This window comes from Equus asinus, chromosome 6, assembly GCF_041296235.1.
Source record: "Equus asinus isolate D_3611 breed Donkey chromosome 6, EquAss-T2T_v2, whole genome shotgun sequence".
Taxonomy (NCBI): Eukaryota; Metazoa; Chordata; class Mammalia; order Perissodactyla; family Equidae; genus Equus; species Equus asinus.
Window position 1 is genome coordinate 17,417,480 of NC_091795.1, and position 136,228 is coordinate 17,553,707.

General features: G+C 52.5%; 2 protein-coding genes across 8 annotated transcripts; both read right to left on the minus strand.

Moving 5' to 3' along the window:
* Window positions 1-291: 291 nt before the first annotated feature.
* On the minus strand, window positions 292-92,661 carry KCNIP3 (potassium voltage-gated channel interacting protein 3). 6 transcript variants are annotated; one of them, XM_070511723.1, is made up of 11 exons: window positions 92,201-92,346; window positions 78,052-78,217; window positions 10,229-10,353; window positions 9,681-9,750; window positions 9,295-9,365; window positions 8,125-8,245; window positions 7,162-7,289; window positions 4,669-4,776; window positions 3,886-3,990; window positions 3,104-3,166; window positions 292-2,463 (listed from the first exon to the last, which is right to left on the minus strand). In XM_070511723.1, the coding sequence occupies exons 1-11, from the start codon at window positions 92,213-92,215 to the stop codon at window positions 2,416-2,418; spliced, it is 1,020 nt and encodes a 339-aa protein (XP_070367824.1). In that variant the 5' UTR covers window positions 92,216-92,346; the 3' UTR covers window positions 292-2,415. The 6 variants fall into 6 exon arrangements, with proteins under 6 accessions (XP_070367824.1, XP_070367825.1, XP_070367826.1 ...); XM_070511724.1 differs by lacking the exons at window positions 78,052-78,217; window positions 92,201-92,346 and adding an exon at window positions 31,258-31,499; XM_070511725.1 differs by lacking the exons at window positions 78,052-78,217; window positions 92,201-92,346 and adding an exon at window positions 24,302-24,344.
* A 5,575-nt stretch (window positions 92,662-98,236) lies between these two features.
* PROM2 (prominin 2) lies at window positions 98,237-114,304 on the minus strand. Of its 2 annotated transcripts, none has more exons than XM_044772890.2 (24): window positions 113,897-114,304; window positions 113,178-113,227; window positions 112,540-112,742; window positions 112,326-112,446; window positions 111,973-112,036; window positions 111,596-111,685; window positions 111,077-111,276; window positions 110,617-110,691; window positions 109,761-109,824; window positions 109,349-109,508; window positions 108,852-109,004; window positions 107,746-107,869; window positions 107,148-107,239; window positions 106,936-107,020; window positions 104,636-104,782; window positions 104,058-104,129; window positions 103,164-103,256; window positions 102,970-103,023; window positions 102,561-102,641; window positions 102,277-102,345; window positions 101,382-101,471; window positions 101,066-101,172; window positions 100,653-100,727; window positions 98,237-100,438 (listed from the first exon to the last, which is right to left on the minus strand). In XM_044772890.2, exons 1-23 carry the CDS (start codon window positions 114,132-114,134, stop codon window positions 100,664-100,666), a joined length of 2,496 nt encoding a protein of 831 aa, XP_044628825.2. In that variant the 5' UTR covers window positions 114,135-114,304; the 3' UTR covers window positions 98,237-100,438; window positions 100,653-100,663. The 2 variants fall into 2 exon arrangements, with proteins under 2 accessions (XP_044628825.2, XP_070367828.1); XM_070511727.1 differs by having other exon boundaries at window positions 98,238-100,438; window positions 112,592-112,742; window positions 113,897-114,240.
* Window positions 114,305-136,228: the final 21,924 nt, after the last annotated feature.

Below are 136,228 nucleotides of genomic sequence, written 5' to 3' on the forward strand. Positions count from 1 at the left end.
ACAGATGGCGCCTCAAGAAGTCACCTTGCCCCCAGCTCTGTGTATAGGCTGCAGGACTGGAGCTTCTCGTAAAGACTCCGAGGATGACTATGGGCATCTCTTCCCTACTCCACCTTCTGTGACGTCACATTGGGAACTTGAAATCGAGCGTGAAAATTGCAAACGCTACGATTCGGGGAATGTTAAACATTTACCAGCACAGAACTGGGCAGGAGCCATGGCTAATAGCAGCAGGGATGGGAGGGGCCGGACTGAAATTCAGAGTCGGGATAAAGCCAGCAGGAGTCCCTCTCCTTTGTCAAGTTTATTTTATTAAAATATACAGACTGAATATTGGTGGGCACTGAGAACAGGAACCACCCTCCCAAGCCGCACAGAAGGAGATGCTTCTGCCATGCAGACATGCCGCCAGTCCCTGTCCCAGAACGGGAGACACACCGCTCCTGGTTGGACGTGTAGCCAGTCTGGCCCGAGGTCAAGGGGGGCAGGGGAATGGTGGTGACCCTCTTCCATGGCCTTGGGCCTTTAGAAGCAGAGCTACACCAGCTGGGAGGTTCGGGCTCGGGGTAGGGGAGGGGGAGAAGATCCCTGAGCCAGGGAAAGCTGATACCCTCCTGGAGGAGAGGAGAGCGACCCCCCAGTCAGACTGGAGATGGGGTGTCAGTGCGGCTCTGGGAGGGAGGATCACCTGTGTGTGGGTGTCAAGGGGTCCCCATGGCTGAGCCAGACCAGTCTTCACAGCCTCTGCCGCCCAGCCTTGCCTCCGAGGGCCCTGCTCCCCCTGGGGCCAGGCCTGAGCAGCGATAGGACGGCAGCCGATGGAATGTATCACGTGGGAATGTTCCTTGCAAGGGCCCCGTGCTGCCTGGGGCTGGGTTCCTTCTCTGGGAGGCCTGGGCAGGAAGGGGCAGCCTCTCTCTCTCTCTCTTTCCTGGCGACTTTTGTCATCCTGCCACCCGGCCTTAGGGCCCTCAGCCCTCACTATTGGCTCTGGCTTCAAGGTGACACCAGATTCCACTCCCAGAGCAGAACCCAGCCAAGCGGAGTCCCCAGGGTTTGTGCTTTTGAATGATGAGCTGGGCTGGGTTGGGCTAGGGATGGGCTTCGAGCCCCCGCTGCTCTGAGGCACAGAACTGACCCCCACACCTCTTCCCCAGGGCCACCTGTACTGGGGCTGCTGAGACCCAGGCCTCAGCCCACCAGGAGGGCCTTGTCTTGGAAAAGCAGTGTCCTTGGCTCTCCTCGTGGGCTGCGACCTGAGCTGCTGGGGGTGCTTGTGCTTTTTGTGGGGGGTTGGGGTGGAGGAGCAGCCACACTGCTCCAGGCCCCTACCCAGGAAGGGGGGCGGTGCTCAGCCAAACTCCTGGGCTAAAGAAGATGGGGCAGAGGGGTAAGGTGGGGAGAAGCCCCTTCCCAGGCCCGCTCCGCCTCCTGGGCTCCCCGGCTGCCAGCCCTGAGCCATAGGACCTCTTCTCAGGACCAACAACGACCTTGGAGGGAAACAGCCTAGAGGCTGAGGGTGTGGGCGGTCCCACCCACTGCATCCCCACTGAGCCAGGACTGGGGCAAGGGAAGGCTTCTCCCATCCAGTGGCGCTGGCAGACAATTCCCCTCAGATTCTCCACCAAGAAACCCAATCCCTGAACTTGAAAGGCCTCCCTTCCTGGGGTGGAGAGGGCACGGAGCCCAGTGGCCCCTCAGCACCCGAGCTTGTCCAGCTCAGTGGAGTGGCAGGCATCCTGGGACCCGGAGGAAGCATGTCCACAAAGCAGCAGGCTGTGTCTCCATCACCACCTCTCTCCTCATCAGAACTTCCTGGACCTTCAGCTGCTCTCCAGGGTCGTGTGGTGAGGGGCATTCTGGGAGTGTGGTTGGTGGGCAAGGAGTGGCTGGGGGGACAAGTAGGCCAGAGCAGCCCCCAGAACCTGGCCCGCGTGTGGTGGGCAGGAAGGGTGGCAGGAGGGCGGGGCGAGTGGGCACACACAGGAGGCGCCTTTGCTTTGGAGACTGGACCCTCCTCTGCAGGAAAGCTTGAGCACTCTCCTGCTAACACCCAGGGCCGGCCGCCTGCAGACGCTGTGCTTTGAGCTGCCCACCTGGAGGCGGCTTCGCCCCACTGGCCTGGGACAGGGCCTGGCGAGGGGTGTTCAGCTCTTGTCACCTTAATCCAGCTCCCAGCCAAACTCAGGCCTCCTTGACCCTGTCTCCCTCTGCCAGCCCAGAGGAATGGAGTCCGTGTGTGTGTGTGTGTGTGTGTGTGTGTGTGTGTGTGTGCATGTGTGTGTCTAGAGCAAACTGTTCACTTTTTGCCAAATATATTAGAAAAAAGTTTCTCATGGAGGCTGCTCCTGGCAGGACTGAGGCTTCTTCGGGGCCAGGGGTGGCAATGGCCACTCAGGGAACCCCCGACATGTCCTAGATGACATTCTCGAACAGCTGCATGGAGCTCATGATGTTTTCATCCTGCGTGGAGAGAAAGGACAGGAGGCCAGGTTAGACTCTGGGTGGGCAGGGCAGGGCAGTGCCCAAATCTGACCCCCGGGAACAGATTCTTGCCAGGGACTCGGAAGCCTACAGGGAATGCTCTGTCTGGCTCTCTGAGCGAGGGGGGAGCTGGTCCAGCACAGCCCGTCTTCAGCCCCACAGGCTGGCTGCAAGTCCGTCTGGGAGCTGCTAACTCGCTGATGGACAGACCTCCCTACTGTGCACAGCTGGGGGCAACTGGAGGCCGCCCTGGGAGTGAGGCAGGTGGCCAAGGCCAGTGGAGGCCCGGTGTCCTGCCCCATGGAGGGAGCTCTGCAGAGGAGGGTCAGCAGCAATGCTGGGGAGGCTCCAGGGGCCTTTTCCCAGCGTGACCCCATCCTGCAGGCCACAGGACCTAATCACCCTTCCTAATGACACCCACCATGCCTGCCCTCTGACATGAGGCACTACAGGGCAGGGCTGAGGGGTGGTGTGCCCACGTGGGTCGAGGGCTGGCAGGGGCGGGTAGGGAGGGGATGGGCTCAGAGGAAAGAGTCAATGTGGGGCTTGGAGGTGGGGAAGGGCCTGGGGACAGGCAGGGGCAGGATCCTGGGTGTCTTCGACTCCCCATGCCACCTACCTTCTGACAGGTCTCGAGGAACTCATCAATGGTCACCACCCCATCTTGATTGCGGTCCATTTTCTGCAACCCAAGCCATGCCCTCAGTGAGATTGTGTCCCACTAGGGACGGCCCCTGCCCAAGGCCTGAGGACACGGCAGTGGGTGGGCTCCCTCCACCCTAACCTGTTCCCTCTGTCCCCTCCCCCGGATCCAGGCCACCTCCCACCCACAGCTGACCTCTCTGGCATCTTCAAGTCTGCTCCCCACCTCCAGCACCTCCCTGACTTACACTTCCTCCTAGGCTCACGCTTCCCAGAATGCATCCCCCCGCTCATCTGATGCTCTCACCTCCCTGACAGGCAGCCAGAACAGATGGAGCAACCGAGGCACAGAATGGCCACGTGTCTAGAGGGCCCCCAGCAAGGGGGAGGCGGAGCCTTCAGCCCCTCTAGTTCCCACGGACACAGAGCAAAATCACCCAATCCCACTCCTCTCACAGAGAATTTCCCTGGAGGAGCTCTTGGAAGGCCCCAGAACACTGGCCCGGGGTGACAGCTATCTTGGAATCCACAAGCCCTGGCCTGCCCTGAGATGAGGTTCAGTGGTTCAGGAGTGGGGTTGGTGTTTTAATTCACTCCTCAGGATCCTGACAACCAGCCAGTGGGGGATGCAAGTGTAACCTCCTCATGGGAGGGAGAGGGGCTCAGAGAGGAAGCGGCTTGCCCAGGGTCACCCTAAGAGCAGGAGCCCCGTCCTCTTCTGGCTGCCCTTCCCTGCATGGCCCGGGCTGGAGCGCTTACCTGGAAGAACCTCTCCACGTGCTCCAGAGGCGCGTCCTCCCGCAGGATGGGGTAGGTGTGGCGGCCCATCATGTCATAGATGGACTTCATGATGGCCAGCATCTCCTGGAAGGGGGCCGGAGCGGGTGGCATGAGCCCGGCTGCAAGGATGTGGGGGCTGGGAAGGCTCGAGGAGAAGGGGCTGCATTACAGAGTGGGGGGCACCTCCAGGGCAGGGGTGAATGAGTGAGAGGGGCTGTGTGAGCTGGACAGAGACCAACTCCCCGCCATCCAGTCTGCCCAGCACGAGCTTCCGACTCCATGAGACATTGGAGATAGGTTTTTATGTGCAATCGCTCAAATTTGAAACTACTGCAACTATTTCATATACAAAAAAATTGTTTGGGGCAAAAAAGCCCCGACTGTGCGCCTGTGTGGTGAGGCCCCCGATTGCACCCTGCCTGAAGGGACCACACTGCCTACACGGATTGGTGGGAGCCAAGGCCAGTCCCCCACCCCAGCTTCTCCACTTGTGTCTCCCTCAGGCCCTCCCTGTAAGAAAGGATGATCTGAGAACACTTATTGAGCTGGATGTCCCGGGCGTCCAGGACCGAGAGCCCAGGAGAGGAGGAGAGTCTTTGGCTGCCTGTCCCTCCCAGGGCTAGGCTGAGAGCCACATCTCCGGACAGGGAGGTGGGACAGGACAGCTGGGGAGCAGACAAGAGGAGAGGAAGAGAGGATGGGGTGGGGAGCGGTGGGAGGGGAGGCGGGGCAGATGGGCCACCACCCCAGCCACCCCCGTACCTCTTTGGTGATGTAGCCATCTTTGTTAATGTCGTAGAGGTTAAAGGCCCACTTGAGCTTCTCGTGGACTGTTCCTCGCAGGAGGATGGAGAGGCCAACCACAAAGTCCTATGGAGGGAGGGGAGGCTGAGGAGTGACAATCCAATACCAGATTCTGTTTCCAGTGATCTGTGTGGCTTCCACTGGGATTCACATGTCTAGAGGTGAGGAGCCTCCGTGACAGAGTGGGCCAAGACAGTGTGAGTGTGTGAATGCGTGTGTGTGTGTGTGTGTGTGTGGCAGGGATGGAATGGATGGAATGGTGGCTGATGCTGATCTTCTCAAATAAGGAGACTCAAATACATGGTGTCTTAGACCATTTAATGCATCGCCACTGATAGGGAAGATCTGGGGGGCTTTTTAATAATGGGGAGTACTCCACTTGATCCCCACTCCAATTTTGGATCTTCTGGATCTCAGGAAACCTGTACCACAAGAGAGAGAGACTAAGGGAAACAGAGTAAAGCAATTTGGGAGAAACGAAAATTACTCCCGAAGAAAAAAACTTAACAGAAACTATCAGATTCAGAGATTAGAAATCTGGCACCCTAAATTAAGACTAGGATAAAAAAATTATCCTTTTATAAAAAAGGAAAATTGAGAACAAGAAAGAGCTGTTCAGAATTCAAAACAAGAAAGGGAAATGACAGATTCAGAAGAAGGGTTGGAAGAGCAAGTGGAATCTTCTATAGAGTAGCATGAAAAGGCGGAGCTGGAAAATGGGAGAGAAAAGAGAAAGATAAGAGGTGCCCTCCGGAGGGACCGACAGTCGGACAGCAGGAGGTGCAGGAAGAATCAGAGGGAAGCATGTCAGAAGCAGCAAAGGACTTCCCAGCACGGAAGGCTGTGCGTGTCCAGGCCCTGCCGAGGCCCAGCACGCACATGGAGGCAGCCCGAGGTGTCACCTGCTGGCATACAGCACAACACTTCAGGAAATGGGCAGCAAAGAGAGGATCCTATGAGCTTCCAGAGAGAAAAACCAAACCAAACAGAAAAAACAAAAGCAGATCCCGTACAAGGGGCAGGAATGGGCAGGCTCTGCCTCTGGACAGCAACACTGGAGGCGAGAAGCCAGTGGAGTGAGGCCACCACCGCAGGTAGCTCTGGTCCCACACAACACAGCAAGCAAGAATAAGAACAGGACAAAGATGCTTCCAGACATCCAAAGGCTCAAGTCACCTCCCACGTCCTCTTTCGTAGGAAGCTGCTGGGAGATGGGCCCCTGAAAACAGAGAGTAAAGCAAGAAAGACAAAGGTGACAGATTCAGGAACCTGGAGACCCAACCCAGGAGAGAGGGGAAGAGGTCCCCAGAGGGCACCCAGTCCCCATGGAGGCTGGGGAGGCGCTGCAGAGGGATGCCCATCAGACGACTGGAGAGGGCCTGGGGCTGCACTAATGATGAGGCCACAGAGAGCAGCAAGTGAAGAGTCAGGCCAACCTTTAACTGTGGGCAGAATAAGAACATGTGCCGGAGGGGAGCACCTCCTCACAGCTCCTGCAAGGCTCTGCATCCGAGGAAACCATGCGTCCTTGTCCAGTCCAGTCCCACGGTTCTGTTGGAAAGCTGAGGACGGGAAAGGCACGTGGCGCCTCGACTCCCCATCACCCAGGGTGGAGCGTCAACAGGCAGCGTCTCAAGCCGACAGTCAGGAAGGAGCGACAGAGCGGGCCGTCGGGAGCGGTGCAGACAGGGGAAGGTGGCTGCCTCCGTGGGTTGTGGGGGTGGCTAACTGCTTTTTTTCCAAAGCACACCCTGTAAATCTACTGGACTCAAGTCATGTGTGTGTGTGTGTAAGTGAAGAAAATGAAAATACATGGAAGGAGAAGCAATGCGAAGGCCCAGCACCTCGTCCTCCCATCCTGTCTTCACAGTCCCCGGCCTGCTGTGTAGAAGCCCTCATGGTCAGCCTCCACCCACGAATGTCCCCATTCAGTGTTCCTTAGCACGCGTGTGTGGTATAGTTGTGAGAGTACCAGGAGAGAGGTGGGTGGGACCATCCCCTGTGAGGCCACTGGCCCATTACACACAGATGACCCCAAGTCCAGGCAGCCACATCTGGGTGCTAGTTCTAACTTTCCAGCCTCACATAGCAGTTTCACGTGGGACCGTCACTAGTTGTAACTCCTTGCCCTTAACTCTGAGGTGGACAAAGCCCATCACACCCAGAGCCGCTGCTCTGCAGCTGTCCCTGAGGCAGGGCCCAGGGAGGGGGAGGGGCTCCTGCGGTGACACAGTGACTCCAGGCTAAGACACCCCTGAGGGCACACGAGGGGCACCTGGTGGAGCACAGAGCAGGAGCTCAGCCAGAGGGTGTGACAGAGTGTGTGACTACGGGGGTTGTGGGCATTCTCTCTGGTTACCGCAGTCACACCAGCTTGGCCAACGGCACAGGGAGCAGGTGACTGCAGGGGGAGGTAATGGAGAGGCAGCCGCCCCTCCTCCAGACACCCACCTGGCCATAACTCCAAACGAGCAGCTTGGCCAATATCACTTTCGACCTGGCTGGGCAGCCCGGCTTGATCCTGGGTGCTGAAAAGCCACCAGCAGTCTGAAGAATTGTTTTTAAAGCTGTGCATGTCACTGGCATGAGGAATGAGTTGAATCAGAGAGGCCCGGGATGGCACGAGGGTTTCGGCGCATCTGTGTGCGCACAGCCCATGCCTGGTGAAGGTGGGCCAACAGCATGCTCCCTCCTGTGGGCACATCCCGCAGGACCCAAGAGGACCAGAGCCGCTGCTAGACCCTGAGCAGGGATGTGGGACGACAGCTCCCGCTTGGCAATACTGAGCTTTGCTTGGTTTGCCGTTTTGCTTTCTGTCACTCTTTTTGGCGAGGGCAGGGAAGTTACAGTATTTTACCATATGGGTAACCTTTAATATGTGTCTTGTCTCTCAAGAATATACAAGAAGGATTGATCTTGTAAATACTGATGGGCCAATCTGACTTTCCATTTTAGGAGCATGTTGAAACGTTCAGTCTGAGTCAGTGAGGGGAGCCGAGTGTCACCCACACCCCTCAGGAGCCTTTCTGGCCACGGGGATCCCAACCCAGGGTGCGCCCAGCCTGGAGCTGTGCCATTTGGAGGGTCCCTGGGGAGACATGTGCCCTCCTCCCTTCCTGGAAAAGCCTTCCTAGAGCAGAACACTGAAATCAAGGTCTTCAAAGTAAATGAACATACCCGGATGAAACCAGAGGAATTAATTCCACATGCAGAGAAACCCTGGGAAGGCCTGGATGAGGCCACAGATGAGCGACCTTCTGAGAAGGTGCTTCAGCACCAGCACCCCCAACTCAGCCACTGACAGCACCCCCAACACAAAGACCCACCACCTGCCACCTTAAAGGGACTACAGACCCCTCCCTCAGAGGAGCGAGGGTGACGACCACAGTAGGGTGACGGAGGCCTTCCTGACACCTGCCACGCGCCGCTGATGTCTGAGTAATAACAGGCACCCAGCGAAGCCCTGGCTGGGTCCACATGGCTGGAACCCACTAGATTCCTTCTCACACTTTGCTCCCGGAAGTCTCAGGTGTCTCTTGAAGGAAACACAAGAAAACGGTCACAGGGAGGGGCGGGGGAGGACAATGATTCTCCCTGTTTACTTCTTCGTTCTGATTGGATTTTTTACGATGCGCAGGTATCAGTGAAAATTTTAAAGAAAGATGAAAACACTGCACGTTTACACACGCCCTGGCCCTAAGAGCGTGGCCCGGAGAGGGAGGGGTCCCCGTGGTCACCGTGTGAGCAGGGCAGTGGCCTCGGGGGGCCCCACCTGGCCTGGGTGTCGGTGGGCCGGGCTGGCGGCGGCGCAAGAACCCGGAGCGGCGCGTTATCGCCGAGCTATTATTACCCGGCGGCCGGGGCTTCCCGAGCCCGCCCTGCCGGCCGGCCGGCTGCTTTCCTGCCCGCCGCCCTTGGCCCTGGAGCCGAGCGGGCGGTATCGATCAGGCCGGCTCCCAGCGAGGTTTTCCTCCGAAAAGGTTTCAGCTTTTAGCCTGCAGCTATTTTTAGAGCGCGGGCTCCACCGCTGGGGCATCTCTCCAAGGATGCGGGCCGGCCGTGCGCCTGCGCAGAGCCCAGCGCGGCATCCCGGCAGGTGGCGGGCGGCGGGCGCTCCCGCCAGCGCCAGCGGGGCCCAGGCTCCCTCACCTCTCATCGGGCCGCTCAGGCTGCGGCGCGCTGCCTGCTTCCCGGCCAGGGGGGTAAACTCTGGGGCAGGGGGCCTGAAACGCCACCCTAGCGCAGACCTCTGAGCTAAACCTTGCCCCCTCTTCAAATGCAAATTCCCGTGGGTCACGACCACCTCCGTGCGCCTCAGGGGCTCCCTTGGCCTGGCGGCGCTGGAATGGAAGAAAAGGCTGCGAGGAGGGGGCCTGACAGCACAAGCAATTCCACGGACTTCAGTTGGGCCCATGGCTGGCCACGCATGGTCCTCTCGTTCCCTGGGCGACACACTGGACCAGTTACAGCCAGGACCATGTCTGAGCCTCTGGACAGCCTCGAGGGGGTGGCACCAGGGCAGGACGATTACCCCCGCAGAAGGCTGCAGGGACAGGGGGCGTGGAGGGGTCAGCAGGGACCTACCTCGAAGCGGATGGCCCCGTTCCCGTCGGCGTCGAAGGCATTGAACAGGAAGTGCGCGTAGGTGGTAGCATCTGGTAAGAGCGAGGACGAGGGCTGGGGTGTTTTGGGGCTCCCTGGCAGCTCGAGCCCCGATCCCATCCCAGAGAGACCTGCCGAGGGTTCCAGTTGTGTCCCGGGCTGAAGTCCCCCCTTCCAACAGGACAGAGGCAGCACCAGGCCTCGAAGGCAAGGGGTGGCAGGGAGGGTAGAGGTGGAGGTGAAGGTCGTCGTCGTCGTGGTGTGTCCCCCCTTCCCCTCCCCCAGTCCCGCCCCGTAAAAGGGATGCCCACCCTCTGCAGAGCTTGGGCTGGAGGGGGACGGGGGTGGACTCCTGGCCTCAGACTCACCTCCCTGAGGGAAGAACTGCGAGTAAATGAGTTTGAAGGTGTCTTCATCCACCAGGCCTGTGGGACACTCCTGCAGCAGGAAGTCACCCCCTCAGCAACCTCGGCCATCCCCTGCCCCACACTCTGACTCTGCAGCGCTGGCCTCTCTCTTGCCTCTGGGAGATGCCTGCTGCCCAAGCCACTGCTGGGCTCCACTGAGCCCTGGGCTGGAGCGAGCCTGGTCATGGGGCAGGGTGAGGCAGGAGGGGGTAGGTGGGAGGGGTGTCCCCTCATGCCAAGCTGGTATCTCTGTATGTTCCTCCCCTGTGCCAACATCGAGGCACACAGAAAGGAATGTGGTGCCATCTGCATACCGATTCTGGGTCTTGGCCCACCCCCTAGACAGCTATCCTACAAAACATGAGCCCTGTAAAGGCCCCTGGGATATTTACTGTGCCATGGAGAAGTTTCTAGAAGGTTCGCCTGGGCCAGAGTCCTTCCTGCCTGGATCCAGAGACAGGAGGGCTGGGTGGGTCAGAGCCGCTGCTGGGGGAATGGGGAGCACTCACGTTCTTGAAGCCCCTGTAGAGGGACTGCAGCTCCTTCTTGGTGAACTTGGTCTGTGCCTGCAGCTGGTCCAGCCCCTCTGGTTGGTGGCGCACTGTGGACAGCTCCAGCTCACTGTCGCTGCTGTCTGGAGGGGGACACAGACCCAGGAGGGTGGAACACGTGGCCCCGCTCCTCCATCTTGCTCCAGTGTGGGCACCAGGCCACAGGCTGAAGTAGGGATTGGAGGGAATCTCCTTGCATGACTGCCATGCACGGCCACACAGGCTGTGCACTGCACAAATGGAGGAGCTATAGCGGAACAGCACACTCAGGAGATGTGCCCCATGGCTGCTCTGCTGCCCTGCTCCTCACACAGAGTGGGCCCTCCCCACTTACCTCACCTGGGGCGTGCCCACCCTCTCAACCACATGCTGGGATGGGGGCTGGGAGCTGGTCTTGTACTGGAGAGACACTGAACAAGGGGAGGCTGGAGGGAAAAAGACAGCAGGACAGGCTCAAGGGACTCTTGACCTTCAATACCCAATTCTCCCACCTCATCCACTCCACCTCCTTGACTTCCCCCAGGAATGGGGAGGACACCAGTCTTGGCCCATCACAGCCTAACAGGCAGCTGCTCAGCTGCGTTTGCTGTGGGGTGTTGCTCACATTTAGGTGAGAAGTCAGACCTCAAGGGCCTGTAGGGCAGGGACCAGACCTTTTTTTTAGTAACAACACATCCAAATGTTAACTAACCATGGCTCCCTTTGGGGGACGTGGATTTCAGGTGAGCTTTACTTTTTTATTTATGATGTTTTTTACCTTTTCCTAATTTCGTTTGGTATGGCATGCATCACTTTCATAACACAAAATACAGCTATAGACAAAACAGCCCTGAGTTCCTGCACCTTGCTGAGCAGCATGCTCACGTATCACAGAACTTCCCACTGAATGGGAAGCAATCCCGATGCACTGTCACATCTCCGGCCTCCCCGTGCACCCCGTAGAAGCGTGTGGTCCTCCCTGACCATCGGCACGGCTGCTGGCTTTCTCCCTCTGCAGAGTGAGCTCTGCGAGGCAGCCTCTTTGCACTGTGTGCGTGGAGCCTCCCCCGAGCCTGCAGAGCCCTCTGCTGGGCCTGTGCCGTGCCCGCGCCTCTCCTGAGCACAGCCTGCTCACACTCACCTCGAGAGCACCCTGAAAACTGCCCAGCCATCGGGCTCTGATGCCTTGGTCCATGCACATGCCCAGTCTCCAAGACAGCGATTTCACACCTTCCTTCTCTTTAAATTTCCAGTACCTCCTCCTCCATCCTTACCCTCAGGTTGCTGCCAGCTTCACTGAGAAAATAAAAGCCACAGCAGAAAACTTCCCCAAGTTCCTACCACCACACCTACCCATCTCCCTGCATGTGGCCCAGACACTGCGTTGCCTCCTGCTCTAGGGATGAGCTGTCCTTGTTCCTGGCGAAGGCAAACTCCTCCGCTTGCGCAGTGGGTCCTGCCCCCTCTCACCTACTCAAGCCTGTGGTCCCAGTAATTCTTGCCACTCTTTCCTCCTTCCTTATCGTCTTTCTCCCCTCCCTTCTGGATCATTCCCATCACCATAAGGACATACTGTTAAATCTGGCAATCATTAGTCAAGTTAAGTATCACAAGCATTGCAAGCCAGCAAGCCCACTCTGGGTAAACATCCCAAAGAGAATCTTACCCAACTAAGGGGACCTGCACACGGATGCTCGTGGCACCAGTATTTTTGATGGGGGAGTTGGAGGCATCCCACGGGTCCACCAAAGGCAGGACAGGTGGGCACAAAATGGGGGATGCACGCCAGGGAGAACCGTGCTGTGGATTAGAGGTACACAAAGCAGCATGGAGGGATGTTAAAATAAGGTCTTACACCAATTAAGAGGCAGACATTTCAGACTGGATGAAAAGGTAAGATCCAACTCTATGCTAGTTACAAAAAGGATGCCCTTAGCGCAAAGATGCAGACAGATTTAGAAAAAGGATAAGAAACCTGGTGTGGCTATATTAATACAGAATAAAGTAGACTTTAAGACAAAGAACACTACTAGAGACAAACAGGAACACTTCAGATGATACAAGGATTAATTCATCAAGAAGACAGAACAACCTGAAATATATATACAGTCGTGCCCCCTTATCCGCGGGGCATATGTTCCAAGACCCCCAGAGGATGCCTGAAAGCACAGATAGTACCAAACCCTATATATACTATGTCTTTTCCTTACATACATATTTGAGGTGCAACAGCATAACCAGCACGAAGTTTTTCTTCTTCTTCACAATTTCACGGATAGAAGATTCACTCTCACCGTAGATCTTAGCAACCTCAGCATATGGCTTTTTTCTTTCCTTATTAAGCTGAGAACTTTCACCTTTTCACTTAAAGGAAGCACTTCACGGTTTCTCTTTGGCATATCCGAATTGCCAGCATCACTACTCTTGTATTTTGGGGCCATTATTAAGTAAAATAAGAGTTACTTGAACACAAGCAGTGTTCCTTGACAGCTACTAAGTGACTTACAGGTGGGTAGCATATACGGGGTGGATGCACTGGACAAAGGGGTGAGTCACGTGCCAGGTGGAATGGAGTGAGATCTCATCACACTACTCAGAACAGAGCACGATTTCAAACTTGTGAATTGTTTATTTCTGGAATTTACCTTTTAATGTTTACAGATCACAGTTGACTGTGGGTAACTAAAACTGCAGAAAGCAAAACCACAGATAATGGGGCTACTGTATATACCTGGTAACAGAGCTTTAAAATACCTGAAGCAAAAAATTCAGAACTAAAGGGAGAAGGAGATAAACCACAATCATAGCTGAAGATTTTAATATCCTTTTCCGGTAAATGGTAAAACAAGTAAAGACATAAAAAATTTGAAAAACACTCTCAACCAATTTGATCTAATTAATATTTATGGAACACTATGCCCAGCACCTGTAGAATACATGTTCTTTTCAAGAGCACATTCTCTAGTTACCAAGATACATCAGATGTTTGAAGATAAAACAAGACTGACCAAAATGGTATTAAATTAAAATCCAAAACAAGATATCTAAAAAATTCCTAGTACTTGGAAATTAAACAACACACTTCTAATTATCCCATAGGGCAGAGAAGATAAATCACAAGGAGAATTTTGAAATATTTTGAATTGAATGATAATGAAAACACAGAATATCAAAATTTTCTGGATGCAGGTAAAGCTGTGCCTACAGGGAAATTCTTAGTTTAAATTCCTTTATTAGAAAAGAATATAGGTGTAAAGCCAGTGATATAAGCTTCAGGATCCAAGCTTTTCAGAATCTCGAAAAAGAAGAGCAAATTTAACTCAAAAATTATTAAAATAAAGAACATAATAAAAATAAGAGTAGAAATCAAGGAAAAAGAAAACAGATAAACATACAGGAAAACCAATAAAGTCAATAAGAAACTCAGTAGGCAAGTCATAGACTGGAAAACATATCTGCGGTGCACATATCTGACACAGGACTCATTTCCAGGATATATAAAGAATTCCTACAAATCAACAAGAATACAACTACTAACTGAATTTTTAAAATAGGCAAAAGACTAGACCACTTCATAAAAGAAGATATACAAATGGTCAATAAGTACAGGAAGAGATGCTTGGCAGCATTAATCGTCAAAGAAATGCAAATGCTCCAATGCAAAGTGCAAAATACCCAATAATCTATCATTTCAAAAACACTGACACCACCAAATGCTGGCAAAGACATGGAGCAACTGAACTCTCCTATGTTGTTGGTGAAAGTGTAAAAGGGTATGACCACTTTGGAGAACTGCTTGGCAGTTTCTTATAAGCATACATCAACCTTATGACCCTATTTACCTAGGATAAATGAAGACATATGTCCATGAAAGACTTGCACAAGAAGATTCATAGTAGCTTTATTAATAACAGTCCCAAACTGAAAACTGCCCAAACAATCAACAGAAGAATGGATTTGTGGCATGTGCACATAACAGAACACTACACTCCATTAAAAAAAGAATGAACTATTGATACACGCAACAACATGGAAACATCTGAAAAACATTATGCTCAGCAAAAAAGCCAGACATGCGAGAGTTCATACTGTATGATTCCATTTATATGAAGTTCTAGAACAGGTAACACTAAGGCATGGTGATAGAAAGCTGTACAGCAGGTGGTTGCTGAAAGGGTGCATACGACTGTCAAAACTCACTGAACTGAACACTTAACACCAGTGCATTTTGTTGTATGTAAATTACACCTCAATTTTAAGAAAGAAAACATACTGCTTAGACTTCTGTCGGCTTAATGATGGAGTAGTGAGTGTCAGACTTACCTTCCCATCACAAACAACTAGAAAACTGGAAGAAATATATGAGGCAAGTGTTTAAAGGTCCTGGACAACAGCACAGATCTTTGAGAGAAAGGAAACAGATGAAGTGGGCTCCACATTCACCCTGGATCTTGGCTGGGGACACTTTCTGGTCCATGATGTAGGGAAGGAGAGCACAAGCCAGGGAGCAGCAGTGAGGCAGAGATGAGGCAGAGATCAGAGTTTGGAGCAGCTGAGGCAGATGGATTTGAAGAGTAGAGTCCTGGAGAGGAGGGAACCACACAGAGGAGTGGCCCCACAAGTCTGTGTGGAGGTTCCCCTTGGGGCCTTGGCCAAAGGCTGGGTTATACATGTTCAGAATGGGACTCTGTGAGGCTCAGGCCAGAGCAGCTGTTGGAGGGTAGGGGGACAGAGACCTGAAAAGACATCTCAGAGTTCATGCAATAATGGGAAAAGTTGGAGTTCTGGTTCAATTAGAATGGAGATATCTCACTAAGCAGCTCCAGCACTCAGTTGAAACCCCAGAAAGGCCATGCTTTTGGAGCAAGGCTCATGTCCAAGGGTAAGGGCTGTGCTCTAGAACTAAGGACAAAGTAAAAGTAAACCTATTCGAACAAAGTCTAAAATAAAGTCCTGTCAAGATCAATTTATTGCCCACCAATAATCTGGCAGTAATTTAACTGCCCACCAAACCAAAATTCAACAGCCTTTATATTAAGATAATATAATCCAGATTCCCTACAATATACCACCCACAATATCCAATAAAAAATTAAAAGACATGAGAAGTAGGAAAATGTGACCCATAATCAAGAGCTACAGGAGTCAGTAGAATTATTAGATTTTAAATTATTAGAATTATTATAAAAGAACTTTGAAACAACTATCATCAATATGTTGAAAGCTTTAAAGGAAGGAAAAGAGTGAACAGATGGGAATCTTAGGAGAGAACTAAAGACTACAAAAAAGAACCAAATAGAACTTCCAAACCTGAAAAAAAGGAATTCAATATCTAAAATAAAAATACACTTGATGAACTTAACAGAAATTTGAACCATGCAGAGGAGGTCAGTGATCCTAAAGACAGGTCAATAGAAATTATCCAAACTGCAAACAAAGAGAAAAAAATATAAATAAAACCATGCATAGGGTCTCAATGACAATATCAAGCAGCCTAATATGTATGTAATTAAAATACCAGAAACAGAAGAAAGAGAAACTGGGACGTAAAAAAATATTTGAAGAAATAATGGCTAAAATTTCCCCAAATTTGTTGAAAAATATCAATATACAGATCCAAGAAACACAGTGAACCCCAAGAAGAAGAAATAAAAAGAAAATCACACATAGAAATATCATGGTCAAAAGATGAGAACCAAAGATAAAGAGGCAATCTTAAATGTAGCCAGTGGAGAGGAGGAGCCCCACAGGAGAACAGCAATAAGAAAAACAATGGGCTTCCCGTGAGAAATGATGGAGACCAAAAGACAGTGGAATGACACTTTAAATATTTGAAAGAAAAAAACCTGTTAATGCAGAATTCTATATCCAGTGATAATATCTTTCCAAAAAGGAGGGTGAGATAAAGGCATTTTTCAGATAAATGAAGGATAGAGAATTTGTTGCCAGTAGATTTTCACTACAAGAAATGCTACAGGGAGTACTTCAGGATGAAGGGAAATGATATCAAATGGAAATCAAGATCTACAGGAAAATAACTGGAAGTGAATAGAAACATTTTGAATCAAATGCGTATGAAAAGATAACATATCAAAATTGGTGGGATGCAGCTAAATCAGCACTTAGAGAACGTTTAATGCATTAAATGCATATTTTAGAAAAGAGAAAAGGTTTTAAATGTTTCCACCTCAAGAAGCTAGAAATAGAAGAATAAACTAAACTCAAAGAAAGCAGAAGGAAACAGGAAAAGATAAGAGCAGAAATCAATGAAATTGAAAACAAAAAACCAACAGAGAACATCAGTGAAACCAAAAGATGGTTCTTGGAAATATCAATAGGGTATCAATAAAACTGATAAAACTCTAGCAAGAATGAAAAGAAAAAAGAGAGAGAAGACACAAATTATCAGTATTAGGAATGAAACAGGGGAAATAAGTACAGATTCTACAGATATCAAAAGGATAAAAATGAAATAGCCTGAACAAGTCTCTGCACACAAATTCAATAACTTTGATAAAATGGACCAGTTCCTCAAAAATCACCAACTACCCAAATGAAAAACATCATTTGACCAATATTCCTCATAAACATAAATGCAAAAATTCTCAACAAACGATTGGTGAACTGAATCCATCAATGTGTAAAAAGAATAATACACCACACCAAATGGGGTTTTCCAGGAATGCAAGACTGATTCAATATTTGAAAATAAATCAACATAATCTACCATGTTAATAATCCAAAGAAGAAAAAACACATGATCATATCAATTGATGTAGAAAAAGCATTTGACAAAATTCGATGTCCATTCACAATAAAAACCCTTCAGGAAATCGGAATCCAAAGGAACTTTCTCATCTCGATAAAAGGGATCCACAAAAAGCCTACAGTTAACATCATGCATGATGGTAAAAGATTGAATGTCTTCCCTCTAAGATTGAGAACCAGGCAAGAATATCTGTTTTCTTCTCTCCTCTCCTATTCAACATCATACTGAAAGTCCTAGCCAGTGCAATAAGGAAAGAAAGAAAAAGAAAGGAAGAATAAGCATACTGATTAGATTAGAAAGGAAAAAAACCAAACTATCCCTATTTAAAGATGACACGATTATCTATGTAGATAATCCCAAAGAATATACCAAAAAATCCTCTAATAAATGAGCTTAGTAACGTCACAGGATACAAACTCAACACACAAAGACCAATCACACTTCTATAGACCAGCAATATACAATTGGAAATCAAAATTTAAAAAACAATACCGTTTACAGTCACTCACTGCACAAATGAAATACTTAGGTATAAATCTAACAAAACATGCACATAATCTGTATGCTGAAAACTACAAAATGCTGATGAAAGAAATCACAGCAGATTTAAATAAGTGAAGAGACATACCATGTTCATAGATTGGAAGAGTCAACATCCTAAAGATGTTTTCCCAAATGATCTACAGATTTAACACAATTCCATAAAAATTCCAGGAAGATTCTTTTGTAGATACAGACCCACTGATTCTAAAACTTATATTGAAAGGCAAAGGAAATAAAATAGCTAAAAGAATAACGTGGGAGAAATCAGTATATCTGATTTCAGGACTTATTTACTTATAATCATCAAGACTGTTTGGTGTTGGAGGAGAGATAAACATACAGATCAGTGGAACAAAACAAAGAACCCGAAAATAGATCTACACAAATAGGACTGGTTGATTTTTGACAAATGTGCAAAAGCAATTCAATGGAGAAAGTATAGGTTTTTTTTCAACACATGGTGCTGGAAAAATGTGGCATTCATCTACAAAAAAATGAAAAACCTTATATACCATACAAAAATTAACTCAAAATGGAGCATAGATTTAAATGTAAGACATAAAACCGTAAAACTTCTAGGAAAGCAACATAGGAGAAAATCTTGATAGCCTAGTTTTAGACAAAGAGTTCTCAGACATGACACCAACAGTGTGATCCATAAAAGAAAGAGTTGATAAATTGTACTGTTTAATAAAAAATTAAACTTTTCCTCTGCATAGGTACTGTTAAATGAGGCAAACTATGGACTGGGAGAAAATATTTACAAAGCACGTATCTGACAAAGGATATCCAGAATATATAAAGAACTCTCAAAACCCAGCAGGAAGAAAACAACCCAAATTAATACATGGGCAAGAGACTTGATCGAACACTTCACCATGGAGGATATACAGATGGCAAATAAGCACACAGAAAGATGTGTAACACCATTTGCAATTAGGGAAATACAAACGAAAACCACAATGAAATACTATTACACGCCTCCTAGAAGCGCCTAACAAATACTGACAATATCAAGCGCTGGTGAGGATGTGGAGTAATGGGAACTGTTACACTTCGCTGGCAGGAGTGAAATCGAGACTGTCACTCTGGAAATCAGCCGGGCACTTTCTTAGAAACATACACACGACCCAGAAGTCCCACTCCTGTTTATTTTACCCAAATGAAATGAAACCTATTATATTCACACTTTTATGCAAATGTTTAGAGCAACTTCATTCACAACTGCCAAAGCTGGAAATACCCTAAATGTCCTCTAACTGGTGAGTGGATAAACACTGTGGTACATCCACACGGAGGAATACTACTCAGCAATGACAGGGAACAAACGTTCATAGACATAGCAACGTGAATGACCCAAGTGCATCAGCTAAGTGAAAGAATCGAGACTCGAGAGGCCACGTCATGTATGACCCCAATTATACGACGTTCTGGAAAAGATAAAATTCGAGAAAGCACAGGGAAGGAGAATATATCAGTGGCTGCCAGGGGCTGGGGGGCAAGGGAGGGACTGACTACAAAAGGGGTCGGAGGAGGGAGTTCTTTGTGCTGATGGAATCGTTCTGTATTTTGACTGCAGGAGCGGTGACGCGACTCGGCATTTGTCAAAATTCAGAGAACTGGAGACCAAAAAAGGTGAATTTTACTGTATGTAAATTAGAAACAATAAAAATTAAATAAAAATTAGAATAATTGCTAGACAGGAGGAAGGAAATGGGGGGATAAAATGGAAAAAATAAACAAAATAAGAGAGGGGTTTTAAATGAGTCAAGACTGACACTGTCCCACGAAACCAAGAATATGATAAACTTAATCTTCTGCCCCAGAGGGCCAAAACATAAAATAAACAAAACTGCCAAACTTGCTGCTATTTCTTCCAGTGAAAAAAACAAGGAAAGCAAACTCCCTTGACCGTCCCCTCCCCTCTAGCTATTGCCTTTCTCTCTCCCCCTTTAACTCTTGTTCTAACTGCCCCTCCTCCTCTTCTCTCCTGAACTTACTCCTGTGGGGCAATTGCCCCACCACTCCATGCAAACTGCTTTTAAAAGGATCACCAGTGATCTCCATATTGCTAATCCAGTGCCCAGCACAGCAATCTTGATTCCTAAATCATATAACGGCGATACAAGAATGAAAATTATAGTGACAACACGGATGGCCCTTGAGGGCATTATGCTAAGTGGAATCAGTCAGAGAAAGACAAACACTGTATGATTTCATTATATGTGGAACCTAGAAAAAGCCAAACTCATTGAACAGAAAGTAGATTGTGGGTGCCAAGGCCTGGGGGATGGGGGAAATGAGATCTTGGTCAAAGGGTATCAACTTCCAGTTATAAGAGGAGTAAGTTCTGGGGATCTGACAGACAGCATGGTGACTGTGGTTGACAGTACTGTATTGTATACTTGAAAATTGCTAAGAGAGTAGATCTTAAATGTTTTCAGCACCACCACAAAAAAAAAAAGGTAATTATATGAGGTGATGGATGTGTTAAGTAACTTTATTGTGGTAATCACAATAAATTTATAAATTTACACAATGTTATATGTCAATTATATCTCAATAAACCTGGAAAAACAAACAAAAAGAAAATTAGATGCCCATTTCACTTTTGAACATAGATGCAAACCTTAAACGAATGTTAGCTAGCTGAATCCAACTGAATTAAAAAAAAATACACCATGATCAAGAAGGTTTTATCTGTAAGAGTATAAGAAGGGAAAATCATGCAAAAATCTTAACACAGAAAAGGCATTTGATAAAGTCCACATCTATTGATAATTAAAATAAACAAACGAAAACTTTTAGAAAACTAGGATCAAAGGGAACTCAACCTAATGCAGCTTATATTTGCAAATCACATATTTATTTACAGAAAATACTGGATTTAATGGGAAAGGCTCAGCCACATTCCCTTTAAGATTTGGGACGAGCCAAGGTTGGCCACAGTCACCGCTAATTGATGTCCTGCCAATGCTCTAAGGAAATTTCAAAAAAGAAACAAGCGGGGTAAGAATTGGGAAGTAAAAGATAAAACTAACATTAATTGTAGATGCTGTGGTCCCTAGAGAGACCAAAAGAATCAATACACATGAGAGTTCAATAAGGTTGCCAGATACAAGATTAATTTACGAAAATCAATAGCAATTTTCTACAGCCGTAATCACCACCTAGAAAATATAATTAAAAAGATAACAATCAAAACTAAAAAGTATCTAAGTATTAACCAAAACTCAAAGGAGTTCTATAGAGAAAGATAATCTGAATAAATGAGACTTTCCATCTTAGATAGGACTACGTAATATTATAAAGATGTCATTTCTCTCAAAGTAATCTGTAAGTTGAACATAATACCAACTAAGAATTCAGTTGGACTTTTTAAGGACCTCAATAAACTTACTCTGCAATGCATATGGAGGAATAAAAAAATCCAGAATGGAAGAGTACTACTCTTCCCCGTAAGAGACTAACACATATTGCACAGTCACTGTGATAAAAATTGTGTGATTGGTACAAGAACAAACAAACAGGGGCTGGCCCGGTGGCGCAGCGGTTAAGTTCGCACATTCCACTTCTCAGGGGCCTGGGGTTCACTGATTCGGATCCTGGGTGCAGACATGGCTCCGCTTTGGCAAAAGCCATGCTGTGGTAGGCATCCCGTGTATAAAGTAGAGGAAGATGGGCATGGATGTTAGCTCAGGGCCAGTCTTCCTCAGCAAAGAGAGGAGGATTGGCAGTGGTTAGCTCAGGGCTAATCTTCCTCAAAAAAAAAAAAAAAAAAAGAACAAACAAACACACCAACAAACCGAGCAGAGAGCTCAAAAAGACACCGAGGTAGAGAGAAAACTTCACAGAAGATTTGGGAAAGGTCAGATTGTTTAGTAGGTGGTGTTAGGAAAACTGGCTCAGCACATGTTCCTTCCTTACACCACATGCAAAAGTGGGCTCCAGATGAACTAAAGACCCAAATATGAAAGGTAAGCTGTAGAGCTAAAATAAGATGCGAAAGAATCTCTTGCTAGCCCAAGGGTGGGGAAAGATTTCTTAAAGCTTCAAAAGTTCGAACCATAAAAGAAAAAAATTGATGAATTTGATTACATCAAAACTAAGGATTTCTGTTCAACAAAGGGCACTGCAGCCAGTTAGACACCCAACAAAATGGGAGAAGACAATGTGCAGTGGTTACAACTGATAGAGGAGAACGTCCAGAACAGAGAAGCATCAGAAAAGAGAACCAGAAAGATGAACAAACACATGAAAGATGGCTCAACCTCCTCAATAAACTCAATAAAGGAAAATGCAAATTACGATGAGAATGCAACCCCTCCTAGACTGGCAGGAAATAATAACAATGAAATAAGGAGGCTGACAATGCCAAGCGCTGGAGAGGATGCAGATCAATGGCAATTTTTAAACATGCTAGTGAGAGTGCAAACTGGCACAAACGACTGTGGAAAACTACTTGCCGGAATCCTCCCCCAGGTATCATGCTAGAGAAACTCAATGCCCAGGAGACACGCACAGCAGTATTCACTGGAGCTCTCTACAGTAACAATAGCTTCAATCAGCCAAATGTCCGCTGATGACAGAGCAGATAAACAGATGAAATATTATACAGCAGTGAAAAATGAATGAATTACTGTAACACACAGAAATACGGATGAGTCTTAGAAACATTCTTGGATGAAAAACCAGTAGGAGATCAGTATGATTCCATTTTTTATAAAACTCAAAACCAAGAATAACCAAACAATACGTTTGTAGGGATACATAAGAGGTAAAATTATAAATAAGAACAAAAATCCAGGAATGATGAGTGCAAATCTGGCAGGTAGTAACCTCGAGGGGTGGGAGAGGAGAGGAACTCATGGAAAGAGGCAGGCCGGCGGTGCTCCAGTGTTTGGGGGTAGGATGGACTCGCTGGAGTTCATTATATTATTCTTTGTAACTCACATATCAAATATATACATATTTGCATTTATTAGAGTTTGATTGAGGTGTTTAAAAGTAATTAGAGTCCTAGAGCAAGAGAAAATGAGAGAGAGAGAGAGAGAGAGAGAGAGAGAACATACCTCTGGTCTGGATTAAACATCAGACACTTGGAAAATAAGAAAAGAACAGCAATTTTAAGAGAAATGGTCAAAGGATATACATAGGCAATTTATAGGTAAGAAAACAAAAAGCTAATAAGCACACACAGAGGTGTTCAAAATCATTAGTATGAAAAATGCATATGAGAACAATGAAGAAAAAATGTTACAGGTGTTAAACCTGCGAAGTCTGAAAGCTCCTTATACAGTCAAGCCTCAGTTAGGGGATGGGGGCTAGCTTCTCCCCGAGCTCCAGACTCACCTGCCTGCTTTCCACCTGCACTTGGATGTCTAGGAGGTTCTCTAATGGAACATTTCCTAATGGAGCTTCCCCCTAAACCTGCTCCACCCACAGCCTTCCCCAGCTCAGCTGACAGCAACTCCATCCTGTTGCACATTTAGGCCAAAACCCTGGGCATCGACCTTCCTCCCAACCCTCAACCCACATGCAAATCCTGCCAGCTCTGCTTTCAACACCGATCCCGCCTCTGACCCTTCTCCCACCTCCACAGCCCCCACACAGGTCCACGGCTCCAGCATCTCTCCTGGCTCGTCTCCCTGCCTCTGTGCTGGATCCCGCTGGTCTTTTTTTCAAGCAGTGCTGGAGGAAGCTGCTGAAAACATATCCTCCTCATGCACTCCTCTGTTCAATAACCTCTCCCAAGTATAAAAATCAAAATCCTTAAATAGCCGATAAGTGTGCCCCTCTACCCTGCCCCCCCGCCTCCCGTCCGTGTCCTCAAGTCCCACGTCTCTCCCTTCACTCTCTCTACTTCAGCCATCCTGGCCTCTTGTGCCCCTCAAACCCATCAGGCACACTCCCTCCACAGGCCCCCCACTTGCTGTTCTCTCTGGCTCAAATGCTCTTCCCTCCGAATCCATACTCCCTTCAGGCCTCTGCTCAAATGGTCCCTCCCCAGAGGTGCCAGCCCCTGCCATTACTATCTCTCCCTCATCTCTGTTTCACTTTTCTTCACTTGGCTATGACTCCCTGCCATATGCATGCTTCTCTGTTATCTGGTGCTATGGACTGAATTGTGTCTCCCCAAATTTATACGTTTAAGCCCTAACCCCCAGTGTGACGGTATTCGGAGATAGAGTCTTCAGGAGGTAATTAAGGTTAAATGAGGTCATGAGGGTGGAATCCTAATCCAATAGGACTGGGGGCCTTATAAGAAGAGGAGGAGAGATCACTGTCTTACTCTCTCTCTCCCCTCCCCCCTCTCTCCCCCCTCCCACCCCCTCTCCACACACAGGCACCAAGGAAAGGCTGTGTGAGGACGCAGCAAGACAACGGCCACCTACAAGCCAGGAAGAGAGGCCTCACCAGAAACCTGCTGGCACCTTGACCTTCGGCCTCCAGAACTGTGGGGAAATCGACTCTGTTGTTTAAGAAGCCCAGTCTACGGTGTTTTGTTATGGCAGCTCAAGCAGAACAATACAACTGGTTTATGGTCAGTCTCTCTACCACGGGGACCTCGGCAGGGATGGTGGTCTGCTCATGGCTGCACCCACTCTGAACAGTGCCGGCACGTGGGGGTGCGCCATAACACACGCTGGCGGGATGGAGCTCCACATAGCTGTTTCCTTGGGTGGGTATGTGGATTATTGCCTTAGGTTTTCATTTTAGTGTCTCTAGGCAGGGCCTACCTGAGCAGATTGTCCCAGGCCCCAACATCTCCTGTTGCTCACACCTGTTGGGTAAGGAGGGGATGGCGGAATCAGAGAGAGGTGATATTTCATGACGCAGGGGCAAGGACTACAAATAGAAGGGGGTCAAAGTGCCCCCTGGGCAGAGGGTCCAAGGTGAGCCATGGAAGGGCCCACAGCAGGGGAAGGCCTTGTCTGATCTCCACTCCAGAATGGCCACTCTGGCTGGGGCAGTCAAATGAAGCGATGAAGAGAGCAGACAGGGGGCTGGCAGGAGACGCCAGGAAGGAAGAAGCCATTGTCCTTAGCCACTGAGTGGACCAGGGCGGGATGGGCAGAGTCCAGGATGACCCCATCTTTCTGACCTGGGAAACCGGGTGCCTGCTGGTGCCATCCACCAAGACATGGGCGTTAACACTTCCCAGAACTGGGAGATACAGCAGGAGGATTGCTGTGTGGCCTTTCAGTGTCATGCTGGAGCGCCGTCTACAGCAAACTTTGCTCGACTTACTATTTCCTCTCCATCAAGGCCCAGGCACTGTGCATTAGATGGCAACTTGTAGAAAACTGATAAGTTGCAAATCACTTGTATCCAGTAGGAATGCAAATGATTTCTGTCCATGGAAAATATAACCCTTAAAGTGACTGGCCATTATCGCCCTTTGAGACATTAGCCAGTTTTGATTCTAACGTAGTAATCTTAGTCAGGTTCTGAAACAGCTTGCGGGCCTGCCTGTTTCCTTCCTGAGCTAAACAAATGAGAGTCGAGTGTTAACTCTGACAATTATGCCTTGACAGGCAGAAGACAACAGGCAGAGGAAATCTCTCCTGTTTCTTGGCTTGGGAAGTATGTCCCACTTCTCTGTGCCCACCCGATTCCTGGGCTCTGAGGACCCTTTCCTGCTCTCCTTTCAGAGGAGCTGGCTGTCCCTTCCCTAAGGAGCCTGATTCCAGGATACCTTGCGCAGTCCTCTGGCCTAACCCTGGAACTGTCTGGAACTGTCTCAGGAGCGGGGAACCTGGCTCCTTCATCTTGACTTCCATCACATCCAGCCCACTGCTGGGGACCCTGCATGCTCCCAAGGGATGCCGGGGGCCTCTCCTGGCTCTTCCACAGGAGAAATCCAAGAGTTCGTCCCTCTGTGGTTTGTCTCAGTGGAAACACAGCCGGATCTCTTAGGAGCTGCCACAGGCCTCACACCCACTTTCTGCAATTACAGGCTATATTGGCAATTAGTGGACCTAAACAGCTCTTTGCACAGCTTTCCTCAACACTCTGAGGAGCCTTGTTCACCAAACTGCAGAGTCAACCTGGTTCTACTGTCTCTTTTCCTTCTACCTCTCCCTGGGCTCTGCCCTCCTCTCCCCTCTCCAGGGGCTAGTCCTGGACACCCCATCAAGTAGGTATTGACAACCAAGAGGTCAGCAGTAAAGATTGAACCTCTCTATCAAATAAGCACCTTGTCAAAGGAGTGAAAGCATGACGCTTTTCAAAAGTTGTTTTAAAGTTGAATGTCCCCAAATCATACCACAGCGTGATGGATTGTGAACTGGGCTTCTGGCCAGCAAGGAAATTCCCAGGCCAGGTTGTTGTCCTGTACTCCACGCAGCCCACTCTGTGCAGGACCCATCTGCGGGGACTTGGCAAAGGTGGCTGCACCTCTTTCCCTCACTGAGATAAGAGGCACTGGGTACCGGGTGAGGGGTGCTTTGTGGTCTCCCCCAGAGCACGAGCTGGTGACGCCTCCCTGGGCCGCCCGTGATGCCTTCTCGAGGCTCCCCTGTAGGCCGTGCAATCTTCTCTTGAGCCTCCTTTGCCTCCAGCCATTACCCCTCTTTGCTGCCCTTTGCAGCAGAACTCCCAGTGCTGTGCACGCTCGCTGGCTCCCATCCCTCTAAACCCAGCTGGGGGATCCCAGCCCTCACTTAGTCCCTGCTGTTCAGGTGACTCCTAGATCTTGGAGTCCCACAGAGGAGCCCCAGGGACCGCTGCGGGGTCAGGGGAGGCCTGTTGGGCAAGACTCCCTTTTCAACTCGAGCAGTCTCCCTTCTATCTCCTGGACCTCTAAGTAAGACTTCATTTGAATTCCATGGTTAAGCCACTTTGAAACCACCAACTGTGTCTAAATATGCAACAGTCAAGGCACTGACTTGGGGAAGGAGGGGGCCTTGTCCAAGTCCCCCAGCCTACAGCAACATCGTGCTTCGGGCTCCAGCCCCCCTCCCCATCTGCAGAAGTCACCCACACGGAGCCTGCCTCTCTCCTTCCCTTCCCCAGAGTCTGGTCCAGCGGGCCTGCGGGCAGCGCCTTCCGGCCAGGCGGGACCCAGGTGTCCTGACCTTACAGAGCACATGAAGAAGGATCTCCGTCACAGCAAGGGCCTGTCAAATGCATCCTCCTCTCCCATTAACTTCTAGTACACAGTTAGTCCATGTGACCCTGGGGGGAATTTGGGCTAGGACATCTTTGGCCAGAAATGACGACGGCCAACACATAAAAGCGCTTACTCTGTGCTGGCACTGCTCTCTGAGCTTTGTACACATTCACAGATTTAGTCTCCACACGGCTCCCCGAGAGAGACCTTTCCCACCACCCCAATCCAAAGTGGACGGCTGCCTCCACTTTGGGCTCCTGACACTGGCTCTGTAAGAGGCTGGGATGCACTGCTGTGTCAACGGCCCCCTTGGCCCTGCGGAGTTAGAGACTCATCCAGGACGGGTGTGCCCGGGTTCGGAAGGGTCCTGGCTCCGCCACTCGCTGGCTGAGTAATCTCAGGTATGCCTCTTATCCTCCCTGCACCTCAGTTTCCTCGTATGCAAAATGGGACAAAATTATGATATGCACAAAGTGTGTAGTGCAGAGAAAGCGCTCACTAGATGCTGGCTACTGTCATTGTCATCGGCATCCCAGATCTGCAAACACTGCCCAGGGGCTGCAGGAATTCTGAGGGACTTGCAGTTTACAAAGAGTGGTGGACCCTGCCAGGCGGAAGGGCATCCAGGATGCACAGAGTATCACTGGGCCCCCAGCGAAGGTAGCAGAGGGTGCTGGGGGGAAGGAGAGCAAGAGAAGCAGGAATAATGGTGGCCCCTTGGCCTGTTGCAAGCCAAGAGTCGGCTGTGGACCCACCAGGCTCCCAGGTCGCCTTTGCAAGGCCAGGCCCCCGTGGGTGGTTCTGCACAGAGGGAGAGGGTAGCTGCAGAGGACTGGGGCCACTTCTGTGGGGGAGGACCAGGGATGGTGGGCCAGGCTGTGCATATCTCCATTCTGGGCACCCTCCTTCTCCCCCTCACACCTTTGTTCTCTTTATCCACCTCCACTCCGGCCCAGCCTGGCTGCCCCAACCCAAGCCAGAGGGACCCTCCCCTCAGATGGCATCTACCCAGGGCTACCCTAAAGGCAGGGCCAAGACCTCGAATTACTTGTGCTCCTGGGGGCCTCACACTGCCTGGCATACAAGGGGTGCCCAATAAGTGTGTGCTGACCATGGCATACAATTTATACTTATTCGACACTTGCTGTTTGCCAGGCAGTGCTGGGCACGCTCTGGGGCCATAACCCCTGCTGCCCTCAGAGAACCCACATTGGGTGGGGATGGGGACATAGAGAATTTCAGGACAGCATTACCTAACACAACCCGAGGGGGCAGGGAGCCAGGGAAAGTTCCCAGGGGAGATGGTGCCTCTAATCCAACCCCCAACTTACAGATGAGGATACAGCTCAGATGGGACAAGTGACTTTCCCAAGTTAATGACAGCATGTCAGTGACTAAGTCAGGGCTGAAAAGCAGTTGTCCTAGCCCCTGGCCAGGGCTCCCTCCAGAACGCGGTTTCTCAACCTCACTACTGCTATTCCAGCCTGATCATTCTTTGTCGGGGTGCTGTCCTGTGCACTGCATGATGCTGAGCAGCATCCCTGGTCTCTACCCACGAGATGCTAGCAGTGCCCTCTCCCCAACTGTGACAGTCAAAAATGTCTCCAGACGTTGACAGATGTCCACTGAGGAGCAAAACTGCCCTCAGCTGAGAGCTACCACTCCAGAACTTAGGAAATCGGAACTGGGATAGGCAGCAGCAGGCAAGGTCAAGCAAACGTGGACAAAAAAGCCTGGTGTGGGCCTGTACCAGCCTTGCAAGCCCGCCCCAGGGCTCACCGGCCCAGGCTCGCCTTTCACTGTGTGCCCCACTCAATGAGTCCCTGAGATCTGAGCTCCACTTTTAACTTTTTCAAAGTGCTTTCGTTCACCACACCCCCGTGACGTGGAGAGGGGAAAACACTCTGTGATTATCCTCATTCTACAGATGAGGAAATTGAGGGTCGAGGAAGTGAGCAAAGTCACCCTGGAAGCGTGGGGCCAAAACAGGCTGGAATTCCCTCCATGGAGTCACCCAGAGACAGAGACTGCCAGGGGACCCAGGGCAGACAGAGGAAGCCTGTTGATTTCTGCGTCTACTTCTAGAAGGCTGCATCCCTACAACCCGGATCCATTAGTTCCTAACCATCCCCAGGGGCATGGTAATCCTGGTCTCTTAGAGAGAACTACAGAGGCTCAGAGAGGACAAGAGATACGCCATGGCCTGCGCGTATGCCTGGAGGGGAGCCGGGCACCAGCTCAGTCCCTCAGTGCCAGCTCACATTCAGGCTGGGACCAAAGGGCCTGGCTCCTCACAGCCTATGTCACAGTCCCTTAGACACTGCGTGCCAATGGGCCCTTCAGGCACCCACCGGGCACCACTCCCCATCAACACAGAACATCTGCAACTTATAACTCCCTCTGACGCAGGCAGGGGAGGCCTGTATGAGTGACAGAATGTTTCCAAGCATGAAGTCAGTTCTGTTATTACGAGTAATCACTCTATTGCTAATCATTGGTGATACCAGTGGTTCACGAAGTTTGTGCATTTAGTATACACCAAGAACGGTGCTGGGGGCTGTTAAAGCCCAGCTGACTAGTTATGAGTCTGCCACAGCCCTATGGGGCAGGAATTATTATTGGCCCCACTTTACAGATAGTCCAACTGAGGCTCTGAAAGCTTAAAGGAGTTTTACAGCTAGTATGTGTGGGTGACGGGATCCCAGCTCAGACCTGGCTGACTCTGAGGCTCTGTGCTCCTGCCACTGTGTCAAGACCCCAGAACCGCCAGGGGGCCAGTATACTAGGAAAGCAAAACTCACTAGAGCCTGAAGTGGGTTTTTCAACAGGCTGAATAAAGCATTGGTAGTCTTGTGCATACTGTCTGCCCTGTAAAGAAAGCCCTTCTTAGAAATCACAAAGGCAAACTCCACACCGGCACAGCCCTGTGAGCGGCTCCGACTCAGTTAGGAGGGTTTTGAAGTACTAACTAGAGTGAGGCTGGCTGGGGCTCCTGGCCCCTGGGGGTCCCCGGAGGGCCCTGGAAACAAGGAAGAGCAATGGAGGGGCCACGGCTTCCCCGAGCACCAACAGCCCCCCACACCCTCCGCAGACTCCAGGTGGGGAAAGGACAGAGTAGAGGGGGTGTGCTAGTGCCCTGCAGGAGGAAGGGGGCCTCGGGGGCACGCAGTGCAGGATGCTCATCTCCCCACCTCATGCCAACCACCTGCATTTCCCACTAAGTCTCTGTCATAGATTCCCCAGCCAGAGTCAGCACGCAGCCAAGTGCAGGCCCAGCTTGGGCAACTTTCTCCTCCAAGTAAAATCTACAGCTCAGAGTGGCATCTCTCAGAATGGCCTTAAGCAAGTCCCTTCTCTCTGGGGCTCATGAACTCACCTAGAAAAGGTGTCATGGAGCCCAATTGCTTCTGAGGGGCACGTGGCCATGGACTTCAGGTGAGGAACCAGCCCTGGACTCTGAGGGCAGAATGGAGGGAGGGCCTTGCCTCTGGGCCCTGTGCCCCTTCCTCCCCCAGCGGCGCTTGGCGGGGGTTTGGGGTGCATCCCCAGGCTGCAGGGGCTGCCGGGCAGTTCAGAGGCAAGGGCAGCTTCTTCCTCCCCCCTGTCCTGGGCATCTGGGTTTCAGTCCCAGGAGCTGGAGCCTGGCAAGGTCAGCAGAGTGCTGAGGCAAGCAGGATGCCCATCCTCCTCTGAGAGGACAGCAGGGGGGTAGAGATGACACGAACAGGACAGGCTGGCCCCTTCCCCACAGTTCAGAGGTACAGGGCTGCAATTGCTTCTTTGGAACTGAGGGGAAGGGAAGTCACAGCCCTGGTGGGTCAAGGTCCCCTTCAGAATGGGTGTGCCCTGGAGGGACTGCCCCTGCTAACCTGCCCAGCAGTCTCAGGGAGGTAGCAAGGATTGGGAAGCAGCTCCAAGGGCACCTGTCCGGGGTCCCAGAGAAGTTGTCAGTGTCGGATTAAAGAGTAGGTCTGTCTCCTTAGTTAATATTTTATTGGGACAGAAATGCGGCGCCTGAGGATTTGGTTGCTGATCCCGTGGGCCTGAGCCCTGCCTGGGGAGGGGGAATTGGATGTGGGATAGGGGGCAAAAGGGACAGCCCCATCGCGCAGCAGAGGCCTTATATTGCTCCCCGCCGCCGCCACCAGGCACCCTAGGCTGAGGGTCCTTCCTGTCATCTTCACCCTGAGCCACCTTCCGCCACCGGGCAGCCCAAGCCGGCTGTGCTCATCCGAGGCGGCTGGGACGGGCGGGCCTGGGAAGGGCGGGCCTGGGACGGGCGGGCCTAGGACGGCCAAGGATGCCCGCTCAAGGTGTCAGCGACATCTCACTCACACCCACCCCAAGCGCCGCGGCTCCGTCCCCTCTGGGGCTCCTCGGAGCCCGAGCCCTCTCGGCCCCCTCCGTCCCAGGCTCAGTGCTCCGGAGTCGCGAGGGGGCGGCGGCTGAGGCGGCCCGGGCGGCGGAGCGCAGGTGCCCGAGGGCCGCGGACCCGCGCCCCGGAGCGCGAGTGCTGCTCCCTCCCCGCAGCCCGCTGGCCCCCGGCGAAGGGCAGCGGAGGGCCGGGTGGCCACGCGTTACCTTCCATGGACATGGGCTCCAGGATGCCGAACTGCTTGAGGACGGCGATGAACAGCAGCACCACCACGGCCATGGCGCACAGCTCCATGCCCTGGAGGCCCATGGCGGCCCGGGCTGCCTGGGGCCGGGGCGTGCCCCTCGCCCGCGCGCTGCCTCGGGAGGCACCGGGGCCGGTGCAGCCCGCCCGGCCTCTTGGGCAGGCCGCGGCTCACATGCCCCCGGCAGGCGGGGCTGCGGGTGTCGGCGGGGCCGGGGCCCGCCCGGAGGTTGGACGCGGCGCGGCGGCGGAGCCCGAGCGTAACTTTCCGAGTCAGCCGGCAAACTTCGAGGCGCGGCGGGGGCGCGGAGCGCAGCGCGGGCGGCCGGCGCGAGCCAGAGGCGCCTCCATGCCCGGCGCGGGTGCCGCGCCTCTTTCGGCCCCTCTCCAGCCCTGCGGGGTCGGGGGCGCGGGGGCGCGGCGGCGGCGGCGGCGGGGGTCCCCGGCACTCCGGGCCGCCCCAGCCTCCATCGCGGCTCCCCGCGCGCTCATTGGCCTAGGCGCGCCGACCACCCGGGGAGGAGTCCCCTGCGGCGCCCCCCCGCGCGAGCCCGGGGAAGGGGCGGAGGGAGGCGGCCCCGCCCCGCACGGTCCAGTCCCTGGACCGAGCCTGGCGCGCAGCCACCGCTACCCGGCCAGCCCCCGGGAGGCCGCGCGGTCGGCGGTTTCCCCCAGCCGCCTGTGCAGGGTTGGGGCCCGGGGCCGGCGAGGAAGGGAGCCGGGCATCGCTCTCTGAGCGGAGTCGGGGCTCCACTCTCTTGGCTTAGGGGTGCTGAGCCTGGCCACCGTCGCTCTCCGTCTGGCCCGCCAGCGCAGAAGTGGCCTTCGGAGGATCTGGGAAGCCCTCTCGCCCCGGGGTATTTCCCACAACTATCAGCCCTCGGCCGGAGATTGAATTTGGCCCTGGTCTGGCCCCCGCTGAAAATGGAAAAGTTGGTGTCCAAACTTCTCCGGTTCTGGAAAGCGGCGTGCACTCGAGGCTTGAGGAGGGAGCGTGGGCTTTGGCATTAGAGTGAATGGAGCCGAGTGCAAGTCCTGACTTTGCTGCGTGACCTTGGTCGGACTCGCAGCCTCTTGCATACAGAGGGGCTGGTGCCTGCCTTCCGGCTGTGGGAAAGAGCTGAGCGGATGCCAAGTGCTACGAGCAGGCCTTGCAAAGGAGTGTAATTAGTTGGTGGATCGCTTTCTTCCTGCCAGGGGCACTGGGTAGGAAAGCAAAGCCGCCGAGAAAGGAGAAAGGAAGGGGAGAGGAGGGGGCGCGGCAGGGCGGAGCCGGGGATCCTCTGAGCCCCTAAACTCTGGGACTCGAGGGCCAGAGCCGTGACTCTCTGCTGCCCTCCAGCGGGCACTGCACCGCGAGGGTGTCCTCCCCAGCCCCGCACTTCAGAGGGCGGGAAGCGCGGGCTGCCGCGAACACCGAGTTCTTCAGTCCTCCCGGTGTCTTAGGGGAGGGGGAAATCCAGTTCGACTCCAGGCCGGTGAGCGTGAGCCCTGTTTGGACCTAGGGCCAAACAATAGCAGCTTCCATTTGTGGAGCCTCTATGACCCACTCGGTCATTCGCTCAACAAACACTGAGCGTGTTCTGTGCCCCAAGCACAGAGCTCAGTGCCCGGGTCGGGTTAGAAACCGCAGCGTGCGTGGCTGAGGGCCCTTCCGGAGCCGGCGTACATGAGCCAAGCCTTTAGGTTTCCTAGTCATCCTCAAGGGCTCCCCCAGTGGGCATTCCTCTGTCCCCGTTTTACAGGTGAGAAAATCGAGACCTAGAGGGTGGATTGTGGAAGGCGGCACAGGTATGGCCCAGGCCTGCCAGATTCCGGAGCAGACGCTGTCCCAGGACAGCTGTTTCCGGTGGAAACTGAAGGGGAGAGAGGCTGCGGTTTCTTTCGGCATGCGTAGTCAACCTCAACCTCTCTATTTAACACACCTGGCTAAAGGTCTGAGTTATTGGAGATATTTTTAAAGAACTGTAAATGCACAGCTTTCAATTCCATTTACGTGGGCATGCGGTGAGCCTCCACTGACCAAAGGAAAGAGTCCTGAGCAGAGATGCTAACGATCGCCGGAGAAGACAGCTCTGCGGGAGCACAGGAGCTGCTAAAGTGTGTAAAAGTCCAGAAAGGTTAACGAGCCTCCTGCAATCTAATTTACACACTTACGTGCTGAGCACAATCTAGCCTGCGTCCCAGCTAGTTACCGCCAATCCTCGGTCAGTGGTCTGGTCAGGAGCCCAGTAATCCCTCCCCTCTCTAAGCCTGTGTCCTCATCCATGAAGTGGGGAGATAATCCAGCCTCTGCAGGGCTTGTAAAACACTGAATGAGATAAGGCTGGCACGTGTCGTGGGCTCTGGTGGCCCCTTATGATGTGTTTTCAGAGCTGAGGGTGTACAGGGTGCCAAATGCGAGATAAGGGAACAGAGAACCCAGCAAGCAAAGGAAGCCATCTTGGGGGTCCTCCTGAGACTGCCCCAACCCTGCTCCCCTGCCTCAGTTTCCCCTGGTGCTCTGAGCATCTTCCCCATGAAAGCTTCAATGACTGCCCATAAACACTGAGCTATAAACAAGACATTGATTCCCCTGGCTGTGCAGCGTAAAATATTAACGATGCCTAAGTGGATACCAGGGCTGAGAGCAGAATGTCCGCTCGACATTAGCTGCCTGGGCCATGGGCCTAATGGATGGGAAGCTGACTCCCCCGCTCGCTCACTAGCTTGGGGCCTGCCAGCTCTGGGGCTAATCCAGATCCACTGAGGCTGGGCTGATGGCCCCATCACACCCCCGGCTTCCCCAGGACCTGGAGAGGGAAGCTGGCAGACAAGCCCCCAAGACTATACGTCCTCCCCACACCCATGAAGTGCCAGGCCAGGCCTTCCCCAGCTGCCTCTAGCGCCCCTCCCAGGGGTCATTTGCTCTGGCATGCATTCACCCCTCCCCACCATCCCCCAGTGCCGCGTGTGGCAGGGAGCATGCTGGGTGTTGACGTGCTACTTGCCAGCTCCCTGCCATGGGGGAGAAGGAAGGCTGAGGGGAGGGGCGCACTCAGAGCAATCACTCCAGGGCAGGTTGCTGAGGGCTGCCCCGGAGAAGGAAAGAGCAGCTCACTCTTCCTCAGACGACAGGGGAAGGCTGAGGGCCCTGAGCCTGCACTTGAAGACCTCAGGATGTGTGGGAGGCCCTGGTGTCCTGGTCTAATTTAGTAAGTTTTCAGAGACCAGCTGCTTTAGGGCCAACCCTGGGCTTGCGCTCCACACCTGAGGTCATGATCTTTCTTTTGCCTGGAATATTGATGCTGCCACTCTAGCTCTGCCTCCATGAAGCCACCCCAAATTACGCCAGTCCTGCATTAACCCCCTCCTCCTCTGAATCCCCACAGCTGCTGCTGCCTGGGCCACACCATTCTGGGTTGTGTTTCGGCTGTCTGCCCAGACATCTTCCATGTCATCCCGTACTGCTCATTTCTCACCACGGTGACACTGCTAGCTCCTGTGGGCTGGGACCCCTTCAGTGTGACTGACATTCATTGGATGCCCCAGCCTACTCTAGCTGCCCAAGAGGTCTGTTGACTCTTAAGGGAGACATTGGGCTGGGCACATGCTGCTCCAGGGACCTGTTCCCTGCAAACAGCTCAGCAAGTTGTTCCTAACCCGACTCTGCTGGAGGGCAGCCCTCTCTTGTTTCTAGTGCATTCCAATGGGCAGAGCAGGCATTATTCAATTTATTTATCCTTCTCGTATTTCATACGAATCAGACAAGAATGCCCAAGAGCGGAATTCCACACCCCAAAGAAATGCCTCCAGGGCTCCTCCCCATGGATGTCCTAAGGCTCCTCAAAGCAGAACATCCAAAGCCAAATTCTCAATCTTCCCCCAAACCTGCCCCCCTTCAAGCTCCCCGTCTCAGCTGCTCAGGCCAAAACCTTGGCTCTTAGCCTGGCATCCGCCTGTCCCCACCCCTGCCCAGTCTATCACCAAGACCCAGCACTGTGCCTCTTTCTCATCCTCTGCTTCACTGCCACCAGCCCAGCCGTGTCATCGTCCTTCGCTGCTGGACTCCTGACTTCCATCCCCAATGCCTCTTCCCACCTCCACTCTGTGCTCCTCCTATCTCTTCTCCATTCAGCAACCAGAGTGGTCATCTCAAGATGAACGTCATATCCTGTCCTTCCCCTGCTTAAAACACCCAGGGGCTCTCTGACTCAACACTGGTTGTGTTTGCCTGCTTGGCGTTCCCCTCCCTGATTTGTAACAGCACCCCAATTCCCTTTGTAGAACCCTGGCCCCTGCCAGCTTCAGGCCAGTGGTTTCAGAGGTTTGGGGATATAACTGGTGGGTCAGCATCAATTCCTCTCTTTCCACCCCACACCACTCCTCCATTGCCAGAGTGATTGGCTCAGGGATGAGCCCCAGATGGGAGCCAGGACAACGAGAGACCTCCGTGAGGTTGGCCCTGGGACAAGCAGGAGGGAGGCACTCTCTTTTACTATGGTAGCTATGTGGCTACCCTGCTACCATATGAGGACAGCAAGCCTGAGAACATAGTCACCTCACGAAAAAGTAGAGCAGAAGGTAGAGAGAAGGAGACTAGTCCAGTTGACAGTGCTCTGTGCCTGGATCCAGCTCTGCCTGATGACACATCTAAACCTCTATCTTTCAGTTACATGAGCCAACAAATCCCTTATTGTTGCTTAAGCCCATGTGAGTTGTGTTGCTGTCCCTTGAAACCGAGAGGGTCCTGATTAACGCATTCTCCATTACTCATTGAACAAAACCCAAAATCCTTAACAAGCCCCGTGAGAGCAGCTGACATCTCCTGAGCACTCGCTATGTACCAGGCACTTCAACACATCTCCTTCATTCCTCACAGCTCCCGATAAGGCAGGGACGTGATAAGAGGAAGAAATTGAAGCACAGAGTGGTTAACTCTTTGCTTAAGAGCACACAGCTGATAAACCACAGCATCAGGATTTGAACCCAAGCAGTCCAGATGCAGACCTGTGATTTTATTTCAACACCACCCTGCCCCTCTAGACCTGAGTGGTTGGGCCCTCCTCCTCTCTTTAGCTCACGTGACCCCAGCCACACTTGCAGCTCCCTGAGTGAGCGCAGGACTCTCCTTCCTCCAGATCTCTGTGCATGCTCTTCCCTGAGCCAGGCAGGCCCTTCCTCCTCCTCTTCACCCAGCTAATGCCTACTTGTCCTTTGGATCTCCGCTTAAACGTCACTTCTGCAGAGGTGTCTTTCCTGACTTCCTCCCCTTTGTTAGTCTCTACCTTGGCCCCCATCCCTTTCCCTCTTCGCAGTCATCACAATGTGAACCTAGATGCTTACTTGTGTGTTTATTTATTTGTTTCTGCTCTCCCGCTAGACTGTAAGCTTCCTGAAGATACAGGGCTACCTGACTCATAGGAGTATTTATGAAATAATTAATGGGACGCCAGATAATGCCTTTTCCCCAGTCATTTCAGCAGAGGCTGTCCCGGTGTCGTTAGCAAGAGCACTGAACTGGGAGTCCAGAGGAACCAGGGCCGAGTCTCTAGTTCCAACTTTAACCTGTTGGCAGGCTTGTTCCAGGCACACCATCTTTCTGAGCCTTCCTTTCCTTCTTGCAAAATGGAGTCACTTGGTGATATTTACCTGCCTGTCACGCTGTAAAGGATGAGAATTTGACAAGCTGATGGATGTGAAAGTACCCCAACACACACACGAGCGACCTTGTTCCTGGAGGAGCCTGCTTCCTAGGAGCCAAGATAGCCTAGAAAGTGACACCAAGGGAGTCCAGTTCTGTTTATCTTATGGTACTGTCCAAGCCCTCCAATCAGGCAGACCCCTGAACCCATCCACGCAGTCTCCGTTCTGGCCCAGCTTCAGATGAAATGCCAGAGGTCTATGGCAACAGGTAACAGAAAACCTCCCATTCACTTAGCTTAAACCATAAGGAAATGTACCATGTCACACAAGGGAAATCCAGCACAAGGATGGCTCCAGGGGCAGTCAGCTCAGACACAGCGGTATCATTAAGGACCTGGGTTCTTGCACCTACTTACATGGCCATCTACCTTATCCACAGTCTGCTCCCCCCATGATTACAAGATGGATGCCTAGTTCCAGACATCACAGCCTGACATGACAACGTCCTGGGAAAAAAGAAGGGACCATCTCTTTCATGGGGCCATGTCTTTCTCTTATAGTGAGGAAGACTTTCCTGTGAAGCTTCTCATGAACGATCCCTCGTGTTTCATTGGCTGGAATTGTTCCACTTGCCATTCCTAAATGAGTTGCTGGCAAGAGGATGAGACCACCACTGTAGCAGAGACTGCTAGCTCTCCCCCAAGACTCGTTCTCTTCTCTTCTACAGTGAAAAAGTCTTAACGAGGCACGTTGCTGCCTGGTGATGACAGCATTTCTCAGACCCCCTTGCAATTAGGCATGGCCATGTGACTACATTCTTGCCTGTGGAAGCGGTGAGTGCTGCTTTGGGGTCGGAGGCCCTAAGACAGCGAGAATCTCCTCCTCATTCTCTCTTCTCTTTTGCCACTGGTTGGAATCCAGACATGCTGATGACCAACCTCAGCCATGCAGATCATGACAAGCCCGGGAGGGGCGGGGTGGGGTGGAGCCACAAGGTGGAAGGGACCTGGGTGCCTGAATGACCACTCGGAACAGAGCCTCCCACCAATCTGGAACACTCGCCTTGAGGTGCTAATGGAGAAAGAAATAAGTTTTAAAAGAAATTCCTTAAGGAAAGAGAAGAGAACAGATGAGAGCTGGCTATTTTGAAAATGGAGGTGGAAGGGAAGAGGGAGATAACAGATACTGAAGGCTCCCCAATGTTGGAAAAGCAAACTGCTTATGACCAAACAATAGAGACAAGACTACTGCAAAAGACATTTTTCTAAGGTCCTTTAAGATTTGTCAGTCAAACATCAAGCCAGACAAAGGCGGCCCCGCTCAAGTGAGAGAGAACATAGAACAAGGAAGAACAAGGAAGCCAGAAACTAAAGCAGCTATAAGAGCTATATTCAGAAAAGAACTTTGGTAGCAGTTACTGAACACAGAACTGACTGGAAGCAAATGGACCAGAAACCAGCAAGTCTTTGAGGGACTGATATTGTGGTAGAGACCAGAAGGCTGGCCCAAAGGAGCCTGTGACTAATCAAGACCTACAATAACTCTTGGCCCTCCCAACTCGACCAGCAGAAAACTGGGACAGCTTTACGCTCCCAAGGGAGGGCACGCTTCCCAACACTGCTGCAAAGGTGGCCAAGAGGGAAATGGACAGGGAAGTCCCTCCTGGACGGCTAGGCTGGGACCGTGGAGCACAGTGGACAAGGGGGGAGTCCCCGAGAGCAGGACTGAGGTGGCCGACTGAGCTTTCTCATTCTGCTGCCAGGGTAGGTGGCCCAAGAGTCCTCGCTCTCCGAAGCCATGCATGTCCTCATTTCGGAGAGTGAGAATGACTGGAGTGCGTTCAGATTGTGAGTAGTGTGATGCATCATCCAAATCTATTAGATTCCTGAGTTTTGGGTAACAAGCATGAGAGTTCCTGCAGGAAACGTATCTCAAAAAATGATCGGCATTTGTTCAGTCCCTGAGTGTGGACAGGGAGCGCTCTGGCAGCAATGATACTTGGACTTGCGATTTCTGTCTAGCAGGATTTAACAATTGCTGTGGACCACTGCCTACTGTATCACTCCCATTCTTACCTTGTCTCCCTTAGGGAAGGAGGAAGGTGTTCTGTGCATGGAAGAAGGACGTACACAGACATTTGCTGGTGGACAGTAACAGAGACCACCAGTCATCCCTCCAAATCCATTCTACCCCCACCCCCGTGGTGACAGATGGAGCTGTTCCTGAACGCAGGTAGCTCGGGACTACATTTCCAAAACCCCCGTGGCCTGGGAACGTGACTATGTTCCCTCCAGAAGAATGTGAGCAGAAGCAGAGTGTGCTACCTCTGGGCGGGGTCCTCACTGCATTGGGCGTGGCTTCTCCTCCCCATCCCCACAGCTGGAGACCAGACAGAGCAGTGCCCAGCCCTAACTGTGCAAGAGTGAGAGCTCTAGGTGTTGGCAGAGCCACCAGGTGGAAGGCCTCTGGGCCCTGAATGTCTGCGTGGAGTGGAGCTGGCCATCAACCTGAACACTCACCTTGAGATCATCAGAGGAGAGAGAAATAAGCTTCTTTGTCCTTAAGCCACTGGGTTTTTGGGGTCTCAGTGTTACAGCACCTGATCTACCCTAATTAATGCAAACATGATGGCTCTGATTAACCGGAACTACCCCCTGCCTTGGGGGCAAGGGAGAAGGCCCAGCTCTACTTGTGGTGAAGGAGGAAGGGAGACACCTGAACCAGGGGCTAAAACCAGAGCTCTCTAAAGAGGGACAAGGTATTGGGTAGGTTGGGGGAGATGAGCAACGATGTCTGTGCTGATACCCCCCTCATTATAGTACCTAGGCCCAGGGCCCAAACTCTCATCTCCCACCCACTGGGTAGAGAGATATCAAGTAAAAAGGGTCAATTTCCTCCAACTCAGGGCTTCAAAAAGGCTTCAGAATGTGTCTTACCAGCTTCTGCTGACAGGTGTCTCCTTACCTGGGGCTTAGACAAGTCAGTGCTGCAAGTATTTATTGAGCCCTTACTCTGTGGGTGGTCCTGGTGAGCGTTCCACAGAGGAGTCAGCCTCTTGTGAAGACATTTCTTAGACGGGCCATTAAAGAAGTTCCTCAAATTTGAGAATACTCACTGCCGTTTACTGACCCAGGTATCTATTAGGTGCTTTGCAAGAATGACCTGGTTTCATCCTCATGCCAACCCTGACGATAGAGGAAATAACACCGTTTACCCCTGTGGCAGAGATTTCTGGCTGCATAGACTTAGTGTCTGTACTTCCGTTCTTTCTCTCCAGCAGAATCGTAATTTCCATGGGGGCAACAAGTGCTCTGCTAAAAAACTCCATTTCCCAGCTTCCTTTGTGGCTGGAGAGCCACGTGACACAGTTTGGGTCAATGGGATGTAAACAGAAGTCATTGGGTGGGGCTCCTAGGAAACCATCTTAAAGGCAGTAGGGCAGACTCAGTTGGCATACACCTTTTTGCCATTTCTCCCCACTCCTTTCTGGAATGGAGTTATGATGGCTCTACCTAAGGCCATGAGAGAAGGACATAGTTTCCTGGATTCTGATGACTCGAGCTGCCAAGCTAAACCTAACAACTACCTACCCCAGATTTCCCATTGCTTGAGAAGACAACCCCTGTCTCATATAAGTCACCATTACTTAGGTTTTCTGTTCCATAAAGTCAAAATCAATGGAAATGGATCTGAAGGTAGAGAAACTGAAGCTTAAGAGATGTGTCCAAGTCTTCACAGCTGGTAAGAGGCAGAGCTGGGTTTGAATTCACTCTGAAGGCAGTGCCACAGACAGGTGGCAGGTGCGCCCCACACTGCCTGCCTCCCCGTCCACCTCCTGCCCTGGCCACATTGGCTCCTGGGGGCCTCTGCCTTGCCTGAGATCTGCCTGTTCCTTGCCAGTCACTAGTCTGGTGCTGAGAGCTTCCTTCTAAAGTTTCAGTCCCCAACTGAGGGTCCCGGCTGTTTATTCTGCTGCTCTCCTCAGGTTGCCCACACTCTAACCCAATGGTTGGGCTGGTTTCCTTGGCCCCAGTCGGCACCAGTACTCATTAGCCTAGCTGCTTGGCTTTTCTCTCTGCTCCTGCTGCTCAGACAACAAGCCTGGAGGCAGAGAATCCCACGATAAGGACAGAGAAGAGCTCGGGTGAGAGATGAGTGTGGGCTGGACTGAGGCAGAGACAGGAGGACTGCAAAGGAGGGAACCTCATCCAGAGAAATGAATGAAGCTGACAGAGTCTGCACATCCAAATGCAGCCTGGGGGGAAAAGCTGTAGCTTTTAAGGCTCTGCTGATGTGATTTTCTTGTAACTTACATTTATAACAAAATTGTAAACATATTGGGATCATTTTTACATGGCAGCGTAACGTAGTGCCCTATTAAATGCACTGTTAAATGCAGGCTTTGCAGTCAGACGCCTGAATTCAAATCCTGGCTTTTCCCCTTATTAGCCATGTGACGTTTGGCAAGTAACTTAGCCTCAACAGGACTCAGTTTCTGCAACTATGAAATGGAAATGATAATAGTGTCTGCATCACAGAGTGAGTGTGAGGGTAAAATAAATTAGTACACGTAAAACACTTAGAACAGCATTATTTGCTGTTTAAGGTACTCAGTAAGGTCTGTGTTTTCTATTATTTTTACAGAGAAAGGATCCATTGCGTATCCCAATGACACACTCAGAGACCAAGCAGGAACCTGGATGAGTTTGAACACATCTGTATTTTTAACCATACAAGCGCCATTACCTCTTTCAGCCCCTCTGAGTGCAGAAAAGGAAGGTTCCAATCGTGATGGAATAGCTGGCATCAGACTTACCACTAAAAACAACTATAAGAGCTGGACAAAATATTTATAGTAACTATATGCAGGCATCAGACAGCAACCAACATAGGATAATGATTCTTGAGAGAAGGGAATCATACTAAATGATCCCCACATTCATTTCATCTTTATCCTTGAGCTTATTTCCCAAAATGCTGGGCAGCAAAATGTCCTAGCACTTGTGGTCACAGTGGATGGTGGAAACAGAGATCAAAGTCCAAGACTGCCAAGGTGACTATGATTTGAGGGGGCAGGGGTCTGGAAAGGAGGGAGCCAGAGAAGGATCAGCCTCAGAAATCTACATGAAAATATCCCGTGGGTCCTTGGTCAATTCTTAGGCTGTGCATGAGTAGGAAGAAACTCCAGGGGGTTCTCAGAGAATAGCTGCAGGGGAGCTAAGAGCTGAACAGAGATTTCAGAGGCTGGATAGCTCTGAGGAAATATTGAGATTCAGGCCCAGCCAAAATGGAGAACACTTGTGAACACCTTTGGCTTTCTGTTGAGATCCCAGAACGGCCACACTTTAGGATTAAGACCATGCCTTAAGAGAAGGGATACATGCTATGAATAAGGGAAAAAACTGAAATAGACCTGCCTCAACAAAATCTAAAAGCAAGCTTTAATGGGATTTGTGTGATTTGCCAGGAATGTATCTGCCTGCGAGAACAAAACTCCACACTCTTTGCACAGAGAGAAACTAATCCAGAGCCTCTGCAACATGCCACTCACAATTTCAGCATGCAGTGAAAAATGACCAGACATGAGAAGAAGGAGGAAAAAGTGACTGGTCATGAAGTTAACAGAAACGGAACCCAGAGATGACCCAGATGTTGGAGTTAGCAGATAAGGACTTCAAAGTAACTATAATTAATATGTTTTTAAGGATAGTAAAAGAAATGGACAGAATGAATGAAAAGATGAAGTTTAAATTTTAACAGAGAATTGGGATCTTGTTCCAGTCAGGGTTTCATCAGGGAGGCAGAACCACTATGAGTGGTTTGGAACAAGGGCTTTATTGCGAGAGGGAGACCCTACACAACTGTGCGAGCTGGGCGAGAAGTCTAGGGAGGGCTGTTGTCTCTATACATCCCTGAAGTGGCTTCAGGTCAGCAGGACCAGAAGATATGAAGAAAGGCTGAGAATGAAGTGAGAACAAACACACCCACGTCTGTTTCTCACTGCCTCCAACCCTGAGGGCAGGGGTGACCTGCAGAAGAAGCTGACACCGTCTGCCACACACAGCTGCACGTGTGCCTGACTCAGTATTCAGCAAAAAATTACAAGGCATGCCAAGAAACCAGAAAATGCAACTCACATTCAGGAAAAAAAGCAGTCAATGGAAACTGTCTCTGAGTATCGATAGATACTATACTTAGCAGACAAAGACTTCAAAGTAGCTATTATAAATATATTTAAATAACTAAAGGAAAGCAAATTTAAAGAATTAAAGAAAGTATTACCAAAGACTTAATGGATGGAGAATCTCAATAAAGTGATAGAAATCCTAAAACAACCAAATAGAAATTCTGGAGAGGAAAATGAAATAAGAGAAATTTAAAAATTCATTAGAGGGTCTCAACAACAGGTTTCAGCTGGCAGAAGAAAGAATCAGTGAACCTGAAGATAAATCAATGGCAATTATGCAATCTGCGGAACAGAGAGAAAAAATATTGAAGAAAGATGAAAGGAGCCTCAGATGCCTCTGGGCCAATATTAAACATAGCAAGATCTATGTGATGGAGAGTTCCAGAAGAACAGGAGAGAGAGAGAAATGAGCAGAGAAAATATTTGCAGAAATAATGGCCAAAATGCCAAAATTTAATGAAAAACACAAATCTACAGATCCAAGAAGCTCGAAGAACCCCAAGTAAATGATAATAACCACAAAGATATCCACACCTATACACATCACAGTCAAACAGTTGAAATACAAGGATAAAAAGAAAATCTTGAAAACAGCCAAAATGACACATCACGTACAAGGAACAATATAATTAATAGCTGACTTATCAGAAATAATGGAGGCCAGGAAGCAGTGGAATGACATACTCAAGGTGCTACAAAAAAAAAAAAAAAACCCCTATAAACCAAGAATTGTTTATCTAGCAAAAATTATCATTCAAAAATGAAGACAAGATAAAAGCCATTCCCAGATAAATAAAGACTGGGAGAATTCATTGCTAGCAGACCTGCTTTACAAGAAATACTTAGAGGAATCTTTCAGGCTGAAAAACAGTAAATCAAATCTATAAGAAAAAAATGAAGAGCACCAGAAATTGTAATTATTTGGACAAATTTAAAAGACTATCTTCTAATTTCTACTCTTAACTTCTTTAAAAATCATGTTTTCATAAACCAATAATTATAACACTGTATTCTTTGACTTGTAACATTTATAGGTGTAGTTTATGTGACAATATAGCGCACAGCAGGAGAGAGAAAAAGCAAATATCTTGCAGGAAAATTTTTATGTTTTACTGGAATTAAGTTAGTATTCTGACGTAAACTGTGTAAAATTAAAAGGTATATTGTAATCCGTAAAAGATCCACTAAGCAAGAAACTCAAAATAATGCAGCTTTCAAAATCAGCAGCGGAATTGAAATGGTACACTAAAAGATACCTGTTTAGCACAAGAGATGGCAGTAAAGGAGGTGCAGAGAACAGAAGGAGACAAATAGAAAACAAGTCGGGAAATGGCAGACACAAATCCAACCATACCAATAATTACAGTAAATGTGAATGGTGTAAAACTCAACGGAAGGAAGAAACCAGAAAAGAACATAAGGAAGATGTGGGACAAAGTAAAAAAAGTCTAACAAATGTGAAATTGGAGTCCCAGGAGAAGGAGAGAGAGAGAAAGGGACAGAAGTAGAATCTGAAGAAATAATGGCAGAAAAATTTTCAAAACTGATGAAAAATATCAAACCACAGTTTCAATAGCTCAACAAAACCCAAGCAGAATAAATACAAGAAAACCACAGCTAGGCACGTCATGGTCAAACTGCTGAAAACTAAAGGTAAAGAGAAAACCGTGAGGGCATCCAGAGGAAAAAAGATGTTCAGGGGAGTAATACACATGATGGCAGGCTTTGCAACAAAAATCACAGAAGCCGGAATACAGTGGAAAAACATTTTTCCAAAGTGCTCAAAGGGAAGTAACTGCCAACTTATAATTCCATACCCAGACAAAAATGTCTTTAAAAAATGATTGGTAAATTAAGACGTTCTGAGTTAAAAACTGAGAGAATTTGTCACGAGTAGACACGTTCCACAAGAAGTACTAAAGAAATGAAGTTTCCTGTGTCGGAATCAGCTTCTGGGAATAAGTCTTTGCCCATCACAGGACCTGTGGGATCGCTCAGAATCTTGGGCCAGAATCAGGGCCAGTGGTTTCTGGAAGGAAAGGAGCTTCATGCTCCATACTTAGGCAGTTCTGGTTTCCATGGTTCTCGTGATCTGGAAAGACTTGGAAGGCATGAGAAGCCTGCGCACCTTGGCCACGTGGACATGTCTCCAAGTGTCACTGTGGTGGTGGACCGTCACTGCCTACTTATGGGAAAACTCTCTTTCGATTGTCCCATGACCTGTCTGATTCTCCCTTGGTCAGGAGGAGAGGCTCTCTCTTTAAGCCTCCATCCCCATTCAAGGCATATCCAAGTTCCCATCTGCTGTCCCAGGGGTTTACAAGGGTCTAGTATTACTGGACAGGTGATGGAAGGAGGGACGCTTGAGGGCACCTTGTCCTCGGATCCCCTCATCCTGCTCCTTGGTTCCCTGTGGTGGAAGATTCCCATTTCCTCTCTCACTTAGAAGCCTTCTCGTCTCTCCTTGTCTCTTTTCTTATCCTTACCCAGCCCTAGTCCAGGAGAACCAAGCAGCCCCGAATGACAGGAACCAATCAGGCCAGCTGTGGCTCTGCTCAGCAACTTCCTTCAGATCCTTGGAGTTTGTACAATGCCCACCATGTTGACTTGTGAGTATCTTTGGGTAAATTTATGTTTCTTGTCTTTCCCACTTCTCTGTGTTGGCAAGAGGACTGGGTAGTGATGAGTCAGGAGATCCAGAGCTGTGTAATCTAAGCTACATTGCTTCTACCTCCTTGGGCCTCAGTTTCTTCATCTCTTAACCCCTAGCTTGCCCCCTCATATTGTTATTGTGAAAATCAGGTACACTCATGCGTACGAATGCTCTGATCACTGAGGGGCTCCACGCACATGTTAACTAGTATCATGTGATGTGAGCCTCCGCTGAATCTAGGCTGGGGCCCTGCACTCAAAGGGATTTGGGAAGCATTGTTGGCCAACTCAGAGTCTGCTTGTTTCCCCTGGCATTCACCCCAGTCACACAGGGTCATCAATCCTCATGTTTTATGACACTGATGCTAAGTGCTCTCCAGTCGCATCTTTGCTGCTGATCTGTGAAGATGTCTGGACATAAGCATTTTTTGTTTGAACTCGAGCCAAGGGCCCAAGGGTGTCTTGGGGAATTTCCACCGGGGACACTTGGAGTGGGTGTCTCAGCTTCTGCAGTGGCCTCTGGCAGCTCAGGGAGGTATGTTTAGTACAGACGCCCTGCGTCAGCTTGATGCTGATGAAGGACTCGGGAATCGACACCTTGGTCTGAGATGGAAAACAGCAGGGGAGACACTGCAGCCCTGGGCTGGGAGTTGGAAGTCTTGGAGCTGAGTCCTGCGTTTGTCTCCCAGGAGCTGCAAGGCCTCAGCCAGCCCATCCTTCTCTGAGCTCAGTAAGGTGAGGGAGTTGGGTAATAATCATCTCAACAGCTTCGTCTACTGAGTGCTTCCTATGTGCCAAGCACTCTCCTAGAGACGCACACACATAATATCACTTAATCCTCACCACGCCCCTGTTGATATCTCCAGTCACAACTTCAGTTAATAGAGGGTAAGACTCGCCCACGGCCTGCACTCCAGGAGCATCAGGGTTCTGACATGCGCACATGCTCCGGAAGGTCCTGGGAAACACACAAGCATTCCCCCTTCTCTGAGGGGAGGGGTGAGCTTGGCCTGGGGTGGGTCCCTGTGAGGCCATCCCAGAGGAGGGTCAGGGCCCAGACGTGTCTGTTGGCTAGACCCAGAGGAGGAAAATGGTTTTGATTCTTCCTTCAGTCCAGAGAGATGTAAGATTCCAGAGTGGAAAGAGGCCTAAGCTCACTCATGCATGGACTCATTCAACACGTATTTTACTGTGTGTCTGCTCTGTGCCTGGCGGATACGGGATTAAACATGGCCGACATGGCCACTGGCCTCAAGGAGCTTACGTTCCGGAGGGGGAGACAGACAATGAACTGTTACTATAGCAACTGGCAAAGACCGTGATGAGAGAAATACGTCAGAGGAGCTCTCATCCCAAGCTTGAGGCCCAGAGCAGGTTTCCCAGAGGGAGCTTGGACATTTGCAAGTACAGTTCTGAAGGCAAAGAAGGGGGTGAGGACTTTGGGGGGTGGATGGGCCAGGCTGTGAGCTGCAGGGCAGGAGAATGTGACATGGCGTGAGCAGGGGTGGGGTGGGCGGGAGACTGAAGGTAAGCCAGTGCAGCGGGCCACAGAGAGCAGACCGGGAGGCAGGGCCAAGCAGGGCCAGGAGATGAGGCGAAGAGGTCGGTCAGGGCTTCATTCTGAGAGCAATGGAGGGTTTGTCTTGTTTTTTCTGTTATGACCACTGTAGCCGCAGCATGACCAGATTTGGGGTGGGAGAGGCTGCAGTGATTTCCTCCCAACTCCCATTCACAGATGAGACAAGTGAGGCCCAGCCAGGGGCTGTGAAGTCACACAGTGGCCTGGGGGGACAAGAGTCCAGGCCTCTCAACTCTTTGGCCAAAGCTCCTTCCTCAGCCCTCACCTCACCTGGACTTGAACATCTGAAAGACACCTGGCAGCAGCTTGAGGGGGTGGGAGGGGCATGCGCAGCGCATCCCCACCCCAGCAGCAGGAGGGAGTGGGCCTCTGGCTGCCCCGCGCTGTCCCCAAGGGTCCGGGGCATGAGGACAGGCAACGGTGCTGCCCAGGGGTTCCCTGAAGTCAGCAACCTGGCCTCTTCTCCTCGCTCACATATTTACCGAAAGAACAGACTCTGGAGTCCAACTTTCTAAATGGTGTATGAAAAGTTGAGTCTGTACAGCTGCCCATCACAGCCTGAAGCAGCAAGAAGACAGAGGACTTAGTGTCAGAAGTCACATGAGACAGGCGGGTGCAGAGTAGTACACTCTCCAGGTCATAAAGCGGTTTCACGCCTATCATTTCCTCCAGTCCTTAAAACCTGGGAGACGGCCAGAGGTGTAATTATGATTCCCATTTAACAGATGAGAAAATCGAGGCCCAGAAGGGCAAAAAGTCTTCCCAAACATCACAAAAACAAAAAGAGGCAGAGAAGGGCTGAAAACCCAGGTCCAACTGGTTCCACAGGCAGCCAGGGCTCTTAAACCCCACACTGCCTTCAAAACAGAGTGCCTGAGTTTGTTTAACGTCCTCTGACGAGCACTTCTCAAATGCATCTGACCTCAGAATCCCTCTGCACGTGATGCGTATTAATATCCCACAGCCCACACTTGGAGAAACACTCTTCCACCATGTAAGCTTCCAGAGAACATCCAGCATGTCTTCGTTAGCACGACCCCAGCTCTGGAGTCCAGGCCTACCTGGGAGCAGGACTTCCTCCTTGCTGAGGGGCCCCCTTCCCTTCTCCCTGGGTTCTCCCGTATAGAGTGTGTCTTCCTCGCTGCGCTGCTGGGAAGCCTAAATGAAATGACACTCAGGATTTTTCTGTTAATGACTATTTCCTCCTCTCTGTTCTCTCAATCACTGCTTTCAGGAACTCCTTTTAGATGAAAGTTGAAACTCTCCTCTGTGATTCTTAATTCTTTTTCATATTTTCATCTCTTTACCTTTTAGTATATATAATTCGATAAAAGCTCTGGGCTAGAGAGTCAAGCTCATTAGTTTGCCTTTTAGGGCAATCATTCTGCTATTCAACCCGTCTATGAAATTTTCTACATTTCAGCAATTATGGTTTCACTTCCAAGATGGTTGATTCTTCTGGATGCACATAATGTCTTCTTAGATCTCTGAGCATATTAACTATACATATTCTTTTCTATACCTAGGATCTCTGACAATATTAATTGTACTTATTCTATACTTTTTTCTTTTGTTTTTCTTAGTAATTCTACTGATTTGTGTGTTACTTCTCCATTTCATTGAGCTTGATGCCTCTCTTTGATGTTGTTGGTTTCCCTCCGATGTTGGGTAGCTCTCGGGCACGGGTCCACGTCTGCACGCATGTGGATCTGCCCCTGCAGGGAGGGTGAGGTGGGGGGGGATGGACGACGTGACGGGTGTGCCCACGGTTCGCCGTCTGGGACTAGGTTCCTCCCTGTGTTTCTTGGCATTGTCGGTCACCCAGGACACTCCTGCCTCTCAGGTCCACGTGCCCCTGCTTAGCTCTGCTCTGGCGTGGGCACCGTTGTGCAAAGACGGGTGGTGGGGGCAGCCCTCACCCAGATGCTCTGACTTCCAGGCCTCTCCTGCTCTCTGTTGCCACCCACCGAGTCCGAAGGCTGCACTCTCTCTAAGCACCTTTGCACCGCATTTCCCTCCCTCAGTGTGATCCCACCTGTCTGGTGCCTTTTGGGGATTCCTCATAATTTCTGGCCCACTGAGGTACCCCTTCTTCATTCTTTTCTGGTTGTCTTTCCTAGGAGAGCTGGAAGCAGAGATGCGCCTCACTGTCTTGGCCCAGTCTCCTTCACTAACTCATGTAAAATGCCAGCAGGACTCGGTCCCTCTCAGGAGGAGTGTGATAAGGCTCTTGAGGCTGGCACTTGCCGAGCCCGGTGTGTGCTGGCCCTGAGCAGAGGTGCCCCCCTGGATCCTGCTCCACGGTTGTGTGCAGACAGGTTTGTCCATTGGTAGGGATGCCATCAGGTCCCCCAAACAAGGGGCCTTGCAGAGGCCTGCATTCAGAATACAATGGGAAGGAAGAGCCCTGAGCCGTGAACCCAAACCACCCCCTGGCTGCTGCGTGAACTTAACCCATACGTTCATTGTTTCCCTGAGGTTCCTAGTGGATGAAATCAACAAACAAGGAACCAGTCAAACCTCCATCAGGAGCCCAAAAGAATGAACATAGGCCTTATATGTATTTTAAAATAGGGGACTCAGAGTAGAATCAGGTCACTAACATGTTCTCGCAATCAGTATTGCATCTGGTCCCGGCCTCAGCGAGCACTGTGTGTCACACGCCCATCATGGGCCTGGCTCTGGGGCATCCGTCCAGGGCTTAGAAGAACCAGTCTTTCCCTCATGTCTGGGCCTCCCGGTTCCCCTGTCCATGCCTCCCCGCTCCACCTGGCTGCCAAGATGCTGTATTAGAGCTCCCTTGATTGAACCTGCTCAGGCAAAGGGATTTATCGGCCCTTAAACAAAACCACAGGACGAGAAGGGGGCAGGGATGACCAGAAGCAAGGGCTCAAACTGTTCTCCACTTCTCACATTCTGACTCTGGGTGTCAGCCTCAGTCTCCCCACATGGCTTCTTCCACATGGCTTGATTCTTGGCTACTACAAGCCACCACATGTGTCACAGCCTCTCTGTTCCAGACGCTGTCCAAAGATCTGGGAACTGTCTCATTGGCCCAGCCAGGGCCAAGTGCCTGCCCTGGCCAGTGGCTACTCCTGCTACGACCGGCCTGGCAGTGCCAGGTGCCCACCTCTAGACGAATAAACATGTGAAACACTGGAAGCCCTCATCGCAACCAATGGTTAGAGCAGGATGAAGGTCAATTTCTGGAATATGGATAAGTGCTTTTCTGGACAGAATAAAGAATAAAAACTTTCTGTAGATGTCATGGGCCAAGCTCTGGGGGTGTGCACAGGAGCCTTTAAACATTGGTGTGAGTGCCTGGCTCGGCTCTAGACCACTTCTGTCGAGTCTTTTCACATTAAATCCCATCTATGTGCTAATGACTCTCCATTTTCTCTCTCCAGTCTCAACCTCTTTCCTCTCCCAACTGTCAGCTGTCTTCTCAATACCTCCACTAGGACGTCTTTAGATGTTTCAAACTTAACATCCGACAGCTGAGCTCCCATCACCTCCCACACCAGGTCTGCTCCTCCATTTTTCCCAGGAGCAAAACCACTCAGATCTTCAGAAGCTCAGGGCAAAAACCTTCACCTATCCCTTATCCTCAACTCCTCTCTTTCTCTTATACCCTTCCTTCCACCCAGCAGCAAATCCTTTCAGCTCCACCTTCAAAATGCCTCCAGGACCCGCCTGCTACTCACGGCCTCGTGGCTGGCACCCTGCCCCAGCCCGTGGTGCCTGGTGACCACAAGAGCCCCGCACCCTCCTGGCCCCTGCGGTTTCTCCACCCAGGAGCAGCAGGAGGGTCAGCTCGGAGTAGAAGGTGGCTCCCGGCACCGTTCGGCTCAAACCCCTGGGTTCCGCCTCATTCCCACGAAGAACTGAAGCCCCACAGTGGCCCATAGACCCTTCTTGATCTGCCCCCATGCTGTGCCCTCTCTGAGCACCTGCACACTGGCCACCTCCCTGTTCCCTAGACGTGCCGGCTTACCCCACCTCTGGGCCCTGGCTGTGCTTCAGCCTGGAGAGGTTTCCCTTTGGCTCTTCTCTCACCGCCTCGGGTCTTTACTCAAATGTCACAGTCCTGCCAAGCCCTGCCCTGGACGCCCCCAGCCCTCTTCCCTGTCTGTGTAATTTCTGTAGCCCTACCCCTTTCTACTGTGTAATTTGCTTATCAGTCTCATTTTACAGCCTGTGAACTCTAGAGGGAGTTTGATCTGTCCGGTTCCCTGCTGCGTCCCCAGGGCCCAAGACAGCCTCTGGCAGACAAGCTCCAGGACTTGTTTAGTGAAAGTACAGCTGGATGCTATTGGCCTGACCTGGGGTTGGAGGGCAGAGGAGTCTCAGAAGTTTCGCCGGACCAGCGCCAGCCTGGCGACCTCACAGGGACTGGGAACCACAGCTCTGGTGCCCTGGCCCAGAGGTCCCTCTGCAGTGGGGGCTGCTGGCCCAACATGGGCCACCACTCATTAGCTGCATGGTGTCAGCCTCAGCCAGGCCCGTCCCCAGTGGCCATAAGGATTTCACTGGGCAGATACTGCCTGGCACCCCTGTGTCCCCCTGCCTGGGCCTTGGGAAGAATGGAAGTGGAGCTCAGAGAGATGCTATTAGTAACCCCTGGTCACCCTGCCAGGCTGGCAGGGCTGAGACATGACGCAGTCCCCCAGATGCACCCCTCCCATATAGAGATGGCCCCCAGAGGGCACCAGGGAGCACCGCCAGCCAGGAAGCCCTGTTCAGGAGCCCTCTCACCCGGGAGACACTGTAAATATCGATTTGTCTCCATCTCTACCCCAGCCCACGCAGGAGCAGTTTCTGGCCTGAGGCCTGTCCAGGGACCCATTCAGGATGGGCATCCCCTGTCACTTCAAGATGCCCCCGTGTCCTCAGCCTTCCCCTCCTCATTCTTCAGCACCGCGGGGTTCCCTGGGAGCGGTGGCCGCACCCTCCTGCTCCTGCCTACCCCCTCCTCCAGCCCTGCGACTCAGTGACTCCCGGCTCTCCTCTCCTCTGCTGTTGCTGCTACCGCAGCATCCAAAGCGGGGGACACCGGAACCCATCAGGCCCGAGTCCCTCCCGGAAGTGGTCACAGGCGGGCAGGGAGGCCAGGGTCTGCAGCAGGAAAGGGGGGATGGGAGCAGCACCAGGGTGGGGGTGAAGGCCCTGAGTTGGCGTTTTCAGGTTTGTTTGGAGACAATTAGGAGCTGAATTATTAAAGACGTGCTAGAGAAGAGGCTGTTTTTAAGAAAGCATGAGTAAGCAGGGCGCTCTCGCAGCAGCTCACAGGATCGAAGGCGATCAATTGTCGTAATGGCTGTAAATATTTACTCGGCTTAATTGTGACTGTGTGCGCCAGCTACGTACTTGCCACAGGAGGCCATGCCCAACAGACTCCCACCAGGCCAGCCAGAGGGGTGCAGCCTCTGCCCCTCCCACTCCCTCGTCCAGTCCTGTCTTCCCGAACTGCTCCCTGTATGAGGCCAACCATGGGGGGCCCTGTGGCCTAGGATTCCCGAGGGCACGGGCTCTGGAGTCTAATATAGCTGGGTCCTCCTAGCTGGGTCACCCTGGGCAGGCTGCTCAACCTTCCTGGACCTCAGGACTCATCCGTGAAATGGGCTGGTGATACACACCTCAGTGCATGTGGGCACTCCTGGCCATGCCCAGGGCGGCCAGCACTCAGCAAATGCAGGTTCTGTTGTTCTGGGAGCAGTGGGTCAGGTGGGGAGGCCCACCTGGGAGGAGACGCTGAGCCTCTGGTCTTAACCTGGACCCTTGCTTAGTTAACATACAGGGTCAGCTTAAGTCTCAGAAGTGGGGTGCTCTCAATAGAAGCCCCATAAGCATGAGGTAGCTGGTGTGGGGACACTCTGAGGCTCAGCTGGGAGGGGGAGCTGGAGCATTTACTATGTACTTACTGTGTGCCAGGCACTCCTGGCCTAAGTGCTGTGTCTTATTTAATCCCCACAGCAGCCAAGAGAGGAGAGTTCTTCTATTGTCACTCTCCATTTTACAGACGAGGAAACTGAGGCTCAGAGAGGTGGAGTGGCTTGCCCAAGGTCAAACAGCTGCTAAGTGACAGTCCAGGCCCCTCCTACCCTTTCTAGGAACCCCTGGGCTACACTGAGACTCACCTACTGTCTGCCCTCTCCTCTTCCATGGCATCCCCTCTCCCTCCATAGGCCACTAAGAGGTGCCCCGGCCCCCAGTCAGCAGCCCAGTTACCTGAGGGCACGTCTAAGGGCTGGTAAAGGCCACAGCTGAAAGGGCACCCGGCCTCTGTTTACTCCTCTGCCAGGGTGAGTCCGTCTCTGCAGCCCCTCCACCCTGTGATCCGGCTCTGAGGGGGCCTGCACTGGCCAGGCTGTCCCAGCGGTCAGTGGGCCCGTCTCTACGGACCGTCTGGTCGTGGACTGAGGATGTTGCTTTAAGAACAGCGCTGGTCTCTGCCCCAGTGCACAGGAAGTCTCGAAGCCCGCATCGATCACACACACACGCACATGTGCACACGCTCATACAGCTGAGCCAGCAGATGGTGGCTTCCAGCCTCACCTCAGAGTCACCTGGTGAGTTCAGTGCTTGAAAACAGCTCAGCGCCCCCGGCACACGCATCGCCCTTCTTGGAGCCCTGAGACAGAGCCCTTAGCCTCCCTGTCTGGGTCCCTCGTGTTCCCAGACTGGGACACTGAAGCTAAGACAGCTGTGTGGAGGAGAGAAAAGAGCACTGTCTTGGGAGTTCCCAGACCTATACCTTGGACAGCTCACACTCTCTTTCCAGGCCTCAGTTTCCCCATTTGTGCCATAAGAACTCAGCAGGTTCAAGAGGAAGGCCACAGGGGTTGGCGGGGGGTGGAGTCTGCCATGTGTTTGATTCATTTTCCCAGGCCCAGGGAAGATGGGGGGGGGCGTGATTTTGAGATCCCCATGGGGAGAGGGCAAGGATAAACTGCACCCAGACCCTTGCCTCTGCTCCCAGCCCCCCGGGGGTACAGGGCACATGGAGTCCCAGGTTTGTCCAGCACAGGCTGGCAGCAGGTCCCCAAATATCCCCGGCTCAGGCCTGGCTGCGACACCCAACCACAGCAGGTTCCCAGGTATATTTGGTGTAAGGTCAGGTAGGGCCCTGCAAGGTGGAGGAAGGCAGAGGGCAAGGCCTCCTCAGTTCCCCTCCCTCCCAGCTGGCCTCAAGCCCTGTCCTATGCCAGGCTCAGTCGGTGCTTCATAGATGTGCATTGGATAGATGGACAGACACATGGATGGATGGATGGATGGACAAATCTCTCCTTCTCTAAACCTCAGGGACTCCTGGAGGATGGGGATCATGGTGACGCCTGCCTTGCAGGGTCAGAGTGAGGATAGCTGAGGGCATAGGGTGGACACCAGCACCTGCCCAACACAGAGAACACACTCCGCCCACTCCAGTCCCCTCTTCACCTCAGACGGCCCCTTGCTCTGGCAACAGCAGGTGCTCAGAAGCCTCACAAATTGTGGCTGTAAATGTAACAGTGTCCCCTGCTGCCAGGCATACTTGGGTATGTGTGTGTGTCTGTGTGAAGGGTGGTGGCACCTACTGGCCAATGGCCAAATGTGGCGAAAGGCAAGACAGGTGTAGATAGCATAATGCACAGGCAGCCCAGTAGTCTGACTTGCAGGAGCTCTGGCCTTGGCTTGCTGACCCGGGGTCCCTAGGACTGAACTGGGTGGGCAGCGTCCTGAAGTCTTACTTGCTGTCTACAAGCTCTATACGAGCTCTGGTCTAGTGAACAGAGTCTGGTTTGAATCCCCAAAAGAGAGACTAGTCTGAAATGCCATTTGACCAGGCACCTGGTATGTGCCGGACTTTGTGGTGGATGATAGGACAAGTCTTCCAAGGAGATGACATTTGAAGGAGGGGAAAGGCCAGCCGTGCAGATGCTCTAGGCAGAGAGGACCACGTGCGCTAACATCCTGCCAAAGCAGAGCAGGGCCGCGGGACCAGATCCCACAGGGCCCTGAATCACCGAGGGGTTTTTGGCAGGAGAGAGACTTACGTATGTTTGCAAAGCTGCCTCTGGCTGCTCGCTGGGTGGAACATGCGTGGTAGGGGCCCCCTCCAGGGAGAGACCTCTGGTAGGAGAGTCACGGATGAGAAAAGGAAGCCAGGAATGAGCGACAAAGAGCAGCAGCCCTCTGTGCTTCCCACCACCTGTACAAGTGGGGTCAGGGGCTCACAGAGGTGAAGGGACCTGCCACAGCCACTGGCTGACGGGACAGAGCTGGCGGGGGAGTCAGCCCTCCCGAAGCTGGGTGCCTGTACACCACTCTGAGGCTCCTGGCTCTCTCCATCGGCCCCTGACCTGCCCCCACCCAGGATCCCTGCTCCCCTCATGGGGCAGCCCCTCTGTTCTGGAGATAGGGGAAGATGGCGGCTTTGGCCCTGTGAGCCTCTGGCCTGGCTGAAGGACCCTCCACATGCAATCACCCCGCTCTCAGCCAGACCCCTGGCTGCCACAGCTTACAGGTTTCCGTGAACCCTTCCTCTCACTGCTCTTTCTGTTTTCTTTTTGAAAACTTAGAAGTGGTTCAGGCTTTCACTGGCTTTTCCCCTGCTGCTGGGCTGTGCTGGGTCGATACTCTGGACAGTTGCTTCCTTGGTTGCTCCTTTCTTCCTTTAGCTCACTCCCTCGGTCTCTCACTCACATTGGTTCATTCATTCATTATTCGTCTACTTTTGGTTGCGCTCCATTCCGAGGCCTGTGCGGTCTCTGCCACTCCCCACTCCAGTTCCAAGATCTGGTCACTGCTCAGGCCCAATCCTCAGCTTGTCATTTCTGAGAGGGACAGTTCTCGGCCACCAGAGGGGGGGCCCCAGCCTGTGGACCCCACCAGCAGTGCTTCACCCTGCTGTGAAGGGAGGTGGGGGAGAATGTCCCACCAGCCCCTCCCACCCCCCTCCTCCGGGGCCCAGCCAGGACACCTGCTCTCCCCATCCTGTCCCTGGCCTCTGCCTGTCACTCCTGTCACTAGGGCCCCCTTTTCACCTTCCAGCCCAGACTCAGGCAGGCAGGGGCCTACAACTGTGGTCCTGAGGCTTCTATAGACCCCTTATGTTTCCCCCCAAATTTGGAAGAGGCCATACAAGTGTCATCTTTATTTTGCAATGCAAGGGCATTTAAAAAAAATTTTAAAACCCTAACTACTCTCTATCTTCAGCACTATTTCAAACGAGAATGAAGACGTGAACCATTGAAAGGGAGTACAGATGGTTTACTGACTGTCAGTTCATTGCTCATCTTTCTTCATTTCATCTTGGAGACATGTACCAGCCTGTGGACTGGCGGCCAGGAGCCTGGTCTGTCCACTTGGGGAAGCACTGGTGTTAGATCATTATAGTCCCCCTGCCCCCCGTCAGGTGCAAGCCCAGGGTGTGGACCTGGTCCCTTCTGAGCCTGTTCCCTCATCCACGCTCGAGGAGGGTGGCTAGAGAAGGCCTCCTATGAACACCCTAAGATTCACCCCACCCTCCTGAGGCCTCTGGGAGTGACCTGAGAAGGAACCACTGCCACCCTAAAGCACTAGAGTCCTAGTGAGTGGGGCACACACTTCATGGGCAGCAGGGGACGCCTGCTGGAGACAAGGTCCCAGCCTGTCCAGGGCTTAGCTCAGGGCATCAGGAGCCGGGGTGCAAGGATGTGTCATGGAAGAGAGGTGGCAGCCTGGGAACACCAGGTCCCTGTATCCCTAGGCCCCAAAGATGTGAAGGTGTGGGAGTAGCAGGGTAAGGAGGAGAGTTAGAAAATGCAGAGCTGGTGGTTTAAGATTAAAATGGTCCAGCGTGGCAGACGTGTTGGTCCCTGCTGCCTCCTGGTGGTCAGATGGGGGAATGCATCTAAAGAGAGCCGCTTTGGCAGGCAGGCAAGGAAACAGGGAGGCCCGCTGGAAACTGGGTGGGAGGAGGGGGCGGACAGGCCCATGGGCACCAGACTCTCCAGCCTGTGAAGGTCAGCCTGGGGGCCCCAGTCGTTCGGTCACCAAGGTTCTGCCATTTCCCTGAGCAGCCCCAATCATGACGCTAAGACATTTCCTCCCGTCCTGGAGCGTCTGGAAGCTATTCCTGTTTTCCCTCCCTTCCACCAAAGGGCAGAGACTTGGGTCTCACAGCAGCAGGGACACCCCTCCACACACACACACACACACACACACACACTCACACTACGATGGAGGAAGAGTCTGGCATAGAAAGGTGACAATGGGGCCCAAAGGACTCCTGTGTCTGGGCACGTGGCTCTCAAACACCTTTCTGGGGGCTCCCCTTGCCTGCCTTGCCAGTCAGTGCCCGCCAAGCTCTTCCCACTGAGCTCCCTCAATGTCCCCATCCACCCATCTCCTGCCCATTCTGATCTGGCGCCCCCTGCCGGCAATGGGGGAGGTTGGAGCAGGGGCGGGGACCACAGCAGCCTATTACATCTGTCTGGAGAGCCCCAACCTCCCTCTAAAGCTAAAGAGCATCAAGCTGCTCAGGGTTGGCTTTTAATGAACTTGCCTCCTTAGCAAGGCCCTGGGGAGAGGTTTGGGAGGCACTCTGAGGGGTCGAAGGGCAGAGAGTCTCTCAGGACCCAGAAAGAGCATCTAGGGAGAAGCCAGGGAGAGAGGCAGTGGGCAGTGGCTCTGAAGGCAGGCCCCGTCCCAGGGTGCAGGAGCCACAAATGCATCCCAGTTCCCGGGCCCCTGTGCCTGGGTAAAGGGGATGGGGAGAAACCACAGGATTTAGAGCTGCTCCTTGACCTTGAAAATTGCCCTCTCCAGCTCTAACATCACAGATAAGGAAACGGAAGCCCAGGAAGAGGGAAGCCTCGGCTCAGAGTCACGCAGCAAGTCCCTGTTATCACCAGCCCTGCCCCTGAAGCCGTGAGTGGTAGCACTGCCCTAGGCCCTGACAGAGTTTGGTAGAATCCTCAAAAACACCGTCTATTATACTCGTTCAATGGATGAGTAAACAGGCTCAGAGAGCCAAGTAACTCGTCCAACATCACCCATCAATGTAAAGCAAGCCAGTACAGGAGCCCATGGGGTAGCAAGAGGGAGAAGGTAAAAGGCCACCCCCCAGTGCAGAAATTTTCATATGCATCTGACAACAGCCTTCTTAATGGCTTCATTATTCTTGTGACCATTTTACAGATGAGGAAACTGAGGCTCAGAGAGGTTAGAAGCAATCTGCTTCATGCAGAGCTATGTTAAAAGTACCTTTTTTTTTTTTTTTTTGAGGAAGATTAGCCCTGGCTAACTGCTGCCAATCCTCCTCTTTTGGCTGAGGAAGACTAGCCCTGAGCTAACATCCATGTTCATCTTCCTCCACTTTATACGTGGGATGCCTGCCACAGCATGGCATGCCAAATGGTGCCGTGTCTGCAGCCGGGATCCGACCGGCGAACCTTGGGCTGCTGAAGTGGAATGTGCACATTTAACCGCTGCGCCACCAGGCCAGCCCCTATGTTAAAGTATTTAAACAAGGAGGCCATTGGGCTGAGGTGGCTCTGATGCCTTGGTAGCCCACGTAAGCAAACCAAAACCTAACCCAGAATCAATGTGCTCAAATCTGAGAAAACAAAACTTAAGAAAAGGCGACACAAATAGCCAACTAGGCTTTCCTAAATAAGGCAACTGCTTAAGCTGTGGCCAATCGAATCATTTCATTGCCTTGTTTCTGCATCTTCTCTACAAACCCCTCCCTTAGCTCCTGTCAGTGGAGCTCCCGTCTTTGGTTTGGCGCTGCCCCATTCGAATCAATGGATGCTCAAATAAACTCTTGAAAATTTTAGTGCGTCTCAGTCTATCTTTTAACAGCTCTGGTGTCACAAGTGGGATCTGAAGGAGACCCCTGATGGCCCACCGGAGCAACCAGTAACCAGGTGTAGGCACCCACTGAGCCCTTTGTGCTCACTGCTTTCTCACCACACCTGAAGGTCATGGGTAAGTCCTTCTTGGATAACTGAGCTCTCCAGCTTTATTTGAACATTTCTTTTACTGAACTGGGTCCAGGGTTGGCCTGGGTCCAACTCAAACACGGTGAACTCTCTGGCTTAAACTGAACCGAGTCCAACTTAAACTGGACTGAGTCCATGGTGAGGCCTCAGGCAAGAAAAATTTTTTAAAAAACAGTGTCTTTATTTATTTACTTATTTATTGGTGAGGAAGATTGGCCCTGAGCTAAGACCTGTGCCAGTCTTCCTCTATTTTGTATGTGGGATGCTGCCACAGCATGGCTTAATGAGCAGTGTGGGAAACTTATAACCTAGATAAGCTTATCCATTTATGAGATGCCTTAGAGAAAAAAAGGTCTCAAACTTTCCAAAAACAACGGGATACATTTTTGATTGGTGTGCTGAAGCTTCTAAGACTAAGGAATCAAAACTGTCTCTTTCAAAGAGTTCAGTGCTGCCAGGAATATTTATTGTTCGTCCCAGCTAAAACCTAATGGTAAGATATTTGGAAGGATTTTTTCTTTAAGAGGAGCTCCAGGGTCAGAAGTGGTCTGAATTGGAGACTGATATTCAGAGCCTGTTAGGAACTTTTTTAAGGCCGTCTTTCCTAAGCTAAAATGGAACTATGTATCCAGAGGGAAAGACAACATTCTGAAGCCTTTGTGGAACAATTTATTAAAACATTCCAAAGATACACAGCTCTAAATCCAGAACAAAGGAGTCTTTTGATTTCTACCTTAGTTGAAATCTTCCCTCCGATATAAAGAAGCAAATTGAACATAATGTAGTTGGATGCGTGGGTCCAGCCCCTTCATATCATTCAGGCTGCAACCCAGTTCTTTGAGGAATTGAAAATAGTTGCTCTTGTCTTACAAATTGAGTCTTTACAAGAACAGAAATGCAGCTCTAGAAGCAGTTCAAAGCCCACCTATTCTTTTCAGAAATCCCAAGGGAGTAGGGCCCGGAGCATAGGTTACCAATCCCAGTGAAGCACCCTAAACACTTCTGCCCTCTGCACCCTGGTATTGAATTTGCCAAGAGAAACACAACAGTCAAGCATTGGATGGATCGATGCTTTACGTCCATAGAGAAGAGACAGAGCAAGATCAATTTCCATAGTGGACATTGGTCCCCCGTGGCCAGCAGGTCTCCCCCCATGGCGGATTCAGGGCAATTGACTTATGAGCACCCCTCTCAAGTCACAATGGAAGAACCCTGCCCCCTCCCCACAGAGGACAGATATAACAGTGCCCTGGCTAGGTACCGTGTGATGCACACACTTTAAACAGAGACAAAGGAATACTCAGAAAATTAAACAAGGAGGGTGACAAGAGACTTTCACATATTGAGGTATATGGGGTGGCTATTCTGGTTCAAAACTGACTCAACTTGAACTGAAGAAGCCTCACTTATGGCCTATAAAACAGACATTTACATCTGCTTTAACCATCAAAGCAAAGAACGGATTAAACATTATGTCTAAGTAAAAGGATGCACTCTTTTAAGGTAACAATGCATCCCTCCCCTCCTACGTCCACTGGTATTGGTAAGGCCCTTGTTAGTCCCTTTCCCCACATCAGGGTCATGTTGACCTGCTAATCTGCAACTGAATGCCTCTTTGAAACTTTGATGGATGTGTATCCTGGGCGTGTTTAATGTATGTTCCTTGTTCTAAAAAGGAATAAAACATATTGAAAACGATGCTCCTCCAGAACACTTTCTTCCTTTGTGGAGACTGCCTTCCTGGCTTGTAATCCTCAACTTGACTCGAGCAAAGGTCATCTTCTTTCTCTCATCTATAGAATGATTATTGGTTATTTTGCATTGATAAGGGATATTCCCACATGGTGTGATAAGCCCAGGACAGGCTATGTGGGCTCTTCATTTCTTGGTAAGGAAGCGTTACAGGCCCAAGGCCCATTCTGACGCAGCTGAGTGGGGGGGTTGAAAGACTGTAGGCGTGAGACTGCTTTTCCCAACAATTTGCAAATAAGATAAAATATTGAAACTAATTACTGAACATAAGTTTATCTATCTTGGATTTCTTATTACAGAGAGACTAAAGATATTTGGGTCTGATAAGAGATTTTCACCTTTTGAGGTATATGGGGTAACTTCTGGTTCAAGACTGATTCTGGGGGCCGACCCCATGGCTGAGTGGGTAAATTTGTGTGCTCCACTTCAGCAGCGTGGAGTTCATCGGTTTCGATCGTGGGCGTGGACCTATACACTACTCATCAGGCTATGCTGTGGTGGCATCCACATAGAGGAACTAGAATGACCTACAACTAGGATATACAACTATGTACTGGGGCTTTGGAGAGGAAAAAAAGAGGAAAATTGGCAACAGATGTCAGCTTAGGGCCAATCTTCCTCTCCAAGGAAAAAAAAGCACACCTTTAAAAAGAAAAAAACGGATTCATCTTGAACTAAAGAAGCCTGACTCACGGCCTATCAAACATACACTGTACTTCTGCTTTAACCATTAAAGAATGCTCTCTCTTAAGATAACAATACATACTTCCCCTCCTGCACCTCTGACCTTAACCAGTGTCAGTAACGCCCTATCGGTAATGCCTGTATTTGTCCTTTTCCTGACATCAGGGTCATGTTGACCTGCTAATTTGCAACTGAATACCTCTTTGAAACTTTGATGGATATGTAACCTGGGTGTGTTTAATGTATGTTCTTTGTTCCAAAAAGGCATAAAACTGTACTGAAAACCATGCTTCTCCAGAACGCTTTCTTCCTTTGTGGAAACTGCCTTCCCAGGTTATAACCTTAATTTGGCTCAAGCAAAATGAACCTTATCTCTCTTATCTGTAGAATGGTTATTGGTTATTTTGCATCAACAGGTCCGTTAACAAACATGTTTTGAGCCGCATTGAAAAGTTTACTATGAAGAAGTATATGATTCTAGAAATTATGGAATGTATTAATGTTTGCCAATCTATAGAATGCTGGTGTAACGGATAGTCCACAATTGCTCATTCTTAGCTCACTAGAAATTAAGGTTTCCAAGAGTTAAGAATACTAATCAATATATGTAATTAAAATTTCTAGAAATAATAAGAGAAACAACTCTGTGTGCAAGGAAGTAGGATGTGTTTTTGGTAAGAAAAGGTATGAAATATGCAAATGAATTTTTGTTAAGAGGAAAGAGAGTTATTTTGTCCTAAAGTAGAATAAACTGTTTGTTTCAAAATGAGAAAGAGGAGAATAAAGGACACAAAAACTAAATGGATCTAGAAAGTAGGAAGAGAGAGAGAAAAAAATCTTATGTGGTCAAGCTGGCTGAAACTTAATGGATTTATTATAAGAGTTTTAAAGATAAGCTTTAATATCAATAGTATGCCTATGCAAAATTAAAATGTAATTCTCATTCACTTGTTAAATTATAAACTTTTCTTGAACTATTGGTCTGTTCCTGATAAGAGATTATGAAAGGTTTTTCCTTACTTTTGGGTAATCAACCTGGAAAGCAAAGATTTTGTGTCTTCCCAAAGTAATTTCCTGTTCTTCATGTTGTCTTTATCAGGTCTTTGATTAATTAGGAGAATTGAGTCTTCTCTATTGAAAGAGCTAAGGTTTTTACAAGAGCTAAACTTTTTTTTTTTTTTTTTTTTTACAAAATCTCAAAGGTTTTTTTGTTTGTTTGGTTTTACAAACCTTTGTTTGCCTTATAAGTCTTTATCACTTTGGTTGAATAGATTGCCAAGATCATATTTAATCAAGTGTTCAAACCTTTTGATATTTTTTATAAACTTCCCATAATCAAATTCTACATGAAGTCTTTTTGACCTCGAACTAACTTTGGAATTTTCCAGAGGGCTCCAGAACATCCCAAAACATTGTTCTCTCTCCTTACAAAAGAGAGATGTTAAATGAATTAGGCTTATTTGATATGTTAAATTACATGGGAAGAATTGTCAAAGAAGTGATGCTAAACCTTCTTTAGGTTCTATTCCTATGGATAGATGTTATTTATGTAAGAGTTCCGGAAATTGTATGAAATTCCTAGAGATCTGATATGTCCTGGTATTATGTTATTAATCATAATTCTAGTAATTATCTTAAAATGTTGTATGTCACGCACATAACAAAAATTCCTTGTTAAATGCATTAAAAGGAACTCTCATCAGGTCCTTAACCATGGCCACTTTTAAGTTTTTTGACATTTACAGACAGTCATTGCTTCCCTCTGATGCTTTGGCAGAAGTGCTTCTTTTTCAAAGAGATTCATGGAAAGAATTCTGAGAAGTGCAGATTTCTGACAACTTTAAGATTATACCTCTGAACTGGGTAATAATTTTCAGAATTCTAATGGAGAAACTGATGGATTCATAAAGCTGCTAACCCCAGATCAAGCATTCATCAAGAATTAATTACGCAGGGCTGAATGAGATGATAAGGATAACTATGTTTTATGACTTTGAGACATTGCTGGTTCTTCAATGTTTTGTTTTCCAAATCTGAAGAACTCCTTTTCTCCTTTCTTTTAAGTTATGTATAACACAGCAATTTAGGTAAAGTATACTTTTGTAAACAAAAATAGAATATTTATCTTTTTCTCTCTGCCTGATCCCTCCAGAATCCAGAACCTCTTATGGGATATTCTTATTTTTCACTACAATATAGGTATCTGCATTGCTTCAGTAAGAATCTGCTCTCCGGGGCCCGCCCGGTGGCGCAGTGGTTAAGTGCGCACATTCTGCTTCAGCGGCCCTGGGTTCACTGGTTCGGATCCTGGATGCGGACATGGCACCGCTTGGTAAGCCATGCTGTGGCAGGCATCCCACATATAAAGTAGAGGAAGATGGGCAAGGTTGTAAGCTCAGGGCCAATCTTCCTCAGCAAAAAGTGGAGGATTGGCAGCAGATGTTAGCTCAGGGTTAATCTTCCTTAAAAAAAAAAAAGAGAATCTGCTCTCCTTATAAGAAGACACAACTGGACAAGTCCTTGGCTTGGCTTCTTATCCTAAAGAGGCTTTTAAGAAATCTAATAAACTAGAGTTGACTTTATGCAGCCAACAAAGCCCCTTAGCTATCACCAAGCTTTAACTGGAATATCATATTTAAGAATATACATAAAACCACCACTCTTGTTACTCTTATATAGATAATCAGGGCAAGTTTAATGCGACTAGAATTATGCAAACAAATTTGTCTTAACTATGATTATCTTTACTGGAAATTGGGGTAATTGTAGGGAGAAAAATTATGTTTTTGTAGAAAACTATAATACTTCCTTGTGGATGTCAAATTCTAGACCTGTTCACTGTCTTTGAGGTTTTGTTATGTACCTGTAAATGGGACTGGATCCTAAATTCTTCTAGTTTCCTCCAATATCTGGCTAAAACTTCCCAAATGAATGTTTCCAATTTTCTTCCACACGTCTGACGTGGACTCACTGAGAGCAGAAACCACCCTCTTCCTGAAGCCCTGCAAACTGAAGCTGGACAACTTGATATAAACCTCAGAGAAATCACACAACAGCTCGTCATGGGTAAGCTGTGTGCCTGTTGCTGAGTAGGCCACTCAGAAAGTACTAGAACACCTGATGACATCACCAGAGATGTTCAAACTACAAACTACAAAAGATGCTTTGAGCCCAACGTCTACGAGTCCAACATCTAGACTTCTTCTCAACTGGCTGCCCTCTGGACTCAGAACTGATTTATAGGGGCCGGTCCCGTGGCTGAGTGGTTAAGTTCGTGCGTTCCACTGCGTTAGCCAAGGGTTTCGCTGGTTCGAATCCTGGGCGTGGACATGGCACCGCTCATCAGGCCATGCTGAGGTGGCGTCCCACATGCCACAACTAGAAGGACCCACAACTAAGAATATACAACTAGGTGCCAGGGGGCCTTTGGGGAGAAAAAGGGAAAAAAAATAAAATCATAAAAAAAAAGAACTGATTTATAGTCTGCTCCAACCATTGCCCTTTGTTTTTCTTTTGTTCCATAAAAACGCCTCTTATTAAATACCTGATTTTTTGCCCCACGTAGGCCTGGCTTTGGGGAGCCACTCGCAACACCTCCTCCTGAAATGAGACATGACTGCTTAACTGAACCGGGCTGTTCTCAGGACTGAGAGTGGAGCACCGAGATGGAGCCATCTGCCAGCTCAAATGCTAGACTGGAAACTTCTTGGAGAAATTTCAAAGGCAAGGAACAAAGGGTAGCAAAATATGCCTTTTTGGCATAGGGATTATTTTGAGCTGATAAAGTGGTTTTAGATAATAGAGTTGCTTTAGATTACTTGTTGGCTGGATAAGGAGGAGTCTGGGCCATAGCAGTTACCTCCAGCTGTACCTGAATCAACGCCTCTTGTGTAGTAGAGACTCAAACACAAGAAATTAACAAACAGGCCATTTGGCTAAAACGGGTTGATGGCTCTTCAGGTACATTCTTTATTTTACTTGATAGCACTGGTTTGGTTCATGGGGGCCCTGGCCAAGGAGCACACTTCGGTCTCCCATTTTATCCTCCTGACAGTTGTCACTGTGCCCTCCCTGGTGTGCTGTGTTCTCTCAAGGGTCTTATACACACGTTCGAGGCCATCAGCTGGACATCAGATGGTCTCACTGTCTTTGGAGAAGCAGAAACAGGATGAAGAGCAAAATCATTTCTTCCACAGCCTGACGTAGTACCCTATGAGTTTCATGACAAGACAAGAACAGTTTAACCCTGCGGGTGACAGAGTGGCAGTAATACCCAACTGTTGGTCAATCTCCCATGTATGAGAGGCAGGGAATTGTTAAAGTAATTAACAAGGAGGCCGTTAGACTGGAGTGGCCCCGAAGCCTTGGTGGCCTCTGCAATCAACTGAAAACTGAGCTGGAGTCAACGTACTTAAATCTGAGAAAATGAAACTTACGAACAAAGAATCACAAACAGCCAACGAGCCTTTCCCAATAGCACAACCACTTAGGCTGTGGGCAATCAATTCATTTCCTCGCTTTGCTTTAGCATCTTCTCTTCCCTAGCTGCGGTCAATGGAGCACTCCTAACCACCTTCGGCTTGGCGCCGAATCCAAATTGAAATATGCTCAAATAAACTCATGAAATTCTTCTTCTTCTTCTTCTTCTTCTTCTTCTTCTTCTTTTGCTTGAGGAAGATTCGCCCTGAGCTAACATCTGTGCCAGACTTCCTCTATTTTTTATATGTGAGTCACCTCCATAGGGTGACTGATGAGTGGTGTAGGTCCATGCCTGGGATCTGAACCTGTGAACCCGGCCTACAGAAGAAGAATGTGCCTAACTTAACCACTATGCCAGGGGGCTGGCCCCAAGCTCTTGAAATTTTTAATGTGCCTCAGTTTACCTTTTAACAGCCATGAGTGGCAAGGATAAGATTCTTTGTTGTTTAAAATTGTTTTTAAATTGTGGAAATAAAGCCCAAAGAGCATTGCGTGACCTTTTGGGTCCTGCTGGAGCATGTCTAATCCTGCCCGGGGCATCTGACTCTCCAAGGGAGCGGAACTGAGCAGAGCAACTGATCAGGGCCCAGACGTTTTACAGGCCTGTAAACCTGATAAGATGCAATGATTTCCTCCTCTCTGTGGCAGAGAAGATAACCCCACATGGTGGTTTTACTGCACTGGATCTTTCTCAGTTTCATATCTAACCGAGCAGTCATATCTCGGTGTTCCTTCTCTTTCCACCTTCTCTAAAAACCCCTGTGTTTCTTTCTCTTTTGAATCAGCTTTGTCAGTCTGCTGGTTCCCACATTAAGGACTTCAACAGAACCTTGACACACACTCTGTCTATTCGTAGAAGAAGGATATTTTTAACACATGGAGAATGATGCTTTGTCAATTCAAGCCAGCTGTGCCCAAGTTTGTCTGTAATCTTGGGTCTCTGCTGCCTCAATCTGAAGCCTGAGCCCTCTTTCCTGGCTCCTGGCCCCTCCCTGTCTCTGCCCCATGCCTGCCTTTTCCCTGGGAACCTGGGGTCTGGGCACTTGCTAGAGGGTGGGGTGAGTGGCCCAGAAGATGGCTCTCCTCTGTCTTGATGTGGTCTCCATGTCTCATATCCAGGTGTTAAAATGACTTTTCCTATAAAGTTTAGGCAGACCAAGACCACCTATGCAGGTCACACTAAGGGGCTGGGAACCTGGCTCCAAGACTCACCCCACCAGAGGGCAGAGAAGAGAAAGGTTGGTGAGGCAGAGGAAAGGAATGTCTTTGGCAAGGCTGCTTGGTGTACTGGGGTGTTTTCCCTCCTCCCCACACCCGGAAGACTTCAGTCCTCTGTCTAATTGAGGGCGTCTGGGAAGCCTGTGGGGATCTGGGCGTGTGTCCCTGGAGTATGGGGGATGCGGGGCCAGGTGGGTCTGACCCACACCTGGAGGAGGTCAGGGTGATGGCTGCAGCTGCACTGGCCGGAGGCAGCCAGGGTGAGGGGAGGGAACTGGACACGTGCCCAGCGATGGTCATGGAGGCAGAAGGTCCTTTCTGCAGAGCTCCCTCACACCCTGTGAAGAGGGCTGGGGGAATCCGTCTTCAAAGTTCCATCCCCCTCCCAAAAGACTGCCTGCGGAGGGGCAGTCTCAATAGTTAGGAGATGAGGCTAATGGGCATCGTGAGCAGCTGACAGGAGGTGGCATTGGCCTGGCCCCGGAACCATGTGGGGCACAAAGTGAAAAAGGAATGGACTCACCAGGACCCTGCCCACACTCTGCCTTCCTTCTCCACCCTTAGGCCTGAGACAAGTCGAGGGAGGGGGATCCCCAAGTGAATGAGGGTCTGCAGTAGTGATATTGGGCTGAAAAGGATACCCGAGTATTTGCTAACACCTGAAAGATGACCACAGGATCTGCAGAGAATTTCATCCAAAGGGCAGGGAAGAGCACTTCCACAGAGCGTCCTAGAAGGGTCAGAGGCGATGAGGAAGCGTGTGTCCCCTGGCTTGTTCCATACATTGATGTCAAGTATTTGTGTTTTTAGCAGCCACCCACGTTGTTCCCAGCTGCATCTCGGGGTTCACACCCAGCCTGCTCTTGGCCTCGTTGCTCCCTGCACCCAGGCAGCTCCTCAAACCCCCCACCCCATTCTGAGGACCCCAGAACCAGCATCCACCAGAGCTGGACGGAGCTCAGAGGGAGCCCAGCAAGGCCTTCGTCGGATGAAGGACCTGAGGCACAACAGGCAGATCACACCCTTAGGTGACGCAGACCTGCCGTATCCTCCCTCCCTTTTGAGACAGACAGGGAGACATGCAGAGGGAGCGAGAGAAAGCGCCCATCAGCCTGCAAGTGTACCAGGCAGGTAAAAAGTTTTGAAAAAGGTGCATGAAGCTACCAGACAATAGAGATGCCAGTTTATTGAAACTCCAATGAGCAAGGGCTCCCCTTGACCCTCCCAGCCGCCCTGTGGAGCCGGTGCTATGTCATATGTCCCCACGGGACAGATGAGGGGCCCAGGCTGAGTGTGGTCAGGAGAGATGCTCAAGGTCACCAGCTGGTAGGGTCACGGTCAGCACCCTGGTGACTCCAGACACATCCCTCTGCCACTGGCCCGGCCTGCAGATGTCTCTCTTCAAAGAGAAGCAGCCCAGGGCCTGCCATCTTCAAAGTTCTGTCCTCCCCCAACATGACCGCCTGGAGAGGGACACCTCAGCAGCAGTAGGCAGCGCTAATGGCATCATGGGCAGAGCCAGACCTCCCTTTCTTCAGAGAAGCTGCCGGTGACCCGGGGCTCCCAGGCCCTGTGGCAGCATCGGCCTGAGTCCCACAGAGGCGCCTGAGTTTGCGTCCCCGCTCTAGACTCCCACCTCCACCTGCTCTCCCTCTGCAAAGCTCATCACGTCAGAATCCTGTCTTCATCCCTAGAGATTCGTTGCTGCTTTTAAGCGTTTTAACCGTTATTAGTTGGCCAGTTTGAGATGATTGATTATATGCTCAATTTTATGTTTTATTCTTCTTAAAACGTTACTCATTATTTTGACAAGTAGTTATCACCAGGCTCTGTGCCAGGCACTCAGGACAGGGCAGGGAACAAGATGGGGGACAAGGCCCCCACCCCGGAGAGCGGACAAAGGTCAGGCTTTTCCAGCCCAGCCCCACTCAGCGTTGGCACATTGTCCCTCAGTGTCTATGAGCACCTTTGGGCAGCACAAGAGGCTTTTAGCTTTGGCTAAAAGGCCAACATGTCACATATCTACACTGGCTCATCTTGATGTGTTAGGGGTTAATTTGATATCTCTTTAGGGAGTCATGTGATTTCTTTGGCCTACTTCCCTTCACATCCCTGTAATAACAGGATAGAACAAGATGGCCCGGAGGCCCCAAGTGCTGAGGGTCTCTCCTGTCAGGGTCTGAAGCTTCTAACACCTCTTCCCAGGGCATCCTGCCAAGGAAACACCAAGTCTCCACATGCAGGAGCCCCTCTCCCTGCGCCTGCCTCCTGGTCCCCGAGGCCAAGCCTCCATCTCCCTCCCTCTCAGCCCTTGAGCACCTGCCTTAGGGGGCCGGAGGCTGAGGAGGCAGAGCAGCAGTGGGCCCTGACCTGCTGTGGAGTCACTTCCACACGGGGACCCTCCCCAGGCCTAAGCTTGAGAGCACAGGCTCCAGCGGAGCCCTGTGTCTCTGCCGGGAATTCCAGGTTGGTTGGTTTTTACAGATTTTGAAGGATGGCGATCACTGATTGGGCACTTTATACACATGGGTCTTTCTAGACACTTGCTCCTTTCCTTTAACCCTCTCTGCAGATATCGTATCTGTCTCTGATGGAGGAGAGTGGTCCCCAGCGAGGGAGGGAGGAGGGGAGAGGGCCAAGGCAGTGGGGTCAAGAGTGCACAAAGCCGGTGGGTTGGCCCGAGAGCCTCCGGCTGCTTTTCAGCCTGGCTGTGCCTGAGTCCATGCACCCTGGAGAAGGGACCCTCCTCCCCACCTTCTTTCTCTCCCCAGGCCCATGAGACTGGCAGCCCTGGCTTGGCACTCCCCGCCCGCAGGTCACAGGGCAGGGCTCCAAGCCTGGAGGGGGGGGGGTCCCTTCCAGTCCTGCTCTCAGGGCCACTGGTCATCCCTGCCCCATTCAAGGTGGGTACAGTTCTGAGCCCCAAACCTTCCCCTTCCTGCACCCTTGTCCCTGGTCCTGCTAAAGCAGTCCTCACCTCGAGCCAGGTTTCCAGAGATGAAACGGAAGAAGAAGCTGATGATGTCGCCCAGATGTTTCTTGCAGCTGTGCTGGCACTCCTGCAGTCTCAGCACAGGTCCCCGGGCCGGGTGAGGGGCCTTGCTGCGCCCTGCCATCTCTGGGCCTGGCTTGATCCAAGGGGTCCTGGTTCCTGCCCTCGGTTCTGCCCTACCAGCTGCAGTGCAAGCCTGACACTCAGAGCCTTTCTACAAGGACTTTCCCTCTCTCCCCGTTCTGGTCTGTCTCTCTGTCTCTCAATCTCAGCGCCTCTCCTATCACTTGGTGTTTCAGTCCTTCCCCTCTCTGTTCTCTGTCCCTGCCTCCTGTTCTCTTGGCCTTTCCCAGGACTGCTTGCCCCTCAGCCCTCAGCCCAGAGCCTCCAGGGGCCGGCCAGCGGCCTGCCAGCCCCCCCTGCCAGAGCTGGGCCTCCTGAAGCAGCCCCTACTCCTGTCCCAGGGCCGGCCCCTTCCCCTTGCATCTGGATCTGGCTCCTCAGGACACTGGAGCTCACTCTTCCTGGAGGCAGAAGGCTTCCTGCAGCTTCCTGGGCTGGGGGGGGGGGGTGGGGGGGTGGGTGAGGGTGGGGGTGGGCATTGCTCCTGAGCTCCCAGCACCAAGCAGGGAGGTGCCACTGGTGTGATTTTCGGCTGAGGGTGTGATCTCACTGCAAAGGGGCATCCTCCAGGTCCCAGGGCTTCTCTGCGGCCAGAAAAGGAGCAGCCTGGCTCCCACCCAGCCCCCTGCCTAGGAGGCTCTGGGGCCAGGTGCCCTGGGCAAAGCTGGAGTGGGGGAGGGGGTTCTGACCTTTGTCTATCTCTTGACCTTTAGCCTCTGCTCACTGACCATGTCCCCGAGCCCTGTTGTGCCTCTGTAGAGTAGAGAACAGGGAGTTGGGAAGGGGTCCCTCTGATGAGGAGGGTAAGGGAAAGCCAAGTGTACGATGGAGAAGGGACTGCTGGCCGCTCCCCTGCCCCTGCGTTTGCACTGTGCACACTCCAGTGCGCGCTGGGCAGCTCACCGAGCTCCTTCTGGGCACCAGTGCGTTCAGTCGCTCAGTCATCAAAACAGCCTACGGGGCACGTGAGGCAGAGAACGCCACTTGAGTATTCATTCTCCTGTTTTTTCACCTACAGAATTCAGATTTTGTTGGAGGTGGAAATGGGGCCAGCTTAAAAATCTGCCATTCCCTCACCTTCCTTGCAGTCAGGGTGGCTCAGTGCTGGACAATGAAATGTAGGCATAAATCTTGCAGAGGTTTCTGTAACAGATGTAGTCACTACCGCTTCCTCTTTTTGCCCAATTTCTCTTTCCTCTTGCCTGGAACAAAACCGTGATGGCTGCAGTCAGAGCAACCACCTTGCAACTGTGAGGGAAAGGGTAAAAAACCCAGAGACCCTGACTCTGACATCCCCGAGTTGCTAAACTGGTGGCAGTCACCACCCAGCCCAGATTTCTCACAGAGGAGACACATACTTGTGTCTAAATTAAGCCACTGTCATTTGCAGTTTCTGTTATATGCAAGTGCAGCCAAATCAAAATACTCTCCTCAAGGTGAGAGAAGAGCTGTTGCGCCTTGCGACCCTGACCAGTGAAAGAAGGTGCAGTGTTTGGTGGGCTGTCTCGTGTGCCACAGTTGAGTGCGCTGCTCCAGGCTGCTTCCTGAGCAAAGGCTGTGCAGCAGGTCCAGGCTGCGTGCAAGCAGCTCTGCCTGCTGACCCAGCACATGCAGTGGCACACAGTGTGTCTAAGGCACATTCGGATGCTCTGCAGGGCCTATGGCAGGCCCAACAGGAGCATTCTGTGGTCTCCTCGGGCTTTGAGCAAAGCCACGCTTCTTTTGCAAGGATCACTTCCTCTTTTGAGCTACTGGGCTCTCATGGAGTTGGAATGCCTGGCTGTGGGACACCAGGAGGCCCTAGACCCAAGCTGCTCATCGGGAACTGAGTATCCACCTCTCCCTGGCTGTAAAGGCGCGTGTGTGCAGCACTCCATCACCACATACAGCTGCTGTGCATGAGGGTCGGGGGCTCTAGAAGGCTCAGGTAGGTATAGAAGCTGGTGGCTCCGAGCCCCACGGTAACAGCTACATTGCCACCTTCCCCTCAGCCCACACCTGTGGCCCCGTGGGGAGTCCCTAAGACCTCCTTCTTGAGGAGGACAAGCGTTCAAACACAATTTATAGACAGAGCTGCAAGAAATCTTGGCACCGACTCTGAGCTGACATGGCAGCCCACCTGGGGGAAGGATGGTGGGGAAGGGAAGCCTTCCTGGTGGGCAGCACATTGAGAAGATCTTGCCCACGTTGCCTGGAAGGAGAGACAGCCTGAGGCACAAGTTTACATGGACTCTCGGGTGGTTGCTACCATTTGTTCAGGGATCAGGGAGGTGGAGGGAACAAACCTGGAGGAGAGGAGACTAGGAGGTGTGAGAATGTCACTGTCCTTTGTGGATGCTCCCCAAAGGGCACCCAGGCCTGGGGAGGTGCTCAGAAGTCAGGTGGACAAGAAGGCCTGTCTGTGTACGTCAGTCAGCTGGTACTCCTGGCTGCTCGGCACTGTCCAGGAACAAAGTGCCGTGTGGACTGAGATTATTAATGGGTTCAATAAAAGAACTTCCCCTGACTGGGCTGATCTGGCTACAGCTGCTGTTGAGCGCCCAGTTTGCCAGCAGGGTGACCAGCCAGCCACCAGGTGGCAGGTCTGCTACATTGTATTTCTTCCATCTCTCTGGAATTGACACTCATTCTGGATATGGACCTTCCTTCCTGATTGCCCTGCTTCTGCCAACACCACCACCCATTACGCTGTCCCACACAGCTGCTGCTGACCAAGGGACTCATTCGACAACAAAGAAGTGTGCCCAAAGGCCGATGCCTACAAGACCCTCTGGCCTCACCCTGTTCCCCATGCCCAGAAGCAGCTGGCCTTACAGAACAGTGGAAGAGCCTACGGCAGAGTGATTCCAGCACCAGCTGTGAGATTCAGGCACTGTCCTGCCGGATGCTGGACGTACCACTGAATATGCTGCTCCCCGTCCAGCCAGATTAATGGCTCCAGGAACCAAGGGAAGTGGTGGCAGTGGACCCTCACACCACCCCACAGCCAGCCCCTCACAGCATTTTTGCTGCTCATCTCCAATACTTTGGGCTCAAGATTAGAGGTTTTAGATCCCACAAGAAGAATGCTTCCCCAAGGGGGAGACACCAGTGGGTCTGCTGAACTGGAAGCTGACTGTGCCTAGACGTGTTGGGCTCCTCATACCACGCAGACCAGCTGACATAAAATGGGGTTGGCTGCGGTGAATGATTCTGATGATCCAGGAGAGAAGGTGTTACAGCTACACAGGGCTGGGGATGGGTACTACATCTCAAATCAGTCAGTTCTCCAGGGAATCTATTAATATTGCCAAATACAGTGACAAAAGTTAGTGAAGGATTATAGGCAGGACGACTGAGGACTCAGATCCCTCAGAATTGACAGTTTGGATCCCTCCACCATGGACTGTTAGTTGAGGCTCCTGCAGAAGATTAAAGACGGCCACAAATTTCACACCACAGCTCCACAGAAGGTAGAGTCTATGCCCCCTCCCCTCGAATCTGGGCTGAGCCACCGACTTTTTTTGACCGACAGTGTGCAGTGCAAGTGATGCTGTGTAGGCTCTGGAGTCCAGGCCTCAAGAACTGCCTGGAACCATGCCCCCTCCACTGGCAGTCAGCCATCTTGGACACTGAGACCCTCATGTCGTGAGGAAACCCAAGCAGCCCTGTGGAGCGAGACAGGCCCTGAGGCACCAGATCTGTGAGTGGAATCTTCTTGGACCGTCCTGCCCAGCCACCAGCTAAACAAAGGGACGTGAATAATCACAACTGGTGCCACGTGAAATAGAAGGACCGTCCAGGGGAGGCCTGCCCAAATGCCTGACACAGAGAATTGCAAGAAGACAAAATGGTGGTTATCTGAAGCCACTTCATTTGGGGGTATTTTGTTAGGTAACAAAAGGTGACCGAAGCATCCCCCTCTCAACTTGGGGGGTTGGACTCAGCACACTCTCTCCAGAGAAATCCTCTTCACATATCATCACCCCCCAGACTCCAACCATTCAGTTTTTTAGATTTCTGATGAGGGCAGAAGCTTCAGGAGCCACGGGACCAGTGTTCAGATAAACCCCAGAAAACTGGAATCTGATCTGGCATCTCACTTTAAAACAAGATGTCGAGGGCATCTTGGTGCTTCAAACACATTAAAATTCTGGTAGCATGCATTTATATATCCTTATATATTACAGACAAATTAATTTACCTTTTTGTCCTCAGCCCTCTCTGCTATCACTTTTATCAGGGCTGCTGGTGACATTGTGGTTTTATGTGGGATTGACAGAACCCCAGGAGAAGTGAGTACGCAGAGATGGATGCAGTGGCTGATAAGAATTTGGGGGAGGGGGTGGGCTGTGTCTGTTCCTTGGGGAATGGTTGCCTTGTGTCACATGGGGGCGTGTGGCTGCTGCTCCAGTGTTCCTAATGGAACAGCCTGGGATGGGGGGGTGTTTCCCATAGTGACAGGCAGGGCCCTGGTTTGTCACCACCTGGCCCCCTTCTCGGGTCTTCCAGAGTTTCTACGAACTTCCTAACATCATGGAGTAAATGCCTCTGCTTGAACCAGCCAGCCTGGAAGCAGTTGTCCGCTGCCAGGTCCCCAGGTTATTTGGTGGCTGGTATTATTATTCTGGTTTTGCAGTTGAAGAAGCTGAGTCTCACAGCCCTGGTGGGGAGCCAGACTTGAGAAGCAGGTCTGTCCAGTCGGTGGCTCAGCCATGCCCCCGGAGAGGCATCCTGGCCTCCTGACAGGAAGGACTTTCAGATGCCGGGGAGACGCACAGAGCAGGTCAGACTCCAGCCTCTGGGTCACTGAGGACAGACCCCTGACTGTCGAAGGGGGATGCATTTATCAGCCAAGGATGGGCACTCCTCCTGGGTGGGGTGGGGCCGCACCGGCAGCCCTGTGCTCCCCACTCCTGGGCATGTCTATCTTAGAGGCCACTGCTGCTGACCAGCTCCCGACTCCAAACTGGAGCCTTCACAGCCCAGGAGTGATGGCCAGGGCACAGCGGCATCTGGTCCAGCCCTTGCCATCGTGACTCCCGGCCCCTGAGTTCCAGCCACCCCCTGATGAGGTTGCCTGAGCCTCGGGGGCACCTGTGCCCTTTACTGGGCCTGGGCCTTGGCTTCTGCTCCCAGCTGTCCCAGAAATCTGTCTGTCTCTCTGTCCTGATTCTGCTGAATGCAAAAACCCCAACAACAAGGGTGCAGTGACTTGGCGTCCCGCCCGCCTTCCGCAGGCGCCCGCTGCTGGGGACACGCACTGGGCCTCGCTGAGCACGGCGACAGAGCTGCGCTCCATGGCACCGATTGTCCTCTGCATCCAGAGCCCATGGAGGCTCCTGAAGGAGCAGAGGCGCCTCATCTGCCCGGTTTAGCATTTCACGTGTGCACAAAGCCCTCAGTGTGACCGTGCTGACAGTGTCATCCTGGAGGGACTGACGCCTGGGAGCTGTGCCCGTGGAGACAAGTGGTACACTGGGGTCCCGGCTCCTCAGTCTGTGAGGGTGGCTGCTGTCTCCTCAGAGGCCAGGTCCCTGGGCTCCGTCTTCCCTCAGCTCTCCGAGAGAAGAGACAAGGAAGACACACATCAGGGTGGGTGCCCTGCCCAGAGCACGTGGAGGAAGCTCCAGGTCAGAGTGGTGGCTCGGCCCCTAACACCCGTGTGACCTGCTGAGTCAAGTGACCTCCCTGAGCTTCAGTCAACTCTTCAGTGGTCTGCTCTGCCTTCCTCACCCGACTAGACAGGACCTCACTTTCCTGTGCTTCACGGATCCCCCTGGGGCCTGGCATGGTGTCTGGGAAACACGTGCACCCAGGGGAATGCACCAGGCTGGGCGGGGTGGTTGAGGATGTCCTGGGCCCCACTCCCTGCTTCTCCCACCCCCACAACTGCATGGCTGTGACAAGTCTTCAGCAAATGCGTCCCGACAGCTTGGTTGGGAGGAGCTGAGTGTGAAGAGCCCTGCCCATGTCCCTGAAGGTGGGACATCATGGGCTGCTGCCAAGAAAGCCCTGTGGCATAGCCCCGTAGGGCCTTTGAGCCTAGAGTGTGGAGAAGCTGTCAGTCAGAGCAGACCAGAGCCCGTCAGGCACACGCGCCTGGCCACACCAGAGCGCCACGGCTCACGTCTGCTCTCAGTTTCTACCCTGATGGAAGATTGATCGTTTTTACCTTGCGGCAGAACAAACAGCACAGTGAAGATGCGTCTTTCCTGGTTAAGCTGTTTGCATGCACTGTAGTGACTTTTTAATGCTGCTGCCACCTGCAGTACCTGTCCCCTCCTCCCGCTGCCCTGCCAAGTTGGGGAGTGACCCACATATGTATTCACGTGCACTAGCTCCTCTGTGGGAGGCGCTGTGGGAAAGGGAAGGGTGGGAACCAATGTCAGCCAGGGTGACTAAGCAGCCCAGATGGGCAGGGGCTCTGGGGGAAACACAAGGGAGGGGCTGGAATGTGTTGGGAGCCCCCTGGAGTGTGGTTGTGGGTAAAAGACAGGGACCTGGCATGCGGCCACCACTGTCCCTTGTTCACACAGGCATGACCCCCTGGGGATGGCTGCTAAAGCCCTGGTCCCTCAGGCCGTCCCCTCCACACCCCACCCCCATCGAGCCTGGGAGGCTGGGCCCTGACTGTGCTCATCCTCCAGTAAGGGGCCCCAGGCTCCCTGGCACTCACACAGGGAGTGTCTGAGACAACAAACAAGACACGGCTGTCAGGGCCCAAGTCTGCTCCTTTTCCTTAAAGTCACAGAGGCAGACTCTGGCGCACACCTTGCGTGTGTGATCACACGGGTATGAGTATGTGAGCACGTGCAGTGTGCGTGCCTGCATGTGGCATATACACCTGTGTGTGATGTGTGTGTGTGCACTCACGTGTGCATGGTGGCTAGATGTGCACACGTGTGAGTATGTGGTGTGTGTGAGAATATGGGGGCTGCACGAGGTCGCCTCTGCATCTCCTGCTGTGTCACACTCAGCAAACACCAAAAACGTCAACAGCAAGTGCAGGGCAGCCATTTCCCTCAGTTCCTCATGGACACCCAGAATGCCACCAAGGTCAAGAGTCAGCACCAGCTCCTGGGGTGCACTGGGCAGGACTGAGGAGGGGTCTGGGCCCCCCTCACCAGGCCCCTGCACATGTTTTCCCCATCTTCAAATGTGCCAGCTGCTCTTCGTACAGAGGACTTAGAAAGGATGAGTGAGCTGCCCGAGGTCACCCAGCCGGTGAGGTGATGGAGCGAGCCTGGCCTGTCAGGCTCTAGCCTCCCAGCTGGGAAAACCCTAGCATGATCCCAATCCTCTGTTCCCCCCACCATGGGTCCTGTCTTGAGCTGAATGCCCTGCGTGGAGCAGGCGCTCAGTGAATGGGGAAGGGTGTGAATGAATGGAGGTACATGTCCCAACAGAGGCAGCGGTGATGTGGTCCAGGCTGGGTTCCCAGAGTGGTGCCTGAGCCATCAGATAGGACAGAGCTCAGAACAGGTCCCCGCCCTCATCCCAGCCGGCCGCATCGCCTACCTGAGCCCTGTGGGGCTGCGCTGGACAGGATCCACTTGACCAGGCAGCACCGCATCAGGGCCTGGCGGGTGAGCCGTGGCCTCTGCCACTTGACGCCCTCCTTCTTGCTTAGCGGCGTGCGCCCGGGGTCCCCCAGGAGACTGCCATCCGACACCTTCATCACCTCCTGCAGCAGGAACAGGCAGAGCAGCCCTGAGCCTTTGCTCACAGTGAGGTCCTCCAGGTTGTCCCCAGACCAGCCCCGACCACCTGGGCAGGACCATCCTTAATCCATCCGAGGTCTTGTCTTCCAGGGGTGCATGCTAGGAGCCCCCAGTCCTGGCTGGACAATTCCCAGGGCTCTGTTGTCCTTTGTACAGGTGATCTCCCGCCCAATCTCTCACCAGCCCCACTTTCTCTCCAAGAGCCCCTGGTCACTGCATGGCAAGGGCCACATTGCAGGCACAGACACTGTCCACTAGAAAAGCAGCCCCAGTGCCCCAAGGTGGAGGGATGGGTTGACAAGGATGTTCAAGGCTACTCTGAGGCTCCATGTACACTGGGCCCCCCTACCCCAACCACCACATGCTCTCCTCCAACCAAACTCTGTGAACACGCCTCTCTCCCCACGTCTCTGCTCTTCCCCAGGCTGTGCAGGGGCCCCTGTGTAGCCCAGTGAGCACTGCTTATGCTTTTGGATCCAGCCAGCAAGTCACCTCTCCCGTGAAGCCTTCCTGGCTTCCATGGCTGAGGGAGTTGGGTCTATCCTTGTGTCCATAGTTCTGCAACAGCACGGATTGCACAGGGGTTACTCGCTGAAGGAGCTCCTGACTGAGACCGGGCCTATGGGTTCCCCGACTCTGCACCCAGGTCTAGTACCCAATGGGGCCCTGGAAGGAGGGAGCTGAAGGTCCAGGCTTGCTCATCAAACCCCCGACCCTGGCATGGGCCTGGTTGTCAGAGCTGGACGGTCCCTTAGAGATCACCATCCAAACGCCTCACTTGACTGAAGCCCAGAGAGGGGAGCCAGTCCGCACAGGATCACACAGCAATGTTGGGCTTCCTCACTTCACTCCAGTGCCCTCAATCTCTTTTCACCGGAGGCAAGCCGAGGCTGCATGAAAGGCTGAGTGACCTCCTCCGGAAGGGGACACACTGATGGAACCCACTACTCTAAACTGGGCGATGATGGAAAGAAACAGCACGAACTACTGACTGGAGGAACCTTGGAGGAGGGAGCCCTGGTGGGTTATTAAGAGATGCTGGGACGTGAGCTCCCGTCAGTGTGGATCGCAAAGGACAGCCGGGGTCACAGCGGAGGCCCCAGAGCAGTGAGCTTTGTTTTCCTACAGCAAAATTTCGAGCACCCCTCATCCTGGCTCCCAATCTGTCCCCTGTCCTCAGTGTCCACGCTGGCGGCAGGGCGGCCCCTCACGGGCGAGGTCTCGGGGAGGATCACAGGCAGCAGACTGCAGTGGCCACAGTGGCCCCTCTGGGCATCTGCGGAGTCTAGTTTTCTGCCCTTGTGCCATCAGCACGGCTGTGCCATAGTATGGCCAGGCCCACTGGGTCACCGCCACGGGCAGCCCCCAGCTTCGCTCTATCCCAGACGCACTGCCTGAGTTCCAGCTGTGGGAGGAAGCAGCACCCCCGTGTGGGTGCTGGTTCTGACTGGTTGGGTTGGTTGGCCAGGATGATGGCCACCGGGGTGGCAGGTTGGAGATGTCTTTCCAAGGTTGTGGGGTTTCATGTGTGCGACATTTGTGCGGTCCTGAAAAGTATATGGTTGTCGGAAGTAAACAACAAACAGATGTGCAATCGGGCGAGTTCTGCAGATTCAGAGCCCCAAACGCAGCCCCTGCATAGGTCAGGTTCTCAGGTGCAAGGGGTGGAGACTGACCCCGGCTGATGCCAACCGAACTGACGAGGACTCAGCAATGGGGAGCCCAGGCCGGTCACAGCCTCTCCTCCGGGAAGGACAGAGGGCCAGGCTAGGAAGACAGACCAGGGCAAAGGGCAGGGGGCTGGACAGCCAGACCTCAGCCACGGTCACCCCACAGAAGAGGCTGACGAGAGCACCTCTGCTGCTGAATATCACCCGCCCTGCTACCGGCCCTGCCATTCCCGGGGCACTGGGCCTGGGACCCCCAGAGGCCTCACAGCCATGCTGCCCCTTGAACCTGGAGACTGCTGCTGGGGCTGTCTCAGTTGAGTCACTAGCTCCAGCCTCAAGGTCAAGAGTGGAGGAGTCAGATTGTCCCACCCAGGTCGTCTGCCTAATCCCCAGCTGCAAGGGGCGCCGGGAGAGCAAGTGTTTGGCCTTTTAGGCTCTTTCACGCCCTTGGTAGGGGCTTTCCTGAACACATGGAGTCAGAAAAGCCCTACAAATGTCCCCTAAACTGTGGAGTTTGCACAAATGCCCGGGTGGGACAAGCTGTCTGGGGCATCCTGCAGGCTCCAGGTAGGCAGGAGGAGCTTCCAGGTACTGAGGTGGCTCACGGCCCCATGAGGCCTGTCTGCGTTTGGGGCAAGGCAGTTGGCCTGTTGGTCAGCTTTTGGTGAAGTGGCTGCCTAGACAGGGCGATGTCCAAGCCCCTTATCCTGATTTTTGGGGCCTTCCCCCGCCAGGTCCCGCTGCTGGTACCCCCTTTCATAGTCATCACCCCTGAGCCACCTCCCAAACACACACCCTCAGCAACACCCCCACGTTCCTCCCCTTCTCCAAGGGTCACCCTGGCAATGAGGGATGTCGGCGATGCCCAGAGCTGCAGTAAGGGTGGGCGCTCACCATCCCTATGGGGCAGAAAGGGGGCGAGTAGGGGTGGGAAGTGGTCCCAGGGTGCCAGGGATGCTGAGGGAGGACCCCTAGACATACATGCTCACACACACGCATACACACATGCACACACACAGACACATGCACATGTGCACACAGGTCCCGCCCAGGCCATCAGAGAGGCACTGTCTCCATTATTAATGATCTTGTTCAGGAGAGAATTGGCCTCAATGAATAACGTCTTTATTTTGGTCCAGGAGGGGCTTAGGGGGTTGACAGGCAGCTGGTGCTCCATTATTTCATGAGTTCTTTGCTGTAGGCTCTGCATTTGGGCTTAGTGGAGAGGTCAGAAGGAGAAACTGAGGCCAGCCTCAGAGCCTCTGGCAGGAGCCATGTGATGGGACTTCTCCATCTCGGAACAGTGCTGGTGCTGGCTGACAGGGGCTGCCCTTGCAGAGCCCATGGCTAGTCGGGGGCATTCTGTCTTGCAGCCTGGGCCTGGGCTGATGTGGGAGACACCCAGCTGGTGAGCCTGGGTTCTATTCTCCTGGGAAGGCAGGGCTGAGAGCTCCCTTCGTGCATTCTATTCTGGGCTTTAATGTCATCTCATCATCAAGATGACCCCACAAAGTCGGCAACACTGCCCCCATTTTAAAGATGAAGAAACTAAGTCCTAGAGAAGTTTGGGGGCATGCCAGGGCCACACTGTACTGTGGTCTTCTAGCCACGGGCTGTGCTGCTTGGCCCCTGGAGAGCCTGGGAAGTTGGGAAGGGGTTGCCAAGGCCCCTAACCATGTCAGAGTAACAGTTTACAAATGTCCTGAGCCCTCCTGGGCCAAGGAGCCCCAGCAAGTGTGTTCTCCCTGGGAGAGAGAATCGGCCAGGAGGGGGGTCTTCCACCTGGCTGAGGGCCAGGACCCCACCTGTGAGCCCCAGAGGCAGGGTCTGTAATGGCCTCCCCCTGTGAAGTGGGTTGGGGGGTCCTTACAGTGGGGAGAGGAGGGGCCCACAGTGGCCCAGACTGGGCAGGGCCACATCACCACCAGGCAGGTGAGGCCTATAGGCTGGGCCCATCAGACCGTGGTGTATGGCGGGAGGAGAGAGGAGTGACTGCTGGGTCATCTCATGAATATTTGACACTTGTCTGTCTGGGAGAGGGTCTGACTGGGCTGTCAGGGAGTGTTAGTAACGACTCCAGGCTCCCTCCTCCTGACTTGGGAGGATCTTGGTTGCTGAAGGGTGGGAGCCCTGAGATGTGACACACCAACCCCTCACCCCACAGCGCCTCTGCACTAGGAGGTGACGGAGTCGAGGGGAGCCGGGTCAGTGAGGAGGCGCCAGCATAAATTAAATCCCCTCTCTCCCCTGCTTGGAACTGCTGGTGGCTTCCGCTGCATTTCCAATAAAACCCCAGGGCCTTGACGGGCCTGCAAAGCCCCACTGGGGCAAGCCCTGTCTGACCCTGGCCGGCCTGTGTCATCCGTCCACTGCCCCTCACTGGGTTCTGCACACACCACATGCCCTCCTGGCTTTTTCCCCGCAGCACCATCTTCGCAACTATGGCTCCCTACTCCTGCACACTCCCCCCTCCCACCTCCTGCACACTCCCCCCTCCCCTCTCCTGCACACTTCCCCCTCCCCCCTCCTGCACACTTCCCCCTCCCTCCACATGCACACTTCCCCCTCCCCCCTCCTGCATACTTCTCCCCCTGGATGTTCAAGGCTGACTCCTCCCTCCCAGGCCTCCTCCAGGTCAGGTGCTGGGAGGCCCCCTGCCCTGAGGCTCTATCAGGTTGCCCTCCTTCACCCGTGTCAGCACCTGCTGTGCTTCAGAGCACGTATGGCTTCTGAGCCTGTTTATTTGTTTCCTGCTCCATTTCTGTCTCTTGCCCCCAGAGCGTCAGCTCTGAGAGCTGGCCCTGGCCAGTTGTGTGAACTCCTCTTCCCCATCACAGGGCCCGACACTGGAGAGGCCTTCGCTTCCAAAACTTAGCAGTAAGAGAACAAACTATCCAGTTAGAAAATGGGCAAAAGGCACGCACTGACGTTCCACCCAAGAGGATCTACAGTTGGCAAATAGGTACGTGAAAAGATCTTCAGCGTCGTTAGCCATCAGCAAAACACCAATTCAAACCATAATGAGATATCACTATCTGCCTATCTGAAGAGCTGAAATCGAAACCAGTGACAGCATCAGATGCTGGCAATGATGCAGAGAAGCCATTCCGCTTATCCACTGCTGGTGGGAACACAAAAGGCTTTGGCCACTCTGGAGAATGGTTTGGCAGCTTCTTAAAAAACTAAAAAAGCAGCCACCACCCCATCTGGCGATTGCACTCTTGAGCATTTATCCCAACAAACCAACATCTGCGCACAGCTGTTCACAGCAGCTTTATTTGTGATAGCCCTAAGCTGCAGGCATCCCAGACGTCCATCCGTGGATGACTGGTTAAACAAACCGATACATCCACACAATGGAATACTACACAGCAGTCAAAAGGAGCGATTGGTGCACACAGCAGACTGGATGACTCTCCAGAGAATTACGTCAACCTCAAAAAGGCACATACACTATGATTCTATTTATGTAACGTTTCAAAACCACACAATTTTAGAAATGGAACAGATTAGTGGGCCAGGGCTTAAGGATGGGAGGAGAGACAGGAGGGGGGAATGGAAGTGTGGCAATAAAAGGGCAACCAGAGGGGTCCTTGTGGGGATAGAAGTGTTCTGTACCCACACAGACCCACACGTGTGATAAAATTATACAGTACTAAACACACACACACCACACACACAGACAAGTGCATGTAACACTGGAGAAATCTGAATAAGATCATGGACTGTAACACTCTCAACACCCTAGGTGTGATCTTGTACAATAGTTTTATTTTTTCTGCCTTTTCTCCCCAAATCCCCCCAGTACATAGTTGCATATAGTGGGTCCTTCTAGTTGTGGTATGTGGGACTCTGCCTCAGCATGGCCTGATGAGCGGTGCCATGTCTGCGCCTAGGATTGAACCGGTGAAACCCTGGGCCACCGAAGCAGTGTGCGAGAACTTAACCACTCAGCCACTGGGCCGGTCCCTTTTATATGATAATTTTGCAAGATGCTACCAATAGGGAAACTGGGTAAAGTGTACACAGGATCTCTCTGTGTTATTTCTTACAAGTCCGTGAGAATCTACAATGATCTCAATAAAGTTTTAATGAAAAAATACCATCATGGGGCCGGCCCCGTGGCTGAGTGGTTAAGTTCACATCCTCCGCTTCGGTGGCCCAGGGCTTTGCTGGTTTGGATCCTGGGCGCGCTCACGGCACTGCTCATCAAGCCATGCTGAGGCGGCATCCCACATGCCACAACTAGAAGGACCCACAACTAAAACATGCAACTATGTACTAGGAGGATTTGGGGAGAAAAAGCAGAAAAAGAAAAAGAACAGTGGCAACAATTGTTAGCTCAGGTGCCAATCTTTAAACAGAAAAAAAAAACCCCATCATACGCACAAAAAAGAGTATTAAAAAATACACAGACGCACACAAAGCCCCCAGTAAATATTCACAAATGACTGGGTGAAAGACCCCTGATGCTCTTCCTAATTCAACTGAGAATTTCTCTCCTCCTGCTCCTGCTTGCTGCTGGCACCATTTTAGCACGGAAAGTTAAAGTTGGATGGAGTGGTCCCTCTGTCCTCCATGGGCCTCAGGTGATGGTCAGGGTTGGGTGGCAGAGACTAATGAAGCCAGGAGATCTGGGCCCTGAGGTTACAGAGTCCCCAGTGGCACATCTGGCAGTGTGATGGTTCCGGGACAGGTCCCAGAAACAGCCCTAGGCTGACCCCGGGCACCTGCAGCCTCCTCTGAGGTTCACCAAGTTCTGCAGAACCGTTTCCTGACACTCACCCCGGAGCAGAGACTTTTGACTTTAGCCCAGCCAGGTGGGCTAGGGGCAGGTCTCAGCTCCCTTCCAAGTCCCCGGGCCTGTGGGGAGTGGGGGAGAGGCAGAAAGGGCGCCACGCTGGCGATGCCCCTACTGTGTGCCAGGTGCCGGGTTAGCTGTTTGCAGAGGTTGTCTTCTGTAATGCTCACACCAACCTTTCGAGGTTCCTTAGACCTACCCTGTAATAGGTTCCTTCTCTCGCCCTCTCACCAAGCTCCCCGGGCCCTGTGCTGTGTGTTCTCACTCGCTCAAGGTCAACGAGGAGTCAACCCAACTGGCTCCACTTCAGGTGTGTCCTGGGGTCTTTGGCTGGAGGTCAGTGGCTCCAGGGAGCGCGGCTGTGCCACTGGGCTCCTGGGAGATGCTCCTCCCTGTCCAGGAGAGGACTTAGACTGGGTGCCCAGAGCGCCCCTCTAACTCCAGAACTGTCCTCTCTTACAAAGATGGAGCGTGGCCTCAGCAGGCAGCCTGGGGCGGGGAGTGTGGGGAGGGGACTCCACGCTGCTGTTTCTCTCTCCTGGCATATTATGGTGACCTTCTGCCTCAGTGACTGTCCCCTGGCTTTCCATTTACAGTAATGATTTAAAGACTCTCCTTTAAATGAATTTATTAAAATTTTAAAACAGGAGTTAATTTAAAGAAAAAATAAAACACAATAGCACAGTTTGCAACAGATAAGGCAAAATCAAGGAAGGCAGAGTACAAACCCCTGGAAAACTCGAAAGCCAAGGGGCCCACTCAACACCGCGGGGCTGACCCCCCAGGTCCGAGCTGTCCCAGGCAGCAGCCGCTTGCTGTGCGTGACTCTGGACCATGAAATGTGGCTGTCCAAATGGACATGAGACGTCAGTGCAAGCACACGCTGGATTTCAAATCCTTACTTACTAGAACGTGAAATAACTCATGAGTTTTTTTGATAATACTGATTATACATTGAAACAATAATATTTACATTGGGTTAAATAAAATGTATTACTAAATAAAATGTATTATTATCATTTTTATTACTTTTTTTTAATGTGCCTACCTGAACATTTAAAATGACACCTATGGCACACATTACATTTCTGTTGGCTAGCATTGTTCTAGATGGTTCTGGGACCTGCCAATCACATGGTTTGGGGCAGCTTCTTCCTGCCAGGGCACACCCTGACCCCAGCTCCTCTCCCCACCCAAGTCCCAGCTGGGTGTGGTCAGAGTTGTTTCAGAAAGGTGGCCCGATGCGGTGTTGGGGAGAATTCGGCGTCAATGGGGCAGGAGGCCAATTTGGGGTGCTGCTCAAGTCCAGGGGACGAAGGGGAGGTTGAGTCAGGTCCAGGCAGTGGGATGGATGGTGGAGACAATAGTGTGACGGGTGTTTAGGATCTGCTGTGGATGTGGATAGTGATGGAGGGGTCGAGGGGACTCCTCAGAAACTGTGACACCAGTCACCATGAATATGTAGGAAGCAGAAAGCCCCTGTGCCTCTACCTCCCTTGGAACATGGTCCAGACTCTCCACTAGGGGCACCATCATTTGGGAGTTTTCACACCTTAGAGAGAGGCCAGATCCTTTTAGACAAACCACAGGACCTGAACTGGAACATCCCACCTCATGGCTCTGCACCCCCCACAGGCCTCCTGAAAGGCCACTCGCTCACAGGGCAGCTGTCCCTGCTGACTGCCACATGCCCAGTGGGCAGAGCTTTGTCCTTCAGGGGCCCATCTGCTCAGGCTGTTGGGGCCGCACCGAGACAAGACCTTTGAGCAGCTAGTGCAGTCTCTGTGGTTCTCGTCAGCGGGACTCCAGAGAACCTGAAAGAGCAGCCCAGAGAAGGCTGGCGGAGGTCACCTGCAGGCACAGCAGCCTGTCGAGGGTGGAGGTATGTGGCTGAAGGCCATGGAGGGTCTGGGCAAACCAGAGGTAAAACACCCAAACTCCCTTCCCCAGAGGTAATGTCATGTGAGTCAATGCATATGCAAAAGGCACAGTTAACTTTCCCCTAATGTTTACAGACATTTATGGATAAAAAACAGCATGAGTAGCTTTGTGAGGGCCACCAGGACCCCTCAGATATTGGTTCAGAAGGCGCATTTAACTGGGGTGGGGGGATTTCAGGCAGGGTAATGTTATTTCGGGCAGCTGAGTACAGTGGGAAGAGGTCTGAGGTCAGCCAGATGGGGACTTGAATCCCGGGCCCTCACCTCCTGGCTGGGCATCCCTTGGTGAAGTACTTGACCACTCTGAACCTCAGTTTCCTCATCTGTAAAATGGGGGTAATGGTATGTCTTCACAGGCCTATGGGGAAGGTGATGTATACAAAGCCCCCAGCAGGAGTGATTTTCACTGTTCTCCACCCTTCTGCTGTGGAGGGAGGGTCTGGCTGTCTATGCAAAGGGCAAGGCCCAGCCCATGGCCCAGTGGCATCTGGTAGGGAGGTCCAACTCACTCTGCTGAGCTGGCTGCACACCAGCATCCCCTGGGAGATTTCCCCACATCTGCCTGCCCAGGGGCTGTGTATCTGATTCAGTGGGGCCTGCGCTGCTCTATTTTTAAGGAGCCCCTCAGTGGATCCAAAAGTGCAGCTGAGGTTTAGAGTGCTTATCCCACCAGATAGGAGATTCTGGGTCTCGTCTGTGGGAGGAAGGGGTCTCTGGGTTTTCAACCTCCCTCCCTCCCAGGAGGGTTGCTTGGAGGCCAGAACCTGGGCCAGCCAGAGACAGCAGGCCTGCTCAGATGTGGGGCTACCTGTCTCACCCCCTAATCCATGGGCACTGCTGCAGTGCAGGCTGGCTCACTGAGCACCCACTCTTTATCACTTGCTCTATTTCCATCACTGAGGACAGATGGCAGGAAGTGGCGGTGGGCGTCACGTCGTGCAGGCCCCGAGGATTTGGAACGGGGAGGCTCTTGGGAGCCTCGATTCTCCAACCACCCCTGGATACCCACCGATGAGGGCCAGGCAGCTCGCCTTGTGAGGGGGGAGCTGAGACTGTCATGGGCCCCTGTAGACACTTGCATGCACGCGTGCGCACACACACACACACACACACACACACACACACACACGGCGTGGACGAGTCCCTCTCAGAGCCCTGGAGCAGGAGAGGGGAGAGCAGGTTGTTCCTGCCCTGCCTCTGATGGCTGCTACCTCGGCCAGGACAAAAGCTCCCTGACTGCTCCTTGCTGCCCAGGCAATGAGGGCATCTCATCATCCAGGGGTCGACCCGAGCTGCTCATTGACAACATTCTCCTGTCAGGATGCCCTTCCCAGGCTCTCAGTAATCAGAAAATGACAACATTGACATCTTGTCATTTATGGAGCTCTCGCTCTGTGCCAAGGGCTGTGCTAAGTGGGTTGTTGGAGGATCTCATTTGTCTAGGAGGTCCATGATATTTCCCTAGGAAAATGAGGAGACCACTGCACAGAGGAGCTAAATAACTTATCTGAGGACACACAGCTAACGCGTGAAGGGGCTGGGACTGAGCCCAGATCCGCCTGAGGCAGAGCCAGGTTAACAGCTGACGAGGTACAGCCACGTTCCCTCCCCAGGCCACCTTCCTCTCCAGGCCTCTCCCTGCTGAAGGCCCCCAGTGGCAGGGATGGGCGCTGTGATAGGCCACGGGCATGTCTGTGCCTGTGGGGCAGGGTAGGGAATCTGCATCATGGCACTTTCGGTGGTGGCCCCAACCCCCACTGATCGGCACAGGGCCCCCACCTCAGCTAGAACTCGGCTCTGGGGTCACCGCCCAGAGTGCCCATCATGAGAGAGGATCTTAAAACAGGGCCAGGCCAGGCTGGGCACAGGGGCACGGCACTCACAACAGGAGGACTCTGATGCGCCTCTTGCCTGCCCTGGAGGTGCCCGAGTGCTGGAGGTAGGGGAGGGCAGGGGGCAGGCGGGCAGAGCTGGGGATGAACGAGGCAAAGTCCAGCAGTTGCTCTGCCCAGCTGAGCATGGCATAGGCACGGGCCAGCCCTATGGGAGGCGGATCAGAGCGGGGAGGCTGGGCCAATTGGGAGGTGGGATGGGCCCCCTCTCAGCTGTCCTGCCCCAGCTCTGCTCAGCTCCCCCCTATCCACCTCTGGCACCTGCGGGGCCCTTTGGTTCTCTCCCTGTCACATGGCTGCTCTGTGGTGTTCTAGGCCGTGGGCTGCTCACAGCTGACAGATGCGCCTGTTTAAGGGAAACATCAGTCAGCTGGGGAGGGGGAGCGTAGGGGGAGCCTGCAGCACAGTGACTCACTCCACACCGCACCTCCATCCTGCCCCATCTCCTTCCTGCCCCCCCGCCTGGAGGGCCAGCAAAGGAAGACTCGCCAAGTTCTCTGCCCTCTTCTTTCTTTGCCTTGGAAACCAAAGTTGCCCCTCTCCCTCACAGAGGCCACATTCAGGGCCCTGCAGCTGCTCCTGTGCGTCACCAGAGATGCCTTGGGGTGGGGTGGGGAGAGCAGATGGGCCCCAAGCCAGCCCAAGTCAGCCAAGCAGCCCCCACTCTTATGGAAGATTTTGATAAGAAAAGGGATCCTGAATTCAAAACAGCAGAGTCCTTTCCTTGGCAGCTCTGGACCCACAGCCCAGAAGGGGGCTGTGGCTGGCTCAAGGTTGCATGGCTAATCCAGGGGATGCGGCTGGGAGTGGGGTCTGGCTTGTGTGCACTGACTGAAGTGTTCAGAAGGTGCAATGGGACCCAAGTCCACAGAGCCAGCCCCCAGCTGGGCTGGGGCGCCTCCTCAGCTGCCTGGTTCCGGGCAGCCCCTCTCCCCTGTCGTCTTCTCCATCTTCCCCTGTCCCCCCTCCATACCTTAGGGAACTGAGCTTTGGAACAAGACAGAGCAGGGTGCAAATCTCGGCTACACTTTGTAGCCGGCAAGCTAGGGAGGGCCTCAGTTTCCTCATCTGTTAAAGTGGGTACACTACCAAGAGCTATGTCGTGGGCTGCATGGGGGTCCAGGGAGATAATACAGGCACAGGGCCTGTTGGCAAGGCCACGGAGGGAGGAATAGCCACCTCAGGGCTCCTGCCTTCAGTCCTGGCTTTCCCCTAGACCCCACCTGGAGAAAAGTCAGAGCCACTTCACTTCCGGTCTCAGTCTGGGGCTTTGATTACTATCTTTGGAAATGGAGGAGCAAATTAGGGTCCACCTCCCACAAGTGCCCTGCAAGAAGGCTGGAAGCTGGGCAGGCAGAGACTCCTGGTGCACGGCAGGCCATGAAGACCTCACTCCCTGAAGACCCAGGACGGCAGCCCATGCCACTATAGCCAAGCCTGTGATTCTGTTTGCTCCTTTCTCCTAAGAGCTCATGGAGTTGGTGCTGTGCTGGGCAAGCTGCTCCTGTCTCTGAGCCTGGGTGTCTGCAGAAGGGGAAGTGGCAGTGCCTGCCCTCCTGGGATGTTGTGAGGATCCACGAGCGACCGGGGAGTGGGTGGAGAAGGCTGAGCAGCTGAACACTAGTGGCGAGTTACTGGGGACAGCCACTGACTGTGACAGTGACAGACAGCTGAGGGTAGATGGGACAGGCCAACTCCCAGCCTGTGCTCTGAATTGCGGTCCCTGCTGCCACTAGAGAGGAAGGTTATTTTTCATAATTAATCCCTCTGCTGACCTTGGTGAGGGACCCAGTGGTGGCTTCCCTAGGACCACTTTCCCTGTCTGGCCCAGCACCAGAAGGGGTGGGACCCACTCCAGCCTCTGGCCAGGCCAAGCCCAGGAAGGCCACTGGCAGGCATAAGGCACAGTGAGATCCTCTGGGGCCCAGGAGCTCACTGTGGGGGAGGGTGGAGGGCAGTGTGGGGTCACAATGGCCAAGGGAAGGACCAGATGCCCCTGCAGGACTCAAGCCATTCACTCTGCCCCTTTGCCAGGGGTGGCCAAGCTCCCAGGGTGACCTCATGGCAGTTAGGGCCAGCAGTGGACAGGCAAGAGAAGGAGGAGTGTCCTCTGTCTGGCAAACAGAGTGGGCTGTGTGCACATCCGTGTGCAGCCTGACTGTGGAAATCCCCACTTCCGTGCGCGCACAGGTCGCATGGCACAGGTCAGCTGTGGGCACAGTTGCAGGGCATGGCTGTGCAGTGCATGCTCATATGGACACCGTGGATGCACATGGCCTGTGCTGGCTGTGGCACATCTGTGCAGCGAGCATGTAGTGTGTGAGCCTGCGACAAGGTGCTAAGTTTCTCTACTTCTGCCCTGCCTGCCTGGAGGTTGCTGGGGAGACTTGAGGTGACAGGAGAGAAAGCACCTTTGCAACGTGCCCTGTCACCATGTTTGAAGTGTTTCATGTCATCACCTCTGCTGATCCTCCTGGCACCCCTGGGAGATGGATCAGACAGGTCAGAGGTGGTCCAGGCTCTGGGGCAGTGTGGCCTGGAACTGGCTCTGGGCTGCTTGTGCCCGTGGGTGAAAGAGAGGCAGGAATCCATCTAGGGGCTGGGGGAGGAGACGGCAAGATTCTAGCCCGGTATCCATTCTTCCTCACTCACAACACCCTGCTTTATTTGGGTCTTTTGCCATTCCTTCCTTCTTCCTTCTGCCTGCATGTGCTGGCTGGAGCTCCAGCAGTCACGTTGGCCCTTAAGGTAACCTCAAGAATGAAGCCAGTGAGACAGATGGAGCCTGGGTCTCTGCTGACCATGGGCCTCCGTGCCAGCCCTGTATTGCCTCCCTCTGGATTTCTGCGTGACAGAGAAATGCAACCAGCCTTGTTCAAATCACTGTTATTCGGGATGTTCTGTTACGGGCAGTCAGAGCTAATCCTGGTGCTCCTTCCTCCAAAGCAAGACTGTCTCCAACCCAGGAGGAGCTCGCAAGGCATCAGGACAGATTTTCTGAGTTTTATTGTATTCTGGGGGTTGGCTTACTTTCCTTTCCCTCATTCTTTTTCATTTAATTATTCTTTCTCCTTCCCAATACCTCACCACTATTTTTTGAACTCCACGCTGGGCTTTTTCCTTGCATTCTCTCTCTGCAACCTCCCAACAGCCCCACAGAGTGCGAACTATTACACATGTCCTTGTTAGGGGTGTCATAGCCCTTTAGGAAGTGGGCATTCCTTAATTACTTGAATAATCAAAAGATGCATTCATTGAGCAGCCTTCAAGCATAAGACACCCCCTCCAGCACTCAGCCTTCCCCCAACTCTAAGGGTAGAGGGCCCAGGCTCAGGGTCAGCTGCCCTGGCACCTGTCCTGGGGACCTAACTAAGCAGGACTAGCCATGTGGCTGACCCCAGGCTCCTCCTCTGTCCAGCTTCTGTTTCACAAACACTTAAATCCTCTCCCATCCAAAGGGGGCCCGAGGAGTCTAGCCTCCCAGCCAGGACACCCCAACAGCTACTTTCCCAAAAGCGACCCTACAGGGGACAGAAGGGGATGGAGTCAAAGGAGGAGGCACAACAAGTCTCCCTGCTCCAGGGCAACCCCCAGAAGCCCTGCTCCCCACCCCGCAGCGAGCCCCGAGCCTGCCAGCGCCTACCTCGGCTCGCTGCATCCTGAGCGCCGAAGGAAACTGTTGCCGGCTGCCCCTCTTCGCAGCCGAGGAGAACAGGACTGCCGGGCCAGGCTGGCAGCTGCTTCATGTTTGCTTGGACCCAGACGTAATTGTTACCGGCGGCTCCTCTCCCGCCCCCTGCCCACCCCTCCTTCCCCGGCTGCCTCTGCCCGCTCCACCCCTTCTGCTCTGCTGCCTTCCTCCCTCAATCTCCCTGTCTCTCTCTGTGGCTGTCTTATACATTTCTTTGGTCCCCCTCCCAGGCTCTCTGTCCCACTCTCTCTGTATAAATGGTTCCTAATCCTGCCCTCTCAGCTTGTTGAGGTCCTGCTGTCTGGCTCTCTGTGTCTCCCCACTGTCCCTGTCACCAGGCAGCTCTCTCTGTACCTCCCCCCGCTGTCTGTCTCTTTCTCTAACACACACACTCTCTGCTCCCCGACCTTGGTCACGGGGAGGGATGGGGGGTGAAGAGAGCCCAGGCTAGGAGGAAGGGAGCTCCAGCAAGTTGGGGCAACTTCCTGCCCCAACGTGGGGAGGGGCAGCAGTGGAGTCCTCAGAGCCTCCTGGAGGCATTTTCCAGAACAGGTCAGCCCCTCCCCTCCTTACTGCCCCCTCCCTCCTCCTGCTGGGCCCTCCTCATGGACATCAGGTGGAGTGACCTGCGGAGGACCTCGGGCCATTGCAATCAAGATGGGCTGTGGGGAGGGGTCTCCCTGGTGTCCCTCCAGAGGCCTGCAGATGTCATCTGGCCATCCCCAGTGTCCACAGCATCCTCCTGATGGGGACATCACTCTGGGCCCCTGGGTCCACAATGGGTTCACAGATTGGGGTTCACCACCCAGAGATGGTGACAGGTGCCAGGGCCACATCACGTGGGTCACATGCAGGGGTCCTTTCACCTCTTTCCTATGTCCCTGCACCCTTAACTACCTCCCTTTTACCCCACATGGGGCCTGGCAGTGTGGGAACCCTCCCCAAAGCCTGAGCTCCTTATACTCCTGAGGTGGCCTGGCTCTCCAGGGCCTGTCATCTGTCCCCTCCTGGGTCCGAGGTTGGGACCACGGCAGGGTGGCTGAGGGACCTTGCCAGATCTCCGGGGGGCTGAGGGCAAGGAGGAATAAAGGAGAGAGGGCCCCTGGGCACCCTTGGGAGGGGGTCCTTCCTGTCCCTCAGGACAGACTCCTGGGCATTTGCTCGGCCCCGAGGGAAACCACCCAGGAGTCAGGTGCCCAAAACCTCTGCCAAGTTTCCCTTTTCTGCACCCTGAGGAGCCAGCCTGTGCCAGTGGTTCCCATGGAGACAGAGCCCTGAGACACCCCCCTCCTTTGCAGCGTGCACAAGAGCACTTGCACGACCTTCTCCTTTTTTTTTTCTTTTTTGAGCCAGCCAATTAGCTCCAACTTTCAGATCCTCAGGGGAAGAAAATAGTCACGAGCTGTTGACCCACTGAGGCAAGGAGGACTGTTTTGAGAGTGGAAGGTGGTCCAGGTGTCCAGCTCAGTTGGACTTCCAGTACAGACCAGGCCTCGCGCTGGGCTCCCAGCCCACTGCTGCACCCAGAGGAGCGGTGAGGGCTAGCCCCTCCTTCGGCTGCTGAGTCAGACGCGCTCCCTGGGAGCCCAGGGCCCTTTCACCTGGCGACCTTTGGTTCTGAGCGAGGTCCCACCAGCAGGGACTCACTGAGCATGTTGAGTCTTCACAGTGGCCTTGGGAGGAAAGTGTTGTCATCTCACTGTGTAGATGGTAAAAGTGAGACTCAGAAAAGTTAAAGGATTTGCCCAGGGTCGTAGGCGAGAAAGTGACAAAGCTAGTACGAAAAGCCTGTTCCTTTCATCCCAAAGGGAACACGAGCAGAAGATCCCACCCACCTCCCAGGTTCCATATATCAGCTGCGAATCTTACCAACCACACTGTCCAGGACAGGCCTGGCCCTGCTCATGGTATGGGCAGCACCGCCCTCTGGAGAGTCACCCCCCCACCTGGCTTGGCGTGCTTCCCGAACTTCCACTGCTCAGAGATGTTTTCTTCTGAGTTAGCGAGCTTTGAGCTGTGACAAAACAGGACAACTGTCCTCCCCTTCCAGGCCACTGAGCCCTTGGGCCTTGGGGACCTCCCACTGCAGCCGCCACTGAGGGGGTGCCCCTCATAAACACAGATTTGGGGTGTGTGTGCCCCTGCCATGATCCTTGACCCACCTCTTGCCCCTTCCTCCACCGGAGTCCTCGGGGACCTGTCCAAGGCCAGGCGCTGCCCGCTGGGCCCACGGGGAGTGCAGGGAGGGGAAAGGGCAGGAGGGAACGGAGGCGGAGGACCCCCCAGGGGCTCCTCCTCACATGGGCCTCTGTAGTGTGAGAGGCCCCGACAGGGGGTTGGGCACATGGGCACGGGCAAACTTCCCCAGGAGAGAGCCTGGGAGTTTCCAAACATTTTTTGGCAGTGTATCAGACCCAAAGAAAGCTGAGGAGGCTGCAGGAGGACCTCGCCTTGCTGGCCATGAATATTTCAGCCTCACGCTTTCCGCTGTGGTTCTCCTCATGCTGGGGGTCAGGGGCGGGAGCCCGAGGATGGTGGAGTTTGGAAGGGGAAAGGGAGAGATTATTCCAAGCCTGAGGAAGGTTGTTCTTCCTGTTACAACACTGAGTAGGAGAGGAGGCAGTGGGTAGCCCTTTCAGCTGGCTGGGGGCCCTCACTCAAATCCCACCTTGGTGAGGGGCTCGCACTGCCCCCACCCACAAGTCTTGGGTCTTCTGGACCTTCCACACTGTTGCTCACCGGTCTCTTCACTCCAGGCCCAAGTTCCAGTCACTCCTCCCAGGCACCCACAGCCTGACTCCACAGAGCCCCTGTCTGCTTCTTTTTCCTGGGCTCTTCTTCTAGGCCCTGACTCTGCCTGCCCCTAGCCAAGGGGCAGAGAGAGAGAGGGAGGGGACAGAGAGAGACGCACAATACATAGTTTCAGTCTTTGGGCCCTAGCCCTACCAAGAGCCGGTGCCCATGAGGAAGGCCCCTCTGGAGGAGGTGGGTCTCTCCATGCATGTTCAGCCCCATCCTCACAGGAGCTCAAGAAATGTCTGTTACCCAAAAACAGCCTCCCCTGGACAGCACAGCATTCGGGATGTCACCACGAGCCAGCACGACTGTGGAATCAGAAAGCCACCTAATGCAGCCTCACCTGTGTCTGCCACTGACCCTCAGGACCTCTTCTGCTGCCTGCCCACTCGTGGCTGGACAGAATCCTGGCAGGCCCAGATACAACGGCTCTCCACCTCTTCACATCACACAACAGGCTCAGCTCAGGTCCAGGCCCCTGTCATGGTCAGCCCTCCTGCTGTGCAGCCCAGGAGCCCCGCCCAGCCCAGGTCGGGTGGGGGCCTGCAGCCGGCAGGGGCTGTGATCAGCCTGCCCTCCAGCTGGAGCTGTCCTGGAACTACACTCTGGGTTTGGTGGGAGCTTAAAGCTACTTCTCCCCCTCCTGTTGGCGCCTCCACAGGTCCTCAGAGTCTGGCCATCACTGGGCACTCCCCACTGTCCCCCTGACTAGGTATTTCACCAGGGCCTCAGGGGGCCCAGGAGCCCCGACACCCCGCGGCAGTTCTACTTTCTCTCTCTCGGCTGAGGTCTGTTCACTCTCTAGGCAGCCTCCTGGGACTGGGCCTGAGGGCCCCCACTGACCCCCCTTTGCACGAGGCCCCAGCTGGGCCGCTAGCCCTCTCCTGGCTCTGCCAGCCAAGCAGCCAGCCTGTCTCTTGCTCTGTTGACTTTGCAGGTGGGGGTGGGACATCAGTCCACTGGATTTCTCAACCTGCGTGGGACACCGTGAAGCCCCCTGAGGACTCTCTTTAAAACGCCCTTCTTTCTGGCTTCAAGTGAAGGGAGGACATCTCACCCCTCCCCCTGGGCTTGGCTCCCCTCCCCCCAGATCTCTCTCCTCTAACCTCATCAACACCTGACTCCTGGGTCCGTTCAGTGCAGAGGGTTCAAGTTGACTAAATTCTGCATCACCCATGGGCAGAGGTCGGGGGCTGGGGTAGGGTCATCTCTGCCCTCCTCCTGCCCTCCCCCTGAGCTGCAGTGCTCAGTGTCTGTAAGCAGGGTGGATGCTAACGGCTCTAAGAAGTGCAAGGCAGGATGGGGGCCACGGAGAAGGGGTTTTGTTCCAGCAGCACATGGTGTGTGGACCAGCCTGGCCACCAGCCTCCTGGTCAGTCCCTGGCCTTCAGGCCTGGAGAGACCGGGCACTAGCAGCGAAGAGTAGGGAAGCTCCGGCTCTGGGACGGCGGCGAAGAGGGACACTGTCAATCACCACCCAGAGCAGAGCCTCAGGCTCACCCCAGAGAATTCAGATATAGCCTGAAATGCCACCATTATCAGCTGATTCCTTTGGGCAGGTTGTGCTCTTTCTACTTAGCCCACATCCAGTCTCTGTGCCTTGGTTTACTCAGCCATAATAAATAGGGGAATAACAGTGCATATCTCATAGTTAATTCATGTGAGGTGCTTAGCACACTTCCTGGTTTATACTTGGAGCTCAGTAAATGTTAATTCTCTTTGTCCCTTCAGGTAGTCCGAGCAGTACCCTAGCCAGGTGGCCCTTCCTTTGCACACCTGGAAGCCAGCCAGAACGGCTGTAGCCATCCACTTGGGACCTTGGACGCCCTGGCCCCTGCAGCGTTTCTTTGGCAGAATCTGCCACTCATGGCTCACGGGGTCTTTGCTCTGGGATGGCCAGGCTAGAGCTTCTGGCAGAACTCCCAGGGCCTCCAATCTGTCATTCCTCCTGCCACAGGGACAGCAAGGACATTTGGATTAAATCTCCTTGGAGACAGGGCCTCCCTCCCACATGCCCACAGGGAATGGGGACTGGCATTTCTCCCAGGAGGAAACCTCCAAGGCCACCAGGACCAGGCTACCTGAATCCAAAGCCTGGCTGGATTCGGCTTATGAGACCTTGAATCAGCCATGTAGCCTTTCATTTGCTTAACTGTGAAACAAGGGCGATGATCCCCATTGCCTTCAGGGACGTCACGCTAACAGATGAGAATGTGACCAGGAAGGGGCTTTGTTGCACATATAAAGTGGGATTAGCATTTTAAGATGCCAGCATTTTAAAATCAAGGAAATATGTAATCTATTTTTCTCTGTGGCTATTTCTGTCTCTCTGTCACCTGCCAAGTGCCACCTCCATTCCCAAGTAACCAAAGCTCCAGGAAGCCTCTCCAAACTCAGCTACTTTGAAAAGTCAGTGTTCGATTGGCTGAGCCAAGGTTTCTGGAAACTAAATTCAAAGAGTGGCAGTCTTTTGCCAATTAGCAGGGAAAATCAAAGTTAATTTTTTAGGACTAAAACTTCTGATCATGGTGGACTAGGTCATTTGGACTAAATTCCCAATTGAGGTTAACTAAAAAGCTGCCCAAAATACACATATATATATTTTTTCAAGTCTGACTGGGGGTATCGGGGAGCAAACAAGGCACTGAAGAATCACAGAGCCAAGATCTGGGGAAGAAGGAAACCCAGAGACATGTGCCAGAATCTGGGGCTACTTTCTCCCTAGGGGGTCCACTGATCATGGAAGAGAATGCAGAGATGCTGAGCACAGCTGTTAACAGCCTCTGGAGCTAAAGAGGTAAAAATGAGGCCCACTAAGAGGAGGGGTTGCCTGGCAAATCGTTTGTGCTTTGGGTTGGGACCCCGGAATACAAATGAACCGGAAGCAGACCAGCCCTTCAGGGGACTCCACATCATCTCAAATTCGAGTCCTTTCAAGCGACTCAAATCATCTCTGAAAGTAGATTAAAGAGATCCTGGTTTGCTAGGTCCCAAGCCACCTGCCAGATGTAAACATAATCCTCATGGAAGAAGATAACTTCATTGTACACCTTGAATTATTTCTACAGGTTTAACGGATGTAATGTGTGGGACTCAATCAAAAGTCACCAAGTATGTGAGGAGACAAGACGAAATTAACAAAAACCAAGAGAAACAACAGACACTAGAAACAGACTCATGGAGGCTCCATATTAGGGGGTTACTGAACTTTAAAATACCTACGTTTAATATACTCAAATATGTAAAAGATAAGGTAGGCAATTTTGAAAGAGAACTGGAAATAATTTTTTAATAATTTCTATTTCTTTTTTTATCCCATCAATTTCATTCTTAAAATGCAGGGCACTCTATTTCCCTTGCACAGGGTAGCTGATCAGAAACGAGCAAAAAAACCTCTGAGGAAAGCCAAAAAGAGGCAGTTGTGCTACATGCAAGGATGCTCATTTGAGAGTGTGCTTGTAATAGTGACAATACACTGTGTGTGCACCATCCCAATTTCTAGTAGCAAATTTGTTTCTGGTTTGTAAGAAGCATTTAAACAGAGACTCTCAAAACTCCGCAGACTACAATCTTTTTTTTTTTTAGTCCTTTTTTGTTTTTTAAAGATTTGCACCTGAGCTAATATCTGTTGCCAATCTTCTTCTTTTTTTCTTTTTCCTACTTCTCCCCAAAGCCCCCCAATACATAGTTGTATATTCCAGTTATAGGTCCTTCTGGTTGTGCTACGTGGGATGCCGCCTCAGCATGACCTGATAAGCGGTGCCATGTCCGCACCCAGGATCCGAACTGGCAAAACCCTGGGCTGCCAAAGCAGAGCACGTGAACTTAACCATTCGGCCCTGGGGCTAGTCCCCAGACTACAGTCGTAAAGCGCCTTTGAACAGGGACCCATCGCCCTTTTCCCTTGTACCTGCCCAGACCCAGCTCTGCCCCGGCCCAGAACAGTCATGGCAAAAAACAGCAGCATTTGTTCAGTGCCAGGCCTCTGCCAAGGGCTTTCCATGCATTATCACGCTTTTCACAGCCCTATGAGGGGGCTCTGACTATTCTCCCCATTTTATAAATGGAGAAACTGAGGTCGTGGGGACCCACATAGCACATTCAAGGTGCCCTGGCTAACAAGCGTTACAGCCAGGATGTGAACAGAGGTCTGCTTGCTCCCAGAGTGGGCCCTCTCCCCACTTGCTGATTGCTGGGGTAATCCCTAGATGCCTGTGGGCAAAGGAGGCCTTGGAATCTCCTCTCCACAAACTCTCATTAAACACCAACTGCATACAGGGCCCTAACCTGGGAAACCTGGAGTCAAGGACCCAAGGCCAAGGCTCAGGAAAGTGAGCACACTTTAGTGGACTGGAGGTCCTGTCCACCTCCTCTTTTCTCTCCTCCTCCTCCTTCCTGTTTCTGGAACTCAGGGTCCAACATGCAGAGCAGGCACAGGGATGGACTAGGGATGTCCCTACGCCACATGCATAGGACAGAGGGAGTAAAGGCCACAGTGCAAAATCCTATTGTGGCTACTAGCTCCCTCCTGGGAAAGCTGGGTGGGGGCTGTGGAAGATGTCACCTTCTGGGGAGCCGAGGGGGAGCCCCTGCTCTGTCCCAGGTCTCAGGTCCCTTCCTAGGGAGTCAGTGCTCAGAGAGGAGCTGAGGGACAGCAGCACTATTTCCAACCCAGGGTGCAAGCAGGGGCTCAGCCTCGTGACAGGCATCTCTCACACCCTGGGGGGCCAGAAATCCAGGCCGGGGTCTGTGGAGGGCTCGGGGGCCATGAGGCCGAGCCCACAAGCGGCCCAGGCCGGGGCTGTGCTGGCCCCTGGCCTACGTGGTGGCTTTACTGATTAGTTTGGTTGGGCAGGGGTCCCTGAGGGCCAGCAAGGTGGTGGGATAAGGTCAAGAGGGAACAAAGGGGAGAAGGGCTTCCCTGGGGAGAGGACGTAAGGGCTGGGGAGGGGACAGAATGAAGCTGGGGCAAGTGGGCAGGGTAGATGAGGAAAGGGGCCAGGAGCCTGCAGAGCAGCGGGGGGAGGCGTGGGCAAGGGGAGGGGCATGGTGACAGAGTGGGCTGGGACAGGGCGTCTGTCCCATGCAAGAGGCTGAGGACAGGCTCTTCCTGGTGCTGATATAGTGCAGCAAGGAGGATAAGGGATAGACATCTGGAAGAACCTGTTGGCTCTGTAGTTCAACAGAAGTTAAATGCATTTTTGAGGAAGAGTGAAGGGGTCTTGAGCAGAATGGAGTAGACAGGTAAGATGGGGTCAGACAACTGGAGTGGGGGGCAATCCAGGCCTGCATGTGACCTGGGCTCTGGGGGCAAGAGCGACAGGAGTTCTCTGGTCCAGGCCAAGTCAAGGGGGCAGGCAGCAACCTGGGCATCACTTTGTACTGCAAACGTCCCTGTCACGGATTAAGAACCAAACAGGTGAGGGGGAAGGAGGGGAGAGCAGGCCTCAGGCTGTCAGCCCCCTGCTGGATGGGACCAGTGCCCAGACCCCAAGTCCCAGAACCTTCCTGCCCTCCTGGGCCCTGGAGACCCCAGATCCCAACCCCTCCCCATTCCTCCCCACCCCCGCCCCTGGCACCAACAAATCAAAGGGGTGGGGAAACTCACCCACTGGGGTCCTACAGCTTCAGGGAGGTGACCCGGGGGATGTGGAAGAGCTGAGTCTCCTCAGAGCTGGTAGAGCTGTGGCATCGCAGAAAGAGAGTGAGTGAGTCCCCAGGCACAGAGCCTCAGCCCCGACGTAGGGACCAAACCCAGAGCCCAGATTTTCCTGCCTCAGAATCTCTCCAGTATAGAAACTGTCCAGGAAGCTAAGCTGGGTGGATGAGTTGCAGCAAGAAGGATATGGGGCAGACACACAGAGCTGGTCCTGGAGCTCCTCATAGTGTGTGACTCCTCAGGGCTGGGCCCGAGCCTCCCCTGAGGTCTCAGGAGGGGTGTGGCAGGGGGCCAGGCCCGGAAGCTGGAAGGTCTCCTTCCTGGGCCCCTGCTGCCCCCCACGGTTCTGGCAGCCTCCTCACTTGAGGCGTTTCCGGATGGGACGGAAGTATTTGGAGGTCTTGACAGCAAAGATGATGCTGGGGATCAGGAAGAAGGTGCACCATGCCAGGCAGAACCAGAAGGCGTTCTGGAAAAGAGGATGTGAGGTCAACTCACCGTGGCTGGGCAGCCACTCTGCACCCTTAGTCCCCTCACTGACTCAATGAGGGGCATGGGGAAGCATTCTCAGAGCTGAGGGGAAGGGCTGAGGGCAGGCCTGGGGGCAGGCTCTGCTCACGCTGCCCCTCCCATGGGGGCCTCAGTGTCCATGAGCCCTGATGAACTGTGGGCACTCACCCAGGGGTCAGCCATCATGTCACACAGGACCACACGCCCATTGTCCAGGGCTCCAGAAAGGGGCTGGCAGGTGGCGATGCGCTGAGTCACCTGTGGTGTCAACATGAGGCAGGTACATGCAGGGACACACAGACCCACAGTGTCTGGTGACCAAGTCAAGGCAGCATCCTGGACATCACCCATCACAACCCATATTCAGTGAGAGAGGTCGACAGGGACGCAGTTGGAGCCACTGCACAGTTATACACAGACACATGGATGCAGGAGTAGAGAGAGATGAGGACACACTGACCTGGGCTCTTTGCTCAGCTCCTGCCCTTTCCATGCCATTCTCCAGCCTGTATTAAGCCCTACTGTGTGCCAAGCACTGTGCTTTAAGTCACACTCCCACTGGAGAGGTAACACACGTGTGTGAGTGCACACACATATGCACTGCACTCATGTGTGCACACACATGCGTATGCTCACATAGTTGTGCACATGCACACGCAGACACACTCAAGGTTACCAAGACGCCTGCTGGCCTAGTGTGGGTGCTAGATAGCTTGCTGGGGTCAGCAAAGGCCAGCAGAAGGAGGTGGACTCTGATGACTGGGTTGGCCTCAGACAAGCTGGGTGAGGGGGCTGGCATGAGGAAGGGCTTTGGGGCAAGGTGTAGACAGCATGTTCTAGAAGGCTGTGGCCAGCCTGGCTCACACTAAGGCCTCAGAGAAGGGCTGTGGCAGAGGTCGGGCACGAGCAGGGGCGCAGATGCCAGGTTCGGGAGTTGGGGTTCAATCCTGAAGGCCCAGGGCACTCCCAAGGGGGTCAAGCGGGCAGAGGAGGGGAGAGGAGAGAATAGCTGGTACCGCTGGGAGCTTGCTTGAGGCCAGGAGGGGTGTGAGCCCTGACTCACCTCCTCTCTCACCCAGGCCACATACTGGGAGAAGTAGCCCATCTCCCGGGTCAGGAAACACTCACTTTCCTGCAGGAAAGAGAGGAGCCCTGGGCTGGCAGGAGTCCCAGGAACCAGCACCCTCTACCCCCAATGCCTGGCACCATCAGGACAGGCCGAGCTGGCTTTCCTGGATGAGGAGACAGGGCTGGAGAAGCCTGGGGTGGGAGCCCCATGTGCCTTACCCCTGCAGCCCACCTCCGGCTCTGAGGCAGCCCCCAGCCCCGTCCCATCCCCCGACTCACATTCTTCAGGATATGGGTGGCCCAGGTAGGCAGCTCTCCTCTTAGGTTAGTGACCTTGTCCAGGACATCGGAGGTCTCCAGCTGTGGGAAAGGGGAGGGACTTAACTCGGTGCCCTGCTCAGTCAGGAAGCAGCCACTCATTCACTCCTCCATTCCTTCATTCATCATAGAACATACAACATACTCACCTTGGGGCGGGGTGGGGGGTGTGAGACCCTAAGGACACAGAGGCTGGAGATGGTGGTCCTCAAGGATCCGCTCCTCCACCCCTACTCCTTCCCATCCCCACCCTCAACATCCAGTGGGGCCTGGCAGACCAGGCGAGGCCCCAAGCCAGCTGGGCCCACACCTCCTTCCTCCCTCTGCTGCCCTCCTGCTCCACCCCATCCTCCCCATCCCCAGGAGCCACCTGGAGATTTGCGGCAAAGGATGCCAGGGCCCTGACACTGAGGTTGAGTTTGGCCTGTGGAGAAGAGATCAGGGCTGGTTAGGGGAAGGGATGGATAGGGAGGGAGTGGTTCCCAGCGCCTCCCTCCTCTTTCATTCCCCCCTCCTGCCTCCCCTCTCTCCCAGGCCCCAGGCTCCCTAGGCCTCCAAACTTACCGTGAGGCTCTGCTGGGGGAGGACCTTCTCCTGATAGAGGTTTCTGAGCCCTTGGGCCTCCTCCCGCAGCTGCTGCCCCAGCACAGCACTGCCCTGAGGGGAGACAGAAATCAGAATGGCACCCTGCCCAGGACAGGACAGCCTCTGCCAGCATATCCTTTACTGAGCTGTTCAACCAGACAAACCAAGGGGAGGAGGAGAGTGCTGGGCTCAGAGGCAGAGAACCGAGGCCTCCATAGGCTCCTCGGCCTGACCTGGGTTTGGGGGCCTAAGACCAAGTTCTACGTCCATTCCCAGCTTGCTCGGTGCCCCAAAGTGAGCCCCACAACCAGTCTGAGTCGCAACGGCATCTGCTGAACTTGAGAATGCTCCTTGGTCTACCCATCATGTAAGGTTGGTGTGGGTCTATGAGAGATCTCGAAGAGAGCTTCTTAAACTTTAAATATTTATAAATACAAACTGCTATTTTTTCCAGCGGAGTTTAAACTCCTAGAGGGCAGCTGTCATAATATCTGATCCATCGTATTGTCCTCACGCCTGTCCCTGCAGATTCCACGAGCAGTGTGCACTTACAAATGCTTGCCTGACTATATGATGTCAGATCAGTTACTTCATCTGATTTAGGTTGAGGAAAATCCACTCTATGGGTGAAGAAATTGAGGTTCAGAGATGTTGAATGACTTGCCCAAGGCCACACAGCCAATTGGTGGCAGAGCTTGAGTCAGAACTGACACTGCAACAACCTTAACCCCAGCCAGGGGGGTCCAGAGCCTCAGCCCTCAATCCCCTGCCTTTGCCCTCACCCCCTCCCCAATCCGAGCACTCCTATCCTCTCCCATGTCCCAGGTCTCTCGCTGACTCCTGCCTGCCCACTGGGGTCTGTTCCCTTCTCACTTGGGTCTGGGCCAGTCCTTGCAGCTCCTGGGCCAGCTTCTCCATGTCAGTGTTCACCACGGGCTTCTGGATCTGGAGACAGACAGGAGAGGCCAAGAGGGGATGGATTCCACCTCCTCCAGCCCCCAATTCCCAGTCTTTTCAAAAGAACCCCACGCCAGCTAAGTCTATGGTGACACATCAGTCACGGTGGGTTTGACCTGAACCTGTGAAATATATCAGACGTTTCCCATTGGGACAGAAGGAAAAAAAAACAAAACTGAGGCATCCTCTCGTGTAACCTAGCAAACAGGGGGCTTCCCACCAACATTCTCCACAGCAGTGGGTTCAGAACCAAGGACAGCAACACACGCTGCTGGGTGGGGGTGGATTCATTCCCGCCCAGCCCAGGTAGCAGCACCAGGACCCGCCTGCTGCACGTGACCTGGGGATACCCCCAACAGGAAGAGGCCCCAGGGACATGTGGAGGAGTTGAGGGAAGGTGGAGGGCCAGGACAAGGCGAGACACCCCCCTCAACCAGCTCAGTTGCAGGCTCCTCTGTTCAGCCACTGTCTGGCCTGACGTGCCCACTGCTGACCTGAACGAGGAAGCCAGGGTAGCGGATGTTCTCGAGCCCACTGCTCTGCAGGGCCTTCAGGTCCCGGCGGGCAGCTGGGCTCAGCAAGTCCAGATTCTTCACTTCCAGTTTGAGGCTCCGTAACTCCTGCTGTAGCTTGGCGGTGTACTGAGAGGGAGGAGACAGGGCAGGAGGCATGCCCAGTCACTGAGCCAGAGCCCCAGAGCTGCTATCATAGGGGAGTGGTCACCAGGCTCTTAGGGTCCTCCTTCTGGATACCTAGGGCCACCCCAAGACACGCCCAGCAGGCCTCTGCTTCCCACCCCACCCCCACTCCAACCCACCCCACTAAGACCCAGCTCTCCTTCAGCACTTATTTGGCTAATGGATAGTAACACAGAGCTTCCCCGGCCACTCAACAGAAAATAGCTTCCCCAGCCCACCTTTATCACATCAGCTTGTGTTAAGGTCTTCATAGCACCTGTCACTCTAACATTATTTATTTGTGTACTTGTTTACTGCCACCAGCTCCAAGAGAGAGGCACCTTGTCTGCCCAATCCATACCCAGTATTCAGTGTCTAGAGCAGAGGCTCACACGTTTTGGGCGCAGTACAAGTTTGTTGAGTGTGTGAAAATGAATGAATGCATGGACACAAGCAGATTTCCAAGACAGACTGCAGTTTAAAAGGGCCTCTCTGTATTTTCCAACCATTGCTGCAAGAGATTTAAAGGGCATGAAATTCAGCCACAGTGTTTAACAGAGGAGAAACTGAGGCCAGAGAGGAGCGTTCACTTGCCTGAGGCTTCGCAGCAAGTTAGAGAATGGAGCCCAGCTCTGCTCACCTCTCCCTATCCCAACATGCAGCCTTCCCCACAGGGAGAAAAGGCCTAATCCTCTCAGAGATGGGGGTCTTAGGCCAGCGTTTCAGGCATCAGTGACTGACAGGTACAGGAGATGTCTGTAGGCGGGCAGAGCCCTCCTGGCACCCTGGAAAGCACAACTTGTCTCATTCATCTCTGCATCACAAGCTCGTTATCATCGCCTTTCAGGACACATACTCTTAAGGTCACATTTGTATGTTGCCAGATGGCCCCCAAGGAATGCTCACTCCCTCTGAAGCCCTATCTGTCCAGACTCTTCTGTGAACCGGACCCCTCCCCTCCCAGGACCAGGCCTGAGACCCCTCCCTCTGAGAGCCACGACTTCCAGCCAGCACAGCATGGGACCTCTGCCCAGGCTCCCTGCTGCAGCCCTCCCTGGCCAGCCCCCATCCATGGGGCAGCGTCTGTGGCCAAGCACCGGGATATTGTCTGCTCCTGGACCTCTCATCTGGTTAGAGATGCTGATGGAGGAGGCAGCTAAGGCATTACGCAAACTGCCCCAGGTTATACAGTTTAAGGCGTGGAGTTGGGACTGAACTCTGGGCCACCTGATGAAGCTACCCCATGGGCTGAGAATGGGCAGTGGATTCAAGAGGCATGGGAAGGGTCTCTGGAGAGGATGCAGAAGCAGGAGTCAGTATGCTAAGGGTGGGGGGATGGGAGGAGAAGCAGGCGGGAGAAATGTGGGTTTTCCTAGGATATGCTTGAGAAAGGCTCCCCAGGGACCCTGGGAGTCAAGGCAGCTTTCCTCCCACCTCACTTAGGCGTGCAGAGAAGAAAGGAGGGAATCTTTCACAGCTTCTGTACACCCTTAGGTGAACCACATTCTCAAAGCACATCCCCTCTTGTGAAGTGGCTCTTCCTTCTCTTTGTCCTAGAACTGGCTTCTGCCAGCATGGATAAGTTTCTCCAGTTTTACACACCAAGTTCCAGCGAAGTCCAGTGGGTAAGGGAACAGGCTGGGTGGTTCGAATCCTGCCCCCACCTACTGGGTGTGACAACTCAGCAAGGGGCCTGTGGGGAGGCCTCGTCTAGTGACACCTGACTCCATCCCCATCATTTTCACTGTCACATCCCCAACCCCAACCACCCTACTCTGACTGCAGCATTCCAACCAATGCCTGTCCTCAGTCATGACACACACACCATCCTTTCCTGCTACAACCTCAGCTGTGTTCAGTTTTCCCGGAGCACAGTGCTCAGAGCTGGTGGTAGCCTCCAGGCATGCTCCCTTCCACCCACACACCTTACAAACCCCCCTGGGCTCCAGCCAGGGGCGGGCCCTGAGCTTGCACCTGGGAACTCTGCCCCCGAGGCACCTATCACTCTTGCAGACTTCTCTTGCAGGGTTCAAGGAGCTAGTCCCACCAGAGAGGCAAGATCAGAGGAGGAGGGAGCTGCAGGAGGGGTCCGCACAGCCTTCCGAAGCTTCCCTTACCTGGCTGATATCCAGGTGCTTCTCCAGGTCGTAGGAGTCATTGAGCCGCAGCACCTTCCAGAGAGCAGCCCCTTCCCTGCACTGCCTGGGGAGGAGCAGCGGGCATGGAAGACGAGAGAAAGGAAAGGGAAGCGGGGGCTGACGCCACCCTAACAGGACGGCCACCTTGGCTCCTTCTCACACCCTGTCCCCCGCCCAGGGTTCCCACTCACTGATAGGCCAGGAGGATGCTGATGTCCTTCTTCAGGCCAAGAAGGTGGGACAAGTTCATGGACGAGGGCAAGTTCCCTGGGGTGTCTGCAAACTGGAGATGGGGCAGGGAGAAAGGCCTGGAGCGGGGTGGGGGCAAGGCCATCCCAGCTCCCGAGGGCCTAGTCCCATGCTGCCCTGGCACAGCAGCGACCACACCCTGTGACTCTACCCAACCCTGCCTTTAACTCAAACCACCCTGGGCCCTGGACTCCTAAATCTCCAGGAGGGGTGGCCAGCCTGGTGTTCAGCAGAGAATCTGGGCCAACATCTCGGCTCACTGCTCGAAGCACCAGGGAACCAGGATTCTCAGTTCATAGACTCAGTGTTCAGAGAACAGAAGGGCTCAGGCCTGGGGGATCCCTGGGGGTCCCTGCCTTGGGGCCTGAGCACTGTCCCAGGGACTCACGGGCTCTCTCTCTCTCCTTATCCATCAATGGTTTTCTGTCTTTCCTTTGCTGTCTCCCTCTCGCCCTCTCTGGCTCCCACCTCCTTCTGCCCTCCTGCTCTGCCTATGCGTCCCTCCACCTGCCTAGGGGCCCTGGAGCAGGGCAGGCTCACCTCATAGAGCTCCCCACTCTCCCAGCTCCGGCACACCAGCGTCTGCACGTTGCCACCCACCAGGAAGGTGGCAAAGACGAGGAGGATGAGGGGTGCAGCGAAGAGGAAGCTGAAGCCCACACCCCTGGGGAAGCCAGAGGGACGGGGCTGAGGCAGGAGAGAGGAGGCTGGCTGCCCTGGACCACACCCTCTGCCCCCACTCACATCCCAGCACCAGCATGGTCAGCGAGCTGGCCCCAGGGCAGAGGAACCCAGGGACTCGGCCTCCTGGGCAGAAGGGAGAACTCAGAACTGTGTCCCCACTTCATCCTCCCCCATCCCTACCCTATCACTGGTGCCCTGGCAGCCTAAGGGAGACGGGAGCCATTTTGTTTGAAGAGACAGGTCTGCCTGCCTCTGGGCCTGTGGTATGTGGAGGTGACCAGCTCCAGAGCTCAGCCCTCAGCAGGACTACTCAGCACGGCCAGACGTGACCCACCAGAGCAGGGGCAACAACCTAGAGGGCCTGAGTAGGACCAGTGCCGCTGACCTGTAGGGCTTCTTTGTGAGAGACGCACAGCCCCCTGCCAGGGTTTGAGGCTTGGAGAGTGAAACATGGGCTGGATTTCAGCCCCCATTTTCCCCTTTGGCCAGGCACTTTTATGCAGTGACCAGCCTGCACAAGTGAATGTGGCAGCCCTAACCTTAGAGATCATTTAGTCCAGGGACGTAAAACAGATTCTACCTCTGGTGCCACCTCCTATTGGTGGTGCTGCCTGGATGCTGGGTTAAGAAGGATTCTGAGGCTGTGTCTGGGCTCGGTGGGAATGAGTGCCCACTGATTACTATAGTTGCCACTGGTGTGGGAGGAGGAAGAGCTTCTTATCTGCTATTCCTGCTTCATTCCAACCCTTTTATACAGATGAGGACACTGAGACGCAGACGGCCTAGCAGTGTGCCCAGTGCCACCCGCAAGTTGGTGCCAGAGTGAGAAGCAGAGCTCAGTCTCTCGATTCCCAGGACCCCCTCCTGTAGCCACACTAGGAGCTGTCCACGGGCGTGAGGCGAACATGGCCAGCCCAGTGGGGAGAGCCCTCCCCAGCCCTCCTCTCCTCAGCCCTTCTTACGCCATGAGGAAGCGGGCTCCAGCCTCGCCCTTGGCTTCTGAGTGGCTGGGGTCCTCCCTGGCAGACAGCCCCCAGATGCCCAGGTTGAGGCCCAGCAGGTTACAGACCACCACAAGTAGGACCACGGAGCACAGCACACAGCCCATAATCCACCTGCCACAGAGAAGGTACGGGTGTCACCAAGAACGGGCAGCTGGGTACCAGGATGGGCTAGTGTAGGACCTGGTGGCTGAGTGAGGCCACTAACCCCAAGGTTAAGGCTTTAGAAGTGAGATGTGCACACTTCCTGAGGACCCTCTGCTCCAATGGGGTTCCCAAGCTCAGATCCCAAGGGCACACAGCCGAAGTGGGGACATGGAGGCCCACGGAGTGAGGGGTCTTGGCTTAAAGGGAGGCAGAGGCTTAGCATAAGGAGGAGTTGATGAGAGCTGGAAATTGGGCCCAGGGTGGCTGAGAGGCTGGGCTGCCCACCCCCACCGCCAAGGGTTCCCGGGCACCTGTATTTCTCATATCTCTGCACCTCCTTCAGGTAGGGGCGGCTGCTCTCTTCCACCTCCTCCAGTGCCCGGCTCCAGCGAGAGGCTGCCTCCCAGGCCGGGAATGCTTCAGCCAGTGTCCTCAGCCCTCCAGGCTCCTGGGTCATGGCCTTCTTCAGCTCTGCTCAAAGCATCAGGGACTTATGGGGTTGGGAAGGCACCCGGGGGCCCGGGGAGGAGACAGATGTGCAGGAAAAACATCTGGGACCCACAGAGAGGGGCTGCTCTCTGTCCAGGCCCAGCCAAGAGGACAGCCTTCCCTCTCCCCCACCCCACACCACCGCCCCTCTCCTCTCTCAACAAGCCTCTTTGGTAGGGGTGCGGTGGGGGTGGCACGCTGGACAGCCAGCCTGGCCCCTGCGCAGGGCCTCACCTCTGACCATGTCGGCCGTCTGCAGGGCAGCCAAGAGCGGGAGGGAGTTGAAGGTGCTGTTCTCCTGCCAGAACCAAAGGTGGCTGTGCCTCCCACTCTCTGCCTGGGTGTCCCAGCTTGGGGGACCCCGACATCAGTAGGCCCAGAGGGAGGACACCCCCCTTGGTTCTCCCAGCTCAAGAAATCAGGAAACAGGCTTCCTTTTGCTCTCTTAGTCCATGCCTTATTTTCCCCTCCCTTGGCCCGGCCTGACTCAACTCCCCAAAACATTGCTCCTCAAAGACCCCTCCTTTCTCTCCCACCCCTCTCGCCTAGACTATTGCAGTAGACTCACAGCCATCCTCTCATCTCTCTCATCCATCCCGCACATCCTGCCAGGTGTATTTCCCTAAAGTCCAGCTCCAGCCTACTCGTCCAGCCTCAGCTCCCACTTTCTCCCTCCTAGAACCTTCCGCTCCAGCCACCCTGCACAGCTGACTCACCATTTCCCCAACGCCGGCATTTTCCAGGCCCTGGGTCACAGCTGTTGACTCACGCTGCGCCCTCCCCCACAGCCCGTCTCCACCCAAGATAGCCTGCCTGTCCTCTGGGGCTCAGCTTGTGTGCCTGCTACCTAGCCACCCAGCCCCCGCCTTGAGGGTCCTAGCTCTTCCTTCTGAGTTCTAGGCCTGCCACCCCCACCAGACCATGTGTACTCGAGAATGGGCATCATGAGCCTCCAGCCCAGGGCGCCATGTGGTAGGTGAGGCCTTAATTTGAACCAAGTCTTAGGTTACCACCCCAAAAGGGGGAAACTGAGGCCCCTCACTGAGTTCCCAGGTAGGGGAAAGGTCAGGCAGACCAGGCAGGCACTCACCTCCTGGACCATGCTGGAGAAGTTGGCCTCTGGGACACCCTTCAGCTGATGCAGGACATCGTCCATGGCGGGCATCTGAAAAGGAGGAGGGATATGACAAAGCCCATGGAGAGGCCTGAGAGGGGTCCCTGGGGGAGGGTGGGGAGCAGAGCCCTCTGAACCCTCAGTGACCTTGTGTGCAAAATGGGGATCACCAGAGACCCTTCTGCCCGGAGTGGCAGCGAGAACTCAAGGGGCTAATATACGGAAGCTCACGCACAGTGCCTGCCTAGGAAATGGCTTGGCCACGGCCAGGACGACCCTCATCAAGCTGGGTGTGTGGAGACAAGGGAGGAGCAGCCAGAGGAAAGGATCAGGAGTCCATCTCAGGAAACACCAGAACACAGGCCGCCCAGGATCCCTGGGGCAGCAGGCAGCGGGGGATGCTTCTCTCCGAGAGGCCTCCATCCTGGGGCCGCACCTGGCTAAAGTTGGCTCCCAGCTCCAGGGCGCGGGCCTGGCTCAGGGCCTCTGCACAGCCCTGGCAGCTGGGTTCCTGCAGCAGGGCGAGGAGGTGCTCCCGGCGCTCCCGGACAGCCGGCTCCAGGTCCTGCTGTCCCTCCAGCAGCTCCACCGAGGTGGCGTTCAGGGCTCGGAGGTGGTCCACGGAGACCTGCAGGGCTGAGACCCACATCCAGACTGAGAAGTCTCCACTGCTCCTGGCATCCTCAGAGACCTTGCAAGAGGCAGAACATCTTCCCTTCCCCCAAGCAAAGGGACCTGCGGTCATCAATCTCTGTACAATGGAACTGCCCCAGGGCCCGTTAAACCAGGAGGTGGACAGGGATGCCAGAGGGGATCCTGGGATAAAGCCATGAGAAAGTCATGGGTGGGGCTTGCTGAGGTGGCATAAGAAAACTAGCGCTGAATGAGAGCGGGGCCTGCCCCCAGGAGGGCACCTGCTGGGCCCCACCCCCACCCAGGAGCTGGTCCCACTCACCCTGGCCCAGGCTGTGCACTGAGGCTAGTGCCTGGTACACGGTGCTCCTGAGCTGGGTGTGGATCACGCTCCCGATGCTCGTGCCTACACCTGGAGAGCAAGGCTGTTTGCAGGGCTGGCCCCCAGGAGCCTAGGGGCCCTCCCCGCCCGTCTATCCAGCCTCCCCAGACCCTGGCACTGGGTTCCGCAGGGTGGGCACTGGCTTCTTGGTCCTGCAGCAGAGTGTCTGCTGTGCTGCCCTGCTGGGCCCGAGCCCCACCTCTGTGAGGGTGATCCCAGGTGGAGCCTTGGATGAGGGGATGAGAGGGCCCCCCAAGGAAGGCCGGAGCAGGGGGACCCTGGGGCTGGCCAGCCTGCCGGCCAGCTGTAACCCTCACCATCCAGCTCCTTCAAGACTCGCTCCTGGGGAAGAGAGAACTGCTGTGCCACGGCCTGCAGCTCCTAGGCAAACACAGGGCCATGAGGCTGCTCCTCCCCTGTCACCCGACAGCTCCCGCTCTGGTCCCTTTCCCCATCCTGGTGTACAGCTGGGTGTCCACCCTGAGGACACTGCGGGTGCATTTATGTATCACAGCGACTCTCCAGCAGGTGGCAGTCAGGTGCATGTCGGAAGGGGCACCCTTTCCAATTTGCAGGCTACGGGCTAATTTGCAGGACCCACTTTGCTCTGTCCCTCCTGGGTCTGGTGCTCAGGGGGCCGTGTGGGGATAAGGCGTTACTCGGTGCTCACCTGGGGGACATGAGAGAACAGCCCCCGGAGGCTGAGCAGAGTCTCAGGCACAGCCGCAGCACTGGGGCCCACCTGCTCATGCACACGCTGGTTGGTGACAAAGGCAGAGACCACACCAATCCTGCGGGGACAGGGAGGAGGAAGGGGCTTGCTGGGTGCCCGTGGGAGCCTCGGCCTCGGCCCACACCTCCCGCCTGGCCTGGGCGCCCCTCACAGCAGCACGAGGGTGGTCAGCAGCAGGAAGGCCATGAGGGTGCCTCGCTCACAGGCCATCGCCTTGTGCTCCGTCTTCACGCGGCCTCCACAGCGCCGGCGGCGGCGGCAGCAACAGAAACAGAGGCCGGCGGTAGGCAGCACCAGGAGGTAGAGGCCGGCGATCACAGCGCACACCAGGTAGCCTGCCTGGTACCGCACCACCTGGGCAGGGAGCACGGCCTGAGCGCTGTACTGACCTCCCCATCCCTGCTCGCCCCCACCCGACTTCAGGGGGAAACCGGAAGGGGCGGGAACGCACGCGGGGGAACGCACGCGCGGGCACGGGCACGCAACTGGTTGAACCCATACGAGGTGCAGGGTATCCTTATTGTTATTTACCGTCTTACAAATGAGGAGACTGAAGTTCAAGGAGGTTGGGGCTGACTGCAAACCCACACCCAGTTAACGGCAGAGCTGGGGATTGAACCCTGGTCTGCCGACTACAGCGCTCATGCAAGAGGGGAAGGGATGCCCGAGACCCCACCCTGGGGGACACGCTGCAAGGTGGGCTGAGCTGAGCTGAGCTGAGCAAGGCCTTTCTACTTCTGCCCCTCATGCTCACCCAACTGCCTCGCCTGCACCTCCCCCAGGGCTCACCTCATCCACCTTCACGGAAGCTGGCTCATTCAGCAGGGTCTTTACCAGCCCTATGGGAAAGAGCCACGCTGGAGGTTTGGGGGCAGCGACTGCCCTGCCCCGGTGCTCACCCCCACTGCCAGGCAAAGGTGGGCTTTGCAGAGGGCCCCCGCCCCCCCCCCCCCCCCACCTGGGCACCTCCGGGAAGGCAGTGTCTGGGTGCTACTAGGAAAGGGGGTGGCTGAGGAGAGGCCTGGCCAGCCCTTCCTCCTGGGTCCTACAGGTAGGCCCTGCAGCAGGGAAACCACTGGCCTGGTAAAAAGCAGAGAAGGGGCCTGGCCTAGCACCCTTCCCCTCAAGAGACAGGAGACAGGCTGGGAGGGGTCGCGCAGCCCCTCCTGGTTCTTCCAACCCTTGGCACCACTGGACCCAGAGAAAATCTTAACCAGGTCTTTGGGAACTTCTAACGTAATTTCCTCTACTTTAAGACCAGAAACTGAGGTTCAGAAAGGAAAAGGGGCTTGCCCAAGGTCACACAGGAAGGTCCTGGAGCGACTCCAGGTGATACCCCTGGGTCCCCGGGGCTTCTGGGAAGGAAGATGGGAGTGGGAAATGATGGAGACCCTGCCTTCCAAGTGCCTGCTAACAGGGCAGGCACACCCCACGGTGGAGCGGGGCAGGGGTGTTGGCTGGGGACGCAACAACTCCCAAAGACTGCCCGGGGGAGGAGGCGCACTCACCAGCGGGGAAGGGGTTCAGCTGCACCACGGAGAGGAAGCTGCGCACGGTGCCATAGAGGGGGTCCAGGGGACCCGGCGCGCGGACGCGAGGGGCCAGCCACGGCGCCCTGGCCGCCGGGGCGAATGCCAGGCGGTCCACAGGGCCGAGGGACCCGCAGTCCGCGGCCCCCGACCCCGGCAGTCTCAGGGCCAGCCCCAGGCCCAGCAGGGGCGCCAGGAGGCCTGGCGCGCGCATCATGGGGTCGGCTCGGTGGGCTGCAGGGCAGGCAGGAGCCGGACTCAGGCGGCTGAGAGAGCGGGCGGAGCACGGGGCAGGCCGTGCATCCTTCACCAGCCTCCGTCCCACAGCTCTCAAAACCGGCCCGACAGGTTTGGGCTCCCGATCTACCTGGGCGCCGGCCGCCTGGAGCGCTGGAAGGGCAGGGGCGGAGGCCTGGGGTAGGGGGGCAGGGCCAGGTCCGGACCCGCCCTCATGGCCTGGGGTGGGATCCTGGGTGCCCTCTCCCCTCCCCAGATCCTCCTGGGAGGGCTGCCTCTGAGCTGGGGAGGGGAGGCACCTCCATCGTTCTGTATTATCTAGGGTGGCCCAACTTCAAATATTATATTTCGTGCCGAGACCTGGCAGCCCAATCTGGAGGCTGGGAAAACAGCCACCCAGTGAAGCCCTGGCCCAAGGGGTGGCAAGACTGGTACACAGGCCCAGGAACCAGGCTCCTCTCCGGGCTTCTCCTGGGGCCTGGTCTGTCCTCTCCAGTCATGCGCCAGGCCATCTGGAGCAGAGAAGCCGTGAGGCTTTGTCTAGAGTGGCTCTCAGAGGGGCCACTTAGGCTTGGTCCTTTGAGATGGTGAGTCCCAGCAGAGGGGTGCCCTGCGGCCCAGCAGTGCCCCATCCGGTCGTCAGCTGAAAGAACTAATTGAGGATGTACCCGGAGATGTGTCTGCGCAGGTCTCTGTTCCGTGCGTGGCTGCGTGCCCAATACCCAGAGGATAGCTGAGCAGGTTGTAGGGAGATATTGCTAAACGGAGGGAGCGTGTTCCTGGCAGCATTATTCACCATACCAGAAACAGTCCCCCTGCCACCTCCACGAAGGAGTTGGTAAAATGAGCAACTCACGTGACACACTGGGCAGTCATTCCAGAAAATGATGTGGAAATGGCTCTTTTGACCTGAAAGATACAATGTGTTAACAAGTGCGAAAAGCTGATTATGAAACAGTGCACAGGGCTAGGCAGGAAACAGTGATCATCTCTGGGTGGGATCGTGGGCAGTTTTTAATTCTCCTCTGCTCATCTGCACTTTCTGGTTTCTGTGCAATAAACACATGTTACTTGTGTTCAAAGAATAGAGGTTTGTGAGTTTTCATGGCAGCTCCCCCCTCAACGGGAGCCCTGGATGGAGGGGCTGGGTCTGTGGCCCCTGCGACCCCCAAACTCAGCTGTCGTTTGTGGGGTGGGTGAGGGGCACAGGGCTTTTTGGCTGCTATGGGAAGGTCAGCGATAAAGAAGTGACATTTTTTTGAGATGGGGCTGGGCTTTTGGCACAGTCCTTAACACTTCCTGTCACTGCCCCGAAAGTTTTCTCAGAGCCATGGCGCAAGAGTACACGGACATAGAAGGAACAGTCCAGTTAATAACGGGGTGCAGACAGGAAATGGAATCTCATCAAAGGGTGACTCAGAGATGAGGATCAGGGCTGCAGAGAGGAATGGGCTGGGGGTGACCTGGCACCTCAGGTCTGGGGAGGGTCCAGGGCCAGCACTGCCCCTGGAGGCCCAACCCCCGCATGTGGAGGGAGGCCCCTGACCACACTGCCCTGTGACCATCTCCACCTTTCACTCTTCCCGTCTGACTCACCGAGCCCTGCTCCTTTGCTGGGGCCCCCTTGGCCCCCTGGAGGCTGCCATCAGGGAGGCTGGTCTCCCAGGGGCCTGCTCCTCCTCTCTCTCTCCTCCTCACTGTGAGCTGTGAGAAGGAACTACTCCCCTGGGATCTATCACTCTCATCCTAGTCCTGCCACCAGCTGGATGGAAATAGCCCTTTCCCAGCTTCATATAATCCACCTGTGGTGCAATTCATACCTGCCATTTAGGCTTTTTGTAGTTTCTGACTTGGGCGCACAGGTGGCAGGGGAGTTTCTGTCCCAGCTTCCCCGGGGAGGACTAGAAACCCTTGGGACTTTGGGAAATGAGCAGCCCAGGCCCCAGGTCATGCCTCCCACTCTCTCTGTCTTCTCAACTATTGCAATGAAGTCAGTCAGTTGTCACCGCTGTTGTTTTCGTAAGTGTCTATAATAAAAGCACTGTACTTTGAAGGTAAGATTTCCCCCAAGAAAAATAAACAAGGCATACCAATCCTCTCTCTTAGCCTAGGGGCAGGAGGGTTGGTGAAGACACTGAATCTGCCCATTTGACAGGTGGATAAAGTGAGGCATGGGAGAAGGGACTTTCCCGAATCAGTGACCAAGCCAGGAGTCTCCTTCCTGAGCGGGATCCTGATGGAACAATCTATCATCAGAGCGGCCGGTCAGCCCCAGCCTCCTCCCCTCCCCCAGCCCCTCCAGGAGAGCAGTGGGGCTCAAGGGCCAGCCCTGGGTGCTGGGCAGAAGAGGAGATGAAACTGCTGGATAATCAAGTTCTTGGAAGGGCGGACCAAGTGAGTTGTGTGGGGGCTGGGCCGGCGCGGTAGCAGGGAGGCCCCTGCAGCAGCCTCTAAGGGTGTGGGGCTGGCAGGCAGCAGGCCTAGAGGGCCTCTGGAAGTGAGGAAGGGGGTCCCAGGGTGGTCCTGTCCTGCCCTCTCTTTATATTCACAGCTTTCTGGGCACACCTGCATGTCCCTTCCTCCCGCCCCCGTGGGATCCTCTGTCCTCCATAGAAATTCTTTGGTCGACCTGGGATGAGCTGCCCCTGGTTACCTTGGGAACACTTGCTGGGGCCACCTTCCCAGCCCTGACTCACACTTCCTCAGAAGTTTGATGGTCCCCAAACCCCACAGCCCTGAGGTTGGGGAAGGGGGAGTGGCGGTGGAGACCTGGGCGTGGGGAACCCTGCCCTTCAGAAAGCAGTCGGGCCGAGGGTAGCAGGTACGGCCCTCCGACTGCCTCATGGGCCACCCCACTGGGAGCAGAGAGGAGGAGATGCCCCACGGTTCTCAAGGACGCAGTGGGGCAGAGGGCCAGTTCCTCTTCCTTTTGGCCTCAGGCATCCGTGCTGGGCCCTGGGAATGGGTTGTAAACCAATCCAAGGGGACAGCTCACTGAAGAAAGAGCACAGCGTTGTCTTAGTCTACACTCCTTGATGGCAAGAATCAAAGACCCACTTAGGCCAGTGAGGGGTTTGAAAAGTGAGAGTTTATTATAGGGCTACAGGGCATTTGAGGAGTCCAAGTGTGGGAGGGGGTGCTGGGCCTCAGGAGGGCTCAGAGCCTGATATAGGAAACCCATCGAGTACCACTGCTCTGTCTCAGATGGTCTCTCTGGGCTGAGGCCTCTCCCCACTGCACATTGGCCAGGATCCTCTGCGGACTGGCCTCTGTGTGTGCAACAGGGTAGGGAGGGCCGTCCTGTCAATCTGGGTCTTCTTGTGTTCCCCAGGTCTACTGTCCCCAGAGCCCACAACGCCGGAGTCCTAGCAGGAAGAAACTGACGGCGCCAATCTGAGGCAGCATCCCCCAGGCCCCCACAGTCCAGCCCTCGGTGATGGCCTCCCATGGTACAGTCACAGCTGCTGGGCCCACCGTGGTGTGTGGTGGGTGTGTGGGGACGGTCTTCTGAGCAGGAGGTAATGTCAGAAGGATGTTGGTCGCACTCATGGGTGCAGAACTCTTGTTCCAAAAAGGCACCAGGCACGTGGGCCACCCACTGTATATCGTTGTGAAAAGCTTCTGGGCAAGAATTCAATAAGAGGGGAAGATGGGGTAACTTTGTGGGAATATTTTGGAGAATTTCTACCACTGCACCCCAAACCACCAAACCGCCCCTGACTTCTTCCATCCCTCACTCCTGCATCCAGCCACTCAACTGTGTCCTTCCAGTGTCAACTCCTGAGTGTTTCTCTGGAATGGACCCTTAAAAATGCAGATAGGACCATGTGACTCTCCAGTGGCTCCTGCACCAACCTCAGGGTAAAAGTGAATACCTTGGTTTGTCTCACCAGGCCCTCGGCCACTGGAGCCCTCTCAGCGCCCCTGGCAATTTCCTGTAGTGCTCTCCTCTCACTGCTACACTCCCCTCCGTCTGATCCTCCTTCTCCACCTCATCCCCCTCTTTCACCCATTTCTGTTCCTCCTTTAAGACCTGGCTGGTGGTCATCTTCTCTAGGAGGTGCCCCGGGCCCTTCCCCAGGCTGAGTTGGGGAAACCTTCAGCCTGCTTCCATATTACCTGTTCAAGATTTTGTCTCCTGGGCTGGCCGAGTGGTTAAGTTCACACGCTGCACTTCAGTGACCTGGGTTTGCCAGTCTGGATCCTGGGCGCAGATGTACATACCACTCACCAAGCCATGCTGTGGCGGTGTCCCACACAGAAGAGCTAGAATGACCTACAACTAGGATATACAACTGTGTACTGGGGCTTTGGGAAGAAAGAAAAAAAAGAGGAAGACTGACAACAGATGTTAGCTCAGGGCCAATCTTCCTCATGAAAAAAAAGTCTGTCTCCCCCATGTAAACAGGTTGTATTTTATTCATCCTCACACCCTCGTCAGCCGAGACTACAGAACCCGGCACACAGAGTACTCTCCATAAATGTTTCCCTAGACTTGAAGAACGCAGATTTCAAAACATTTAAAGGTAGGACATTTTCTCACAGCCAGAAAGTCTGAAAGTGAATGTGATTTGAGAATAGATGGGAGAGTCCCTGAATGGAAATTCTGTGCGTGCCGTGGCGAGTGAAGCTGCGAGGAAGGGCTGGGGTGGGATGGGGCGGGAAAGGGAGGAGGCTCCTTGGTGAGGGACATGTCCCTGGGAATGTCTTCTTGAGCCTTGCCAAGCTGTCAGGACGGGCACAGCCCAAAGAGAGGCCACGGGGGTGCTTGTGGGTTTCAGCAAAGTGCTCCTGAGTCTCTGTGACAACCAGTGCAGGCCAGGTGCGACTTTCAGGGTGGCCACCTGGGCACGGCCCAGAAGGCAGCAGGTGTGTCAGGAGCTCGGGAAGGCAGTTTTGTCAGAAGTGGTCAGAGTCTGGCAGGCAGGGCCCAGGCCGACAGAGATGGCTGTGCTCTGGTTTGCTGTGGCAGGGTGAGCTTCTAGAAGATGCGGCCCAGTACTGACTGGATCCTCCAGAAAGACTTACTGTAGGAAGGCTTCAGGTCAGCCAGAGACTTCAGCCTTGCAGCCCGGGTCCCCTGGGTAGGCTCTGCACCTTCTGCGTGACCAGGTGGAGCCCCTCGAGACCAGAAGGTCACCATGTCCTCAAGACTTGTTGGTCTGTGTCAGTTGGGAGGACAGCACCTTCTGGCCTGAGCCAGACCTCCTCACAGCTATCTGGCATCCTCTTCCTTGTTTCCCACAGCCCCCTCAGCTGCCCTTTCTCTCCAAGGTCAGGAGCAAGAGCTTGTCTCAAGGTCAGGGAACAGGCCACATCTGACACTGATGTCAGCTCCCTCCTCACCCCATAGCACTTGTAGTCATTGCCCGTGGGGGAGAAGACAGACGCAAGTCTGGTTTCCAGAATCTTGGGGCAATGTGGGTCCTCACGTTGTCCAGGAGCATCACAAGAGCAGGCTGTGCTCCCGCTAGGACCTGACATAGAAGAAGGGAAACAGCCACACGCTGGAGACGAGCCACTGGCCATATTGCAACATCTCCTCCAGTCCAGTGTCTTCCCATCACAGTAGGCACATGAGAAGATGGTCGATGTTCCCTCTCTGGAGGTGCCTTGCATCCGTTTCTTCCTCTTGGGGGCTCATGGCAACACCGTTTATCAGACTCTCAGGAGCTCCATCTGACCCCAGAGTCTCCTCTTGGGCATGTCCTGCCCAGATGCCCAGGAGCACCAATGCCGAAAGTCTTAGAGACATCTTATATCGCAGCTAGGAAAAAGTGGCTTCACCCTCTGTCCCCTTGAGATAGCTCTAGGACAGGATGTAGGAGCAGAGGCTCCTCAGGAGTGGAGGCCTGGAAGAGGGGGATTAGGCCTGAAAGATGAGCCCACCTAACCATAACCAGAAGACTGAGACGGGTGATGCCCCAGAGGGTTGAAAAAACCATCCCATGGGAAGTGTCAGTGTGTCACCTGCTCTGCATCAGAACCCGTCTCCTGCTCAACACCCACTACGCAAAGCCAGGAGGAAGGGTGCATGGTCATGATGGCAGAATGAGGGTCAAGAGAAAATCAGTCCACTGGAAGGGTGGGTTCAAACCTGCAGCGTGAAATGGAGCCAGGAAAAATGTAATAGGTAATTCACAAACAGATTCCTAGATTCGTAACGATTTGTGGAAACAAAAAGAGCATACTGGACTAGCTGACCACAATTTAGCATGAGTCAACAATGAGGCCAGATACCTAAGATGCCTTTGTAATGCTAGCCGGCCTGAGAGGTCGAAGGCCTCCCTTGCAGAGGCCCAGTGCTGTTGTCCTGTGCAGCTCAGCCCTGCCCTGGAGCTAGAAGTCCCTGTAGCAACAGCTACGATCAGATGAGGCAGGGCTGGAGCACCGTGCAGTGAGAGGCCACCCGTGCCCAGGACAGGAGCCACCCCCAGGGTCAGGAGGAGCAGGAAGGTAAGGGAAAAGACCCCAATGGCTTCTGGTCTTCCACATTTGGAAGCAGCCAAGAGACCTGTCTGTCTTGTCTCCTCCCACCCCTTCTCACCTGCGTTCTTTGCACTCTACAGACCTGGCCACCCAAGCCTGGTTCATAGCCACTGAAGGATGAGGACAGGCACAAGCCAGCCCTCTCGGGGCTCCGCTCCCAGCAGCATTTCCCTTTTCTATGCAGCTGGTGCGTTCCCCTGGCTGAGGATGAGGCTGCAAGTGTCAGGATCCCCCTAGACCATGGGAGAGGACGTAAGAACCACTCTGATACCCAAGAGGTCATAGGTAGGTACTCCCGCACCGCTGCAGCTGGCCCCTCAGACCTGTGTCCGCAGTGGCGTCCCTCCAGGAGGCAGGACACTGCACGCGGGAAGGAAGTGGACAGTTGCTTCTCTGGGCCTCTTTGAAAAGGAAGGTCTTTCCTCTCCAGGTGACCTACAGTGAGAGCTCTGCCCTCACTCCCATTTCACTGGAGAAGGCAACTCCAGAATGAGGGTCCCACTGTGACAGGTGTCACACTGTGCATTTACCCAACACACAATTACTGCTAATTAAAACCCAAGTATCACAAAGTGTAACATGTGGACACACTCCACCAGGCGTGACACTGTGGGGTGTGAATGACACGTCATTCTGTGTCCCCAAAACATAAATGAGTAACATAAAACTGTGGGAGGGCCTTCTGAATCATACGCCCGAAGAAATGCCAGCTTTTGAGGAACGGAGACAATAGCAAAACTATTCATTCCCGTGGGAGACCTTCTGATGAGATAAGGTGTAAGTTCCCAGACCTTCGGTTTGGAGAACTGGCTTTTTGGGGGCTGTAAGGGAGCTGTTATCTGAGCAGGAGCTTTGCTGCTCAGCCAGCAAGAACAGGCAAGAACAGAATGAAGGCCTTCCACACGGTGGAGGGGGCGCCCAGGGGTCTCAACTGGGCTGCCCACTAGAATCACCTGCAGATGCCCAGTTTGCACCCACTCAATGCGAATCTCCAGGGGTGGGGTTCAGGCAGATGCAGGTTTGGGGAGCATCTTTGGGGAAGCCTGCAGTTAGCTTCGGGCCAGCTGGGATTGGGGGAGTAACACTCTCCCTGGAATGTTGGGAGCTGCAGGGAACTCCCTGCCAAGGCCAGGGCGGCCTGTGGGTGTGCTAAGGGACTTCTGGGGGCCAGGAAGGCCACAGTGGAGCTCTTAGGGATGGGCTAACATGCCAGCAGGAAACCAGACGAGGTCAGTGACCAGAGTAGCTCTGCCACTGGAGGGTCCCCACCTCGCTCCAGCTGGTCCTTCCAAATGCAGAGGACAGCCGGGGAAGGACTTTGAAATAAAGATGATGCTGGGACAGGGACATCCAAGTGCAGTGGACAATGGAATAGTGATTTCCAAATGCAGAAACGGTGGGCAGTGCCTCCAAAATGTGAAGGAGAGCGGAAGAGTTCCTCTGAATTCAGAGGGGAGTGAAGGAGTCTTCCGAACGCAGAGAAGAGCGGAATGGCAATCTCGAAATGTGGAGAACACGGGAGCAAGCCCTTTCAGAAGCTTAGGACCATGGAGCAGCGACTCCAAAAGCACAGGACATTGGATCAGTGACATCCAAATGCAGAGGTGAGAGGAGCAGGACCTCCACGTGCAGAGTAAAGAGCTCTAGTGCCTTTTAATGTGGGGGGCAGCAGGGCCACGCCCCTGCCACAGAGGCGAACAGAGCCGTGCCTTCCAAATGCAGAAGAGAGCAGGGCAAGGAAGTGCAGTGGACGGCAGAGCTGTGCCTCCCACTTGCAGGGGACAGTGGGGCCGTGCCATGGGAATGCAAAGGGTAGAGGAGCAGTGGCTCCAAATGCAGAGGACACTGCAGCTGCGCCTTCGACACGCACTGGAGCGGGAACTCCCAATGAAACAATGAGAGCAGCAGGGAGGTCCAAATTCAACGGATGGTGGAGCACTGTCTCCAAATGCGACGGAGTCTTCCACACGCAGAGCAGAGAGGAATACCACCTCCCAGTGCAGAAGATGCTGGAGCAGTGACATCCAAAATAGTGATAACAGAGCAGTGCCTTCAAAAGACCGTGGAGCGGTGCTTCTTCGATGCAGATGACAGGGGAGCATGGACTTCCACATGGAGAGGAGCGTGGAGCAGTGCCTCAAACTGCAAAGGCCAGGGAAGCGGTGGTTCCACAGCAGCAGACAGTGGGTGGGGGCCTGCAAGCGAGGAGGGCTGTGGGGCACTGCCTTCCAAGCACATACGACAGCAGAGCTAATCCACAGAGTAGCGGAACAGTGTCTTCCAAATGCAGAAGACATTGGAATTGTTCCGTCCAGATGCAGAGGACATTGGAGCAGTGCCTCCAGATGAAGATTACAGTGAGCAGTGACGTCCAAATGCGCTGGACGGTGGAGCAGATCCTTTCAAATTCAGAGGACAGCAGAGCAGTGCCTTCCTAATACGTCGGACAGTGGATCAATGACTTCCAAATGCAGAGGCCACATGACCCGCCACCAGAATTCTGTAACTAGCCAAACTATCATTTAAGTGGCATATGGATGACAATTTTAGACCTAAAGGACCTAAAAATTTAGACCTGAAGGACCTAAAACATTCATATATCCTGCATCCTTTTCGTGGAAGTTACTGGAGGATGTGCTGCCTGAAAATGATGGCACAAGCCAAGAATGTGAAAGATGCAAGAATTGGGAAACAGTGAAGCCACGCCAAGAGAGAGGCAAAGAGATGGCTCAGAGCGACAGCTGTTCAGATCTGGAGATGACCCAGGGCAGATCAGGGCAGGAGAAGAGCACTGAGTGTGTGTGTGTGTGTTTGTGTGTGTGATATTAGAGGAGACAGGTACCTAAAGAGGTGGATTTCTAGGATAAAGGAGAACTCTGTAGAAGGCGTCTGATGGACTATTTGGAAATAAACATATGTGCCTAGTAAATTATGGAAGTTATCAAACAAGGTAGGTTGCATAACAGAATACGAAAGGCATTGTACTCATTGCACACATACAAGCCAGGCCAACCTTGAATAGGGAATTCAGTCAGCATAGAGTTATTTTGGTACAATGACGAAAGATGAAGAGGTATGGTATAAAAGAGCTAAATTTTAGGGGCCGTCCCGGTGGTGCAGCAGTTAAGTTCACGCATTCTGCTTCAGTGGCCTGGGTTTCGCCAGTTTGGATCCTGGGCGTGGACCTACGCACCACTTATCAAGCCATGCTGTGGCAGGCGTCCCACATATAAGGTAGAGGAAGATGGGCACAGATGTTACCTCAGGGCCAATCTTCCTCAGTAAAAAAGAGGAGAATTTGCAGCAGATGTTAGCTCAGGGCTAATCTTCCTCAAAAGAAAAAAAGAGCTAAATTTCAATCGCTCATAGTAGAAAGTTGGTATGTCTACAGTTCATAAATTTCATAACTCTAGATATAGCAGCATAAGCATATTATTTAGAAATGTAGAGGTAACATCAGAAAAGAGAATCAAGAGAGGGAAGTGTGACAGGGACAGAGAAGGGTAGGTAGGGTTTTGCTGATTTTCAGTATAATCCCTTTTACACTATTTATTTTTCAACCATGTGAATGTGTTATTTGACAAAAGTTTAATATTTTAAATAAAGGTAATCAGGTCTCTGTATTTGTTTTCTATTGTTGCTGAAACAAGTTACCACAAGCTTAGCAGCTTGAAACAGCACAAATCTCTTATCTCCCAGTTCTGAAGCTCAGAAGTCCTGGTGAACTTGGCTGTTTCCTTGGCTGCAGGTCTCACGAGGCTGAAATCAAGGTGTGGGTGGATTGTCAGGGTGCTTATCTGAACGCTCCAGGTAGAACCCACTTCCAGGCTCCTTCAGCTTGTTGAAAGTGTCCAGTTCCTTGTGGCTACATGACTGGGGTCTCTGTTTCCTTGCTGGCCGTCAGCCGTGGGCCACCCTGAGCTTCTAGAAGCTGCTCTCTGCTCCCTGCCTGTGAGGCCTGACATTCCACAGCGAGCAATGGAGCCTGGGTCCTTCCCACACGCGGAATCCCTCTGACTTCCCCGTCTGTTGTATTTCTCCTGCCTCTTCCACCTTGTCTCTCTGGCTGACGACTCTGCTTCCTCGTCTGTGATTAGGGACACACGCTGGGCCCACCTGGATGTTCCAGGATTGGCTTCCTATCTTAAAGTCAGTTGACTAGTAACCTTAATTACGTCTGCAAAGTCCCATCACGGTATTTACAAGAATAGTGTTTGACTGAATAACCAGGGGATAAGAATCTTCAAGGGGCATCTTTAGAATCCTGCCTGTGATAAGTTTCTTTATTGCAAAGCTTCTCTCTGTCTTTAATTTGCTAATGTGAACTATGACTCTCCCAGAAGGGAGTTTTCTGTGTCAGGTGTATCTGTTAGGAGAGATTCCATAGAATATGTCAGAATACCAAAAATAACAGCAGCTAAAGCAAAACAGAAATATGTTTTCTCTTGTATGAAATGAGACTGGAGGTTGGCCATCCATGGTTAACCTGGCAGTTCCATGAAGTGACAATGACCCAGGCTCCTTCTCTCTTTTGTTTACTCCATCATCCTAAAGCAGTTTCTAACCTCGTGATTGCTTCACAGAACAAGATAGCTGCTGGAGGTCCAGTCATCACATTCACATTCCAAGCTGGGGGATGGCTGGGAGGGGCTGATATCCCTCCTGGCTGAAGCAACTTCCTTTAAGCAGCCTTCCCAGACCTTGAATTTACATTTCATTGGCCAGAGCTGGATCATAAGGCCACACATAGCTACAGGGAGGCTGGGAAACATGGGCTGGGTGCTCTGCTGCCTGGAATAAAGCCAGGGTTCTGCGACTCAGGAAAAGGGGAGTGCGGACATTGGGTAGATCCAGCCTTCATGCCACCCTGGGTCTCCCAGGCCTATTTGACTGCAGATGCCTTGGTTCTCAGAGCACAGTTCAGAAAGTGTGTACGTTTTCCTTCAACCTGTGGAATAACATCTGACGTTCTGGCTGCCCAACACATGTGTATTCTACTCTCCTAGTCCCCAAGCAGTGAAGGTATTTTAAGACTAAATTATATAGTACTGAGGAAAATAGAAACATTCATCCATAAATTGTATCAAAACAGAATCCTGTGCTGATCAAACCTAAACTACATAATTCCTGTCTTCCTTTTTCCCTTTCACTCGTATTTCCCTCTGCTCGAACTCGGATGTGGAATACCGTGCGTGTTCCGCTTCCTGTGACCCTCAGGGAGCAGGGGAGCAGCGAGTCCCTGCCCTGGGGCCCATTCCTACCAGTGTACCCCCGGGACTGGGCTCTGGGCAGGAGCAGGCACAAACGGATAATCCAGGGACTTCTGCCTGGAGGTCCCCAGGTCCTCCCCTCCTTTCATGTCCAAACCAAGTGGTTCAGCTCCCAGCCCACATCACCCCTCTCAAGGTCACTTCCTTTCCGGGTCTTTTCCTCTGTCAGAGACCTCTGGTCAAAGGAAGACTGTCTCCTGTCCCTCTGCTCACTTTACTGCTCGTCACAACCTGGAATCTGGGAGCTGAGCCCTTTTTCTTCGTCCCTGAATCACCACTGAAAGATTTATGTAAGGATCTTTGACTAAAGGTTAGGGGGTAATGGAAGGTAATTGCCACAGAGGAAGGAAAAACCTTCCAATCGAATGTCAATCATCATGTTCCTCACAGCCCGCTCGCAATCCCCGCCACAGGGAATTTCCGTCTGTCTGCAGCCCCCACTCCCCATCTTGTTGTCTTAAGTCGTCCTCCTGTCTCAGATCCCGGTATTGAAAACCCAAACTTATAAGCTGATGATAATGTTGTGTGGGGTTCTGTTTGGGGCGGGGGTGTGAGCCCCCTCCACTGGCATGGCCTTTGCATGTGATACTTGAGGACACGTTCTGCTCGGAGAGAACTGCTCTGGGTTCCAGGCTAGCCTCTGGCTTCAGACTCATTAACCTCTAAGGATCTCCATCTCCTCATATGCAAAAGTTTGGCCTTGTTGACCCCTGAGGTTGACCCCTCACCCTCACAGATTGACTGCTGATTGCCCGGAGGAGGAGTTCTGGCCCAGATAGCATCGTTCTCAAGGATGAGGCACCAGTTTCCAGGGCTGGGGGAGCTCAAGTCGGGCTCTTTACTCCTGCAGCCAGGGTCTCCCTGGTCCCAGAGGGAGAGAGGATGAAAACCCAAGATTCCGAGAATATGGGGGCTTTGATGGAGGGGCAACTGGAGTGAATGCTGATGACCCAGTGGGGTGACCTATGGGATAAACTACCACAATCTGGGGACACAGACTGCTCAAGGATGGCCTGGCCAGGAGCACTGGTGAGGGAGGCACTGGGCCCAAAGGAAGACAGGGCCCTTCAAAGGGGGGAGTGACAAAATGGGGATTATGGTGTCAGCAGGATGGACCCAGGAGGGGGCAGCTAACAGAATAAGCTGAACCAAGAATCCAAGCTAAGTCAGGGACCAGGCAGGAAATAGGGAGGCCAGACGCACACTTATTTCAAAGTCAGGTGAAGCAATGAGGCGGCAAACTGGCGGGTGGATGGAAGTCTGGCATTGAGGGGCGGCAGCAGGCTCAGCACAGCAGGAGCTGGATATGCAGGTGAGACCCAGACGAGGGCAGAGATGAAAGCACCGGGGCGGCAAAGGCAAGACTCAGCAGGCAGCAGGCAGCCCGGGGCGGGGAAGCAGACAGGGAGCAGGAAGAAGGAGGCCTCTGCTCCGCAGCTGCTGGGAGCCCGGAGCAGCAGGTCTGGGCGTGAACCCTGGAGGCAGAAGCTCCGCGGTGAGCTCAGAGCCTCCAGGTTCCACCAAACTGAAGCTCTGACAAGAAGCCTCAGGGTCAAATGTAGCTCTCCTGGGTCGATGTCAGACAACCAGGAGCCCCCCGGAAACCTTCAGGGAGAAGTGGCCTTTGCTTCAGGTCAGAGAGGGCACAGCTGGAATCCCTGTCTTCTGTCTCTCTCTGGCAGAAAACCCTTGAGATTTCAGCATCACCTGCCACACTGTGGAGCAGCCCTGGGCCTCCGCACCCCCAAGTCGGCTGAAGACAGCGGACTGCCAGTCCCAGAGCCACACCATCGTGAGGAGCGGCCCCCAGGGGACCCCATCTGATCATTGCACTGCCCTACTTAGAATACTTCAGTGCCCTAATAAAGTTCTGTCCCCAACACTTGTTGACCGCTACAGCAGAGACGGCTCCACGTTCACAAGCCCCGTTTCAGCTCCTCTCCTGGGTGCTGAGGAAGACTGTGCTTCCCAGCCTCCCTCGTGGTTGGGTTGGGGCCACGTGACCACTTCTGGTGAACAGGCTACAAGTAGAAGCAAAGTGAGTTATTTTGGCTAAAGTAACTCTTGGCTAAAGCTCAGCAAAGCAGGTGTGAGGTCCCACGCTCGCCTCCCTGCTGCGGGGCACCTGAAGCTGCACAATGAGATGGTGATGTCACAGGCTGGTGGCACCTCTAACAGCCTGGATCCCTGGACCTCGGCAAAGCTGCCAAACCCAACACTCCCCACCCCCAGCCCCCGTACACACACACCAACCCCAGCCAGCATCAGACATTGACCAGGTGAAAATAAATCTCTGTTGGATGAGGCACTGAGATCTGGAGGGAATCTGTTAATGAGGCATAACCGAGACTATCCTAACTAGTTAAGTTACTGTGTGGACCAGGCAGTCAGGGCCATGTGGCGAAACCTCTCACAATCCACTGCTATCTCCAGCGACATCTGCTACACCCCTCTGTCCCCATGACAGCTACCCTGAAGCTGTCTCTGCCCCCCAACGTGCCGGTCTCTCATGCCTCTGTCTCTCTGCCCTCGGCCTTGCTGTGTCCTGACCCAGGTGCCTCCTGTGGTTCTCTGTGGCTAAGCCTCCAACTGCACCACCCAGGGAGGACTGACCTAGCGCCCCAGGCTGGGCCCCCGGGTCTGAGGCCCCAGCCCCGGCTCCATGGCCACACCTCTCCTCTGATGGAGTAATTATGTTGCTGTTCATCTCTCCATTTTACTGTGAGTCTCTGAGAAATGAGTCTATGTGACTGGAAGAACTCAGAGCAGCCTCGGCAGGACACAGCTTGGAACAGGCTTTCTGCGTGAAGGCCTCGCTTGAGACAGAACCACCTGGAGGGCGCACTTCCAGGCAAGAGATCTGAGGTCTTACCTCCATGTGCAGCCAGAAGAGCCTCAATTCAAAGCTTCTTGTTTTGGGGGTCCCAAGAGACCCCCTCAGCCCCTTCCCCAGGGCACCTTCCATGAGGCTCTCCTTCCCCATCTGACAAGCAGGGTCAGAGCCATCTCCTCACCACAGGTCAGAATCTGCTTCCCCTATTCTGGTTGTTTCTACAGCAACACCTTTATAGACCTGACTCAGCGGGAGACTGGGTGACAAGCCAGAGTGCTGGCTACTGGTCCTGTCTGGGCTGCAAGGGGCACAAATCAGCAGCAGGCATCAGCTAGGAGCAGCCTGCCCCAAACTGAGCAAATGAAAAGGAAGAGAAAAAGGTGCTCAACCTCATGGATCATCCACTTCTGAGTATTTGAAGAAAACAAAAACACTAACTTGAAAGATATATGTGCCCCCATGTTCATTGCAGCATTCTTTATAATAGCCAGGATATGGAAGCACCTAAATGTCTATCGATGGGTGAATGGATAGAGAAATGGTGGTATATACAGTGGAATATTATTCAGCCATAAAAAAGAAGGGAATTTTGCCATTTGCGACAACATAGATGGACCTTGAGGGCATCATGCTAAGTGCAACAACTCAGACAGAGAAAGACAGATAGCATATGGTCTCACTTATAAGTGGAATCTAAAACAAACAAACAAAAACCAAAACCAAGCTCATGGATACAGAGAACAGATTGATGGCTGCCAGAGGTGGGGGCAGGGAGGTGGCGGTGGAAGGAATTGGTGAAGGGATTAAAGCGTACAACTCCAGCTATAAAATAAATAAGGGCAGGAGATGTAATGTACAACATGGTAACTACAGTTAATAGTGTTCGGTATATTTGAAAGTTGCTAGGAGAGTAGATCTTAAAATTTCTCATCACAAGAAAAAAAATTGTAACCATGTGAGGGGATGAATGTTAACTAGACTTATTGTAGTGATCATTTCCCAATACATACAAATATCGACTCATTATATTGTACACCTGAAACGAATATAATATTATATGTCAATTATATCTCAATTAAAAAAAAGTGAAATGAAAAAATTGGGGCCCTAAAAAATAGGAAGAGAAATAAATATTTAAAACCTGTGTGTGTGTGTTTAAAGTTAAAACAAAGAGTCATGATTTGGAGTCCTTAGAAGAAACCCTGGACAAAGGTGTGCTTCCAAAACCTAAAACCAAAGGGGCTAAACGTGGCTTGAAGTCGTCCCTGGAGAAAGCGCATCTTTCAAAAACAAGTACCAACAGAGAATAGGACATTCCTCATAATGAGGCAAACTGGAATTCACTAAAAATAATTTCAGGCGCATTTTGCCAAGAATTCAGAAGGCCATTCAGTGCACAAACCTTCACTGAGCACCTATGTGTATTCACCCCCACGCTGGAAGCACAGGCGAATGGAGGAATATTTCTGCAACTCTATCCCCTTAGAAATAAAAAAGGAGCAGCCTAAATTAGTAGGAACGACTGAAGGGATCAGGTACAAAGATGTGCCAAGAAATGACAGGAAAATAGAATCATTTTCTTTTTTTAAAAAAAATATGTATATTTTTGGTGAGGGAGACTGGCCCCGAGCTAACATCTGTTGCCAATCTTCTTCTTTCTTTTCTCCCTGAAGCCCCAGCACACAGTTGTGTGTCCTAGCTGTAGGTCATTCTAGTTCTTCTTTGTGGGACGCCGCCACAGCATGGCCTGATAAACAGTGCTAGGTCCGTGCCCAGGATCCAAACCAACGAACCCCGGGCCACCGAAGCAGAGTGCATGAACTTCACCACTCAGCCACGGGGCCGGCCCCCAGAATCATTTTCTTCTTCTTCTTCTTGTTGCTCCACAGACAAGGTTTCTAAAGAGACCAACCACCTCATCCTCTTTGGAAGCAGACGGGCTGGCAGTCTCGGATCAAATGTCAGCAAGTACTCGGATTGTATTAAGAATGACAAGCTCTGAACTGGTGAAGCCACCCCAGGGTTTTGAAGGGATAAAAAGCAAAATGCTGTCCTGGAAATGTCAGCCAAGATGCAGCTCCTCTTGCTTTGCTCAGCCCCTGGCCGGGGCTAGTCCTAGGTCCACTTGCCTTGATTGTGGCCCTGGAGCCCGACTGCCAGGGTCAGGCCCTGCTCCCCTCTTCCTCGCACTGGTACATCTCAGAACCCCTTTTCATCTGTTTCTTCACCTGAGAATTTGCTTTATTAATAGCCCCTACCTCCTAAAGCAGAAATGATACTATGTATGTTCCGACTTAAAACAGCTCCTGCCATGTGGCAAGTGGTCAGCAAATGGTGAAGCCCGGGGCCCTTGGATAAATGGAAAATCCCGAGGGCGTGGCTCTGTGAAGGAGTGACCATGGGAGGTGAAGCACTTAGACTTTCCCGGAACCCCTCCATGGGGGACGGTGCCACAGGTCGACCATTCTGGGAGATTACATTTTGGCATTTTGGGAATTCTTCCTCAGCCCCTCTCTCAACAGGCCCGCAGCACATTCTCTTGAATACCTGCCATGGTGGTACATTTGAACCCTGGATGTAATCTTTGGAAAAAGATAAAAGTCATTTTCAGCTTAGGCTGGTGAATTAAATAGGTAATGGAGATGAGTAATACTGTCTGCTTGAAAGTGAATGATGATGATGACACGAGGAAACCAGTTCTCTTGAGCACAGGTGTGTTCTGTGAGCTGAGTCCTCTTAGGCTCCTAACTGAGTGGTACAACACTGCCACCTGGTGAAACCTAAAGGAACTACAGGGAAGTTCTCAAAAGGCCAAGAAACTCTTAAAAATGTAGAATCAAAGGTGAGCTCCTGGACAGCAGCGTCCTGAAGTCCAGCAACCCTGCAGAGACCTCCAGTTTTCTCCTGTGGCCAAAATGTTCCCCCCTGAAGTTAAATTAACAGGATCTACTCAGCTAACTCTGAGTTTGGGCCAGGCAGTTAATATTTCCCTCCTTCCCTTTTTATTTCTTTTTAAACTGAGGCATAATTCACGCACACACACACACACACACACACTCATATTTATACACATTTTAGGAAAATTTTATATACGCTGTATGCAGAAATCTTTTTTTTAAATTGAGTTAATGATAGGTTACAATCTTGTGAAATTTCAGTTGTACATTATCGTCTATCAGTCGTGTTGTAGGTGCATCCCTTCACCCTTTGTGCCCACCCCCCACCCCCGCTTTCCCCTGGTAGCCACTAATCTGTTCTCTTTGTCCACATGTTTAAATTCCTCATGTGAGTGGAGTCATACAGAGATTGTCCTTCTCTAACTGGCTTACTTCACTTAACATAATTCCCTCAAGGTCCATCCATGTTGTTGCAAATGGGATGATTTTGTTCTGTTTTACAGCTGAGTAGTATTCCATTGTGTATATATACCACATCTTCTTTATCTAATCATCTGTTGATGGGCACTTAGGTTGCTTCCATGTCTTGGCTATTGTAAATAATGCTGCAGTGAACATTGGGGTGCACAGGACTTTTGGGATTGCTGACTTCAAGCTCTTTGGATAGATACCCAGCAGTGGGATGGCTGGATCATATTGTAGTTCTATTTTTAATTTTTGGGGGACTCTCCATACTGTTTCCCATAGTGGCTGCACCAGTTTGCATTCCCACCAGCAGTGTATGAGGGTTCCTTTTTCTCCACAACCTCTCCAACATTTGTTACTATTAGTTTTAGATATTTTTGTCATTATAATGGATGTAAGATGATATCTTAGTGTAGTTTTGATTTGCATTTCCCTGATGATCAGTGATGATGAACATCTTTTCATGTGCCTATTGGCCATCCTTTTGTATGTGCCTATTGGCATATCTTCTTTGGAGAAATGTCTGTTCATGTCTCCAGCCCATTTTTTGATCGGGTTGTTTGATTTTTTGTTGTTGAGTTGTGAGAGTTCTTTGTATATTATGGATATTTGTCATATATTTGTCAGATATATGACTTGCAAATACTTTTTCCCAGTTAGTGGGTTGTTTTTTGTTTCAATCCTGTTTTCATTTGCCTTGAAGGAGCTCTTTAGTCTGACGAAGTCCCATTTGTTTATTCTTTCTATGTTTCCCTTCTCTGAGAAGACATGATGTCCGAAAAGATCCTTTTAATACTGACGTCAAAGAGTGTACTGCCTATGTTTTCTTCTAGAAGCCTTATGGTTTCAGGTCTCACCTTTAGGTCTTTGATCCATTTTGAGTTTATTTTGGTGAATGGTGAGAAAGAATGGTCAATTTTCATTCTTTTAGATGTGGCTTTCCAGTTTTCCCAGCACCATTTGTTGAAAAGACTTTCTTTTCTCCATTGTATGCCCTCAGCTCCTTTGTCGAAGATAAGCTGTCCATAGATGTGTGGTTTTATTTCTGGGCTTTCAATTCTGTTCCATTGATCTGTGCACCTGTTTTTGTACCAGTACCATGCTGTTTTGATTACTGTAGCTTTGTGGTATGTTTTGAAGTCAGGGATTGTGATGCCTCCCGTTTTGTTCTTTTTTCTCAGGATTGCTTTAGCAATTCGGGGTCTTTTGTTGCCCCATATGAATTTTAGGATTCTTTGTTCTAATTCTGTAAAGAATGTCATTGGGATTCTGATTGGGATAGTGTTGAACGTATGCAGAAATCTTAACTGCACAGTTTTGACAAACAGACATGCACTTCTGTAATCCACACCCCGATCAAGATAAGGAACATGCTCATGACCTTAGAAAGTTCCCTTGTGCGCCGACCCAGGCAGTCCTCCTCTCAGGAGCAATGATTCTTCTACTTCTGTCTCTGTAGATCAGTTTTGTCTTTTCTACAGTTTCGTTTAATGGAATCATACAGCATGTACCGTAGTGTTCTGACTTCTTTTGCTCCGCATGATGTTTTTGAAATTCATCCATGCCTCAGTAGCTCATTCTTTTTCTTGTTGGGTAGTAGTCCATTGTGTAAAGATGCCATAATTTGTTTTTCTACTATACCGCTGAGGGACATTTGGGCTGGTTCTGGTTTTGGCTACTACGAATAGCACTACTAAGTACATACTTGTATGAGAGTCTGTGAACAATTGTTTTCATTTCTCTCGGGTAGATATTCATGCGTCAGATTTCTGGGTCAATGGGTAGGTATACGTTTATCCTTATAAGAAACGGTCAAACCATTTTGCAAAGTGGCAGTAGCATTTTTACCTTCCCATCAGCAGTGCATAAGTTTCCCTTTATTTCTAAGGTTGGGAGGAATCCAATTCTACATCAGCAGCAAAATAAGGAGAATAAACATTTGTGTAAACTACTGTATCAGCATTAGGTGAGGCAGATGTTCTCTAAAACTCCCCACACTTTAAAATGGAAATGCTGGGTTAAAACTGAATAAATCCTGCTCACATAAACATAAGAACTACCTCCAGATGTCAAAACCAAAAAAAGAAAAAAGATCATTCCTCACCAAAAGGAACCAAGAATCCTTGGAAGATGGCTGATTCCAGATTTGGTGCAAGGAATGGACAAAGTGAGCCTGAACCTCCTGCCCTATCGGAAGACGAGGGCGTGCTCAAAGGAAAGGATGGAGGAGCCAGCGGGAAGGGCTCCCACTTTCTGCATTTCATCATAACAAATGGTGGGAGATAAAATTCCCAATACAGATATCTAGCAAAGGACTTGTATCAAAAATATATAAAGAACTTCCACAAATGAATAAAAAGGACAGAATTTTTTTTTTACTGAGGTCATAATGGTTTATAACATTGTGAAATTGCAGGTGTACATTATGATATTTCAGTTTCTGTATAGACTGCATTGTGCTCAGCACCAATAGTCTAGTTTTTATTCATCACCATATAAATGTGCCCATTTACCTCTTTTGCCCACCCCCAACCCCCTTCTGCTCTGGTTCCCACTAATCTCTTCTCTTTGTCCATGTGTTAGTTTATCTTCCACATATGAGTGAAATCATACAATGTTTGCCTTTCTCTGTCTGGCTTATTTTGCTTAACATAATACACTCAGAGTCCATCCATGTTGTTGCAAATGGGATGACTTTCTCTTTTTTTTATGACTGAGTACTATTCCATTGTATATATATACCACATCTTCTTTATCCATTCATCAGTTGGTGGGCATTTGGGTTGCTTCCACATTTTGGCTATTGTGAATAATGCTGCAATGAACATAGGGGTGCATAAGTTTCTTCGAATTGTTGATTTCAAGTCCTTTGGATAAACACCCAGTAGCGGGATAGCTGGGTCATATGGTATTTCTATTTTTAACTTTTTGAGAAATCTCCATACTGTTTTCCATGTGGCTGCACCAATTTGCATTCCCACCAGCAGTGTGTGAGGGTTCTCTTTTCTCCACATCCTCTCCAACATTTGTTACTTTTTGTCTTGGTTATTATAGCCATTCTAACAGGTGTAAGGTGATATCTCATTGTAGTTTTGATTTGCATTTCCCTAATGATTAGTAATGTTGAACACCTTTTCACGTGTCTGTTGGCCATCTGTGTATCTTCTTTGGAAAAATGTCTGTTCATATCCTCTGGCCATTTTTTGATGGAGTTGTTTGTTTTTCTGTTGTTGAGTTGTATGAGTTCTTTATATATTTTAGAGATTAACCTTTTGTCAGATATATGATTTGCAAATATTTTCTCCCAGTTGGTGAGTTGTCTTTTTGTTTTGATCCTGGTTTCCTTTGCCTTGCAGAAGCTCTAAAAAAGACAGACTTTTTTTAAATGGACAAAAGACTCAAATAGTCACTTTCTAAAAAGTAGATATCCAACATCCCACACCCCACAACACAAGTCTTTCAGAATTCCCACCTATTAAGATCAGTAAAATTTAAGCTCACAACTCACAATTATGAAACCATGAAAAACTAAGCCAGATTAAAGTAGAACAACATCTTCAAAGTGCTGAGAGAAAAATAACAGCCAGTCTAGGACTCCATACCCAGTGGAAATATGCATGAGGAAGTTGGGCAAAAACAAAGACATCAGTCAACAAAAACTGACAATTTACCTTCAACAGAGCCTCACCAGCATAAACCTCTAAAAGATGTCTTTTAGGAAGAAAGGAAATGATTCCAGAAGGAGGGTCTTCTGGAATGCAAGAAGGAACAGAGTTAGACATGTGGGCAAATCTAAACAAAGATCGACCATATAAAACAATGTCAATATTTATAAAACCGTTTGTAAAACCAATACTTAAGATGGAAGATAAGTGTGGTATATCACTTGCAGAGACTGACCCAATTCTTCCCTCCTCCATGTGTCCACACCCTTTGTGAAGTGATTTCATGGCTCCTTACGGCAGAGGTGGAGTCTGTTTCCCCACCTCTTGAATTCAGGTTGGCCTTGTTACTTGCTTTGGCCAATGGAATGTGATGAAAGTTATAGTGTGCTAGTTTTGAGCTGAGGCTTTACACAGCCCTGAATGCCTCCACTCTCTTGGACCCTTGCCATCAGGAG

What these genes read in the sequence shown, in the direction of transcription:
- KCNIP3 (XM_070511723.1), bottom strand. An exon ending in GCAGTTCTTCCCTCAGGGAG is followed by an intron (nt 9,366 to 9,680) that starts GTGAGTCTGAGG and finishes CGCTCTTACCAG; the next exon opens with ATGCTACCACCTACGCGCAC. An exon ending in ACGGGGCCATCCGCTTCGAG is followed by an intron (nt 8,246 to 9,294) that starts GTAGGTCCCTGC and finishes GTTTCCTTCAAG; the next exon opens with AGACACCTGAGACTTCCGGG.
- PROM2 (XM_044772890.2), bottom strand. Translation starts at nt 114,134, where the DNA reads ATGATGCGCGCGCCAGGCCTCCTGGCGCCCCTGCTGGGCCTGGGGCTG. An exon ending in CAGAGATATGAGAAATACAG is followed by an intron (nt 109,005 to 109,348) that starts GTGCCCGGGAAC and finishes TCTCTGTGGCAG; the next exon opens with GTGGATTATGGGCTGTGTGC. An exon ending in AGCATCCTCCTGGCCTATCA is followed by an intron (nt 107,021 to 107,147) that starts GTGAGTGGGAAC and finishes GCTCCTCCCCAG; the next exon opens with GCAGTGCAGGGAAGGGGCTG.